This window comes from Panthera uncia (assembly GCF_023721935.1).
Source record: "Panthera uncia isolate 11264 chromosome A1 unlocalized genomic scaffold, Puncia_PCG_1.0 HiC_scaffold_17, whole genome shotgun sequence".
Classification (NCBI taxonomy): domain Eukaryota; kingdom Metazoa; phylum Chordata; class Mammalia; order Carnivora; family Felidae; genus Panthera; species Panthera uncia.
The window spans coordinates 51241054-51385232 of record NW_026057577.1 but is presented as its reverse complement, the minus strand read 5'-3'; the positions used below and the strand labels follow the sequence as shown (position 1 = coordinate 51385232).

General features: G+C 40.6%; 3 protein-coding genes across 18 annotated transcripts in view; all 3 read right to left on the bottom strand.

Annotated features, from left to right (window-relative positions):
• Positions 1 to 43137, bottom strand: part of LOC125935709 (general transcription factor IIH subunit 2) — a 134295-nt gene extending 91158 nt beyond the window's left edge. For 7 of the 13 annotated variants that reach the window (XR_007461769.1, XM_049649571.1, XM_049649568.1 and 4 more), the window contains exons 1-15: positions 43065 to 43137; positions 32495 to 32579; positions 31623 to 31700; positions 31262 to 31298; positions 30522 to 30608; positions 28282 to 28332; positions 27903 to 27957; positions 23404 to 23509; positions 21881 to 21971; positions 21639 to 21726; positions 20333 to 20440; positions 17454 to 17517; positions 15580 to 15683; positions 14211 to 14313; positions 11006 to 11045 (exon numbers count right to left, since the gene is read on the bottom strand). Coding sequence is in view for 11 of the 13 variants with exons in the window: in XM_049649571.1 (XP_049505528.1) it covers positions 11006 to 11045; positions 14211 to 14313; positions 15580 to 15683; positions 17454 to 17517; positions 20333 to 20440; positions 21639 to 21726; positions 21881 to 21971; positions 23404 to 23509; positions 27903 to 27957; positions 28282 to 28332; positions 30522 to 30608; positions 31262 to 31298; positions 31623 to 31700; positions 32495 to 32550 (1068 nt within the window). In the remaining 2 variants the exon portion in view is untranslated. Of the gene's footprint in view, positions 1 to 7283; positions 7666 to 11005; positions 11046 to 12368; positions 13642 to 14210; positions 14314 to 15579; positions 15684 to 17453; positions 17518 to 20332; positions 20441 to 21638; positions 21727 to 21880; positions 21972 to 23403; positions 23510 to 27902; positions 27958 to 28281; positions 28333 to 30521; positions 30609 to 31261; positions 31299 to 31622; positions 31701 to 32494; positions 32580 to 42702; positions 42978 to 43064 lie in introns of those variants that run through there. The other 6 variants (XM_049649580.1, XM_049649570.1, XM_049649569.1 and 3 more) reach the window with 6 other exon arrangements.
• A 5640-nt stretch (positions 43138 to 48777) lies between these two features.
• Positions 48778 to 104449, bottom strand: OCLN (occludin). 2 transcript variants are annotated; one of them, XM_049649591.1, is made up of 9 exons: positions 104357 to 104449; positions 95166 to 95282; positions 89451 to 90126; positions 86640 to 86801; positions 65365 to 65510; positions 58209 to 58424; positions 55096 to 55267; positions 53889 to 53930; positions 48778 to 51720 (listed from the first exon to the last, which is right to left on the bottom strand). In XM_049649591.1, the coding sequence occupies exons 2-9, from the start codon at positions 95213 to 95215 to the stop codon at positions 51619 to 51621; spliced, it is 1566 nt and encodes a 521-aa protein (XP_049505548.1). In that variant the 5' UTR covers positions 95216 to 95282; positions 104357 to 104449; the 3' UTR covers positions 48778 to 51618. The 2 variants fall into 2 exon arrangements, with proteins under 2 accessions (XP_049505548.1, XP_049505549.1); XM_049649592.1 differs by lacking the exon at positions 104357 to 104449 and having other exon boundaries at positions 95166 to 95817.
• Positions 104450 to 138681: 34232 nt separating this feature from the next.
• The window catches only part of MARVELD2 (MARVEL domain containing 2), a 26453-nt gene continuing 20955 nt past the window's right edge, over positions 138682 to 144179 (bottom strand). For 2 of the 3 annotated variants that reach the window (XM_049649588.1, XM_049649587.1), the window contains exons 6-7: positions 141454 to 141504; positions 138683 to 140642 (exon numbers count right to left, since the gene is read on the bottom strand). In XM_049649588.1, the coding sequence (XP_049505545.1) occupies positions 140520 to 140642; positions 141454 to 141504 (174 nt within the window). In that variant the 3' untranslated portion in view covers positions 138683 to 140519. Of the gene's footprint in view, positions 140643 to 141453; positions 141505 to 144179 lie in introns of all 3 variants that reach the window. The other variant, XM_049649590.1, reaches the window with a different exon arrangement.

The window sequence follows — 144179 nt, the reverse complement described above, 5'->3', positions numbered from 1 at the left end:
TCTCTCTGGCCCTCCCCCGTTCATGCTCTCTCTCTGTCTCAAAAATAAATTTAAAAATGTTAAAAAAAAAAAAAAAAGTAAAAAAAAAAAGTAGAATTCTATTATTAGGACCTGTTTTTAAGCTCTGTGCACGTTTACAATATGGTGAGAGGCAGTGCTTTACCTACTTTAGCATTTATCACAGCCACCGGAGGATTTGCTGAGACACAGATGTCTAGGCCCATTCCCAAAGCTGGTGACAGGCCCGAGAATATGCCTGTCTATAGTTCCCAGGTGATGCTCATGCTACTGGTCCAGGCACCACCCTTACAATCATTGATTATAGAGGTCCTTGAAACATCCCTCTTCCTCCAAAGAGTCGATTCTTAATACCTAAAATTGGAACTGAATTATCCCAAGAGAGGCACATCTCACGAAAGTCAGATACCTGAAAATTAAAAGATTATCTGCCCTTACGGTAAGGTAGAGACAGGCCAGTAGGTAAGTGTTATTTAGCCTGTGTGGCTTTTGAAAAATTATTTTAATTCTAGTACAGTTAACATAGCGTTTTATTAGTTTCAGGTGTACAAGTAGCGATTCAACAATTCTATACATCGTATAGGCTGTGCGCTTTTTAAAAATTAGATGTCAACACTTAAAACTTAGGAGAACTCATTATTAGCACTTTCACACTGGCTTCTTCATAGCTCTGCCTCTTAGGCTGGGAGGTCCACCGATCCACAGGGTTAGAGTTTGTGTCCTTTTTTTGGTGTCTACGTCCTAATGCCTACGATCCCATCAGGTAGGCAGCAGGTGTACAAGGTTTATTTAGAGAATTAATAAATCAAGAAGCTGTGTATTATTTCCAGGGCCCTGGCCTGAGGTGTGACTCAAATAGCAATTTAGTCAAGTGAAACAAAGAATTTAAGTCCCATGAAAACCCCAGGAGAGTCCCCAGTCAACCTCATAACTGGAGGCCCCAGAGATTAGAGAACATGGAAAGAATATAATGAACCCTCTATTCTTATAAAACCAGATCCAAAGAGGGTATTAGGACACTCCTAAGACTATTTCCCAAAAGTGTGCCAATGTCTTCTGACTCCTTCTTCCTTGCTAGGTTCCCGGGACTCAAACTTCTCACCCTTTCTCATGAACTCTTGCACCCACTAAAGGCCTTAAGATTCTACCACCCCACTTTCTGTCATCTGGACATACCCTATGTCACCACCATGAAACCATTCCTCTTGTTATGTATTAGCCAATCATTACAGAGATACAGACAGTTGAACACAGATATGGCCGCAAACATGAGGAAGTTACAAACGATTGAGAAATGTTGCAAAATGTTTATGGTTCTTCTTCTGACTGCCATTCGGAGCATCAGTGGCCCTGTTGTCCCCTCACAGTTTCCAACTGTGAGTACAGCATGTATTCAGATATACAGTGGGTCACTTAAACACAGGACCTACAGGCTTTTAATTTACTCATTTCTTCATCTTGCATGGATATAGTTATCCTCAAGGGTATATTGCCATATGGAAAATGTATTGCTTGAACCAATGACCCAAATAAAATTTTATTCCAGTTCCCTTCCAACCTCCAGCTCCATACTTCCTACCTTATTTGATGAACATGACCGCTTTTGCATTATTATTCAGGCCCTCAACTAACAGCTAACATTTAACTACATTACTTTATTTTCATTTGCTTCATTACAGTTTCCCAGGATTCCATAAATTTTATTTTTGAATAATTTGTTTACAGGGCTCAAAAATTTAAACTGTGTAAAAATACTGAAAAATAATTCTCACTCTCTTCCCTGTTTGTCTACTCAGTTCTAGACCCTCACCCCAGATAAGTATTCTTCCAGTGTTTTATTTATTTTAAGTGTTTATTTTGGAGAGAGAGAGAGTGACCACGGGAGGTACAGAGAAGGAGACAGAGGATCTGAAGCAGGCTCCTTGCTGACAGTGGAGAGCCTGATGTGGGGCTCAAATTCATGAACCACGAGATCATGACCCAAGCGGAAGTCAGATACTCGACCAACTGAGCCACCCAGGCACCCCTATTTTTTTTTAAGTGTATTTATTTTGAGAGAGAACGCGTGAGTTGGGGAGGGGCAGAGAGAGAGGGAAAGTGAATCTGTCAGGGCAGAGCCTGATGCAGGGCTTGATCTCAGGAACATGAGATCATGACCTGAGCTGAAGTCCGATGCGTAACCAACTGAGCCACCCAGGTGCCCCTGTGTTTTATTTTTTAAAGGCCCCTTACTGAGATATACTTCACATACCACACGACCTACCCATTCAAAGTGTACAATACATCAGTTTTCAGTAGGTTCACAGAGTTGAACAACTACCACCACACATTTCTAGATTTTTATCACTCCAGAAAGTAGCTCTATGCCCATTAACATTCACTCATTGCCCTAGCTGTTCACAATACTCGTTTACAATCTTTACTTTCCTAAGGTGCAGAGAGATATCTCTTCCTTCATTCTTTTTTTTTTTTTGGCCCAACATGGGGCTTGAATTCACAACCCAGAGATCAAATCTCATGCTCTACCTAATGACCCAGCCAGGCATCTTAACGTATATTGTTTTTTGTTTGTTTTTTTAAGTAATCTCTATGCCCACTGTGGGGCTCCTCATTCTTGATCTCAGTAATAGGAGTCTTCTTTTTTTTTTTTTTGGTTAATCTAGCTAAAGATCTGTCAATTTTGTTGGACCAACTTTAGGTTTGTTGATTTTCTCTATTGTTTTCTAGTATTTCTTTGCACTAACACAAATCATCTGAATTTTCCTTCTTCCTTACATAAATAGGAGGTAGCACACTGTGTACTTTGAGCACCAGTATATTCTGAAGGATGTAACTGAGGGAAAATGGTCCTAAATAAATCTGAGATGTAAGAAGAAATGAAGAGCCATGAAAGTGGTAAATATGTAATTAGATCTTAATAAACGACGACTGATTAAAACAAATATTGTTTTATGAAACGAAGGAAATAATTATATATACAATGACAGTAACATAGAAATGAGGAAGAAGGTAAATGAGGTTTACTGTATTATCTGTGAGGAGCGTAAAGGCCCATATCAACTTTAGATTCTCATGTTATGAATGAGTTATTGTACACAAACTTTTTATTTATTTTTGAAAGCGGGGAGACAGCATGAGGGGGGGAGAGGCAGAGAGAGGGAGAGGGAGAGGGGAGAGAGAATCCCAAGCACTCTGCACTGTCAGCAGAGCCCGACACGGGGCTTGATCTCATGAGCCACGAGATCATGATCTGAGCTGAAATCAAGAGTTGAACACTTAACCGACTGAGCCATCCAGGCGCCCCTGAACACAAACTTCTAATGCCCCTTTACATTCCCATGGCTGCTTCCTTCTTTCTGGGCTCTTGCCTGCCTCCAAACTGAAGTACACCAAGCCTATCTGACCCGAGGTTCCCCCACCTTCCACAGTTAGCTGCAATGCCACACCACTGAGCAGGAGGTTTGGCTTCCTAAGCAGTTGCCGATGGACCAAGTGACAACTCTGTGTGGCAAGCCTTGGCCAACGGGAAATGTGAGATGGAAGAAGTTAGGAAATCACACTGCCCTCCTTCCTCCCTTTGAAGAACTGCTCAGAGGGGCAGTTTGTTCTTATAAACCTCCTGGAGAAGTCACGCACTCTGAGAAGTCACGCACTCTGAGTAAACACTGCACGCTGGGAGACGCCCATGACTCTTCACAGCTCATGACCAAGCCTGGCCACTGTGGGAACACATCACATCAGGACTTTCCATTTTCTTCCCTACCCTCACTTCCCTGAATCTATACCTCCTAATACTTTCATTTTCTGCCTCAAGTTCTACTTTCTAGAGGACTCAAGTTGAACAGTGGTGTGTATTGTAAATTCTAGGATAAATGCTAAAAGAATAAAAACAAGTATACTCTTTCCAAATTAGACAAGGAAAAACATAAAATGGTAAACCGTCAATCCAAAAAAGGACAAGAAAAGAAAAATAAAGATGGAATAGTTTAAACAAATAGCACAAAGTTAGATGGTAAATTTAAACCCAAATATATCAGCAGGCACATTAAGTATAAATGGACTAAATGTTTCAATTAAAAAACAAAGATTGTCAGGCCAAATAAAAGAGAATATGAAGTAAGGGGTGCCTGGGTGGCTCAGCTGGTTAAATGTCTCTCTTGGGCTCAGGTCATGATCTCATGGTTCATGGTTTAGAGTTCTACATCGGGCTCTGTGCAAACAGCATGGAGCCTGGAGCCTGCATCGGATTCTGTGTCTCCCTCGCTCCTTGCCCCTCCCCCACTCACACTCTGTCTCTCAAAAATAAATAAACATTTAAAACATTTAAAAAATATATGAAGTAAATCGTAGGCATTTAAAAGTATTTAAAATGAATCTAATTTTCATAACGAATGCTATGTATTAAAAAGTTTTCTCATTAATTCAATAAAAGAACTGAGAAATCCATACCATTCAGAAAGATCTCTAATGTAAAATAATTTCCTTCAATATCATAGTATACTGTGAAGTTCCAACACGGAAAGTAAAGACCGGAACTAAGTCTTAGATCACCATTTCTATTTCTGTAATCTTTTTAAATTTTTTATTTATTTATTATTATTATTATTATTTGAGAGAGAGTGTGCATGAGCAGGGGAAAAGGCAAAGAGGGAGTGAGAGAGAATTTTAAGAGAATTATAAGCCCCCAACTCGGGGCTCGATCCCATAACCCCAGGATCATGACCTGAGCCGAAATCAAGAGTCAGATGCTTAACCAACTGAGCCACCCAGTTGGCGCCCCTATTTCTGTCATCTCCAACAAGCCAATATCTTCTCTATAATTGTGACAGAAATTCCTCCTTAAGCCTAACTAAAATATTCACCTTACTCTTACCAAGTATGCACAGGAAATGCAACCATGTAGAGAGATAAAGCAGATAAAAAAAAGATGACACTGAATATTCCTTTTATATAAGGTAGCGAGGGTGTATCTCTAATATATGTCTAGTAACTTTTCGAGATTCATGGCCTTTCTTCTAAGTCAGGTGAGGGGGATACAATACTGTGATCATGTTAAGGAATCTCCTATAAGCTACTGATAACCTCTGTTGACAGAACAGAAGGAAGACAGCAGTTTACCTATAGCTGAAATCTATTTCTGCATAAAGAACAATTTGGGGAGAGGCTCAGAGAGTAATAAGACTCATGGGAGAAAGATCTATTACTTTCATCTGGTCACATTATGTCTTCGTGAGTGTTTGTGCACACTATTCAAAATGCATATTCCTGGGCTCAGTTCAAGATATTTTTTAGGTTTTGAAGTTTTATTTATTTGGCGGGGGGGGGGGGGGGGGGGCAGAGAGAGAGAGGGAGAGAATCCCAAGCAGGCTCTGTACTGTCAGCGCAGACCAACACAGGCCTCAGTCCCCCGAATCATGAGATCATGACCTGGGCCAAAACAAGAGTTGAATGCCTAACCAACTGAGCCATGTGGGTGCCCCAAGATTTATTGAATAGACTCTCTGAGGTAGGATTATATCATCTTTACTGATAATGTTTTTCACTAAGAATTGCTTTTATAAAATCATAAATATCATAGTGACACTCAATCTAGAGTAAAGTTTGTAGATTTAAAATAAACATACCTTTGCTATGGAAACCTTAATAATTCTCAACAGGGTATACCATGAAGACTTCTCCCTATAATGGTACATCTATACTGAACCTGAAATACAGACCTCTTCATGCATTCTCACCTAAGTTTTTCCAGTAAAAACACTGGGAAAGTTAAAGGGGATTTTGTTGAATAATCCCTGGGTATGAACCTGAATGAGGCTAACAGGAATAGACACAACTTTGGCTTCATTAGCCTGAACAAAAAGGTAAACCAGTTTCATATCCAACAAAATGGTGGTATTAGATATACTCCATTAGGTAAAATACTTTACCAACTATAAAAAGGATGCAGTAGGCTTACCTTATGAAAGTGAAGGAAGACCTTTTCTTTCCCTGCATGTGAATGTCCCCTTTAGTTAAGCTTTCTGGCTGTGTTATCACAGTAACTGATGAAGGTAGGAATGTCAACTGTTTCTAGGCAACTTTCTGGTGACATAAAGGACTCCTGGCTACTAAACTGTATCTGGACTGAATGCACTATAAATCATCGGATGGGAACCTCAAGCTTTGGGCTCCTCTGAGTGTGGTATCTCTTAAGCCTGATATGTCCCTTGTGGGGACCCTGGAAGTTGTACTTAGAGATAGTGGCTCCTTGAGGCCTGTGAAGGATCTCATCACCTTGCACCTAAACTGTTTTGGGTGAACCTCTCGTGCTAAGAAGGACTGCTGGACATTGTCCTACTGGCAGCCCGCTGTTCCCATTTATTATCTCTTTTGAGTATACTGGTGCTTCATGTGGCCACGGTAATCTTTTAAGTTTGAATGTTTAAACTTAAAAAGACCCCTTTTGGGGCGTCTGGGTGGCTCAGTCGGTTGAGCGTCCGACTTCGGCTCAGGTCATGATCTCGCGGCCTATGAGTTCGAGCCCCACATCGGGCTCTGTGCTGACAGCTCAGAGCCTGGAGCCTGCTTCCGATTCTGTGTCTCCCTCTCTCTCTACCCCTTCCCCACTCATGCTCTGTCTTTCTCTCTGTAAAAAATAAATAAACATTAAAAAAAATAATAATTTTAGATGCATGAATTCTGTAATTATATTCTAATTGTTTAATTAAGCCTAAAGAAACCCCTCAGGTGGGTGTAGCCATAATAATTTCCTAACTACTGCTTAATTTTCTTTTTTAATTTTTTTTAACATTTATTGATTTCTGAGAGACAGAATGTGAGAGGGGGAGGGGCAGAGAGAGGAGACACAGAATCCGAAGCAGGCTCCAGGCTCCAAGCTGTCAGCACAGAGCCTGATGCAAGGCCTGAACCCATGAACTGCGAGATCGTGACCTGAGTCGAAGCTGGACACTTAATCAACTGAGCCACCTAAGCGCCCCTAACTACTGCTTCATGTGAGACGAATCTCAGTGAATTCACACTTATACTTTTCTTTTTACACTAAAATTGAATAAAAATAAACTACAGATTCTTCATTTACTTTAATTATAAGGCAGTAAAACTGTCATATCAATTTAATAATTGTAAATAACTTAAATACAATAATGTATAATGACTGAAAACATTGTTAACTCAAAATAATAGAAAACAAAATTGAGTAAAGTACTATTGAAATCTGGGCATTTCTATGACAAGACATAAATTTTAAAATGTAATAAAATCCTACATTTTATTTTTTACAAGTTTATTTTATCTTTTAGTAATCCAACATGGGGCTCGGACTCAGAACCTTGAGATCAAGAGTCTCATTCTCTTCCAACGGAACTAGCCAGGTGCTCCAATCCCTTATTTTTTCAGCAAAACCTTCTTAAATCATATTTTCCTTTCAAACTGGTCTTCATATTTTAACTGGAACTTCTTTTAAAGGATCATTTCATTTACAGTTGCAGATGTCCTTTTAACACATACAATGTGCACTATATGCTGGAATCAAATCCCTGAAGAAGTTGGAATCTTATGAATACAGCCAGGACAGCAGTGGAGAGAATCGTGAACAAAAACATCACAGTCCACACAGAAAACATTTTGGCACACAGCACAAACATAGACCTGCAGTGAAAAGAAGAAAAGAGATTTTAAAAAATAGTTTCCCAGAGTTAAGTGCAGCATAGCTAGAAGACATTCACACTGCTTTGCTCTTCCATTATCAATTTGCAATTATCCTTATCAATTTGCCCCGCCCACCTACCTATTATTTCCACTGTACTATTTATTCTCAAATCTCAGATGGTTATTTTTCCAAAAAAACCCTATTCCTTAGAAATCAGAAAATTACTTTGTTTTGACTCATTACAGTCTGTTGTATTGTAAGACACTGTCAATTGCTTCATTTTATGTAAATGTCTGGGGAAGACACATGAACTTGAAAGCAGTGCTGGTTTCAAAGGCTTAGAGTGGTCATTTCTCTGATGCGAATAAAAAGAAAAGCATGGGAGCACCTGGTGGCTCAGTCGGTTAAGTGTCCGACTCTTGATTTCAGCTCAGGTCATGATGATCTCACGGATTAAACACCCAGGGCTCTGGGCTGTCATGGCACAGACTGCTTGGGATTCTCTCTCTCCCTCTCTCCCTCAAAATAAATAAACTTAAAAAAAATCTTAAAAAAAAATAAAAAGAAAAGCACAAAATTGTAACACAGATTTAGTTATTGCTAGGGAATGACCTCACAACTGCACAAATTATATTCCCCTTTTACTTAACTATTGAACTACTTAATATGGGAAAAGACACCAATAAGATAAAATTTAAAAATCTATAATTCTATCAGTATTACATATAGGGATACTTGTGCCATGGAGTAAAATTGCCAAGGCAGCACCATACACAGATAAAAAAATTACTAAATCTCAAAAAGTATACAAGTAAAGATGTGTTCTTAAAAACAGTCAAATGATGGCACAAAAACAGATGCTAAGATCAATGGAACAGAAGAGAGAACCTGGAAATGGCCCCACAAACGTATGGCCAACTAATCTTTGACAAAGCAGGAAATATCCTATGAATAAAAACAGTCTCTTCAGCAAGTGATGCTGGGAAAACTGGACAGCGACATGCAGAAAAATGAACCTGGACCACTTTCTTACACCACAGACAAAAATAAACTCAAAATGGATGAAAGACCTAAATGGAAGACAGGGAGCCATCAAAATCCTTGAGAAGAAAGCAGGCAAAAACCTCTTTGATCTTGGCCACAGCAACTACTTACTCAACACGTCTCTGGAGGCAAGGGAAATCAAAGGAGAAATGAACTATTGGGACCTCATGAAAATAAAAAGCTTCTGCACAGTGAAGGAAACAATCAGCAAAACTAAAAAGCAACCAACAGAATGGGAGAAGATATATGCAAACAACATAGCGGATAAAGGCTTAGTATCCAAAATCCATAAAGAACTTATCAAACTCAACACCCAAAAAACAAATAATCTGGTGAAGAAATGGGCAAAAGACATGAACAGACACTTGTCCAAAGAAGACCTCCAGATGGCCAACTGACACATGAAAAAATGCTCCCTCCACATCACTCATCATCAGGGAAATACAAATCAAAACCACAATGAGATACCACCTCACACATGTCAGAATGGCTAACATTAACAACTCAGGCAACAACAGATGTTGTCAAGGATGTGGAGAAAGAGGATCTCTTCTGTATTGTTGGTGGGAATGCAAGCTGGTGCAGCCCCTCTGGAAAACAGTATGGAGGTTCCTCAAAAAACTAAAAATAGAACTACCCTATGACCCAGCAATTGTACTACTAGGTATTTATCCAAGGGATACAGATGTGCTGTTTTGAAGGGACACATGCACCCCAATGTTTATAGCAGCACTATCAATAATAGCCAAAGTATGGAAAGAGCCCAAATGTCCATCGACAGATGAATGGATAAAGAAGATGTGGTGTGTGTGTGTGTGTGTGTATATACATATATATATATATATATATATATATATATATATATATATATGATTACTCAGCAATCAAAAAGAAGGAAATCTTGCCATTTGCAACTACATGGATGGAACTAGAGAGTAATAGGCTAAGTGAAATTAGTTAGAGGAAGACAAATATCAATATGACTACACTCATATGAGGATGTTATGATACAGCACAGATGAACATAAGGGAAGGGAAACAAAAATAACATAAAAACAGGGAGGGGGACAAAACAGAAGAGACTCATAAATATGGAGAACAAACTGAGGGTTGCTGGAGGGGTTATGGGAGGGGGGATGGGCTAAATGGGTAAGGGGCATTAAGGAAGCTACTCCTGAAATTAGTGTTGCACTATATGCTAACTTAGATATAAATTAAAAAAAAAAAAATTAAAAAAAAAAAAAGCACATTTAACAGCATAGTCTAAGTTCAGACCTTCAGAAGGACAGTCTGGTAGCATATATTAAAATGTCAAATATGAATGCTGAATATGAATACCCTTTGACCTAACAATTTCTGTTCTGAGTCCCCAGAGAAACCACTGTGTATATGCAGAAAGAAATATGTACCAGATGTTCCCTGCATCATAGCTTGTAGCAAAAAAACTGTAAGAATCAAACCCACTCCCCGTCCAAAAAAAAGTCAAAAGATTCAATGGTGGTTATAATGAGGATGAAGCTACCAATGTCAGAGGCACGCAAAAGTTAATAAAATTGTTTTATCAAATATGAGAGTAAAACAAGCAAGCAATCCTGCCAACTAATATTTTATATAGTGTATAATATATATATATATTATATATATAATATATAATATTTTATATAGTGTATAATATACACGTACAGTTTTAAATATGGACACATTACCAATAAAAATAAAACTACACACTGATCTTATCTGCATCTTTACATCAGTGTATACATTCAAATTGCACCCTTCAAAATTTTTGAAAATATTTTCTAATTGGCACAATCGGGGAACAACCTCTGGTCTGAAACCACCTTAAATGGTAACTTCAAAGTACACTGTGACAGAGCCTAAAGCACGGTATGGAGAAAAAACTTTTAATACTTTCCATCTAAATGCATTTTAGCTTGCAAACTAAAGACAGTTTAAAGTACTAAAATATTATTACAGGAAAATTAGAATGGAGAATTATAAAAAAAAACCTAATTTTTAAAAATTTTATTTATTTTTGGGAGAGAGAGAAAGAGAGCATGATTCACGAACTGGTGAAATCATGATCTGAGCTGAAATCAGATGCTCAACCAAGTGAGCCACCTAGGTGCCCCTATTTAAACTAATTTACTTCCATTTACCCTCTACCTACTGTTATCCCTTCTGAGGGATAACCTGATAAGAGCCTGGTTTTTAATAATATATTGTAAACTTCTAATGCTATTTCCTCAGTATTTCTTAGACAATACTTAGCATTTAGAAAGCACATGAACTTACGTGCTGGTCTTTTAACTCCCCCTGACATCCATAACAAAATCTGAAAAAGAAAGTTTAAGAATTATTTGTTAGGAACTCACTTGTTAATACAGTTCGGCAAAATCTCAGTAACAAGAATCCTGTAATTAATAAGTAATTATCTTTACATATGACTTTTGTGAGAAAGACAGAATCAAGAATACCAATAATTTAAGAAAATTCTATAGTCCCAAGGTCATCTCACAAAGCAAAATTCTACCTTAAAAAATTTTTAATTTTTCAGATAAAGACAGGTATCATGTTTTCACTCATAGGAGGTAGTTGAGAAACTTAACAGAAGACCATGGGAGAAGGGAAAGAAAAAAATATATATCTATATAGTTACAGAGAGGGAGGCAAACCATAAGAGACTTTTAAAGAGAACAAATGGAGGGTGGAAGGGAGTGGGGGATGGGGAATGGGTGATGGGTACTGAGGAGGGCACGTGTTGGGAGGAAGCACTGGCTGTGGCATGGAAGTGATGAACCGCAGGAATCTACAACCGAAGCCAAGAGCACACCATATACACTCTATGTTAGGTAGCTTGAAAAAATACATATGTACTTCATTATATTTTATACAATTATATACATAATTATATATAAACTGGAAAAAAAAATTGAATCACTATGATGTGCACCTGAAAATAACAGGATCTATGTCAATTATACGTCAATAAAAAATTGTTTTGGCTAAAAAATAAAAAATAAATTAAAGTCGTAAGAAATTTTTAATTTTATTTTCATCAAAGTTAAATACGAACACACCTTTCCTACTGGGATTCTGCCAGGGAATTAAGCCCTACAGAAAATAATCTGAGTGACTATTTTGCAACTCTCCTGAAGACAGCAGACAGCTGGTACAATTCTAGGTGGACAGAAGAGAAATTAATTTATATGTGGATGCCTAAGTGCTTAATTTTCAAGGAATGGTTTAAAGAGTTACAAGATCCCAAAACGGGGGCACCTGGGTGGCTCTGGCATCTGATTCTTGATTTAGACTCACGACCTCAGGGTTTGTGAGTTCCAGCCCTGTGCTGGGCACCATGCTCATAGCATGGAGCCTGCTTGGGCTTCTCTTTACCTCTCTCCCTCTGACTCTCTCTCTCTCTCTCTCTCTCAAAATAAATAAATAGACTTAAAAAAAAAAAAAGAAAAAGTTCTGGGCACCTGGGTGACTCAGTCAGTTAAGCAACTGACTTTGGCTCAGGTTATGATCTCGTGGTTCCCGAATTTCAAGCCCAGTGTTGGGCTCTGTGCTGACAGTGCAGAACCTGCTTGGTATTCTCTCTCTCTGTGCCTCTCTCTCTCTCTCTCTCTCTCAAAATAAATAAATGAACTTAAAAAAAAAAAAGAAAAAAAAAACCTGACTACAAAAAAATAGAGGCCCTCTCCCCATCCACCCCCACTTCATTTCCAGTTCCCCACTTGCAAAACTTTTAACTGTTTGATAGTTACCTACGCTTACAGTGAGATCTCGTTTTTTTCTGGCATTGGCTATAGACCTCCTACTATGGAAGATGAGAATTTAATTCTCTTTCAACCTTCTTGAACCAACAGCATGTATACACACAACAAATTCTCAATTCTTTCTATGTAAGGACATAATTTTGAATAGAACAATATTAAATGTTTGGTTTTATTATGACTACATAAACATATTCAGCTGAGTCATGTAATAAAACTCTTCTTTTCTTCAAAATATTTCTTGGGGCACTTCGATGGCTCAGTTGGTTAAGCCTCTGACTTTGGCTCAGGTCATGATCTGGTGGTTCATGGGTTTGAGCCCCACGTTGGGCTCTGTGCTCACAGCTCAGAGCCTGGAGCCTGCTTTGGAGTCTCTTTCTCCCTCTCTCTCTGCTCCCCTCCGCCCTTGCTCGTGCTCTGTCTCTCAGAAATAAACATTTAGACAATAATAATAAAGTACATTAAAAAAATATTTTCTCACTGGAGGCATCAGGGTGGCTCAGTTGGTTAAGCATCTGACTCCTCTTGATTTCAGCTCAGGTCGTGACCTCACGGTTTGTGAGATAGACCCCTGCATGGGACTCTGAGAGCAGATTCTCTCCCTCTCCCTCAAAATAACTAAATAAACTTAAAAAAATATTTTTTTTCCTGGAGTTAATAACTATATTGTGGTCCACAACCTTAGTTTTCTATGTAATTATCACCAACTCAGCCCCAACCTTTCCCTGAGAAGTCTCAAAGCCTTCTCTATGTTCGCCTCCATCAGGAATTCATCCTCCAGGTGACATCTCTCCTGGCTGGAGCATTCAGACCTTCTCCAAATTGGATTATTTATTCTCCATATCTGATACACAAGTGTCATTCTGTAATCTCCCCTTAGCATCATCCTAGGGCTTTCTTTAGATAAATATTCCTAGGGCTTTCTTTAGATAAATATTCCTATTCTCTTCTGGTTATTCTCTTTCTCAGTTCCTTTGAACCATCTCTTCCACAGCTTCCCCAGAAAGTCTTGTTTTGCGGCCTTACAAGTCTGAAAACGTCTTTATTCTACCTACATTTACTTGATAGGTTTGCCAGGTATGTAATTTAGGTTGGTAACAATTGTCACTCCAAATTTTGATGGAAATTGCTCCCTGGCAGCATCCAGTATTGCTGAAAAGCAAAATAATTTTAATTCCAGATTATGTAACCTAACTTTCCCTCTCCAGAAATGCTTACAGTTAGTATTTTGCTGCATATTCTAAAATTTCACAGCAATAAATTTTAGTGTGGGTCTATATTTCCTAACTATGTTAGGCACTTGGCAATCCATTTCAATCCACCAAGTTCTGTCCTTCAAAAGTAGAAAGTATCCTTTAGGAAAGAAATAGCTAAAGAACATTAGACCACAGTATTAGACCTTCTGGATAAATCCTTTGGTTTTACACCACAGAAACTGGCTAAGGCTACAAATCAGGGCTCTTTTGTTGTTTTGGAGAGCTGATGTATCAGCATACGACTACACTTACTATATATCGATGGGTTTAGGAAAATTAATTTCTGGAAATCCAGATCTCTCTAATAATGAGTCATTTCAGTCATAACGAAGGCATTCTACCATCTTATTCTCTGTATCAGAAGTAATCTTGCCCAAATTAATATGACTATCTTTTTATATGTAGTGACAATGCATTCAAACATTACCACGTATAGTAGATACAAATTAATCAAAACTCATATACCTTTCTCCATTATGTTCTTCTAGAGGAATCTCTTGAAAAGCATCCAAAGGAAATAAATGATGATAAGACCGTGCCAAATGGGGAGCAGACACCAAAGTAAGACCTAACAAATAAAACACAGAGTCATATTTAATAGCCCAAACCTCATTAAGACAATGGCTGAGGGGCACCTGGGTGGCTTAGTCGGTTAAGCATCCAGCTTCAGCTCAGGTCATGATCTCCCAGTCTGTGAGTTTGGGCCCCGTGTCAGGCTCTGTGCTGACATCTCAGAGCTAGAAGCCTGTTTCAGACCCTGTGTCTCCCTCTCTCTCTCTGCTCCTCCCCCATTCACGCTCTGTCTCTCTCTCAAAAATGAATAAATGTTAAAAAAAAAAAAAAAACAACAGACAACGGCTAAAATGTGAAATGATAGGCTAAATATTTTCAAGGTTTTTTTTTTTTTTTTTAGGACTGCTGGTATTCATTTCTTTATTTACATGTCTCTTAAAAAGGAGATTCCAGGATGGAGTCTTACTTCTGTCACTAATTGTGTGGACCTCTCTTGGCCATTAGCCAACTTATAAATGAAACAAAATGCTACAATTCTATTACTTTTAATTCCTCATTCTCCATATATATATATATACACATATATATACACATATATATACACACACATATATATACACACATATATATATACACACATATATATACACATATATATATATAATATATACACACATATATATACACATATATATATATACACACACATATATATACACATATATATACACACACACATATATATACACACACATACACACACACATACACACACACACACACACACACACACATATATATTTTATGAAAGTAAGAGCTGCGGGGCGCCTGGGTGGCTCAGTCGGTTGAGCATCGGACTTCAGCTCAGGTCATGATCTCACAGTCCATGAGTTTGAGCCCCACATTGGGCTCTGTGCTGACAGCCTGGAGCCTGCTTCAGATTCTGTGTCTCCCTCTCTCTCTGCCCCTCCCCGACTCACGCTATGTCTCTCTCTTTCTCTCAGTCAAAAATAAATAAACATTAAAAAAAATTTTTTTTTAGTTTAAAAAGAAAGTAAGAGCTGCAAAAACGTCTACCAGATCTACTGCAATACCTTTAAAGAACATACTCATTTCAGAAAGAGAATCAGAAAACTGTTCTAGAATGCCATGGTTATTCTTAGAAATGAAGTACTGAGCATTCAATTAAAAGATATACTCTTCTCACAGATTAAATACAGAAACATAGGCAGAGCTTAATACTAACATTTACTTTAATAGCAATATATGTAAGAAGCTATTAAAGATTAATTTACTGGATAAAGGATAGTTCGTTTCTTACCACAGATTTTACATTCAACTGGAAGTTCACAGTACTTTGCTCGACACTGTGGGCAGAAATACCCTCCTAATGTAAGTCCTGGCTCAGTGTTGCTATCCAAGTGCCTGTGGGAGGAAACATTACTTTTAAAATGATATATGACAATGTGAATGGTTACAGCAAAAGAGAGTATCCTACCCTGTAAAATCTTGAAGTTGTTTCATAGTTTACTTACGCAAGGTTCATTCTTTACTTTTTTTCTCTCTGCATTTGTTTTGAATAGTGTGCATTAATGTCTTTGTTTTCTGGGTTTTTTAAAAAGTAATCTCTACACCCAACATGGGGCTCAAACTCACAACTCCAACATAAAGAGTCGTATGCTCTACTGACTAAGTCAGCCAGGCACCCCATGTTTTCTTCTTCTCACTCATGTTTTCTTCTTCAGGGACTCATCTGCTGTTAATCCCATCCAGGGTATTTCTCATCTCAGACATTTGTGTCTAGAACTTTGATTTGGGTCTTTTTTGTAATAGCTGTTTTAACACCTTAACCACTAATTCCATCAACTGTGTTGTTTCTGGATATGTTTCTATTCAATGATTTTCTCCTTGTTATGGGTGATATTTTCATACTTCTTTGCAGGCCTGGTCATTTTTGATTGGCTGCCAGGCATTATGAATTTTATGTTTTAGGTGCTGGATTTTTCTGGTATTCCCTTAAATATACTGGGGCTTTTTCTAGAATGTACTTGGAAATGAAGTATAGAATATTCTAGAATATACCTGGAAATAGTTTGATCTGTTCAAAACTTGCTTTTTATTTCATTAGGCTGTCCATAATAGCTGTTAGTCTGGAATTAATTTGGTTCCATTGCTGTGAACACTGTTCAATGCCCATTGTTAAAAGGTTTCTCCACAATGACTGTGAGAACATGAAATATTTCCTGCCCCGTGTGAGCTCCAGTGACTATGCTGCCTGTTCCTCTTCAGTGGTTCTTTCCTGGGCCTCTAGTAGCAGTCATAGGAGTGGGATAACCATAACTCAGCTGATGACTCCAGGGAAGTCCCTGCAATCCTAAGAGTTCTCTGTACAGCCCTTTACTTTCTAGTACTGTGCCTAGAAAATTCTAGCCATTTCAGCCTCCCCAAACTCTGAACTTTGTTTCTTCAACTGATCAAGACCTCTAGGCTCTGTGTGGGTTTCCCCTCCTACAATGCAGCCTAGATATTTCTTCTAGGCAGTAAGCTGCACTCACAGGGCTCACCTCATTTGTTTCCCTTCTTTCAGGGATCATTTACCTGCACTGTCTGTTGTCCATGTCTGAAAATCATTGTTATATGTTTTGTCTGGCAGGAGGGAGAAAAGTAAATTCAGTCCCTATGGTACCTTTATAGCTGGAGACACAAGTCTTACTTGTGATTTTTAACAATTATTTTAACTTTGCTTTATAATTATGTAAAATATAAAGTTCTACAGTTAAAACAAGGTATGTTCAGAAAAGTCTAGGGGCCATCCCTTTGCCTTTCTCTACACACTGCTCAGGTAAACATTTTTTTAGTGTTTACTTTTTATTTCAATTAGTCTTTTTATCATTAATATAAACATACTGTATATCTAGTCAAATCTCTGCCTTCATCTTAGAGGACTGGCAGTATACTATACACTTTTCTCTACTTTGCTGTTTTACCTAATAATATATCCTGAAGATTACTCCACAGGAGTAAAGGAGATAGTCCTCACTCCTTGTTATAGCTACATAGAAGGTAACCTTTTACAAAAGCCGATACACTGCAAGCCCATATAACTTTAGCATTTTTTTTTTTAACTTATAACTTATAGGAAGGAATTTAAAACATAAAAACATCATCACTGACAGTTTCAAAGTTTTTACTTACGCCATGCTGAAAGAGGGTTTTGCATCTTGATCAGACAGAGAAGCAATGGTATGCTGAGGAAATCCTTCATAGAAGAAAATGTATTACTTTCTTTTTCCAAGCACATAGCAAAATTCTAGGACTAGGAAGCTAAAAATGTTCCTACCAGAAAGCCCACAAAGTTGTACAAAAGTTCTCTCTCCTGCCTTTTAGAATGGATTATAGTATGTATAGTAATACCAGGTTATAAAAAAATTAAAAGTTGAGAATATGGGGGAAAGATCGGTCCATACATATGGCCATAGATTCTAAAGTTTATAATTTTCTAGTTCAGTAACAACATGTGCTGCTTTTTAAAAAGAAAATGTTTGTAATTTTTAAATCCTTCTGACACAATTGAGAAGTCTATTACATAGCTGTCCACTTTCATTTTATATAAGAATATACTTCTATGTTTAAAATTTTGGAATGCCCAAACCCATGTAATTTGCTTTCCATACATATTTTTTTAAGGAAGTTCTTTTTTCTTTTTTTAATGATTATCTCTTTATTTTGAGAGAGAAAGAAAAAGCACGCGAGCACAAGCAGGAGAGGAGTAGGGATAGAGGGAGAGAGAAAATCCCAAGCAGACTCCATGCTGTCAGTGCAGAACCCGATGTGGGGCTAAATGTCATAAAACTATGAGATCATGACCCGAGCCAAAATCAAGAGTTGGCGGCTAACATGAGGCACCCAGGTCCCCCTCCATACATATTTTTAAATTCTGAAAACAAGTCCAAGAGAAGCAGAAACCATAAAAAAACATTTCATTACATAAAAAATTTAAGTCTATCTACAGATCAAAACAAGTAAAGGTAAAGGTAAATGGCCAAATGAAAAAATATTTGCGGCAGGTGACAAAAATGGGTTGATATTCCTAAATGGCTCTAACAAATCAATTTGAAGAATACATTATTATAAGTTTAAATAACTTTAAAATGGGCTAAAGAAATGTTATCAGTAAATAAAAAAAAATTAGCCAACCATAACATTTAAAATATATTAACTGTTTATGGCAAGTATTATTCTGTATGCTTTAAGCGTATTACGTTAATTGTTGCAACACACGAGATAGACACATCATTTTACAGATAAGGAAACAGGAGAGGTTGACCAGTACTAGAAATGGACTAAAAAAAGACAGAAAAGCATTCCATCTCACTAACAGTTAACAAATGTGTATTAGCAAAGAAAACAAGAGGTGCTTGGGTGCTTCAGTCAGTTGAGCAGCTGATTTCAGCTCAGGTCATGATCTCACAGTCAGTGAGTTCGAGCCCTGCATCAGGCTCTGCACTGAGCGCTCAGAGCCTGGAGCCTGCTTTGGATTCTGTGTGTGTCTCTCTCTCTCTGCTCCTCCCCCACTCACGCTGTCTTTCTCAAGAATAAATAAACATTAAAAAAAAATTTTTTTTTAAACACAACAAAATAAATCAAAGGGCACCTAGGTGACTCAGTCACTTAAGCCTCTGACTCTTGATTTCTCAGTTCATGATCTCATGGTTCCTGGGATTGAGCCCCATGGGCTCTGCGCTACAACACTGAGCCTGCTTGTGTTTCTCTCTCTCTGACCCTTCCCCAGCGGCATTTGCAAGCGCTTGCTTATGCTCTCTCTTTCAAAATAAATAATAAACATTTTTATTTTTAACTTATTTTTTAATGTTTGAGAGAGCGAGCGAGCGAGCACATATGCGTGGGAGGGGCAGGGAGACAGAGAATGGGTGGCTCAGTCAGGCATCCAATTCTTTATTTCAGCTCAGGTCATGATCTCACCAGTTCATGAGTTCAAGCCCCACGTCGGGCTCCATGCTGATAGTGCAGAGTCTGTTTGGGATTCTGTCTCTCCCTCTCTCTTCTGCTCCTCCCCATCTCGTTCTCTCTCTCAAAATAAATAAATAAACTTTAAAAAAATGTATAAAGAAATTCTTTCTCATACTTAAAAAGTTTATGCCTTTTTCCATTGTAAACATGATAAGTGTTCATTATAAAAGTTTTGGAAAATAGAAGAAAATGAAAAATTGTTTCAGACGATGCAAAACCCATCATTCTTCTTTTCTTGAAAAAAAATCCCTTTTAAAAAAAATATTTTACTTTATTTATTTTAAAAGATTTTAAGTAATCTCTACACGTACAGTGGGGCTCAAACTTATAACCCTGAGATCAAGACTCACAGGTTCTACCAACTAAGGCAGCCAGCTGCAACCCCCCAAAATCCCTTTTAAACAATGTGATGTACCTCCCTGCAACCTTCTGTGTTTGCAGTTTGTATTACATAGCTTTGATCAAACAGTACAAAGAATTTTGTAGCTTATCTTTTAAATTTCTTAACACAATAAGAGTTTTTCTATAAATGCAGTGTCTTTGTACCTTTCTAGCTTTAAAAATAAAACAAAATCAGTAATGGCTGTTGTGACAGGACAACAAATGGTTTTATTATTTTTTTTAATGTTTTATTATTTATTTTTGAGGTACAGAGAGAGAAAGAGAAAGACAGAGAGTGAGTGGGGGAGAGGGAGAGAGAGAGGGAGACACAGAATCCGAAGCAGGCTCCAGGCTCTGAGCTGTCAGCACAGAGCCCCACACAGGGCCCAAACCCATGAACTGTGAGATCATGACCTGACCCGAAGTTGGACACTTAACCGACTGAGCCACCCAGGCACCCCGGTTTTAGTTTTCTTTTAACTTCTTTGTACTTTCCAAGATTGCTTCAACAGGATAATTTTCTCTAATTATAAAATATTTAAGTTAAAAGAAATAAATTCTTAAGCATTAAAATAAATTTGTACAAATGAAAACAGCAAGTCTAATTTGACCCCAGTCATTTTTAAAAATCCATTTTACAACAACATAAAATAAACACTTACCCATACGAATAAGTGAGCATTCAGAACCTGAGCTAGCAGGTGGAGGACTGACATGATGTGTCAGCAATTCTTTGTAATGGCTTTCATCTAAGATAACATGGTATGTGCCTAGGAAGACGAAAAGTAAAAGAAAAAAAAATCAGCTTTCCAGACATGAGTATCAATTGTAATTTCTACATAATTCTGTAAGTTATACCATCTGAAAATGTACATTTTCAAAATTAAGTATTTAAGTTAAATCATCATTTTTCAAAAACCTCGTTTAACTGACATCTCTAAATTGACTTCTCTAGGAATAACTATAACTACAATTTAATTAGAGCCAAGTTATAAGATCTTTATTATTATTTTTTTAAATGTTTTATTTATTTATTTTGAGAGAGAGAGAGAGAGAGGTTGAGCAAGGAAGGGGCAGAGAGAAAAGAAGGGAGAAAGAATCCCAAGCAGGCAAAGCCTGATGCAGAGCTTGATCCCACAAACAGTGAGACCATGACCTGAGCCAAGATCAAGAGTCGGACACTTAACCAACTAAGCCACCCAGGCGCCCCTAAGATCCTTACAAAGTATTACACGTTAGTGAAATTTCTAGCATTTCAAGAGTCATAACACTTCCTCTAAATACTGCCATAACTACTAAAAAGTTCTTGCATTTTGAGATGATATCTTACAGAATCATTAATACATTTAAGATGACTATCGGGGCGCCTGGGTGGCTCAGTCGGTTGGGCGTCCGACTTCGGCTCAGGTCACGATCTCGCAGTCCGTGAGTTCGAGCCCCGCGTCAGGCTCTGGGCTGATGGCTCAGAGCCTGGAGCCTGCTTCTGTGTCTCCCTCTCTCTCTGCCCCTCCCCCGTTCATGCTCTGTCTCAAAAATAAATAAAAACATTAAAAAAAAAATTTTTTTTTTAATTAAAAAAAAAAAAGATGACTATACATATTACAGACTTCAGGACATGAAGTGATTCAAATTTAGTAGCTTGAAAATATCCTAATTTATAATTTTTTCCCATGTTTATTTATTTAATTCGAGAGAGAGTCAGAGAAAGAGCAGGGGAAGGCCAGAGAGAGAGAGAGAGAGAGAGAGAGAGAGAGAGAGAATCCCAAGCAATCTCCACGCTACCAGTGCAGAGCCCCACGAAGGGCTCTACCTCAAGAACTGTAAGATCATGATCTGAGCTGAGATCAAGAATTGGACATCCAACTGACTGAGCCACCCAGGCGCCCCGAAAACATCCTAATTTAATTAATCAATTGTTATTTCTTACATAGTAATTATGAATAAATACTGAAGATTCTAGATATATACCACCAGTTTCACGAGCAAGTACAGTGCAAACCCGAACCTCTGCAGACAATCCGATAACAGACACTCTAATTTTAGTTGCCTTTAGGGTCTTCATAAAATCCACGTAAATGGAGCATTTGGGGGGGAAGAAAAAAAACATGCAAGAATTAATGTGCTTGAAAAACAAGTTTCTGAAAACTAGTAATAAATTCACTACAGAATTCTCCTCTGGCTTTTATTATAAAGAAATGTACTGATTCTACCTTGATTAGATCATAGATATTAGATGGATCACAAGTTGTGAGGCTGCTAAAGATGATTAGCACTTCTCTACTTGTATGTCCAGGCATGTGTCTACAGAAAGATAAAACATATTCCAATTAGGAGATTAATTAATTAATTTACCTAGAAAAAACAGTATAGGTGGTTTATTTATTTACACTACTGTTTTAACACCGCAAAGGAATGAATTGCGAGTATACTCTAAATACGTCAGTGTAAATTTTTCTAAAATTAGCTGCACAAAAAATTGATTCATTCATTCATTCCATAAATACTGACTGAATACTGTTTTTAGGTTCTGGGGATAGCGTAATAAGCAAGACTGAACAACATTCCTGACATCATGAAGCTTACAAACTAGTAGATTCATTTCATACAAAGTCTAAAGTGTACATTGGAAAGTATGAAAATACCATATAGATCGACTTTAAGGTGTATCTTGACAAGAGTAACATACTTCTTTTTTACACTTATTGATTGACTTATTGATCAATTTATCTATCTATTTATTTATTGAGAGAGTGCAGAGCAAACAGAGGAGCTGAGGGAGACAGAGCATGAGAGAGAGGGACAAAGACTCTTAAGCAGGCTCCACACCCAACACAGAACCCAGCGCAGAACCCAGCATGGGGCTTGATCTTACAATCTGAGCCAAAATCAAGAGTCAGATGCTTAACCAACTGAGCCACCAAGGCACCCCAACATACTTCTTTTTTAAGGCTATAATTTAACCTCATATTTGATTCAGACTCACAGTACTCACCAACAGTAGTTTTTGTGTATCAATTACACAATAATTCATGGGACTTTAAGATGTGATGAGCTGTTTTCCACTCTATTAAACAGATTTTTATGCTTTTGGGGGGCAATTTTGTCAGTTATTTCTAGCTTTCTTGCTTTTATCTTCATTGTTGGGCTGATTTCATTTGTGGATGTTGCTATTGTGCCTACCTTTAATATGGGTGTTACCTCCTCACCTACTTCAAAACTAGAAAAATACCTATTATATAAAAGTACAAAAACCAGGACGGACAATCCAGGAATAAAATATATGAGCTAATACTAACTGAATATTTCTATTAGGGTCTTAGCTACATTCCACATACTTGAACTTGCTGGAAAAGTGTGCTATTGATTTGCAGATATACTACAAAACAAGAAACGTCAATAAATGTACAACAAACTCACAATTAATTTCACATTAAATTCCATATATAATCAATTTTCAAAAAAACATTTCCCATCAACATTTTCTTTGTACTAATACTGCTACAGTTTTAGTTATATTTTTCTAAAATCTTTAAGAATCTATCTTACCAGCTAAAATGTAAAATAAAAATTACAAATCAATACCACACTAAACATCATCAATGACATTACATATTTCTCTTAATAAGAGTTTCGTTACAGCTCAGTTTATGGACACACATATCAAAACATTATCATCTCAATTCACTCAAAAAGCTTGAAATGAGTTATAAATAAAAAAATGTAAAATACCAACTTTAGAGTTTGCATAGCCATGCTTAATGAGTTATAGAGAGATGGTTCTCCATGGCAGGTCATATCTACAGCTTTCTTCAAAGATGTAATGTGTTTCCTTGGGTTTCCTAAAATAGAAATGTAATAATCTACTTATAATAAAATTTTATTATACATTATAGAAATTTGTGTTTTCCCTAAATTTACTTATCCATGTTGTTAAAGAACAGAATCTCCTCAATTTACATTTTTATAGCAAGTTACTCTTTTATGAGGAATGTTTGTTACATAAACTTTTACTTCATATTGAAAAACAGAATAAAAATAACCTGCTTCTATCTATTAGCACACATTTTTTTTTCTTATAATTTAAGTACGCTCCAAATCCAACAAGGAGCCCATGACCAGCCTGAACTCACAAAACTGAGATCAAAACCTCAGCTGAGATCAAGAGTCAGATGCTTAACCAACTGAGCCACCCAGGTGCCCCAACACACATTTCTTTTTAACATGGGGCTAGAACTCATGACCCTGAGACCAAGAATCGCATGCTTTACCAACTGAGCCAGCTTGGCGCCCTATTAGCACATACTTTAAATGTTATTAAAGTGCACAACTTTTTACTTTTTTCCCTATTTCATCATTTTAGAAACTCATACATTTTAACATTTTAACATCTCCGAAATCACACTGTGTCTTACAACCAGTAGCAGCCAGGCAGCATCACTGCCCGGTTACATGTGAACCTATGAATGGCTACTGGTATGTTGTACCAACTGCATTACATACACTGTCCTATTCATGTTCAGTTTAACTGCCATTTAAAGTGTTTCTAGGGCCCTGGGAGGCTCAGTCTGTTGAGCATCCGACTCTTGATTTTGGCTCAGGTCATGATCCCAGGGTCGTGGAACTGACCCCCACATCAGGTTCCGCGTGGAGCAGGGAGCCTCTTAAGATTCTTTCTCTCTCTCCCTCTGCCCCTCTCCCCTGCCTGTGCGCTCTCTCTCTAACATAATGTAATGTAACATAACATAAAGTGTTTCTAAAAAAGGTTATAATGCAAAAGGTGATATTTTTATGTAGAAAGGCAAAGAACAGAGCAGTGAAGTATAAATTTATTATTAGTGAAGCAAAAATGCATTGAAAGAAGAATGACTGTAATTTCCTATTTTTATTCAGGGGATAAAAAAGGAATTTTATATGACCTAAGAAAGGAAGATTTCCACAAATAAACATAGCTGTGTTATCTTCTGTTACTGAAGCAACATCTGAAAAGATGGTCTATTTCATACCAAGCAGTACATATAAAGTGAGGAGACATTGCCAAGTTCTTGAGAATAGGTATCAGACATGTCAAATTATCAAGGAGCTAGTGTAAAATATAATTTTTTTCTTTTTTTGGTATGAACAATTTACATCATCATCGGATACTATGTCAAAGTTTAACTGCTAGAGTGTTTCCTTCTTGATGGCTCATAAAATAAAGGCATCTTACAAATGATGTAATCTGAGATTCAATGAAATATAGTTAGACATTTTCTATTTCAACACGGTCTTCACTTTAATGAAAATCAAAACATTATTAAATTGATTTTACCATACACTTCATCCAACTACCTCCATACTGTTGAACAATTCTTCCCAATTTGTCACTAGTATATTTGTAAAATGAGGCTTTTTCTTCTTTCATAATGTTTCCTAAGTATAAATTACAAGGAACAACCATTTTTATGTCTTTTCCCAAAAATGTTAAAAAATTAATCAGCCCATAAGCACTATAAGTACCAGTTTCTCCATGGTTCAACAAGCAGTATACTGCTTCTCAAACTTCATTCTCCTCATTGAAAATACATAAAACAACTAAATGTTGTTGAGTGGTTTTGCTTTGTTTTTTGATCATTTGTTTGTCTAAAAATTTTTTTAAAAAGTTTATTTCTTTTGAGAGAGAGAGACAGAGTGCATGTGGGGGCAGGAGGCAAAGAGAGAAAAGGAGTCAATCCCAACAATCCCAAGCAGGCTCCATGCTGCCAGTGCACAGCCTGACATGGCGCTCAATCTTATAAACCGTGAGATGATGACAGAGCTATTTAGTTTTTCTTTTTATTCTGGTATGAATTATCTGTCTTCTTTGTCCATTCATCTCCTTGGAGCTTCTTGGTGTTCTTATTTATCTAAATAGGTTTTAAAATACTAAGCATTTGCCATTATTTAATATATTTTTCAAGTATTTATTCTTGTAATCATAAAATTTAAAAAATGAAAATTACCAGGGCATTGGGATGGCTTAGTCAGTTAAGCACCCGAGTCTTGATTTTGGCTCAGGTCATGATCTCTCGGTTCCTGAGTTCCTGAGTTCAAGCCCTGAGGCAGACTTTGTACTGTCAGCACAGAGCCTGCTTGGGATTCTCTGTCTCCCTTTATCTCTGCCCTTCCCCTGCCTGCACACATACACACACACACTCTCTCTCTCTCAAAAATAAATAATAAAGATTAAAAAAAAAAAAGAAATAGTGGTACCTGAGTGGCTCAGTCAGTTAAGCGTCCAACTCTTGATTTCTGTTCAGGTCATGATCTCAAGGTCAAGGGATTGGGCCCTGTGTTGGGCTCCTTGCTGAACATGGAGCCTGCTTGGGATTCTCTCTCCCTCTCTCTCTACCCCTCTCCCTGATTAGCACTCTCTCTCCCCCTCTCAAAATAAATAGACATTAAAAGAAAGAAAGAAAGAAAGAAAGAAAGAAAGAAAGAAAGAAAACAAGAAAACAAGAAAGAAAGAAAAGAAAGAAAGAAAGAAATGCAAAGTAACTCACTAGGTCCAAATTCCTCCTTTCTTAAGTGAGAAACAAACCTAACAAGTTAAATAATTGGCCACAAGACAAACACCTACCCAGTGGCATGACCAGAACTTAAACCTACATTTCCTGGCTCTCCATCCACTTCTCATTCTACCATACCATACAAAATATTTTGTTCATCTCCTACTATATTGTGAGTACAGGAAAAAAGCCTACTACATTACTGTCAGTGTGGTTTATAACAGTGATTCTAATCAGAGAGACAAAGGGTGCCCTCAAGAGGCCTATCAGAATATTGAGAGGATTTTTTTAATTAAAAAAAAATTTTTAACGTTTATTCATTTTTTAGAGAGAGAGAGAGACAGAGTGTGAGCGGGGGAGGGGCAGAGAGAGAGGGAGACACAGAATCCGAAGCAGGCTCCAGGCTGTCAGCTGTCAGCTGTCAGCACAGAGCCCGACTCGGGGCTCAAACCCACAAACTGTGAGATCATGACCTGAGCCGAAGTCGGACGCCCAACCGACAGAGCCACCTAGGCTCCCCTCCTGAACTTTTAAGATGATAAAATTCAGGGGCGCCTGGGTGGCTCAGTCGGTTAAGCGTCCGACTTCGGCTCAGGTCATGATCTCACGGTCCGTGGGTTCGAGCCCCGCATCGGGCTCTGTGCTGACCGCTCAGAGCCTGGAGCCCATTTCAGATTCTGTGTCTCCCTCTCTCTCTGCCCCTCCCCTGTTCATGCTCTGTCTCTCTCTGTCTCAAAAATAAATAAACGTGGGGCGCCTGGATGGCGCAGTCGGTTAAGCGTCCGACTTCAGCCAGGTCACGATCTCGCGGTCCGTGAGTTCGAGCCCCGCGTCAGGCTCTGGGCTGATGGCTCGGAGCCTGGAGCCTGTTTCCGATTCTGTGTCTCCCTCTCTCTCTGCCCCTCCCCCGTTCATGCTCTGTCTCTCTCTGTCCCAAAAAAAAATAAATAAAAAACGTTGAAAAAAAAAAAAATTTAAAATAAAAAAAAATTAAAAATAAATAAATAAATAAATAAACGTTAAAAAAAAAATTAAAAAAAAAAAGATGATAAAATTCAGTTAGGCATGCCATATAAGCAGAAAAACTGAGTTATTAACAATATCTACAATTCAATTTTTAAACTCTTTGTTCTTTAGAGGTTTAAATTAAAAAAAATTTTTTTAATGTTTATTTATTTTTGAGAGACAAACAGAGTGAGAGCAGGGGAGGGACAGAGAGAGAGAGGGAGACACAGAATTTGAAGCAGACTCCAGACTCTGGGCTGTCAGCACAGAGCCCGACACGGGGCTCAAACCCACGAACTGTGAGATCATGACCTGAGTTGAAGTAGGTCGCCCAACCGACAGAGCCACCTAGGCGCCCCTAGAGGTTTAACTTTTAAAAAATTAATTTTAAGACTAAGTGGATTTTTAGAATGGTTACAATAATTTTATCTTAATTCTTTCGAGATAAGACTGTATGAATCTTAAACATTTACATTCACTGCAGTAGTATTCATTACTGTACAGAACTCAATTTAAAACAGTTCATCTTAAATACCAAGAGTTTAATGGAGGATTTAATGGAGGGTTTATTAAGTGTTTCACAATGAGAGTATAAAAGAAGTCTTCATTTTACTTATTAGGCAACCTTATAAACAGGGTTACAAACAAGGTTGAGTAAATAGAGCCAAGTCCTTGAATCCTATGAAGGTAATTTTATGCATACCTGAGAGTTCGGTCAGTTTTTCAGCTCTTTTACTCTTTGTTACAATTATTCCAATCTCAAAATAAAAACAAAAATGATCATTAATTTAACAATTTATTTTTTCTTGAAAAGAATGTACATAACCTAAATTAGTAATTACAAAAGAAATAAGAGAAATTTTTTCTCATGATGCTTTTGACATAAATTTAGCTATGATTTCACTGCACATTATTTAATTTCTAGAGTTACCTTACTTTTCATTGACAAATGTACCAGAAACTGGTACACAATCTGGATCACTTAATAATCCACAGAATGTATGCCCAATGTTCTAAAAATAAATTATAATTGGCAGTAATATCAGGAATCTAATTGTGAATTCTATCACTTATCTACATACCTGACTAATGGGATTTTGATCAAAATACTCTTCTACGAAGTATTCCAACAACTGTTTAAAGAAAACAAAAACACTAGTTAAGGGCAAAATAATAACCATACAGAACATGTTTGGTGAAACCTATTTATCAAGCATCACTTTATGATTTTTAAAAAATGCTTAGTAAAAACATTAAATGAGAATAAGTTTAAAAATATTAAAAATAAAAATCACAACACTAAATAAGCCTGAATTTAAAATGGTAGATGGTGAGACAGAAACAATCTAAACATGGAAAGATCCAATGAAGCCAAACACAGGAGAATGAGCAGAAGTGGGGATGGGTTTTGACAAATTAGGAATAATATGAATATGTTTATAAGCTAAGGGGACTGATTTGAATTAAGTCCAGAGACAGTGAAAATTCAGTAAGGAAAAGGGATAACTGACTGACAAAGCAAGATGCTGACTGGAGTAGGAGGATAGAAATTAAGAGCATAAATAATTAGCCATTTTGGCGTATCATTTTTCAAAATGATGTGGTAGCACTTCTACTTATAGTTTATAACTCAAAAAAAATTACATTCTTTAAAAAAATTTCTTCATGGGAATGTACGATATTTACTCAGGGGAAGAGGATAGAAAGAAAAAGAGTGACCAAGTTCCAGGGCACTCCAGCATTCGAAAATTGGAGAGGAGCCTGAGAAGCAAATCAAGAGACTATCTATAACCAAAGTCAAAAGAAGAATGGGTGGGGCACCTAGCTAGCTCAGTCCTTAGAGAGTGCAACTCTTGATCTCGGGGTCAAGACTTCGAGCCCCAAATCAGGGGTAGAGTTTACTTACAGCACGCGCGTGCACACACAAACACACACACACACACACACACACACACACACACACACACAAACCAAAAAACAAAAGAGGGACACCTTTCTGGGAGAAGTGGTCAACTGTTTCAGTTTCTGATAAAGATAAAAAGGCACTGAATTTCACATCCTGGAGGTTATGGTGGACCTTTAAAATGTAGTCGTGAAGACAACATTCCAATTGGAGTATGTTAAAGAGAGAATGCTGTGGATATTAAACTGTAGAGAGCTGACTAATATTGGAATAAGCGCACACAAATTCACTAAAAGAGAAGGTAAAGGACAAATCGAATCTAGTAAATTTTAAGAACTTGTGTACAAAAAATGGAGCAGAGGATTCTGAAGAAGAATGGCTTCTCCCTCACCCTACTCCTCTGAAGCCCCATTCATGACTCATACAAGTCCCACAAAATTTCACCAATACACTTGCTTTTGGGAAAAACTAAAGAGAAGAAGTATTTTTATTTTTTCCCTCTTCTGCCAGAAATTATGAATGCATGGGGAAAGAAATCAAAAACAGACTTTCCTTGTCAGAAGATAACAATTCAAACTTCACGCTTAATTGGGGGGAAGAGTTCAAAGTATGAGAATATCTCCTCATGGAAATGCATTACACCCTCCCTCCCTTGCCCATTAGTTAAGAGTAAACAAGAAACAGGACAACATAATCTCAAAAGAGAAAAACGGATCCCCAGAAACCCAACACAGCCTGCACGCCACCCAAGCTGAGCTCCCTCCTTGCGTGCACACACTCCATCCCAGTTGCTATTCTCTTAGGTCACGGAAAAGTGCATGAAATACAAAACACCCAGGCTAAAATTAAGCATTAGAAAAGAAAAGATGATCCACATAAAAATCTGTTCATGAAGGTTCACAGCAGTATTATTCATAAAGCCCCCCAAAAGTGGAAATAACCCAGTGTTGTATATAATGGAATATTGTTTGCAAAAATAAAGACATGAAGTACTTGAAATGCTACAACACAGATGAATCTTGAAAACATTATACTAAGTGAAAGAAGTCAGTCACAAAAGATGACATGTTGTATGTTTCCATTTATATGAAATGTTCCAAATAAGAAAATCTATAGAGACAGAAAGCACATTAGTGGTTGCCTCGGCCTGAGATGGATTGGGGGAAAACAGGGGGTGACTGTTAAATGGTACAGGTTTTTTTTTTCTTAGTAATAATAAAAATGCTCTAAAATTGACTGTGGTAATAATGTTGAACAACTGTAAATTTACAAAAAACTTTAACAGTATACTTGAAATAAGTTAATTTTATGGTATGTGAATTCCATCTTAATAAAGCTATTATAGTAAAAAAAAAAATTTATTTTAGAATTCAGTGTCCTTTCCCACATTTAGTATAAATAAGAATGATTTTACTATACCTTTAAAGTACAAGTCAATCTATTTGGCTTTAAATCTTGGTCTTCCATTGTTCTTGATCCATCTACTACCACATAAAGATGACGCATCTACCAAAAAAAAGGTAGACAATTCAAAAATGAAGACAATTTTCAAAAACATTTTTGACCAAGAAATAAAAATGTCATTTACTATTTACATATTATACACACACACACACATACACACACACACTTTATTTTTTTTAAGAGTGGGGGTATGTGCGGGCGAGCGGGGGAGAGGGGCAAAGGGAGAGGGAGAATGTTAAGCAAGCTCCATGCCCAAGGTGGCGCCCAAGGAGGGGCTCAAACTCACAAACCCATGAGATTATGACTTGAGCTGAAATCAAGAGTCAGACACTCAACCAATTGAGGCACCCAGGGAGCCCTCTTAACTTATATTTTTAATATATCCTTTTAAAAGGTCTGTTGACTTAGTATTGTTTATTCTGTCAAGACAAAATGTTTCTGTAACCCAGCTAGTTCTGTCCTGGTAAAGAAAAAAAAAAATAGGGGCACCTGGGTGGCTCAGTTGGTTGAGCATCTGACTTTGGCTCAGGTCATGATCTCACGGTTCATGAGTTCGAGCCCTATAACGGGCTCTCTGTGTCAGTGGAGAACCCGCTTCGGATACTCTGTCTCCCTCTCTCTCTGCCCCGGCTCCACTCGCTCTCTCTCTAAAATGAATAAATAATAAAACAAATTACATAAAAAAATTAACATACCATTCCAAGTCGAACCTGTCCATGGTGCTCAAACACTCTGTTAAAATTATGCAAACATTTTAATAGAATGTCCTTTATTACCCCGAAAATCAATATAACTTTTCAAGTAACCAGAATTTTAGTGAAATAAATTATTAACTTATGGGATCCACATAATTACAGGCATTTGGATAGTCCCTGAAGACCCAATTCCCTGCTGAGATGCTAGGTTGCTGGTTCCTTCCCCCTATTCAAGAGTTTAAAGGTCAGTTTCCCTGGAACACAGCTGTAATGAAATACTAAAGAGTGGGTATAGGTGGAGAGAAAGACTTAAAGGAGTCAGTTTTACCTTTTATAACACACTTACAAACAGTTTACATACCTTTTTCTCTTTGCTTTGAAGAGAATATCTTCTATTGTAGCTTTAAGTGATCCTGATTCATCTTCTTTAAGAATCTCCCTATAAGGAATAATGAATCATTTGAAAAGAAAAGCTAAAAATTTATTAATCCAAAAGAAATGAAAATGTGTATCTGCACAGATATTTGCACATGAACATTCACAGTGGCATTATTCGTAAAACCAAATGTTGTAATCAATCTAAATGTCCATCAACTGGTGAATAGAGGAATAAAAACATGGTATACAATATAATGCTATTCAGCAATAAAAAGGAAAGAATTATTGCTACTGCTACAACATGGATGAACCTTGAAAATATTGTTATATGAAAGAAGCCAGACATAAATGACTACATATTATATGATTACACTTATATGAAATATCTAAAATGGCGAATCCATAGAGACAGAAAGTAGATTAGTAGTTGCCTAGGGCTAGAGGTACGTACGAATGGAATTAATCACAAATGGGCATGAAGGATCTTACTGGGGTGGTGAAAACATGTGTTAAATATATTTTAATAAATGTGTTAGAAAAACCAATCACCAAGGAGTGCCTGGCTCAGTTGGTTAAGTGTCTGACTCTTGATTTCGGCTCAGGTCATAATCTCACAGGTTAGTAAGTTCAAGTCCTGCGTCGGGCTCTGCACTGACAGCCTGCCAGGGATTCTATGTCTCCCTCTCTCTCTGCCCCTCCCTTACTCATGCTTGAGCTCTCCCTCTCTCAAAATAAATTAACTTAAAATAAATAAATATTAAAAAAAAAAACAGTCACTGGAAGAGAGATAAAGCCATACAACAACACTGAGAAACAATGTTTAAAAGAGAAAGAGAACAAGAACGCCCTACTCACCATGTCCTTTCATAGCCTCCTTCCCATCGCTTAGTTCTTTCAGGTTCATCATCCATTTCTTCTCTTAAATGTATTATTCAATATCCTGTAAAAATCACTAGATCGTGAATTTTCTAAAAATATTTGCCACCAAATTCATACATTTCAATTTGAAAAGTAAAGAGAAGGAAGCAAACATATAAAGTAAAAAATAAATAAATAAAAACGGAGAATGCAAGATCATTGAATTCTTAGCAATTTATTCACTAATTGTTGTTGAAAATACTTCACAAAATTCTCATGAAACCTTTTCCCATTCTTAGGAAAAAATACAAACATTTATGCACAAATCTGGCACCAATGGAGATAAGCATCTTTTTACAATTTTTAAAAACAAAAATGCATTATAGATGTGTCATAGGATAAGGCCACAGAATTAGGGGAAGTGAGTGAAGGAGTAGATGAAACAAGATTAGCTGCAAATGATCGTTATTATAGCTGAGTGACGGATTCATGGTGATTCACTGTATTACCTGTCCACTTTTGTGTGTGTGAACTTTCTCATTATCAAAAATTTATTTTAAGTAAGCTCTGCACCCAGTGTGGGGCTGGAACTCACAACCTCAAGATCAAGAGTTACATACTCTATTGACTGAGCCAGGCAGGCAGCCCATCATAATCAGAAGTTTTAAAATGAAATTTATTGACAGATCCAACATGGCAGAGAAGGAGGGGGACCCGAAGATCCCTTGTCCGTCAAACACAGCAGTGTTTAGACCAAAGGACTTTGAATTCCAAGAGTCCCGGCTGCAGAGTGACAGAGCCATCTCCAGGGGCCCACGGGGACAACCTGGAGGGCCACAGGTGGGGCCTCAGGGAACCAACAGCAGGCCCATGGTGGAGGCAGGACACACCTACACCAAACCCCGCTCCTCCATGCCTGGTAATTGCTTATCTACTGGAGCAGAACTGATGTGCTGATGAACCAGACAGCCCCTCTTCCAGACCAGTGCTGTCACCGAGATTCCAAGGCACTCAGTGTTTTTGCATTTTCTGATTTAATTCTTGGACAATTCTTATTATATATATTTTTTTTCTTCCTTTTCTCCTTCTTATTTCTTCCCTCCTCTAGTCTGGTTATTCTGGTTGTTGTTTTGTTTAAGCATTTTTTTTTTTTTTTACCTTCTTACTTTTAAAGTTTTATTTTTTATTTTTTAAAATTTACATCCAAATTAGTAAGCATATAGTGAAACAATGATTTCAGGAGTAGATTCCTTAATGCCCCTTACCCATTTAGCCCACCCCCCCTCCCACAACCCTTCAAGTAACCCTCTGTTTGTTCTCTATATTTAAGAGTCTCTTCTGTTTTGTCTCCCTCCCTGTTTTTATATTATTTTGTTTCCCTTCCCTTATGTTCATCTATTTTGTGTCTTAAAGTCCTCATATGAGTGAAGTCATATGATATTTGTCTTTCTCTAATTTCACTTAGCATAATACCCTCCAGTTCCATCCATGCAGTTGCAAATGGCAGGATTTCATTCTTTTTGATTAAGCAGACATATTTGATCTATTCTCTTTATACTTGTTCTATATCTCCTTTTTTGTTTTCCTCCCTCTCTCTCTGGATTAACCCATATAGTTTCTCTGACTGGTCAATTTTATTTTCTCTTCTTTTTCTCCGCCCCTGTTGTTTCTCTCTTTGTATGGGATAAGGCCTCTTCCACCAACACCACCCCCCCCCCCTTTGATATTTGTTGTTGTTGTTGTTTTGTGGTTTTTTTGTTTTTGTTTTGTTTTGTTTTTTCTCCAGGGATACTTCAACGAACAAATCAAAGCACACCTGGTGGAGGGCCCAAAACATCACTATGAGTAGGAACATAAAAAAACCACAGTCACAACAACAGAGAGTAAGTAACACACTCCAAAAAACACCTCCTGAACGGCCAGGCCCTGGACAGTGCAGCACCACTCTTTAATACAGTAGTGCTCACAGGTGCAGGACACATAACAAGCTTTTAAAACACATAAGAGGGGCGCCTGGGTGGCTCAGTCGGTTAGGCATCCGGCTTCGGCTCAGGTCATGATCTCGCAGTCCGTGAGTTCAAGCCCCACATCAGGCTCTGTGCTGACAGCTCAGAGCCTGGAGCCCGTTTCAGATTCTGTGTCTCCCTCTCTCTCTGACCCTCCCCCGTTCATGCTCTGTCTCTCCCTGTCTCAAAAATAAATAAACGTTAAAAAAAATTAAAAAAAAAAAAAAAAAAAACACATAAGAGACAAAAAACTAGCCTTAATGACGAAATGGAAGACTTATGCTCAAAAGAAATTCCAGGAAAAAATGACAGGTAAAGAACTGACCAAAACAGATATAAACAATATATCTGACCAAGAATTTAAAATAATAGTCATAAGATTAATCACTGGGCTTGGAAAAAACCATAGAAGACAGCAGAGAATCTATTGCTGTAAAGATCAAGGAACTATTTCTTAGATGAATTAAGAAATGCCGTAAATGAGGTGCAAAATAAACTAGATGTGGTGACAGCAAGGACTGAAGATGCAGAGAGGAGAGTAAGTGAAATAGAAGATAAAATTATGGAAAAAGTTGAAGCTGAGAAAAAGAGAGATAAAAAACTCTAGACCACGAGGGGAGAATTAAAGAACTAAGTGATTCAATGAAAATGTAAATGTAATAATATCCATATCATAGGAGTTCCAGAAGAAGAAGGGAGAGAAAAAGGGGCAGAAGGTGTACTTCAACAAATCATAGCTGAGAACTTCCCCAATCTGGGGAAGGAAACAGACATTGAGATCCCGGAGGCACAGAGAACTCCCTTCAGACATAACAGGAATCGATCTTCTACACAACATATCATAGTGAAACAGGCAAAGTATAAAGATAAAGAGAGAATTCTGAAAGCAGCTAGGGACAAACAGGACTTAACCTACAAGGGTAAGCACATAAGGGAAGTAGCAGACTTATCTACTGAAACTTGGTAGGCCAGAAGGGAGTGACAGGAAATATTCAATGTCCTGAATAGGAAAAATATGCAGCCAAGAATCCTTTATCCAGCAAGGCTGTCATTCAGAATAGAAGGAGAGATAAAGGTTTCTCCAGACAAAAACTGAAGGAGTTCATCATCACTAAAACAGCCCTACAAGACATCCTAAGGGGAACTCTGTAAGTGGAATGTTGCAAAGACTACAAAGGACGAGAGACATCACCACAAGCATGAAACCTACAGATAACACAATGACCCTAAATCCCTATCTTTCAATAATAATGCTGAATGTAAATGGACTAAATGCTCCAATCAAAAGACCTAGGGTATCAGAATGGATAAAAAAATAAGACTCATCTATTTGCTGTCTACAAGAGACCTATTGTAGACCTGAGGACACCTTCAGATTGAAAGTGAGGGTATGGAGAACAATCTACCATGCTACTCGAAGTCAAAAGAAAGCTGGAGCAGCCATACTTATATCAGACAAACTAGATTTTAAACTAAAGGTTGTAACAAGAGATGAAGAAGGGCATTATATCACTATTACAGGGTCTATCCATCAACAAGAGCTAACAATGATAGATGTTTATGCACCCAATATGAAAGCACCCAAATATATAAAACAATTAATCACAAACATAAGCAATCCTATTGATAAGAATGTAATAATTGCAGGGACTTTAATACTCCACTTAACAACAATGGACAAATCATCTAAACAGAAAATCAGTAAAGAAACAATGGCCCTGAATGATACACTGGACCAGATGGACTTAACAGATATATTCAAAACTTTTCATCCAAAAGCAGCAGAATACACATTGTTCTTGAGTGCACATGGAACATTCTCCAAGATAGATCACATACTGGGTCACAAAACAGCCCTCAATAAATATAAAAGAATTGAGATCATACCATGCACACTTTCAAATCACAATGCTATGAAACTTGACATCAACCACAGGAAAAAGTTTGGAAAACCTCCAAATGCATGGAGGTTAAAGAATATTCTACTAAAGAATGAATGGGTCAACCAGGCAATTAAAGAAAAAATTAAAAAATATATGGAAACAAATGAAAATGAAAACACGACAGTCCAAATTCTTTGGGATGCAGCAAAGGCAGTCCTAAGAGGAAAATACATTGCAATCCAGGTCTATCTCAACAAACAAGAAAAATCCCAAATACAAAATCTAACAGCACACCTAAAGGAACTAGAAGCAGAACAGCAAAGAAACCCAAGCCCAGCAGAAGAAAAGACATAATAAAGATCAGAGCAGAAATAAACAATATAGAATCCAAAAAAAAAATAAAAAAAAAGTAGAACAAATCAATGAAACTAAGAGATGGTTTTATGAAAAAATAAAACTGATAAACCCCTAACCAGACTTCACAAAAAGAAAAGAGAGAGGCGCCTGGGTGGCTCAGTTGGTTGGGCATCCAACTTTGGCTCAGATCATGATCTCACGGTTCATGAGTTCAAGCCCCACATCGGGCTCTGTGATGACAGCTCAGAGCCTGGAGCCTGCTTTGAATTCTGCCCCTCCCCTGCTCATGCTCTGTCTCTCTCTCCCTCAACAATAAATAAACATTAAAAAAACCCAAAAATTAAAAAAAAAGAAACTTCAAAAAGAAAAGGAAAGAAAAGAAAAGAGAGAGGACCCAAATAGATAAAATCATGAATGAAACTGGACTTATCACAACCAACCCCTCAGAAATACAAGCAATTATCAGAGAATACTATGAAAAATTATATGCCAATAAACTAGACAACATGCAAGAAGTGGACAAATTCCTAGATATCCACACAGTACCAAAACTCAAACGGGAAGAAACAGAACATTTGAACAGACCCATAACTAGCGAAGAAATTGAAACAGTTATCAAATATCTCCCAACAAATAAGAGTCCTGGGCCAGATGGCTTCCCAGGGGAATTCTACCAAACATTTAAAGCAGAGTTAATACCTATCCTTCTCAAGCTGTTCCAAAAAATAGAAACAGAAGGAAAGCTTCCGTACTCATTCTATGAAGCCAGTGTTACCTGATTCCCAAACCAGACAGAGACTCCCACAAAAAAGAATTACAGACCAATATCCCTGATGAACATGGATGCAAAAATTCTAAACAAGATACTAGCAAATCGAATTCAACAGCATACAAAAGAACTATTCACCATGATCAAGTGGGATTCATTCCTGGGCTGCAAGGCTGGTTCAATATATGCAAATCAATCAATGTGATACATCACATTAAAAAGAAAGGATAAGAACCATATGATCCTGTCAATAGATGTGGAAAAAGAATTTGACAAAATTACAGCATCCTTTCTTAATAAAAACCCTCAAGAAAGTCAGGATAGAAGGAACATACCTAATATATGCTTATATTACCTTATATATTATAAAAGCTATATATGAAAAGCCCACAGCTAACATCATCCTCAATGGGGAAAAACTGAAAGCTTTCCCCCTGAGATCAGGAACACGACAGGGATGTCCATTCTCATCACTGTTGTTTAACATAGCGTCGGAAGTCCTAACCCAAAGACAACCAAACTGGCAAAGAAGTCAAACTTTCACTTTTTTGCAGACAACATGATACTCTACATGGAAAACCCAAAAGACTCCACCAAAAAGCTGCTAGAACTGATACACGAATTTGGCAAAGTCACAGGATACAAAATCAATGTAGAGAAATCAGTTGCATTTCTATACACCAACAAGCAAACAACAGAAAGAGAAATCAAGAAATCGATCCTATTTACAATCACACCAAAAACCGTAAAATACCTAGGAATAAACCTAACCAAAGATGAAAAGGTCTGTATGCTGAAAACTATAGAAAACTTATGAAGGAAATTGAAGAAGACACAAAGAAATGGAAAAACATTCCATGCTCATGGAAGAATACATATTATTTAACGTCAATATTACCCAAAGCAGTCTACACATTCAATGCAATCCCAATCAAAATTGCACCGGCATTCTTATCAAAGCTAAAACAAACAATCCTAAAATTTGTATGGAACCAAAAAAGACCCCGAATAGCCAAAGCAATGTTGAAAAAGAAAACCAAAGCAGAGGCATCACAATCCCAGACTTTAATCTCTACTACAAAGCTGTAATTATCAAGACAGTATGGTATTGGCACAATAACAGACACATAGGCCAATGGAAGAGAATAGAGAACCCAGAATAGGACCCGCAAATGTATGACCAACTAATCTTGGACAAAGCAGGAAAACAGTATCCAATGGAAAAAAGATGGTCTCTTAAGGAAATGGTGCTGGGAGGAATGGACAGCAACATGCAGAAGAATGAAACAAGATCCCTTTCTTACACCATGCACAAAAATAAACTCAAAATGGATGAACGACCTAAATGCAAGACAGGAAACCATCAAAACCCTACAGGAGAAAACAGGCAACAACCTCTTTGACCTCAGCTACAGCAATTTCTTGCTCAACACGTCTCCAAAGGCAAGGGAATTAAAAGCAAAAATGAACTATAGGGACCTCATCAAGATAAAAAGCTTCTGCACCGCAAAGGAAACAATCAACAAAACTAAAAGGCAACCTATGGAATAGGAAAAGATATTTGCAAATGACATACCAGATAAAGGGTAAGTATCCAAAATCTATAAAGAACTTACCAAACTCAACATGCAAAAAACAAATAATCCAGTGAAGAAACAGGCAGAAGACACGAATAGACACTTTTCCAAAGAAGATATCCAGATGGCCAACGGACAGATGAAAAGATCCTCAACATCACTATCAAGGACATACAAATCAAAACCACAATGAGATACCACCTCACACCGGTCAGAGTGGCTAAAATGAACAACTCAAGAAACGACAGATGCTGGTGAGGATGTGAAGAAACGGGAAACCTCTTGCACTGTTGCTGGGAATGTAACTTGGTGTAGCCGCTCTGGAAAACAGTGTGAAGGTTCCTCAAAAAACGAAAAATAAAACTACCCTATGACCCAGCAATAGCACTACTAGGAATTTATCCAAAGGATAAAGGAGTGCTGATTCATAGGGGCACATGTACCACCATTTTTATAGCAGCGCTTTCAACAATAGCCAAATTACGGAAAGAGCATAAATGTCCATCCATTGATGAATGGCTAAAGAAGATGTGGTTTATATATACAATGGAATACTACTTGGCAATGAGAAAGAATGAAATCCTGCCATTTGCAGCAATGTGGATGGAAATGGGAGGGTATTATGCGAAGTGAAATAAGTCAGTCAGAGAAAGACAGATATCATATGTTTTCACTCATATGTGGAACTTGAGAGACTTAACAGAAGGCCATGGGGGAAGGGAAGGGAAGGGGGAAAAAATAGTCACAAACAGAGGGGAACCAAGGGAAACCATAAGAGACTCTTAAATACAGAGGACAAACTGAGGGTTGATGCGGGGGGGTGGGGTAAGGGAGAGGGAAAAATGGGTGATGGGCACTGAGGAGGGCACTTGCTGAGATGAGCACTGGGTGTTGTATGTAAGCAATGAACCATGGGAATTTACCCCAAAAACCAAGAGCACACTTTACACATTGTATGTTAGCCAATTTGACAATAAATCATATTAAAAATAAATAAATATGGGAATGCAAGCTGGTGCAGCCACTCTGGAAAACAGTATGGAGTTTTCTCAAAAAACTAAAAATAGAATTACCCTACGACCCAGCAATTGCACTACTAGGCATTTATCCAAGGGATACAGGTGTGCTGTTTTGAAGGGACACATGCACCCCCATGTTTATAGCAGCACTACCCACAATAGCCAAAGTGTGGAAAGAGCCCAAATGTCCATCGATGGATGAATGGATAAAGAAAATGTGGTATATATACACAATGGAGTATTACTTGGCAGTCAGAAAGAATGAAATCTTGCCATTTGCAACTACGTGGATGTAACTGGAGGGTATTATGCTAAGCGAAATTAGTCAGAGAAAGACAAATATCATATGACTTCACTCATATGAGGACTTTAAGAGACAAAACAGATGAACATAAGGGAAGGGAAACAAAAATAATATAAAAACAGGGAGGGGGACAAAACAGAAGAGACTCATAAATATAGAGAACAAACTGAGGGTTACTGGCGAGGTTGTGGGAGGGGGGATGGGCTACATGGGTAAGGGGCACTAAGGAATCTACTCCTGAAATCACTGTTGCACTATATGCTAATTTGGGTGTAAATTTTAAAAAATAAAAAATAAAATTAAAAAAATAAAAATAAATAAAAAATAAAATGAAATTTGTTATTTATAATTTTTTTAATGTTCATTTTATTTTTGAGAGACAGAGCACGAGCAGGGGAGAGGCAGAGAGAGACAGAAACACAGGATCCAAAGCAGGCTCCAGGCTCTAAGCCGTCAGCACAGAACCCGATGGTGGGCTTGAACCCACAAACCATGAGATCATGGCCTGAGCCAAAGTCGGTGCTTAACCAGTTGAGCCACCCAGGCACTCCTGAAATTTATTATTTATAAATGGTAAAGGCTTATGGCTCAAAATTCAAAAAAGGACACAATATTAAAACTATATTATTATCTCAACTATTGAAAAAAATAAAGAGTGAGCGCACATGCACGCGAGTGGGGGCAGGGGCATGGAGGGGGCTAAAAGCACAGAGCCCGACACGGGACTCAATCTTACAAACTGAGCTCATGACCTCAGCCGAAGTCAAGAGTTGGATGCTTAATGGACTGAGCCACCCAGGCATCCCCATATTTTTGTATTTTTCATATAAGCATGTATTTCTTTAATAATCAGGGATAAAACAGGTAATAGGGGGGTAATCTATTAACCATAACCAAGTAATAAAACATCCTAGTCACTTCTACACTCCCTTCCTCCCCAGTGGAATCTCCATGCCTACCCTACACTTTCACTATCAGCTTCCTTCTTTCATAAATGAAAGATCAAAGGAATCCTAAGGGCCAAGAAGACATTAAGGACAAAACAAATCCCACCACTGGCAGAGGAAAAATTAATTTCTGTAATAAGGATCATATGCAAGACCTTACACCCCACTCACACTATATATATTATATATATATAATATATATTTAAATTTTTTAATGTTTATTTATTTTTCAGAGAGAAAGAGTGTGAGCGGGAGAGGGGCAGAGAGAGAGGGAGACACAGAACCCCAAGCAAGCTCCTGGTTCTGAGCTGTCAGCACAGAGCCCCAGGTGGGAATGGAACTCATGAACTGACAGATCATGACCTGAGTGGAATTTGGACATTTAATCCACTAAGTCACCCAGGCGCCCCTCCACTTACACTATAGAAAAATACATTTTAAGATCTAAAGAACTGATCTATAAATGGGTTTCTGGAATTAAAATCTATTGACAAGTTGCAAACTGCTTTTGTGGCATCAGTGCTTTCTGAGGCATCTGCTATTATCAGGTATTATTTGCTAAAATTCTGTATGTCTCTCATTTAAGTCACAAACCACTCCCTGGCATTGGAAGAGATCTACTTGTTTCATGGAGTCTGGTGATCTACTATAGTATGAACTTAGGTAGACTGCATGAAATGACAAGTGACTTAATTCTAACATTTGTGTTATTCTAACACACTATGCTGGTGCTTGTAAACTTAATGGTCCATGTAGAAACAGCATATGGCGACTAAACTGAACATTTTGATCCTCCATCAAAGTTTCTGAATTACTGTGAATTACAAAAATCAAAGTTTACATAGTGTTCTTGATGTTTTCAAACTCAAATTCTTAGAAATGTCACTATTTCCAACCGTCCTATCAATATTTAAACTGTTATCTTATTCTTAGTTTCTACTTTCAATTCTCTGAAAACTGAGAAACAGAACTGACAAGCAGAAGACTGCAAACAGGAACACTTCTGGCTCATTGGATACAAGGACTTAGAGTTGTGTGCAATGGGAAATTACAGAGGTATTAAGCTCCCTGATATTTGCTGATATTCCAAGGGAAGCTGGATGTTTATAATGCATGTTATTCGTAAAGAAAGAAGTTATGCATCCTGGCAAAAGATGTACTTAGTGACCTCTTCGGTCAGCATCTCCAAAAGTTGATTCGTTTCATGGGAATCCAAACCCAGAAGAGCTATTTCTCCTAGGGTAAGCCTGTTGGTGTGATTCCAGGCACATGAGCTCAGAATGCTTCTAAAAACAAATGAGATCTGGACCAAACGTCCCAATTTATGAAGCTTTTACTCACACCTAACTCTGCCAAGCGCTTCGAGCCAAGCACGGGTGATCACTGCCCTGTGTTCAGACTCGGAACTCGAAGAGTCAAAAGGCTGGTAAACTCTGTCGAGGTCACATAGCTGGAGGTAGGTCAAACTCGGACCCAGGACCACAATTCCCAAAACTCGCGTTCTGCCTTAAGGAAGGAAAGCCATTCCCTGGACTACAGACCCACACGCTTCTTTGCAGCTCCCACACGGAAGTTGCCCTCCTCCCCCTCCATACGCTCCCTCCCACTCACGAATCCCTACGAGGCTGCTCGGAACCATTCAGCCTCCGCGCCCGCACGCGAAAGCCTTCCAAGCTGCCGCGCTCCCCAAACAGCCGGTGCCCACCTTGGCTCCTCTAGGAGCTCTAGCCGCGGACTCACCGGTCTCGTAGAATGCCGCTCTACCCGGAAGCCCCGCCCAGTCCGCTCCAAGGACGATGCGGAAATCCTTCCCCTGTGCGCGGCGGCGACGGACGAAACGTTCCGGTTGCTTCGAGCCGGTGCTGGTGCTGGACCCTCGTGGGCGGACACGTAGCTGGAGCTGACTTAGGGTGCGAGGAAGGTCCTCTTACCCCATTTCCAGCGGTTACTCACAAAGAGGTGGGAAGAGTGATCGCCGTCTACCAGGATCTGACGAGCTTGATTTTTGTTATATTATTTCTAAAAGGTTGGCGTGAATGACTCTAATAGCAGCAGCAGCAGCAGCAGCAGCAGCTGGGCCAGAACCTTGCTGGACAACGGTTTTCTGGGAAGACCCCGCTGCTCCTGCTGTTCATGGAACAAGTATCATTGAGCACCTGCTGTGGGCCTGCGACAGTTCTAGGCACTGAGTAAATAGCAGTGAAAAACTAACAAATCCTTGCCCTCCTGGAATTTTGCTTCTACCATGAAGGTATTTATCAAGAAAAGCATACTGTATCAAATGGCGATAGCGCCAATAGAAATTAAGCATGGAAGGGGGAAAGGGTGGCAGCTTAAAATAGTCTAGTCAGAGGAACCCTCGCTGAGAAGATGGTTGAGCCATGACCAGAATGAGAAAGGGAGTTAACCATGCTGATACCTAGAGAAAGACCTCCCCAGACAGAGAACTGCAAGTGCTAAGGTCCTGAGGTGGAAACACAATGATGTGTTTCAGGGACTGGGTGAGGAAATGGTTGAGTGATCGCTGCTGAAATCTGGTGGGAGTGCTGAACATTTTAATAACTTTTGGAGGAATGTTAGTGGTTTGGACTAGTATAGTATGGCAGTGCAGCTAGTGAGAAGATTGGATTCTGGAATCTGTTGGATTCTGCTCCAACAGAGCAGATGGGTGTTAGGATCCAATGACCCAGTTTTCAGTTGAGGTGTTGTAAGGTTAGAGTTGCAGTTACTGAGAGGGTGAAGGGGTGGTAAGGACAGTTCAGTTTTGGACAAGTTTGAGATGTTTGAGATGCCTGCTAATACATCTGTAATTACCAGTGTGCACGAAAACTGCAATACCTTAAAAAAGGCAGCTGATGGGGCACTTGGGTGGCCCAGTCGATTAGGTGTCCGACTTCCCCTCAAGTCATGATCTCAGGGTGCGTGCATGAGGTAGAGCTCCGCATCAGGCTCTGTGCTGACAGCTCAGAGCCTGGAGCCTGCTTCAGATTCTGTTTCCCTCTCTCGCTGCCCCTCTCCCCTTTTCAAAAATAAAGAAACATTAAAAATTTTTTTTAAAAAAGACGACTGATGTCAACCTTCTCAAGGAGAAACCAAAACAAGAACAGGAAAACCAGTTAAGCAGAGGCATACAGTCAATATTTTTGAACAAATAGGCTAGAAACACAATGTATTAAGATGACCTAAGGGTTTTTCACGTGTCTATGTGGAAATCCATAAACCTTAATTTTTACAACCGAAACGATTATACCTTGTGACACGTAATTATACATCAGAGAACTGCTCGCAAGCGTGTAAACTCCTTACCCTTTTTATGTATAATCTCCGGTAAAGCTAAAAGTTTCAGAGCAGTTCTGAGCCATCTGAAACACTTTCCTGGGCTAGGGTCCTCAGTAAAACAACATATAATACATTTAGTAACCTATTTGAGGTTGGCTTTTTTTTTTTCCCCAGTTGATTCTAGCATTTCCCACACTTGAGAAATGGAGAGGCAAGGCACATCTAGAGCATCGGAAAAAGGTTACCGCAGGAGAGGAATAATAGAAAGGAACTGTACGTGCTGGGGCTTCTTTACTTCCCCATCAGTATATGCTTCCCCGCTGTTGCTTTGTTGGTACCAAAATCTTTCCTTGTGTTCTGGCCCCTCAAAAACATAAACACAAGGCATCCTGCATAGTAGTGGAAAGAACAGACTTGGATTTAAAATCAGTCTCCGCCACACTAGCAGGGTGACCACAAGCAAGTCACAACCTAAGTTTGACCTATAAAATGGGGATACCTTTACCTACCCTACAGGGCTTACACATCACACAGGGGAAACTCCGTTACCAGCATTTTTACTTACCCCCAGAAAACAAGGCCTTACCGTTTATTTTCGGTACTGGCTTTAAAAGGGGGAGGGGCGCCTGGGTGGCTGAGTCTGCGGAGCACCAGCCTCTTGGTTTAGCTCAGGTCAGGATCTCCGGGTTCTTGAGTTCAAGCCCAGCATTGGGCTCTGTGCTGACAGTGCAGAGCCTGCTTGGGATTCTCTCTCTCCCTCTCTCTCTGCCCCTCACTTGCTCACCCTCTCTTTCTCTCTCTGAAAATTAATATATAAAAACTTTTAAAAAATTATAAAAAGGAGAGGAAGAGGGGTGACTGGTTGGCAGTTTGGTAGAGCATGTGACTCTTGATCTCAGGGTTGTGAGTTTGAGCCCCACATTGGGTGTAGAGATTACTTAAAAATAAAATCTTTAGGGGCGCCTGGGTGGCTCGGTCGGTTAAGCGTCTGACTTCAGCTCAGGTCATGATCTCACAGACCGTGAGTTCGAGCCCCGCATCGGGCTCTGGGCTGATGGCTCAGAGCCTGGAGCCTGCTTCCGATTCTGTGTCTCCCTCTCTGTCTGCCCCTCCCCCGTTCATGCTCTGTCTCTCTCTGTCTCAAAAATAAACGTAATAAATAAATAAATAAATAAATAAATAAATAAATAAAATCTTTAGGGGAGCGCCTGTGTGGCTCAGGTGGTAGAGTGTCCGACTCTTGATCTCACCTCAGGTCATGATCTCCCAGTTCATGGGTTTGAGCCCTGCTCTCGGGCTCTGTGCTGACAGCACAAAGCCTGCTTGGGATTTTCTCTCTCTAAAAGTATTTTTTCATGTTTACTTATTTTTTGTTTAAAAAAGATTTAATGTCTTATTTTATTTTTGAGAGAGAGATGGAATGCAAGTGGGGGAGGGGCGGAGAGAGAGGGAGACACAGAATCTGAAGCGGGCTCCAGGCTCTGAGCTGTCAGCACTCAAACTCGAGAACTGTGAGATCATGACCTGAGCTAAAGTCAGATGCTCAACCAACTGAGCCACCCAGGTGCTCCAAAAGTAAACATTTTAAAACAATAAATTTTTTTCAAAAAAATTAAAAGGAGAGGAGAAATTAGCACTGCTGATCCTAGTGCCATTTTTGCATCCCCCACATCGTTGACTCTCCTCGGGACTTTTTCTTTGCCCTTCTTACTTTTCCCCTATGCTCCCTTCCATTAACTCCACTTTTTCCTTTTTCTTTCCCTCCATTCCGGTTGGCCATCGTATTCCAAGACAGGATGCATTCCTTTGGGACAAGTGGCCACACCCCCAAGTCCCAAGTATATATCCTGTGTATGTTCACTACCCATCAGTCTGGGAACAACTTTTTTTTAATTAAAAAAGCATTTTTAAAAAATTTTAAGTAGGCTCCACACCCAATGTGGGGTTTGGACTCACGACCCTGAGATCAACAGTCACATGCTTTACTGACTGAGCCAGTCAGGAGCCCCTAAGGAAGGCCTTTGTTTTTAATGAAAAACTAGGAAAAGAACAGGAGTTCCCAATAAATTTAAAGCTTATTGATGGAGAGGAGGCTGAATCATTTAAACAACTATATAGATTTTATTCGTAGATCTTGACTCAAGTAGGAGTGGTACTAAGGCAAAACAAAAAATGCATAAATCCATGGATTATAATCTTTTGCCATAATTATGACTGACATAATATTCTAATTGTGTGCAAATGGGTAGAATAAAGAAATGGATCCAACCTAGCCTAATGTTTCAACTAGTAAAACTCGGGGACAACTGTGAAGAATGAAACAGTTCTTTGCCCATGGGTAGCTGGACACAGTCCACTGAGTTAAGAAATTTATGAAGAGCTCAGCCCATGTTATTAACCTGAAATTCAGGGTGTACAACTTTGGAGAATGGGAGAGGTGAGCCTGCCTATTCCAATGCCTTTATTTTTTATTTTTATTTTTTAATGTTTATTTTTGAGAGAGAGAGAGCACAAGCAGGGGAGGGGCAGACAGAGAGAGAAAGAGACTGAGACACAGAATCTGAAGCAGGCTCCAGGCTCTGGGTGTCAGCACAGAGCCCAGGACAGAGTTTGAACTCAGGAGCTATTAGATTATGACCTGAGCTGAAGTCAGACACTTAACTGATTGAACCACCCAGGCACCCCTCCAATACCTTTAGATAGAACCTAAATCATTCCAGAGAAAGACTCACTGAAAACCTGCACAATTGCTTTTAACAGTACCTAATAGTCCTTATTTTGATATGTAAATCCATCTTTTAAAGCACCTGTTCATTATCTATGAAGTTGTGGCTAAGCCTAATGCAGCTGTCTAGAATTCAAAAGAATTTATAGCCTAATTTATAACAGCCTAATTTATAGCCTAAGTTTATAAATTCATAGCCTAATTTATAGCACCCAGCACTGACCAAGCATATAGGGATTGGGACGATACATACATTCTTAAAACACTTTTTGCTTTTTAAAAGCTTGTTTAAAGCATCACCTTCCAGCTTTGGGAGATAAGAGCCCTCATTTATTACTGCCCGACAAGGACTGTGGCTAAGTCCCACGTGAACCTTAATAACAACTATGAGATCAGGTACAAATAGCTCTCACACAAATAAGCAAACTGAAGGAGAGGAAGGGTAAATAATGTGTCCAAGGTCAAGTAATTGCTGGAGGGCAAAGCAAGAACACAACAACCCAAGCAGGGAAGAGCGAGCTGGTCCTGTGGCAGCAATTAGAAATCTTGGGGAGACACCTACATTTTGTTGCAGTCACACACACACAAAATCAGTTATGTTTCCATGCTTTTCTCTAACCACAAAGTGGCATTATTTTAAGTGTTTTCTAAAAACTACCCAAGTTACTTGGGCATTTTTATGAAAACTATTCTCATTAAAAGAAATGTTAAGGGGCGCCTGGGTGGCGCAGTCGGTTGGGCGTCTGACTTCAGCCAGGTCACGATCTCGCGGTCCGTGAGTTCGAGCCCCGCGTCAGGCTCTGGGCTGATGGCTCAGAGCCTGGAGCCTGTTTCCGATTCTGTGTCTCCCTCTCTCTCTGCCCCTCCCCCATTCATGCTCTGTCTCTCTCTGTCCCAAAAATAAATAAATGTTGAAAAAAAAAAAAAAAAGAAATGTTAATATGAGACACAGAAGGGATAATACGCCCCTGTATCTAATTCATTTGTCTTTTTTTTTTTAATGTTTATTTACTTTTGAGAGAGAGAGAGAGAGCACGAGAGCGCGCGCGTGAGTGGGGGAGGGGCAGAGACAGAGGGAGACACAAAATCCGAAGCAGGTTCCAGGTTCCAAGCTGTCAGCAAAGAACCTGACTCAGGGCTCAAACTCATGAACTGTGAGATCATGACCTGAGCCAAAATCAAGAGTTGGACACCTAACCGACTGAGCCACCCAGGTGCCACTGTTCTTACCCTTCTTTACACACACACACCCACTCAGATCTTTACAGATACTTCAGATATTTCATATGAAGCATTTTACATTAATTCAAAGTACTTAAAATGCACTTACAATTAAAATACAAAATTTTATTAACACCATACAGACCAATCTCTTCTTACCCAAAACATTAATTTAGTGACAGTCAACCTAGAACAGGAGTACAGAGCCTATTATTTTCAACAGATCAAGCTTCCAATCCTAGTTTAATCACTTGCTAGTATGTGACAGTGGACTAATCTACCACATTATTTTTCTTTCCTGTAAAATGAGAATGAGAAATGATAACGTCAATAGAATGATATAAGGAATAAGTGATAATTTCACGTGTGTATACAATGTAACTTTTAGTATAAGTACCAATAGACTTAAATTTATTTCACAAAATAAAAGGCATATATGACAAAACTAACACCTGTCATTTCTTGATGGTAGATATATGTGTTTAAGTTTATTCATTTTTGAGAGAGAGAGCAAGCAGCGAAGGGGCAGAGAGAGGGAGGGAGAGAGAGAATCCCAAGCAGGCTCCATACTATCAGCGTGGAGCCTGACGTGAGGCTCAAACCCACAAATCGTGAGATCATGACCTGAGCAGAAACCAAGAGTTGGATGCTTAACCAACTGAGCCACCCAGGCACCCTGGATATTTGTATTTTTCATTTTCTATACTTCTTTAAATTTTTCAAGATAAAGAGAAATTAAAATATTGATTTTGCCTTTTATCACAGAATCACCTACGTAAGGGAATCACTGTATGCAATTAACCTTTACTAACGACCACATCCTTTCACAACAGAACATATGGAATGTTCTTTATAGAAGACAGAAGCACACATAAGAATCTCAGGTCAGAGGGGCACCTGGATAGCTCAGTTCAGTGTTGCCTCTTGATTTCCGCTTAGGTCATGATCTCATGCCTTGAGGGTTCAAGCCCTATATCGGGTTCTGAACTGACAGAGTGGAGCCTGCTTGGGATTCTCTCTCTCTCTCTCTCTCTCTCTCTCTCTCTCTCTCTCCCCTCCTCACTCCTCACCCATTCTCCCTCCCCCCACTCACACATGCTCTTTTTCATTAAAAAAAAAAAAACAACAAAAAAACTTAAAAAGAATCTCAGGTCAGACATGGAAGAGACTTCTGACATATAACCTAAATCTCCTTTTTCCAAACTAGAAATATGCCTGGGTGCTTCTTTAAAGTTACATCCAGCTGGTTAATACCAAGCAGTCTTTAAGTACATTTGAAAAATGACTTTCTTGTTTTTTTATTTCAAAGTTCAACCTTATGACACAAGTTTACAATGGAAACTCATGCTATTTGGTTTTCTGCATTCAGGTGAACAGTACTATTTTGTCAGAACACTGGCAATTTTGCCATCTTCATAATCTAAGTACACGAACTTCCAAGAACAAAGAGATTTATATTTTAGCATGCATAAAAATGAGTTAAGTTCCTCAAAAGAGTCCTTGCCATTTGGTGTGAATCCAAAAGGCATGAAAACTATAAACTACTACCTTTTGTAGTAAGTATGTACAGCACACGGAAAATTAAGAATTTCTTCAATTTGAAGAAATGAACAATGTTATAAAAGAAACATTATTTTAAGGTTTATCTTTGGAAAATGATTCAGACTTGTATATAATGTCTGAATTGCATATTAATGATTAAAGCTTATTCTTCCAAAATTTTCACAAAAAGCACTCTAAACTGGCGTTGGGGGGGGGGATAAAAACAATCAACTTGGCTAGCTATATGCCCACTACTATCAGCTAATTTTACTTTACTAATAAAAATTTTAATTAAAAAAAAAAAAGTGGTGAGACCAAGGGCACCATCTGAAATAATTTGATGTTTTGTTGTATTGTGCTGTATTCTCAGACAAATCAGCCTTCTTATAACTGAAAGACTGGGAAATTCAGCAACCAGCACAGCAACCAATATAGTTTAATGCAATAAACTATATACTCAGATAAAACTGAGTGTAATTTTCCACATCTTCATATCAACAGCACGAATGATGTCAAACAAGTATATGAAAGAAAACACCAAGTTTAATACCTTATAAAATATGTACAGAACTTGAATATTCTCTTAAGATACAATCCAAGTCACAACCGAATTAGCAATGTAATGAGATATTCTGATATAATGAAAAAGCCTAGTTGGTTTAAAAAAAGGAAACAAACATGTAAACCATAAAAGATTTAAAAGAATTTTAAAATACACAACCAAATTCTAACCAGGTTTAAACTGTGATTTTTAAAAAGTGAATACCTGTATGTATTTACAATCTTTAAGTTTCACCATGTGTTATTTTTACAAGATCTTTATTATCTGGATAGCACACAACAATGAAAAGCTCTTTTAACCACTTATACACAGAAAACAAAAAAATGAATAGGGAGGTTGAGAGAATGCACTAGCCACAGGAGCTAAGGGAAAGGCCAAGGGACTTTAATTAATGGAGTCAAGTCGTAAAACAGACTTAACCAAAACTATAAGCCAGGAAACAGGCAGATTCACTTCAGAGCCTTCACTGCAGGGACCCAGTCTCCCTACCTGAAAAGAAATGATTATAAATAACAGTTCTGAAGACAGATTTCTGGGAGGAATGGATGAGATCACCAATGTGAACTAGTGAGTGCACTTAGGTGTTAAGAAAACACTGCCTGAGTGTGCAAGTTCATAGCACAGTTCACCATGGGACCTGCCTTCAAGGTTTAAAAACCTCAACCTATAGTCAGTCCTTAATATAAGAGCCGAAGTTTAAAGTACAGAATCCTTAATTGGAGTGTTCAGCCCAGTTGATTATCAAAAGCTATTTATAAAATGCTTCAATACTGATGATATTAAACTGATGATAGTAAAGCCACCAAAAGTATGTAATGTGACAAAGGTTTGTCTTCCTGGGTTAGAATCCAGTCATTTTGCCTTCTGACAACATTGCAGAGATGTCAAATAACTTCTTAATCTCTCAAACAATGTGGTATCATCTGCCTTCTATGTCTTCTGTCTGTCATAATCTCCAACCATCTTCTTGATGTGCGACAATTTACTCTTCAACTGCTTGCAATAATTCCTCTTACTTTTGTAATCTGCAGACTTGGGGCAAAAAAAAAGCCAAGTAAACTTAACAAAATAAAAACAAGTTGTGTTAGCTGCTAGGAAGGCAGAGGTGAGCCAAAAAACCACAGAATATTAGTCAAATGAAATTGCTGGGGTGTTGAATAGAGTAATATGCACAGTGATCTGGCAGTTTCTCTGACCATTCTGACCCAACAGGCACTGGATTCTTTTTGCTTAGTCATATCTTCTGAGTTTTACAAAACATATACTAATTTCTAGTGATTTATAAAGTGACCCCAAAAATTGACCCACCTTTCTGCTAACACATCATCTAAAAAAAAATCAGTACCTGTTTCAGATTCTGTGTCTCCCTCTCTCTGACCCTCCCCCGTTCATGTTCTGTCTCTCTCTGTCTCAAAAATAAATAAACGTTGGGGCGCCTGGGTGGCTCAGTTGGTTAGACGTCCGACTTCAGCCCAGGTCACGATCTCGCGGTCCATGAGTTCGAGCCCCGCCTCGGGCTCTGGGCTGATGGCTCAGAGCCTGGAGCCTGCTTCTGATTCTGTGTCTCCCTCTCTCTCTGCCCCTCCCCTGTTCATGCTCTGTCTCTCTCTGTCTCAAAAATAAATAAACGTTAAAAAAAAATTAAAAAAAATAAAAATAAATAAACGTTAAAAAAAATTTTTTTTTTTTAAATCAGTAAAACAGGAGTGCCTGGCTGGCTCAGTGGATGGAACACGTGACTCTTGGTCTCTGGGTTGTAGGTTCAAGCCCCATGTTGGGTGTAGAAATTACTTAAAAATAAATAAAATCCTTAAAAAAAAAATCAGTACAACAAAAACTGGCGATATCAGTTGACTTGGAAAAGGAGGAATGGGTAAAGAGACAGGAAATTTTAGTATATATTCTTTAATTTTATTTTTTTATTTTTTATGTAATCTCTATACCCAACATGGGGCTTAAACTCACAACCCTGAGATCAAGAGTCATGTTCTACTGACTGAATTAGCCAGGCGCCCCACTATATAAAACTCTTGCATTTAAAATTACAGTGTTTTGTGACTTCAAAAAATTTTAATATAAAATCCTTTAAAAACAAAGCTTTAAATCAAGAAAGATTAATAACGCCAAGTGTTTACAAGGATATGGAGCAAAAGGAATATGCACACTTCAGTGGGAATATAAACTGGCAATCCAGGAAAGCTGTTTGACACTATTTAAGCCAAGGTTAGACAGACAGACCCAATGACCCTGCAATTCCACTCCCAAATATATCCTTAACATATGTGTGCAGATGTGCACAGACACATTCAAAAATGTTTGAAGTTGCATTAATTATAAAAGCCATAATCTAGGAATAACCCAAAGGCTCACTAACGAAAGAATGGATGAATCAATTGACTTTTATTTACCAAGTAAAAATAAATGAACCATAGCCACACACAAAAATATGAATGGGTATTCAAAAAGAGCAAAAGAAATTACACATGAAAAATACATACTATAGATGCCATTTACATCAAGTTCAAAATAGGCAAAACTCATTTATGATGTTAGAAATTAGGATGGTAGTTATCTGTGGGGAGAGTAAAAATTGGAGGAGAGTTCCAGAGGGGGTTGTCTAGGAAACTAGGAAATATATTTCTTCATCTGGGTGCCAGGTACAAAGGTATATGGTGGTTGGTGAAAATCTACCAAGTTGTGCACTCAGAATTTGTGCAAGTTTCTGTACGTATACTTCAACTTTAAAAAAAAAAAGCTTGGGGCACCTGGGTGGCTCAGTCGGTTGAGCGTCCGACTTTGGCTCAGGTTATGATCTTGTGGTTTATGGGTTCAAGCCCCACATCGGGCTCTGTGCAGACAGCTCAGAGCCTGGAGCCTGCTTCGGATTCTGTGTCTCCCTCTCTCTCTCTGCCCTTCCCTTGCTCGTGCTCTGCCTCTCTCTCTCTCTTTCTCTTTGTCTCAAAAATAAATAAACATTAAAAAAATAAAATAATCTTAAAAAATCAGTATTGGCTATAGTTGCAAACAACTGAAATTAAGGTCCTAACTTCTCAGGTACAGTTTTCACCTTGTAATGATAAGGCCTTTTGTCATAATCAGTGCTTGTGTGACTAGGTATTCACAGTCATTCCAAAGGTTAAATAAAAAACACATACTAGAAACATTCTCTCCGAAAGAATCTTACAATCTGGAATACTTACTCCCTTCACTTGCTTCAGTCTATTGTACTCATCAGCAGCAGCCTATCAAGGAGAAACACAATAGAATATGTTCAGGGGGGAATCTTCTCTTTCAAAAATGACATTCCTGATGTTATATTCTGGAGCTAAAACTGCCAACAATACCCCAAATACAGGAAATGAAAATAATGAAGTCTTTAGGTCCTTAAAGCTATTATTCATATAGTCAGCAAGAGAGCCTGGAGGAAGCCAGGACAGAGGAATTTAAGACCTATTCCTCACATTCCATTCCCATACAGGTAATGGTTCTGCTGCTTCTCATCACTCCCCATGCGGGTCCATGGGCCGTGCTGACCCCACAGAGATCTTCTGTAAAGTGTAGCTCTCATCTGGTTATACCCCATTATGAAATTGGTCTGAACTCCCAGTAACTACCCCGTGTATGCATATTACATACATCGTTAAGTGAACATGTTATATTATAAATAATTTGAGCAACAAAATAAAGTAGTATTGGATTATAACCCAACGTATAAAATAGATATATTTATGAGTCAATACTGGTATAAGTGAATGATTAAGTAAATGGGAGGAAGTAACCAATTTCTCATGCACAAGAATTCCAAATAATTTGTGTAGGTACACAGTCTTTAAAGAGCTGGAACATAATTCTCCATTCCTTAGGTGTGATCTATGCATAGTGACTTCCTTCACTATGAAAGTATGGAAAGGGGGATTAAAAAGGAAAGAGTAACTTTCATGGACAAACGTAACCTCAGCTGGGGGGGGAAAAAAGATAACTTTTTATCAAAGACGGTATGTGTCTAGGTGCACTTTTGCATGAAGGGGATATTTAAACAAACATTTTGGTGACAGGAGGCAGAATTTAAGGAAGTTTATCTTTCTGTACCCAATTCTGTAATGTTTAATAGTTTACAGAAAGAATGAACAGTGTTTTAAAATAGAAAAAATAATCCAGCTATTTTATTTTTAAACAGGAAGGGATATATGTACATAGCCTTTTGTTTTCTATTTCTCACTTAACTACATTAGTACACTCTTCAATTTGGAAAGACTTTCATCTGAGACTGGACTAAAATTATTTCTCAATGAAATCAATTTAAAAATTACTAGCAAAATCTGAATCAACATTAATAGAAAGGATACTGTATCTTCATAAATTAGAATGACATCATATATAATATACAATTATCAGGTTTGAATTTACCATGTAGTCTTCACTGTCTTCTCTATAGTCATCCAACTCTTTATCCAGACGAGAAAGTTCTTTATTGATTTCATCAAGTTCTGCCTGTAAGCTCTTGTATTCCTGCAGGCCAGTGTCAAAACTTCTCTTGTAGAGTTGTCTTTGTTGATCTGAAGTGATAGGTGGATATTCCCTAAAAATTCAGTGAGAAAATGACTACTTTTGATTCCAGCAGACATAAAATCCAGTATTTCTTCAGCCAAGACAATAAAGCTGGTGGGACGTGAGAGTGACATTCTCCTGTTTTCTTTTTCTTGCTTATGAGAGGAAGGTGAGAAGCAAGTGAGTTCTCTTAAGAATGATTCTGCTTAGAGGCGCCTTAATGGCTCAGTGGGTTAAGGGTCTGACTCTGGCTCAGGTCATGATCTCATGGTTCCTGAGTTCCACCCCCCGCACTGAGCCCTCTGCTGTCAGCGAGGAGCCTGCTTCAGATCCTCTGTCTCCCTCTCTCTCTGCCCCTCCCGTGCCCGCACTCGCCCCCTCTCTCTCAAAAATAAACATTAAAAAATGTTAAGCGTCCGACTCTTGGTTTGGGCTCAGGTGATAATCTCATGGGTTGGGAGTTCGAGCTCAGCATCTGGCTCTGAGCTGACAGCATGGAACCTGCTCAGGATTCTCTCTCCTCTCTCTCTCTCTGCCTCTCCTGTACATGCACTCTCTCCCTCAATCAATAACCAAATAAACTTAAAAAAAAAAAAAAAAGAATGAATGATTATATTTCTACATCACTGGTTATGGTTTTAAAAATACTATGCTTAGGGGCACCTGGGTGACTCAGTTGGATGAGTGACAGACTCTTGATTTTGGCTCAGGTCATGATCTCACAGTTCCTGAGTTTGAGTCCCGCATTAGACTCTGTGCTGACAGTGCAGAGCCTGCCTGGCAATCTCTCTCTCTCTCCCTCTCTCTCCACTCCTCCCCTACTTGTGTTCTCTCTCTCTCTCTCTCTCTCTCAAAATAAATAAACAAAAAAAAATTTAAAAAGGGGCACCTGGGTGGCTCAGTTGGTTAAGCATCTGACTCTCGCTCACACACTCTGTCTCAAAAATAAATAAAAACATTAAAAAATTAAAAAAGAAAATACTATGCTTAGGGGTGTCCCTGGGTGCCTCAGTCAGTTGAGCACCTGACTTGCTCTCAGCTCAGTCTTGATCTCAGGATTGTGCCTCATGTTGGGCTCTGCATTGGGCATAAAGCCTACTTAGAAAAGAAATACAATGCTAATATAATTTTCAGAAATAAAATTGAAAATCATTTATGAAATTTGAGGTTCAAGTCATAGGAACTTATTTATTCTGGAAATACAACACCATGTGACAATAGAATATGTCTAAAATCTTACTTTTTTTAAATGTTTATTTATTTTTTTGAGACACAGAGCATGAGCAGGGATGGGGTAGAGACAGACAGAAACAAGAATCTGAAGCAGCCTAAAAGCTCCAAGCTGTCAGCACAGAGCCCGACGCGGGGCTCAAACTCACGAACCGTGAGATCATGACCTGAACCGAAGTTGGACGCTCATCCGACTGAGCCACCTGGGCACCCCTGAATTTAAAGTGTGAAAACTGGAATACTGGAACACAAAGTGCGTTCCCATCACTACGGCAGCAGAACTGGCTGGTAGCTGGTTGCTTTCTGCCACCAACTACAGTCTTCAGATTCTTTTTTCTTTTTCCAACTTAACTTGTTTTCCTCCACAGAAATGGCTTTTTTAAATCCTTTGATGGTGAGATCAGACATTAAAGTGTACATGTACAAAAATGCATGCTCCTTGTACAAATAATCTGGCGATGCATGCAATTCTGTATCCCTTGCATCTCTCAAGAGACTAGCCATTCTTTACATTTCCAGGTGATGCTCTTCACTAATAATCCACTGAGGAAATACTCTGACTTGTTTCACATGATGTAGGAACTTCACAGCAATATGGAATTTCAATTTTTACACCAAAATTGGCCTCCTATCTTCATTTTACAGAGGGGAGAAATTAAATGATTGCTCAAAAGAGAAACAAGAAAACATTTTCTTAAAACTTTTCATTTAGATGTTCCATGAAACAAGTTAGGAAAGTATTTTATAGCTAGATGACTGAACGTGGCCAAGAACTCTGTTTTTTTGTTCTGTTTTGTTTTTTAAGTCCATCCATTTATTTTGAGAGAGAGAGAGAGCACGTGAGCAGGGGGAGGGGCAGACAGAGAGAGAGAGAGAGGAGAGAGAGAATCCCAAGCAAGGCTTGATCCCACAAACTATGAGATAGTGATCTGAGCCAAAATCAAGAGCTGGACACTCAACCTACTGAGCCCCCCAGGTGCCTCTTGACCAAGAACTCTTGTGGGAAGAAGGGAAGGTGTGGTATGAGAACCACCAGCGAGGCGATGTCAGGCTATGCTACCACACCTCTCACAGCTCGAGAAGCAACACTGTGACTGACCACCATCCAGACCACAAATGTTTCTGATTCGTGTCCCATTTCTCAAGACACTTGGGCATAAAAGGGCTACACACCATACATGATAGTTAGTGATGATGAAGTATAACTAAACCACCAACACACAAAGGAACTTAACCACAACCGTGGCCAGAACACTAAATTGTTAACTTAATTGTTTACAAAACCGTTTGCCAAAGTCCTCTGGATTAAACTTTTAAAAGAATCTCTGGTCTCCCCATGAAACCTTAACTTAAAAGTAAATGCCAAAACAAAGCCATAACTCTGGTCTAGGAATTATATAATCAGTAACAAAAGTTCCTCCATACCTGTGTTTTATTTATTTGAAAGACCTTTCTTGGGTGACCACTGGTACAAGTAAAGAGTGAAGTTCATCATTTTGTGAAAGACACTGAGAGCGTTCTTAAGACGCAATGGAGCCAAACATATCCCCTCTACATCAATCTTTATTACAAAAGAGCACTAAAGAAAAGAACCTCCTGAAATACCATCTCCAGTCCTGGCTGTGCAGGAACGAAATCCTACCACCCAACTCCAATTTGGCAGGCAAAACCCCAAAGCTGACTGGCCCAGGCGACCCATCAGACAGATGTGCGAGTGGTTCCAACACGAGGTGACCCCGTACCTGATCCAGTCCTCCTCCAGCTCGTCGCAGGACTCGCCCCCGGTCGTGTAGTCTGTTTCATAGTGGTCCTGCTCCGGCCTCTTGGACCTTCCCGCCCTTCCTTTCGTAGGTGCCCTTTTTGAAGGCGTCTCAAAGTTACCACTGCCGCTGTAGCGAGGCTGCCTGAAGTCGTCCACCGGTGAAGTCACTGGAAGCTCCTGCACCACCTCAGGAACCCTAACAAAACAGCCATCGTTTTTCAGGGGTCATAGGTACACCACAGCTCTTTGCCAGCAAGTGCGCTGTAGTCACAAGGAGCAGCCACAGTAAGCAGTAAGAGACATCTAAACGTAAGTGCATTCATTCACGTAAGCAGCTCATGTTCCCAACACGGAGCAGATCCCCAGTTTCCCGTGTTCAGTTTCGCACCAGCTCAGATCCTCTGAGACAGACCAGTAGCTTTAAGGTTCCGATGTAAGGGGAGCCCATGTGTAAACATTCCTAAGCAGGATGGATCTAAGATTGCACTTGAGGAAGCCCAGGCTGATCTGGAAGAGGTGTTCACCCGACCTGTGCCAGGGACTTACTCCACAAAAGGCAGGCAGGAAAATAATGCTCAGGATTCTTTTCTACAGGTTCTTCCAGTTTCACGGAATGGTAAGCAGTCAAGAGAAATGCACGTACATATCTACTTTCAGAAGCTGATTCTCAGAGGTAAGCATATTCTAATACTAATTTTAGACTCCCGTGTATCAACTTTCTTTTCAAGATACAATCTTGAAAAAACTAAAGAGACTAAAAATTTAAACAACTGCTATGATAATCCTGCAGCCACGTAGACTGAATGGCCTGGAAGTGTTATCATTAGACTTATTTTCCCAATTGCATCAGTTTTGGTTTTTTTTGTGTGTGTTTTATTTTTTTATTTTTTTATTTTTTTAACATTTATTTATTTTTGAGACAGAGAGGGAGCATGAACAGGGGAGGGTCAGAGAAAGAGGGAGACACAGAATCTGAAACAGACTCCAGGCTCTGAGCTGTCAGCACAGAGCCCGACGCAGGGCTCGAACCCACGGACCGTGAGATCATGACCTGAGCCGAAGTCGGACGGTCAACCGACTGAGCCACCCAGGCGCCCCTTGGTTTTTTTTTTTTTTTAATGCTTATTTATTTTGAGAGAGAGTGCACACATGCAAGAGTGGAGGAGGAGCAGAAAGAGAATCCCAAGCAGGATCCAAGCTGTCAGCACAGAGCCCAACGCAGGGCTCAATCCCACGAACCGTGAGATCATCACCTGAGCCAAAATCACGAGTCTGAAACTTAACCAACTGAGCCACCCAGGCGCCCCCCACATTGGAATTTTAAGTGCAAATGTTTGTGCCGCAAGCATAAATATGAAGCCAAACGTGGAATAAAACACCAAGAGCTGTGGCAACAGTAAAGCACTTCTGAGTAACAGCAATGCGAAACTTAACTTTCCCTGATAGCAAAGCTAAAGAAGGTCAAGAAGAACAATGAAAGAACACAAAGGTCATGCCTGAGACTTTCCACCATCGGCCTGCTATTCAAATCAACTAGTAAAAATGTCTTAAGACTTTTGTTTTCTTATTGCTTTTCCACTTACAGAAACTATAATCTTTTTTTTTTTAAACATTTATTTTTGAGACAGAGAGGGAGAGAGAGAGATGGAGAGAGACAGAGAGTGAATGTGTGTGTGTGTGGGGGGGGGGGATGTGGGGGGTGGGTAAGGGGCAGAGAGAGAGGGAGACACAGAATTCGAAGCAGGCTCCAGGCTCTGAGCTGTCAGCACAGGGCCCAAAACGGGGCTCAAACCCACAAACCATGAGATCATGACCTGAGCCGAAGTTGGACACTTAACTGACTGAGCCACCCAGGCACCTTGACAGAAACTATAATCTTGAGCTTTATCTATGAGGTGTACTCTATTTTCTAGGTGATCCAGAACTGCTTGATTCTAACTGTTGTCAAAATCTTCAGATTTTTTTAAATGTTTATTTTGAGACAGTCAGAGTGTGTGTGCATGTGAATGCATGCACAAGTGGGAGAGGGACAGAGAGAGAAGGAGAGAGAATCCCAAGCAGGCTCCAAGCTGTCAGCACAGAACCTGACACGGGGCTCAATCTTACAAACCGTGAGATCATGACCTCAACTGAAACCAAGAGTCAGACACTTAACCGATTGAGCTGCCCAGGTGCCCCAAAGTCTTCAGATTTCTAATCACACTTAGTAATTTCTTGTAGAATCCTAAAGCTTTGGGATGTGTGTGCATAGTTGGGGGTGGTGGTGTGATTTATTCCTTCTGTTGGAATGTATTCAGGTTCCTGAGGCTTAGGGTGCTATATTAACGCTACATCTAAAGGAGGGAAAATGTGACTTTCTCTATGAGTCAATGAGTAACAGGTTCCTAGACACTCTGCCAAAACTGCCTGGTTTTATGCTCCTCGTTTTGGGAATGCAGAAGGCTTATTTGAGGGAGTAGGGACTAGAGGAGGAGAAAACTAAAAAGCAAAACAAATTAGAAAAGAACAAAACCTAAAACATTAAAATGGGCATCCTCTCATAATTGTATTAGATACTTATATTATAAATCTCGACTTTGGGAGCTTTCCACCTCCCATTCTCCTACATACTTTGAAACTCTAGAGGATAACTTACTTGATATGGCATAAAACCTAAAAACAAAATGCTCAGCAAATATATATAAATTCAAGAGTTAGGGAATTTTTGTACTGCCAATAATCTTTGAGCCTACTTTTATTTCTTTTTTATTTCTTTTATTTTTTAAGTTTATTTCCAGAGGGAGAGAGAGCACAAGCAGGGGAGAAGCAGAGAGAGAGGAAGAGAGGCTCTGCACTGTCAGCACAGAGCCTGATGTGGGGCTAGAACTCACAAACTGTGAGATCATAACCTGAGCTGAAATCAAGAGTCAGACGCTTAGGGGTGCCTAGGTGGCTCAGTCAGTTGAGCGTCCGACTTCAGCTGAGGACATGATCTCACAGTTTGAGTTCAAGCCACACGTCGGGCTGCTGACAGCTCAGAGCCTGGAGCCTGCTTCGGACTCTGTGTCTCCCTCTCTCTGTGCCCCTCCCTGACTCACACTCTGTCTCTCTCTCTCTCTCTCTCTCTCTCAAAAATAAATAAACATTAAAAAAAGAAAAAAAAGAGTCGGACACTTAACCAACTGAGCCACTCAGGTGCCCTTGAACCCACTTTTAGATACAAATCCTGTTAGGTCATAATCTGCATACCCCAGAAGAGGCAACCAACTGTATACTTTCCCTGGTATCCAACTCAGTATCCAAGTCCAGAAGTTCACCCTTTTGTATTGTCTTTTTTATTCATTTGTTTTTCACACACACACACACACACACACACACACACACACCCTCACATGCATTTGGTGTTCCTATCTTGTCCTGACTCTCAGTGTAGCTACTGTGCACTGTCTTCTGTCCCTGATAGATTGCAACCTCCATGACAACAAGGATTTGCTATTCCAGGGACAGCTACCCTACTGTGTACCTGGCAGGTGTTCAGGATCATTAATGAATTGAAAACACCTTCACAAGAATTCTGATGACACCCAGTATCAGCGAGGGAAGAGAAACAATGCATGATCAACATCAGTGTCCTATGAGCATAATGTCCATGATGTACATGGTACTTCAGAACTGTCACCATTATCGGGGGGAATATCTAAGCCTTGTCCATCAGAGAACTCCATCTCTGTGGCCTCAGGAAAGACAATGATCCAAAAAGGGCTAATCAAGAATCTTTCAACAGGTTGTATATGTAAGCTTTGGAAGAGGGCATTCCATTTTCCAAATCCTATGCTGAAAGTTCAGTTAGCATAGCCTGGAAAATGTGGATGACCATTCTGCTCTACCGACAATAAAGCCCACAGAACAACAGGAGCCTTGCTAGCCTCTGAGTTTCTAGATCATGCCATTCTCTTTTTCTTTTTTCTTTTTTGATGTTTATTTATGTTTTGAGAGAGGGAGAGGGACAGGGTGCAAGCGGGGGAGGGGCAGAGAGAGGAGACACAGAATCTGAAGAAGGCTCCAGGCTCTGAGCTGTCAGCACACAGCCTGACACGGGGCCTGAACTCATGGAACACGAGATCATAACCTGAGCCGAAGTTGGACGCTCAACCGACTGAGCCACCCAGGAGCCCCTATGCTTGTATTTTTTTAAAGGAAAATATAAGTAATGTACATTTTGGCCAGCATATTTATTTTAAAATAGCCTCTGGAAGGTTATATAAAAGAAACTGGTAACACCAGCTGCTCCTAGGAAGAGGAACTAGGTAGCTGGGGACAAAAGCTATCCTTCTGTCCATTTAAAATTTTACATTACAAAGGTACTGGCTTATTCAAGAATTAAGCTAAGATTTTTCAATGGTTCCAAATGAACTTGTGAAAATATCTTGGGTGTCATGAAAAGACAGCATGTGGAATGCTATGTAACCATTCAGGCTTTACAATTAGAGACACAGCTGGCCACAAGATGCATTATAAATATTTCTCATGTATGCACAGAAGTCAAGCAACTCCTAGCCTGAAACTTTTTTTTTTTTTTTTTTTTTGGGACAGAGAGAGACAGAGCATGAATGGGGGAGGGGCAGAGAGAGAGGGAGACACAGAATCGGAAACAGGCTCCAGGCTCCGAGCCATCAGCCCAGAGCCTGACGCGGGGCTCGAACTCACGGACCGCGAGATCGTGACCTGGCTGAAGTCGGACGCTTAACCGACTGCGCCACCCAGGCGCCCCCTAGCCTGAAACTTTTAAAAGGACTGTGTCTCTACTGGGTATACCTTTGCCCCTCACAGCCTCAAGTATTTTAGATTTTTGTCAAAATCCACACAGAAGGAGAACACAGAAAATGCTCCTCCTCCAAATCATTCACAACTGATAGCAACAGGAGGGTCAATTGTGAAGACCAAAACAAAACATGTGTCGAGGGTAAGGCAAACTGACAGTGTGTTTCCCACATTCCACTCCAGGGTAATAATAAAACCTACTGTCTCAAACTGAGTCCATAATTAACTCAGCTGCTGGTGTCACCTTAAGGGGTTCCAGGCACCCAAACTACCGCACACTCAGGGTTGATCTCTATATTAACTGGCCCATTAAAAGGAGGTGGGGCAGGGAGCTGTGGATAAAACTTTGAAAGTTTTCCAGCAGATACACCTTTAACGTAAAACAATCAAAGCAATTAAAGGAAAGGTGTTTTTTTTGTTTGTTTTTTTTCAGTCTACAAAGGAATTTGGAGTTCTAGAATTACATATATAAGAAGATGGGGTGCCTGGCTGGCTCGGTCGTGGAGCATGCAACTCAGTCTTGGGGTTATGAGTTTGAGTCTCACGCTGGGTGTAGAGAATACTTAAAAATAAAATCTTTAGGGGCGCCTGGGTGGCTCAGTCAGTTAAGCATCCGACTTCGGCTCAGGTCATGATCTCACGGTCCGTGAGTTCGAGCCCCGCGTCGGGCTCTGTGCTGACAGCTCAGAGCCTGGAGCCTGTTTCAGATTCTGTGTCTCCCCCTCTCTGACCCTCCCCTGTTTATGCTCTGTCTCTCCCTGTCTCAAAAATAAATAAAACGTTAAAAAACAAATAAATAAATAAATAAATAAATAAAATAAAATAAAATAAAATAAAATCTTTAGGGGTGCCTGGGTGGTTCAGTTGGTTAAGTGTCCAACTTTGGCTCAAGTCATCATCTTGCGGTTCCTGAGTTCGAGCCCCACATGGGGTGCTGTGCTGACAGCTCAGAGTCTGGAGCCTGCTTGGGATTCTTTGTCTCCCTCGGTCTGCCCCTCCCACATTCTCATTCTGTCTCTCTCTCAAAAAATGAATAAACATTAAAAAAAATCTTTTTTAAAAAAAAATTTTTTTTTTAACGTTTATTTATTTTTGAGACAGAGAGAGACAGAGCATGAACAGGGGAGGGGCAGAGAGAGAGGGAGACACAGAATTGGAAGCAGGCTCCAGGCTCTGAGCCATCAGCCCAGAGCCCGACGCGGGGCTCGAACTCACGGACTCACAGACCGTGAGATCGTGACCTGAGCTGAAGTCAGACGCTTAACCGACTGAGCCACCCAGGCGCCCCTAAAAAAAAATCTTTAAAAAAAAAAAAAAAAAAGAAGAGCAATTTATCATCCCCTGGCAAAAATCACATCCAGTCAGTAACAGTCTCTCCAAACCCCCTCCTTCACTAGTCATTAGGATGAATTAGAATCAGGCTTTAGGGTAAACTAAAACCACCATGGAGATACCATTTCAGTAACCATAATGGCAGCTACTCTGGGCCAGAAACTCACTGTGAGGTTTTTTACGCTACTTGTAACTCTAAATTTTTTTTTTTTTAAACGTTTATTTATTTTTGAGACAGAGCATGAACGGGGGAGGGTCAGAGAGAGGGAGACACAGAATCTGAAACAGGCTCCAGGCTCTGAGCTGTCAGCACAGAGCCTGACACGGGGCTCGAACTCACAGACCGCGAGATCATGACCTGAGCTGAAGTTGGCCGCTCAACCGACTGAGCCACCCAGGCGCCCCTACACTACTTGTAACTCTAAACGTGGAGGCCTCATCAGTTTCACATCCTCCAGGACATGAAGGATCTAGCACAGCAAGTGAGATCTCAGAATTCCTGAATTCAAACAAGGTCTGCTCCTTTAATAAAAATGTATGTGGCTAAGGGTAGATCAATCAGCAATCTTCCCTTTCCATTAAATGAGCCTAACAGTGACAGGCAAGGAGAGACACAACCACACACAGTTCCACTATCAGTAATGTCCTTGACCCTCACCTCAACCTCAAAACCAGAATCAGAAAGAGAACCATGTTTTTAGAGTGGAAAAAAACCCAACTTACCCTTTCTCTATTAAACCAACGAGAGAAAAAAGAAGCACTTTCTGCTTAGATGGGGAAACAGACCCCACCAACTCACAGCCCCTCTCCCCTCATCTCCCAAGTAGCTGCAAGCCTCCACCAACAAGGCCAACATCAGTGTCCAGTCTTTGGGAAAGTGTTTTTCTGTTTTGTGTTGTTTGTTTTTTAAGGCAAATGGCACAACAAGAACTGATTTATCAACACCAGCAAATATTCATTTTTGTTTAGACTCATTCTACCTGAAGAAGGAAGCTGCTACTTACGGTGTTGATTTATAGGAAGACTCTGGATATGACCTCCTGTCATTCACTTTACCGTTGGAGGAGTAGGCCATGGGGCTGTCCACTCTTTCCACATAGTCAGAAGGGGGAGGAGGCATGTCTTGTGTGCCAGCAGAAATATTTTTAACCTACAGAAACAAACCCAAGAGATACAATTATCATTGAGCCTGCAATTTAAAGGGGAAAGAAATGGAAGAAAAATATCAGATATAAAATTACCTAATACTTATTGGGCTCATTAAATACTATTAACCTGTAATGACTACCTTGTTAGTGTAAACAATCAAATCAGTATTGTTACCAACACACAAATGATGCCAATTCGTTAGCTTAACAAGTCCAGAATGAATTACAAAAAAGGAAAAAATATCACAATGACCTGACTCTTATCCTGATGTGATTAGGCAGAATCATTACCCATGGTAATTGTTCCACCCCACATTAGAAAGATTAATCTCATCGTTTTAAGTTTATTTATTTATTTTTGTGAGACAGAGAGCATGCTCATGCACAAAGTAGGGAAGGGGCAGAAAGACAGAATCCCAAGCAGGTTCCACATTGTGAGTGTGGAACCTGATGCACAGGGCTCGAACCCTTGAACCAGGAGATAAGGACCTGACTGAAATCAAGAGTGCTATGCTTAACTGACTGAGACACCCAGATGCCCCTAATCTCATTTTTTCTAGGCTAGGTCTGGGTTAGGCAAGAATTTTCATTTCTAACAAGTTCTAAGGTAATCTTTATGCTGTAGTCTGGGCACCACACTTGGAAAACCACTAATATAGGACAAAAGACACTGGATCTTCTTTTTTTTTTATTAACGTTTATTTATTTTTGAGACAGAGAGAGACAGAGCATGAACGGGGGAGGGTCAGAGAGAGAGGGAGACACAGAATCTGAAACGGGCTCCAGGCTCTGAGCTGTCAGCACAGAGCCCGACGCGAGGCGCGAACTCACAGGCTGCAAGATCATGACCTGAGCCGAAGTCGGATGCTTAACCGACTGAGCCAGCCAGGCGCCCCAAAAGACACTGGATCTCTTAACCCATCCACACTAAATATGTAATGTTAAAACCACAGAAGAAATTAAGAAGCTTAAAGTGATGATTTCTGCTATAGTTCTTTTTTTTTTTTTTTTTTAATCTTTATTTTTGAGAGAGAGAGAGAGACACAGACACACACACACATGTACACACATACGCACACACAATCCAAAGCAGGCTCCAAGCTTTGAGCTGTCAGAACAGAGCCCGATGCAGGGCTCCACAGCCAAAGTCAGATGCTTAATGAACTGAGCCACCCAGGTGCACCAGGTGCTACAGTTCTTTAATAAGACATTTATTTTCCTTTAACATACATTCTCAATGCCTCTATTCTTAATAGCCTACACAGTAGAGTCCATGATCACTGCCTTCCTTCTCTACTTTACTACCTATTCCATTCTGATGTGTAAGTGAATTTGTCCTAGAAGGTAACACACATTGAGTTATGCACTGTTAACGCGAAAGATTTCCCAAAGGATCTGTCGGAGAAAAATTTAAATATCAGTAAGCATTGCCAATTAGAGTCACAACATTTTTTACAAAGTTTATTTATTTATTATTTTTTTAGTAATCTCTATATCCAGCATGGGGCTTGAACTCATAACCCTGAGATCAAGAGTCACATGCTCGTCTGACTGAGCCAGCTAGATGCCCCTAGATTCCCAATATTGACCGTTGGAGTTCAGGTGGTAGATCCAACACCTTCTATTTCATTTCCAATCTTTAAGTTGTTATATATTACTCTGCAAATAATAACTGAGAAACCCAGGTAAGTCACTTAGTTGTTACAAAGTAATAGAAATAAGGTGTGGGAAAAATTGAAAGTTAACTCCACAAAAATTAGTAATGTGAAAAAGAGCAACTTTTCAAAAATAAGGAGGAAATTACTGGTTTAGCTTGGTAATGAAAACAATGACATGAGATTAACTTGGGCTCACTCTAGATCTGCCAATGACAAGTTCTAGAAAGTCTGTCTCTTTTCTTCAAGAAATAGGGAAACTACCACTTTTATTCAACATAATACTGGAAGTCGTAGCGGCAGCAGACAAGAAAAAGAAGTAAAAGGCATTCACATTGGTAAGAAGTAAACTTTCACTATTCGAAGGTGACATGATTGTACATATAGAAAACCCTAAAGACTTCACCAAAATACTACTAGAATAAATGAATCCAGTAAAGTTGTAAGATACAAAATCATTATAGAGAAATCTGTGGCATTTCTTTTTCTTTTTTTAAACACTCCTTTTTTTAAAAAAAAAAAAGTTTATTTTGAGAGAGAGACAGAGCAAGCAAGTGAGCAGGAGGGGTGGAGACAGAGGGAGAGAGAGAAAATCCCAATCAGGCTCCACACTGTCAGTGCAGAACTCAATGTGGGGCTTGAACTCACAAACCATGAGATCATGACCTGAGCTGAAACCAAGAGTCAGACGCTTAACAAACTGAGCTACCCAGCCACCCATGTTGCATTTCTATGCACTAATAATAAAGTAGCAGAAAGAGAAATTAAGAAAACATTCCCATTTACAATTGCACCAACAGGTATAAAAAATACCTAAGGAATAAATTTAACCCAAGAGGTGAAAGACCTGTACTCCAAAAACCATAAAAAAATTGATGAAAGAAACTGAAGATGATACAAACAAATGGAAAGATGTTACATGCTCATGGATCAGAAGAACCAATATTGTTAAAATGTCCATACTACTCAAAGAAATCTATAGATGTAATGCAATCCCTATCAAAATATCAACAGCGTTGTTCACAGAACTAGAATAATACCAAAATTTGTATGGAAACACAAAGACTCCCGATAGTCAAAACAGTTTTGAGAAAGAAGAAAGCTGGAGGTGTCACAATTCCAGATTACAAAATATACTAAAAAGCTGAAGTAATCAAAATAGTACGGTACTGGCACCAAAACAGACACATAGATCAATTGAACAGAACAGAGAGTGCAGAAACAAACCCAAACTTATATGGTCAATTAATCTACGACAAAGGAGGCCAAAATATACAATGGGGAAAACATAGTCTCTTCAACAAATGCCACTGGGAAAACTGGACAGCTATGTGCCAAAGAATGAAACTGGGCCACTTTCTTACAACATACACTAAAATAAACTCAAATGGCCTAAAGACCCAATTGTGAGACCATAAAACTCCCAGAAGAAAACATAGGTAGTCATCTCTTAGGCATCAGCCACAAAAACATTTTTCTAGATATATTTCCTGAGGTAAGACAAACAAAAGCAAAAATAAACTACTGGGACTACACCAAAATTGAAAGCTTTTGGACACCAAAGGAAACGATTAACAAAACAAAAAGGCAACCTACTGAATTGGAGATTTTTGCAAATGAGATATCCAATAAGGGATTAATATCCAAAATATATAAAGAACTTACACAACTCAACATCAAGTAAAACCAAATAATCTGATTAAAAAAAATGGGTCGAGGACCCGTTAAACATTTTTCCCCAAAAGACAAACAGATGGCCAAAAGACACATGAAAAGAGGTTCAACATCACAAATCATCAGGGAGATGCAAATCAAAACCAGAATGAGGTATCTCCTTACACCTGTCAGAATGGCTAAAATAAAAAAGAATGGCTGATGTATCCTCTTTGAAAAACAGTATGGAGGTTCCTCAAAGAATTAAAAACAGAAAGGCCATATGATCCAGTAAGTTCCCTAGTGGCTATTTGCTCAACAAAAATAAAAACACTAATTTGAAAAGACACATGCACCTCTACGTTTACTGCAGCATTATTTACAATAGCCAAGACACGGAAGCAACCAAAATCTCCACTGACAGATGAACGGGTAAAGAAGATGTGACATATATGTACAATGGAATAATATTACTCTGCCATAAAAAAGAACGAGACCTGGCCATTTGCAACGACATGAATGGACTTGATATTACACTACGTGAAATAAGTCGGATAAAGAGAAATACCTTATCATTTCACTCATATATGGAATTTAAGAAACAAAACAGAGAAAAAAGACAGAAAAACAGGCTCTTAAATAGAGAACAAACTTCCGGTTGCTAGATGGGAGGTGGTTGGGGGGATAAGTACATTCAAGAGGAATAAGGGGTACAAACTTCCAGTTACAAAATAAGTCACAAAGATGAAAAACACAGCATAGAGAGTATAGTTAATAAGACTGGAAAAATCTTGCTTGGTGACAAATGGTGATTTCACATCATGAGGAGCATGGAGTCGAGTGCAAAATTGTTGAATCATCATGTTGTACAATGTAACACTGTAGGTTAATTATACTTTGAAAAAAAGAAACTCGGGGTGGGGGGAGAAACTACCTACTTCATAACATTCTTTTGACAATCAAATCGGGTGACAAGGTCTCATATTTAGCACAGTACCTTGATGAGCATTGTAAAAACTCACAAGATGCTGGATTCTGAAATTAAAGCTACTGGATCTAAACAAAGAATTTTTGTAAGTGTTTGAAGGTGACAGCAGACTTTTAATGGGATTATTTTGCTATTATAAATCCTTGCAATTAGGTTCAGCATCAATGCAGTGTATTTCCCTGAAACACACACACTTTATGCTTTGTTTTCCATTACGCATAGCATCAAAACATGACCTCCTCCTTTCCTACCAAGGAAAGGTATGTATTATTGCACCACTTTAAGTATATGAGGTATTCTTTTTTTAAAGTTTATTTATTTTTGAGAGAGACAGACAGTGTGAGTGGAGAGGGATAGAGAGAGAGGGGGAGAGAGAATCCTAAGCAAGCTCTATGCTGTCAGCGCAGAGCCTGTTGCAGAGCTCGAACTCACGAAACGATGACATCATGACCTGAGCAGAAACCAAGACGCGGATGCTTAACCGAATGAGCCACCCAGGCGCCCCAGAACACAAGGTATTCTTGATTGTTTAAAGATAAGAATGGAATTATTTTCTTCTGAAAGTGGAGTCTGTCTGCAACGGGGAAACCAGTGGGTAGGTTGCAAGGGAGTGTGCTTAGATGTCACCACAGCAGGGACAGGTGGGAACCACTCTTGGCTCCCACCGAATTCCCTAGGACTTCACACCATCAGCCAAGCTTCACAGGCACATGCGTTGCCAAGTCAAAGGTCTATTCTTATTCTGGACACTTCATCAGAATTTAAAACAACCTCCTTTTCTTAAAAACCCATTTAACCCTTTTCCAGGTTTTCCCCCTTTACAACCTGAACGGAGACTGCAAAGCTCTACTGACTCTGGCAAAGCTGAAACCAAAACTTTATTTAAAAAAAAAAAAGATGCCTGGGTGTCCTTGTAAACTTCTTACAGCCTGGAATGGAATGTCCTTCCCCTTTCTTTGCCAGCTAATCCTTAATTGGGCTTCAAGTCTTGGCTCACTACTCCCTGGAGGCTTTGTACACATGTCTCTGCTGGGAGAGGCACCCACCTGTCCTCCTAGCTCCCTGAACACCTGTGCACACAAGCCTCCCACCAGAGCACTCGTGCACTGCGGAACAACTGCCCCACACAGTATGATGGCTTGCTCCCATGGTCTCTAACTCCAGGGGGCAGTGTGTTTTCTTAAAGCCACCGCTGCCTGCCTGCTTACAATGTGCCAAACAATGAACTGACAGATGGTTTAGTAGGCTCAGCCTTACAGGTAAGTACTATTTTTCCCTTTTTAGAAATGAGGAAACTATGAGAACTTTCCCAAAGACCTACACCTAGTAAATGGTCATGTGGGACTTAAATACACCACTCACGTGAAAGCCTCTGTGACAATCCACCATCGCAACCTGGGCAGCCTCCTACCTTCCCCTTCGGGTTTCCAGAGCCCAGCACGGTACCTGGCACAAATCAGGAGCCCAGAGTTGTTGCCTAAAGGTTACCTTATTTATTACTGCTGTACTTCTACACTGTGTATATTCGAACGTCTTATCAAATGCAGCTGCTCTGAGCTGACCTTTATCTCTTAGAGTCAGCAGAACTGGACTAGCCTGACCAACTTCACCCTCCAGCACAGGGCTCCCATTTCTTAAACCTTTTTTTACACACATGCACAAAAAAATTCCAAGGCAGCGCGCTTGTTTTGCCAGAACACATATTCAAGTTAGAACAATGGAGGGAAGATTAATTATTAATATGGCCGCTGGAAGAAGGGCATGCAAATTTATGATGCATTGCAGATTAAAAAAAAAAAAAATCCCCAGCCAGGCCCAAAGATGAATAAGCAGCAGTCTTTGTCTTTAAAAAGGAGCTTAAGAATCTAGAGGCTGAGGTGAAATGTATTTGTAAAAACAAGGAGTAAGGTATTTGTTTCCTGTTTATACTTCATTTTTCCCAAAGAAGCTAAAATACAGCATTCCTCATATTACCAATGACAAGTGAGTATAAACCTGCTGCTTTCAAAGGACAGAAGGGGGGAAGCCCCAGTAGGGCCTGACCAGGTGATAGTGATTTACACAAGGAGTCTTCAGCCTGTGTTCCTGGGGTGAGCAAATGGATTTCTGAGCTTCACTGTATTACGGACAGGTTGCCCAGCCCACCCACAAAACTTGATGATGTGACTTGCTTTTTTTTTTTTTTTAATGTTTTATTTATTTTTAAGGGGGTGGGAGGAGAAGGGCAGAGAGAGGGACAGAAGATCTGAAGCAGGCTCTGCACTGACAGCAGCAAGCCCGATGTGGGGCTTGAACTCACAAATGGTGAGACCATGACCTGGGCCAAAGATGCTCAATGGACTGAGCCACCCAGGTGCCCCTAGCTAAAGTTCTTTAAAACAAGCAAACAAAACCAATCATTCTAATGACTGTAGCAAATTTTTAAAGCTTTAGAACCAGAGAAAAATGAGGCTTAATGCTATAGAGCAAACGGTGAACAATTTTCCTCCAATAACTTAAGAAAAGCTCTGTCTCCCTCTCTCTCTGCTCTTCCTCCACTCATGCTGTCTCTGTCTCTCAAAAATAAAATAAAACATTTTTTAAAAATTAAAAAAAAAAAAAAGAAAAGAAAAGGGGGGCCTGGATGGCTCAGTTGGTTGGGTGTCCGACTTCAGCTCAGGTCATGATCTCACAGCTCGTGAGTTCGAGTCCCGCGTCGGGCTCTGTGCCGACAGCCAGGCAGGAGGGCTGATCCAGCAGACTCCCACCCAGGGCCCTCCGGTGGGGAGGAGACCTAAGTGAAGGGGGAGGGACACTGCAGGCAGCAGAAACCCACCCAGCAGGGCCTAGCTGGCTTCCCTTAACTGGTTTCTACTTGACGAGGTGCTGGCAGTGGCACCCCACCCCACCCCAGACTTTCAAAAAGAGAAAAACAACTGGGGTGGCTCAGTCGGTGAAGCATCTGACTTCGGCTCGGGTCACGATCTCACGGTTCCTGAGTTCGAGCCCCGCACTGGGCTCTCTGCCATCAGCCCAGACCCCCCTTCTGATCCTCTATCCCCTTCTCTCGCTGCCCCTCCCCCACTCATTCTCTCTCTCAAAAATAAACATTAAAAAAAAGGGAAAAACAAGACACTAGAAAGAAACACAGACACGCTAAGAGGCTGAGGAGAAAAAGCACACCTAACCAACCAAAAGAATGACGCAGACTCACTATTGAGACTAACTTCAAAAAAGGACAAGTACTCACAGAGACCATATCTACAGAATACAGTGAATTAATTTAGTGTGATACACAGGGCAGATTCACTGAGATTCATATTCCAATCAAGAAAGAACTAAAGTGCTTGTGAAATGTCAAAATGAAATACACTGAAATCAAATAATTTCAAAAGATCTTCACAAGAGGTCATTATAATGAGGACAAATTTTTATTCCAAATGTAATTATCAGAAGAGTTCTGATCACACACTTGTGAAAAAAAAATCTCGGTAACAAATGACATCTAACACTCCTTGGAGAGTTCATGAAAACATCCTAAATCCCCATGGGGTGTCAAGAGGCACACCAAGAGCCAGGCTCCAGAACAGCTGAGCTCCAAACACCTGTCCTCCTCACTGTGACTTCCTCACCTCACAAAGCCATCTCCACCCTCATTTGTGCCTATTCGGACTCCTGAGCAGCCTCCTGACCCCGAATCCTTAAAGTCAAAGATGGCATAAAAAGGTCAAAAAACTTTTAGGTCACTCTGAAAGAAAACTTTCTAGGGACAGCTGGGTGGCTCAGTCGTTCGAGCACCCGACTTCAGCTCAGGTCATGATCTCGATGTTCATGGTTTCGAGGCCCAGGTCGGGCTCTGTGCTGACAGCTCAGAGCCTGGAGCCTGCTTCAGATTCTATCTCTCTCCCTCTCTGCCCCTCCCCCATTCACACTCTGTCTCTCTCAAAAATAAATAAAACATTAAAAACAATTTTATTTATTTATTTTAATGTTTATTTATATTGGGGGGGGGGGAGAGAGAGACAGACAGCACACAAGCTGGGGAGGGGCAGAGAGAGACGGAGATAGAATCTGAAACAGGCTCCAGGCTCTGGGCTGTCAGCACAGAGCCTGACATGGGGCTCGAACCCACAAGCTGTGAGATCATGACCTGAGCCGAAGTTAGACTCTTAACTGACTGAGCCACCCAGGTGCCCCCAAAATAATATTTTTTTAAAGAAAGAAAACCTTCTTCTCTCAAAACTAAGTTTAGGGAAACACTTCTCTCCATGCAAATTAATGTCATTTGGGATTAGGACAACCCAAAAGGCGCAATGACAGCCATCCCCCACTTTTCTCTTCGTCCTGTCTTCATTCCTTGATCACATAACACAAGAAAATATCAGGCTAGACCTGCATCCAGCTGGTGGTAGCAATGTGACAAAAGTCACCTACCTCTAAGAACAAAAGGGAAAGTTCTGCATTTAAGTATCGATTATGTGCCTACGAAACCTGACATTGTTTATTACTCACCACCGCCTGGTGAGATAGGGTTATCTCCATTTTCAGATGAGGAAATTGAGACTCTAAGGTTAAATTAATTTGCTCACGGTCACATGGTAGAGACAGGATTGGAACCCTCGTCCACCTGACTCCAAAACCAGCTCTTTCTGGCATAACACACTCATGTTCTCGAGGTACTGACTATTCCCTGTAACAAAAGGAACCATTCTTCTCAATGCCTTAACTCCTCACCACACCCTAATGGGATATGATGTGAATCCATTTGAAGTTTTACTCACCAATTAGACTAACACTGTTAGAGCAGCTTTCGACACAAAATTACTATGGATTAAACTGACTTGAAAATTAAAAACAATACATGCTGGGGCACCTGGGTGGCTCAGTTGGTTAAGCATCCAACTCCTGGTTTCAGCTCAGGTCATGATCTCACAGTTCATGGGTTCGAGCCCCACATAGGGCCCTGTGCTGACAGTGTGGAGGCTACTTGGGATTGTTTCTCTCTCTCCCTTTCTCTCTGTCCCCCCTCCCCCTGCTTGCTCTGTCTCTCTCAAAAAAAAACAAAAAAAATAAAAAAACAAAAAAAAAAAACACACAAGAAACACAAAATACAACCTAAAATGAATACGTGCTTTATCACCAGGTGCCTTTGTTTAGAACAGAGCGTAGGAACACCACCCTCAAAAAGGGAAACAGAAAGGCTTTTCCTGCTTGGTAATTAAAAGTGGAGAAACACATCAGACATCAGAGAGAAGAGCACTGTAATCTCAAAGTACCATCGCCAGTCTTTACAACCTGAGGTCCCCCTTCCCTTGCACTACAAGTTCTCAGAACAGTAAGTGGTCCAACTCGTTTTTCCTGTTTGCTGTTACTTTATACTCACAGATGCTCCCTCCACAGGAACCTCAAAATTGCCTCGGGAAAGTACCCTCAAAGGTTTTTCCACTCTTGGTTGCCTGAAGGCGATGCTCCCAGATGTACAAATCCCACAAACGAAGAGATCACGGATGGACGAGGCTCGAGCACAGTCTGATTAACGTATGTTAATCACACGGCACTGAGGATTTAGCAAGCACAAGGTCCCCTACCCAAATACACGCTGCCCACAGGGAAATATTAACATATACCAGCCAAGATGAATTCTGCAGCTCCCTCAGAGTCAAGGAGTTGTTCGAGCTTCGGCAGGGGGTGCAGTGGAGAAACTTTACACTCAGTCTGTGATCTCCTTCTAGGCCCTCTTGTTCTAGTAACAGAAATCCTGGCGCAGACTGTATTTTAATAGGCACGTAGCTTGTGCCGGCACACGGCAACAGGTGTGCCACAAGGCACAGAACACCTTGGTCCTCAGAGCCTGTGGTCAGTCCACGTCTGGGGATCCAAATCCCTTTCAGTTTACTCTATTGCTCTGTACGACAATACCATTTTCTAAGTATGCCATGGGTTGGAAAAGGCCTCACCTTAACTCAACAGCTCTCTGGGCTTGCAGTGTTCCGGCTGCAGCTTTGGTTCTCAAAGTATGGTCCCCAGACCAGTAACATCAACTTGGCCCGAGAACTTATTAGAATCACCAATTCTCATGCCCCAGTCCTGAAAATGAGAAACCACGGGGGGGGGGGGGGGGGGGGGGGTCCAACAGGCTGTTTTCACCAGCCCTGCAGGTGATGCTGATGCTTGCTAAGAACAGCTGAGGGAAGACACAACTTTCCTCCAGCCATGGACAATACCTGCTGCTAACTTAGCATTAACAGCGGGGCTGGAAACCTAGGAATCTCTGCTTTCAGACAGCCACAGACACACCCACTGGCGAGAGCACACACTCTACCACCTACCTCGCCATTCATTACAACTCTCTAAACCGGCTCTCCAGGATGCCTTGGCCCATCCGCCAACCCGTTTCCATTGACGGTAGTGCTGGGACAGACAGGGCTTTCTGTACTCCACGCTGTTGAGTGCTAGGTCAGTAGATGGATAGGCCACTTCCACTTTTGTTCCATTTTGTCCCCTGTAAGGCCACAGGTAACAGCACCATCCTTCCCACAGTGAGAACCTAATGTCCTGATAGTCGGCAGCCCATAGGACTACTGGTACATTAAAGAATGCTGGCACTGGTTGAAAATTAAAAAGGCGTTCAAGTTTCTTTAGATGTCTAATGCTGATTACCATCACCAGCTAGTCCCAGCCACCTGCCCCACACCCACCTGCCTCCCCACTCGGTGTGCAGGGACATAACAAGCAGAGCCCGCCTGCGACCTGTAGGAAAGCCGTTGTTATTTTATTTGTGGCAAGCTTACACATAAGGAGAAGATTAAGTTAAAGTGAACCAACATTAAAAGTATTTATATTTTGGGTACTCTTACCCAAGCTTCCTTATTCCAGCTCTCCGTGCAAACACTGACAATTTCACTCCAGCTAAAATTTACTGTGTGTTAATAGACTATGTGCTGGTCCTGACCTAAAAACCCTTTAATCATGACCGCATCAGCTTGTCTGCAGATGAAACCTTTATTTTCATTTACGTATGAAGAACCCATTAAATGAACAGATAAAACCACCTCAGGGCAAAGTGATTTCCTTCATCAGAGTCCAAGGAAACCAAAAGCCACCCAATGCTGACCATAAAGGACAGGGGCCAAGATGAACATCGGGATCCTGCCCCCTTTCTCTACACCCAGCCAGATCATCCTCTCTATCCTGACGGGTGAAATGCTGAAAACAAGGCTACATAGATGTTGCATCACCATGTCAAAAACCTTAAAAATTTCTAGAAATAAAACTACCCAGATAACAAAGTTATTAGCCTTTAGACTTAAGTATTTCCTACTTAAAAACAGGATCTTGTTTAACAGACTTCATTTACTACTTGATAACAATGGAGAAATGAGTCAATGGCATGTTCTCTCCAAACTTACTCTATTCTTGCTTCTGAAACAGATCAAGTGACGTGACAAGAAAAAGGGTGCAAATTAGGAGCCGTGCAGGAACTACTAGCTGAGAATGGCTAAGCTGGTTTGTAGCAGATAAGCACCTTACACATATACACCTCATTTTAATCTGTCAGTTTGACTATCTAAGTGGTATCTTCCCCAGTTCTGCTGGCAAAGAAAACTAAAGCTCAGAGGTTTTCAGAGGAAAAACAACAGACCCCAAAACACAAGTTATAAGGCAAATACAATCCTTGTCCTGCTGATTATGATGTCAGGTTTGAGTCAAACTGCTGGAGCCCTCTGCAAACCTCAGTCTCTCCTTCTGCAAGAAGAGCGCCCACACCGTCAGGATTGCAGTTAGGATAATAATCATGTGTAAAGTGGCTAGCCTATAATGGTTACTTAGGAAATGCTGGTTCCTTTCTTTCTTTTGCTGTGATTTTTTTTTTTTTTATAGCTTTGTTGCCAAAATTAAAATGTGAAGCTCAAACCCGAGTCAGTTGATGTATTACACCGGCGAGAGCCCTGAGAAAGTCGTCTAAACAAGAGCGGCCTATTCCTGACCCACTAAGTCACCACCCTGGCTGCCATCTAATTAGCGTGTCCACCTGGCAGACCCACAGCTGCCTGCAGGTAAGGTCACTGAGGCAGACTGGAGGACCTCATCCTAAGGTCCCAGACCTCCCTCAAATTGTTTCACTTTACCAAAGCCAAATCAAAAGTCATTCCCAGGAGCGCCTGAAACTGAGGTTCTTAACTTTGTTACTATTGCACCGGAACGCTGTAGGTATCAATGAAAACTAACCTCAAGTGCACACCTCTTACAATCAACGCTTTAATAATTACCACTGGCGTATGCTTTTCCAAGGCCAGGCCCCGTTTATGAGTATTTACTTAAAGAAAAATGAGTCTGTATGTCTTGGTATTTATATCTATGACCTTCAGAAAGTGTAGGTGGAGGAAGAGGGATCTGAGCACTAAGAGCAACAGGAAATACTGATCTTCACAGGCTAATGAATATTAGTCCTTCCCGTGGCTCTGGCACCATGGCCAAACAGTGCGCCCCCATGACACTGTCCCCTGCCCTGTGGTAAGAATCCCAGCTCAAGCAGGGGCCCAAAGGGATCTGAGCAGCACGACACCCTCCTGGGAGGAGCCCACAGAGCACAGAGGGGCACTGGAGTGAAGCAGGCACATTCAAAGCTGCTCAGGAAGTCATCCTAAGCTCTTCCAAAGGCACTCTGAATGTGAACCTGGCTACATGTCCAGATGTTATCAAAAATAAGAGGGCAGTTACAATTAATTCATGTAGTACGTATTGTTTCCAGAGTCCTGTTTCTCTAGAAACCATCTCCCTATGCCACACAGTAACTGTGGGAAATGCCATCTGCCATATTATGTGATGAGGGCCCTCCCTGGAGCACAGCAGGCTGGTGTACAGATGGTGACCCGACCCAGGCCTCATCAGGGCCCTTCCCCGGCCCGGTCTTAGACGAAGCATTAATATGAAAAACTCCAGAGGAAACATGCTGGATCACAGAATTTTTAAAGTTAAAATACAACTCAATCTTCACTTAGGATATTGGTAAACGTTAGACTGGTAATGTCCAGGGCAGGGCAAAGATGCTCAGAAATGAGCACTCTCACATCACATACTGTCAGGAGAACTAAACAGCCTTTCACAATGAGGCAATTTCGCAGCACCTAACAAAATACAAAACTTGTACACTCGACGAACACTTCTAGAAATCTATCTTATACGAGCAAGGGCACATGAAGACACGTTTAAGAATGTTCACTGCACCGTTAACTCCAAGAGCAAACCACCAGAAGCAATCAAAATGTCCATCAACAGGGGGGATGAATCATGGTATCCTCATATGGTGTAATACCCTACAGCTGCTAAAAGCAATGAGGTACATGGGTTCTGTACCGACAGACTTAGTTATTTTAAGGATTTTACAAAGTTAATTCACTGTAACAAACCCATGAGGTGGATGCAATTACCATCCCCATTTTAGAGATGGGAAAGCTCAAGCACAGACACGGAAGACCCTGCCAGGCCTCACAAAATCAACTGGCAGGGCTGGACTGGGACCCAGGCAATTTGGCTCCACACTTCACACCCACTCTACTATACTGTACTGGTTTTGTGTCTGCGACCGTACACATGGAGGGAGTCTAAGATGAGGACTTGGGGGAGGAGAAGCATCCACACTACAACAGTAAGAAGTCCCTAATCTCAAAAAAATTACATTGGAGGGAACAAAGGAGTGTCTTAGAATGTATGACATCAGTAACAATAAAAAAAGGATATAAATCTGTCTGTTAAATGTCACTGCCCCAATGGGACACAGAGGGAGAGGGGTGGGAACTTCCCCCCCTTTTTTTTTTAAATTAAGTAGGCTTGGGCCACCTGGGTGACTCAGTTAAGCATCTGACTTTGGCTCAGGTCATGATCTCATAGTTCATGAGATGGAGCCCCATGTCAGGCTCTGTACTGACAGCCAGGAGCCTGGATCCTGCTTCGGATTCTGTTATATAAACAAAGATTTTAAATCATATCATTGTTGGTAATACTAAATAGCAAATGTAACCATCAATGACTTTGGTGACATAAAATCATGGTACATCCATACCAGGATGAGGCTCCTTAAAAACTGGGAAGAAAGTTCATCAGGATACACTGTAAAAGCAAAAAGGGCAAGGTACGAGCAGAATGGTGTGATCACTACACTAACTTTTGCGTAAATAAGCAGGGAGTCTGTTTTTCTTTGGTTTTATTTTTGCAAAGTAAAACCATGAAACACATGATAAAAAACTAAGAGGAGTACCTAGAAGAGTGGGGGGGGGGGGGAAGATACCTAAAAAAAGAGAAAATGGGCACACAAGGATGGCCAAGGAGACATTTCCCCAAAAACCTGTTTTTAAATTTTTATTATTTTTTAAGTTATTATTTTAATTCTAGTTAGTTAACATATAGTATTCTATTAGTTTCAGGTGTACAATATAGTGATCCAACACTTCCATACACACCCGGTGCTCATCACAAGTGCCCTCCTTAATCCCCATCACTTACTTAACACATCCCCCTACCACCCTCCCCTCTGGTAACCTTCAGTTTGTTCTCTATAGTTAAGAGTCTGTTTCTTGCCTTGCCTCTCTCTTTATTTTCCCTTTGCTCATGTTTTATTTCTTAAATTCCACATGAAATCATACGGCACTTGTCTTTCTCTGGCTGAATAACTTCACTTAGCATTATACTCTCTAGCTCCATCCATGTCATTGCAAATGGCAAGATTTCATCCTTTTTTGTAGTTGAACAACATTCCATTATATAGATATATATATACCACATTGTCCTTATTCATTCATCAATAGACACTTGGGCTGCTTCTGTATTTTGGCTATTGGAAATAATGCTGCTATTAACATAGGGGTGCATGTATCCCTTTAGAATTAGTGTTTTCTTATCCTTTAAGTAGGCAAACACCCAGGAGTGCAATTGCTAGATCCTAGGGTAGTTCTGTTTTTAACTTCTTGAGGAACTTCCATACTGTTTTCCTCAGTGGCTGCACCAGTTTGCATTCCCACCAACAGTGCACAAGGGTTCCTTTTTCTCCACATCCTCACCATCATCCGTTGTTTGTGTTGTTGATTTTAGCCATTCTGACGGGTGTGAGGTGATGGCTCATGGTAGTTTTGATTTCTTTTTCCCTGATGATGAGTGATGCTGAGCATCCTTTCAGGGGTCTGTTAGCCATCTGTATGTCTTCTTTGGAGAAATGTCTGTTGATGTCTTCTGCCCATTTTTAAATTGGATTATTTGTTTTTTGGATGTTGAGTCTTAGAAGTTCTTTATGTATTTTGGATACTAACCCTTTATTGGATATGTCATTTGCATATATCTTACCCCATTTCATAGGTTGCCTTTTAGTTTTGTTGTTTCTTTTCATGTGCAGAAGAATTTTATTTTGATGTAGTCCCAATAACTTATTTTTTGCTTTTGTCTCCCTTGCCTCAGGAGATATATCTAGAAAAATGTTCCTATGGCCTATGTCAGAGACATTGATTCCTGTGCTCTCTTCCAGGATTTTTATGATTTCAGGTCTCACATTTAGGTCTTTAATCCATTTCAAGTTTATTTGTGTGTATGATGTAAGAAAGTGGACCAGTTTCATTCTTTTGCACGTAGCTGTCCAGTTTTCCCAACACCATTTGTTGAAGGGACTATCTTTTTCATATTGCATATTCTTTCCTCCTTTGTTGAAGATAAATTGACCATATAATCATGGTTTATTTCTGGGCTGTCTATCCTGTTCTGTTGATCTATGTGTCTATTTTTGTGCCAGTACCATGCTGTTTTGATTACTACAGTTTTGTAATACAATGTGAAGTCTGGAATTGTGATTTGTATACAGTCTTTTCTTTTTCAAGATTACTTTGGCTATTTGGGGTCTTCTGTGGTTCCATATACATTTTAGGATTGTTTGTTGTAATTCTGTGAAAAATGCTGGTGTTATTTTGATAGGGATTGCATTAAATGTGTAGATTGCATTGGGCAGTATAGACATTTTAACAATATTAATTCTTCCAATCCATGAGCATGGAATGTCTTTCCCTTTCTTTGTGTCATCTTCAATTTTTATCATCAGTGATGTCTTTCACCTCCTTGGGAAAACCTTTTTTTTTCACTGTAATTCTGACCAAGAGATCTTTTTAAAGGGGATACTTAGGAAAGTTTCTATTTTGCCAAAAAATACAAGAATTAAAACAGTTATCATACTGATAGATGCAACAATATAAATGCATCTCGGGCGCCTGGGCAGCTCAGTCAGTTAAGTGTCCGACTTCAGCTCAAGTCATGATCTCATGGTCCGTGAGTTTGAGCCCCACATCAGGCTCTGTGCTGACAGCTCAGAGCCTGGAGCCTGCTTTGGATTCTGTGTCTCCCTCTCTCTCTGCCCCTCTCTCCACTCACACTCTGTCTCTCTCTCTCTCAAAAATAAACATTAAAAAATTTTTTTAAATGAATCTCACAGACAATATGTTCAGTGAGCACAAAAGTACACAGTACATAATTTCATTTATATGAAATTTAAGAATGGCAAAACCAATTGATGTGACAGAAATGACAGAGGTCACCACCCTCTAGAGGATACTGAGAAGAGACATGAGGAAACCATGGACACTGGAATGAACTATGTCTTTATCTCTTTGATCACGACCATGATCTCATGATCATAAGCCACACAATTAGTGTACCTGCTGTACTTTACTCTGTGTAAGATATACGTTGTACTTCAATAAAATTAAGAGTATCAAAAATGTTTTTGAGGAATATTTAATGATGTCATAAAAAGCCTACAATATAATGTTAAATCAAAAAATAGGATTTTAGGGTGCTTGGGTGGCTCAGTCAGTTAAGCATCTGACTTTGCTCAGGTCATGATCTCGAGGTTCATGAGCTCAAGCTCCGCATCAGGCTCTCGGCTGTCAGCGCAGAGCATACTTTGGATCCTCTGTCCTCTTCTCTCCCGCTCCTCTGCTTCTGCTCTCTCTCAAAAATAAATAAATGCTTTAGGGGTGCCTGGGTGCCTCAGTCAGTTAAACGTCCGACTGTGGCTCAGGGCATGAACTCGCGGATCCTGGGTATAAGCCCCATGTCAGGCTCTGTGCTGACAGCTCAGCTGAGCAGCCTACAGCCTGCTTCGGATCCTGTGCCCCTTCCGTGCTGGTGCTCTCTCGCTCTCTCTCTCTCTCTCTCAAATAAATAAATATTTAAAAAAATAAATAAAATTAAAAAATAAACATTAAAAAAATATAAGATTTTACATAGTGTACCTGGATGGCTCGGTCAATTAAGCATCTGACCCCTGACTTAGGCTCAGGTCATGACTTCAGAGTTTGTGGGTTTGAGCCCTGTGTTGGGCTCTGCTCTGATAGTGAGGAACCTGCTTGGGATTCTCTCTCCCTCTCCTGCTCGTGCTTAGGCTCTATCTCAAAATAACTAAACTTTTAAAAAAATTCTATTAAAAAAATAGGATTTTACACTGATGGGGAACATAGTCCTACTTCTTCGGATTCAGATTAAGAAGGTGCAGGAGAGGCTGGGTATATGACAGAAAATACATGAGAACTGTAACTAAGGGTGGAAGAATTTTCTTTATAGCTCACTGTATTTCAAAATCTCTAGTTACCAATCAGATAAAATAAATTTAAAAAATACATACACACACACACACACACACACACAAACACACACACATATATATATATATACACACACACACACACACACTTTAATTCAGAAAAAGTACCAACTACATCTGGAATTTGAGGACATAACAGAAAAAAATAAACACCTGCAAATTTAATTAAAAGAACCTTCAAATATTTAATCTACAACGTTGGTACAAACTGAAGTGACTGACTGACTACAAAGGACCAGGTTAACACCCAAAACAATGTGCAAACATGGCCTGCTTATTTTACAAAGTACAAGATATCCAGAAGGGGAAGGGAAAAAAAACAACTCGAAAATTCCCTAGGAAGGCAGAGAAACCATTGTACTGGAGATTCAGAGACAGGAAATTAGCAAGTTGCACATTTTCCCCACACATAATACTTAAGAGCTGAAACCTGCTTACAACTCTTAAAGCTCAACTTTTGAAGCATCTTTGCTCAAAGGTTCCGATACTACAGATTTTAAAATCCAGGAAAGGCAGTAAGATCTAATAAAATAATGAACATCTAATAAAATAATGAATAATGAATATGTTAGGGTAGGGAATAAACTTACCCTAACATATAGGGAAGGAGTAAACTAATATTCAGTAGCTAATTAATTGTTCCTCTGGTAAGTTTTTCTTCCCTTCTCCCCCACCAAAAAGAAACAAAACAAAACAAAAAACATTAGTAGCTATATGGGGAGTATCTGGTCTTAGTTCTCTACAACGAGAATTCAAATTTTAATCCTTAGTACAAATAATCAATGCTAGAGTTTTTTACCATTATTTTAAGCAGAGATTATTTTTATATTAAAAATACGTAGACCCTTGGGGCACCTGGGTGGCTCAGTCGGGCGAGCGTCCGAATTCGGCTCAGGTCATGATCTCACAGTTTATAAATTCAAGCCCACACCAGGCTCTGTGCTGACAGCTCGGAGCCTGGAGTCCGCTTCGGATTCTGTCTCTCCCTCTCTCTCTGCCCCTCTCCCACTCATGCTCTGTCTCTCTCAAAAATAAATAAACATTAAAAAAAATTTTTTTAAATAAAAAATAAATACATATACCCCAAATAATGCTTTTTTAAAAGTAAAGTGCTGGGGCACCTGGCTGGCACAGTCAGTGGACCATTCGACTTTTGATCTCCAGATGGTGGTTCGAGCCCCACAATGGGTGTAGAGATTACTTAAAAATAAAATCTTGGGGTACCTGGGTGGCTCAGTCAGTTAAGCACCCAACTCTTGATTTGGGCTCAGGTCATGATCTCATGGATGGTGAGTTCAAGCCCCGAATCGGGCTCCAGGTGGCCTCCACATGGAGCCTGCTTGGGATTCTCTCTCTCTCTCTCTCTCTCTCTCTCTCTCTCCCTCTCTTTCTGCCCCTCTCCCACTTGCCCACAGGTGCTCTCTCTCTCAAAATAAACAAACTTCTTAAAACATTAAAAAAAATAAAAAATAAAATCTTTATAAAAATAAAAAATAAAAAATTAGATTAAAATTTTTTAATAAAAATCTAAAAAATAAAGTGCTTTCTGCTTCACCATCATTATCACCTCCATAAACTGTTAAGGCTATCTTTTGCCCAATTATCAAAAGCACCCAGAACTGATTAAAACCTCCTGACAGTAAGATCAGATGAGAAGCCAAAGTTCACTGGAACTCTACTATTACCAGCACTGGCCTCTCTTAAGTCAGTTTTTTTTTTTTTTTTTTTTGTTAGGCTCTCGAAACCTTAAATAAACAAATCCAACAGCCAGTGAAAACTGACACGCCCAGAAACTCCCAGAAACTCCCAGCGAAACATTTACTTCACAGTTCACAATAGACAGTCCTATTCCATCTACAGGTGGCCTTGCCTGGAGCTAAAGGTCGAAAGAAAACAGTCCTTAACACCTGCACACTTTTTGGGGGTGGGAGGGAAGGAGGAGGAAAAAGAGAACAAGCAGGCTTCAAGGAGAGTTCAGGAACACAGGAACCCTACCACACCCGCTGATTTTTTTTTTTTTTTTTTTTTTTTTTTTTTTTTTGGGACAGAGAGAGACAGAGCATGAACGGGGGAGGGTCAGAGAGAGAGGGAGACACAGAATCGGAAACAGGCTCCAGGCTCTGAGCCATCAGCCCAGAGCCTGACGCGGGGCTCGAACTCACGGACCGCGAGATCGTGACCTGGCTGAAGTCGGACGCTTAACCGACTGCGCCACCCAGGCGCCCCAACCCGCTGATTTTCAAAAGAGTTTCGTTGTGGCTCCTTAACTAACCAGAAGAAAATCTCATCTACGTTTCTTCAAATCAGACAACACAGAACGCCAGAGCTAAAGAGGCCTTCGAGATGAGCCATGTCTTTATCCCTCCCCTGACCAGCAGAACCCAACCTGAGCCCTCTTTACTCCACTCCCCCTATCCAGAACACATCTACCCTGGAACCCGTGTCCAGGATTCACACCTCACCTTCACGGCAAAACTTCAATCTGCTCCAGGAAACCTATGATGGAGGTTTCTGAGGATGCTCCCAACTGCATCCTAACAGGACTTCTGAGAAATAAAGTCTCACTGCAGACATCTCTAAAGACAGGTCAGGTATCAGGAACACCTATTTCCGAGATATTAACACATACTCGTACGAATAACAGTACAGTATACACAAAAAGGGAATCGCTCCAGTCTCTCTCTGCTTCATGGAAGTATCTCTTAGGTAAGTATCCATGCAGAATCAGTCACTGTAATTTGCTAGGCTGTTATCCATGGAAGAAGTTTAAACATATGCCACTTGCTACGACTCCAAAACACCACTGCCAATCCTGAGCCAAAAGACAGCAAGCATCCCACCCAAGTGTTTCCCTCCAAAATGACAAGAAGGAAAATAGAAGGGGAGGGGAGAGGTGTTTTGTTTTGCAAAAGCCAAGTCCTTTCTGCACAATTCTTTAGAAGCCATTTGGTTTCAGGGCCTAGGTACACTTCTTTAAAACGGAAATCTGATTTTCACCTTGTAGTGAAACAATTTCCAGTTATCATACCACCTTCTCAGAGGTCTGAGCAAAACATGAGAGCACAACTTTTGCAACATATACAGACAATAAGTCTAAGAACAGAGTTTCACAAAGCACTCAAAGTCAAATTTAGAGACAGAAACCTGGGGGGTTAATAAAATACCAGACATATGCTCTTTTTTTTTTTTTTTTTTTTTTTTTTTTTTAAACAACACTTACCCATTCTTCGACATTGGGGGGTTGCTCATCATAAATATGTTCCTTGTCCCACAAAATATTCGACTTATCATACCGGTCCATCTTACTTCGCGTTTTCACAGCAAAGAAAATTATTAAAGCAAAAGCCACAATAACCATGAATCCCAGGACAATGGCAATTGCCTAAAAAGAGATTAAAGATATTGACACAGTTAGATTTCAATTGTTTACTTTATCCTAATGCACTATCCAAAAATACCTAAGGCCCTGCACTTATATATCTGTGGTGTGATATAAAACTGATACAAATAGTTACATTTTAGAAATATAAAATGTAGCCCATGTCAGTGGGGCGGAGGCTAGCAATACATATGCGACTTGATTCAATACTCAGAACAGGCTTAAAGTTAGGTACTTTCATCACTCCATTTTAAATTATAGAAATCTAGTTCCAAAGCTTGAGCACTAAGTGGCCTTTTTACCAACAGATGAAAATGGCCAGTAAATTAACTCAATCACTGGTATACTTCTAAAGGGCTTTAAATTTTTTTTTTTTAATGTTTATTTATTTTGAGAGAGAGACAGACAGAGTGTGAGCAGGAGAGGGGCAGAGAGAGAGGGAAACACACAGAATCCGAAGCAGACTCCAGGCTCTGAGCTGTCGGCACAGAGCCCGACACGGGCCTAGAACTCAGGAGCTGTGAGATCATGACCTGAGACGAAGTCGGCGGCTTAACTGACAGAGTCACCCAGGCGCCCCTCTCAGAAGTAGCTTTAAATACCCAATCATGTTTATAATCTTGTTCATAACACATGCTTGGCAAATCTTTTTATACTGAATTTAACTTCCAGTCTATAGAGGATCTACCTTACCATAAATTATGCAGACATGATCTAACCAAGCTATAAATTAGAGAAAATGATTCATTTAGTCTGGCAGGTGGTTTCTGTTGGGAGTCTTCTGTGCACTTACAAGAAAGGGCCCTGTGACAAGGAATCCCTCCCCGTGACAGTTCTCCCAGTGTCTGATAAGCATGTTGAGTGGTCTACTGGCCTGCAGACGCTTGAAATTAGGCAGGTACCTGGACCCTGGCCTGGATTCTGCTAATGGGTAACAAGTGGGTCTCTTTGCAGCCATCTAACAGTGATATCCTTTTTCAGTGAATACAAGTTTGGGGCATTCAGAGGACTAAGAGAGACGGGGGGTGTGGTAAGATAGGAATATCAGCCCTCAGCTCTATTTACCAGACATACATTTGCAAGTCAACAAACATTCTGAAAACCTATATTTGGGGTGAAAACATTTCAGTCTTCAAAATAATGATAGTTACTGGAGATGATCTAACCCCAAAAGAGTGACTCATTCAGGTAAAAGAATGAGAATTACTGAGTCAGTGTAAGGAGGGGGAAAACAAAACAAAACAAAAAGATAAGGGAAAAAAAGGTAAGAAATCCATCAGGAAAAAAAGATTAGCAACTTCACACCCATCAGCATGGACAGAATCAAGCAGACAAAACACAATGTTGGTGACAATGTGCAGAAATTGCAATCATCATACGTTTCTAGTAAATGTAAAACAGTGCAACCTGTTGGGAAAACAGTTCCTCAAGAGATTAAACACAGAGACACTGTCCATGAGTGGCTCAGTCAGTTAAGTGTCTGACTCTTGATTTCAACTCAGATCATGTTCGTTGAGATATAGCCCCGTGTTGGGCTTTGAGATGACAGTGTGGAGCCTGCACGGGATTCTCTCTCTCTTTCTAAATAAATAAATAAACATTAAAAAAAAAAAGGAAAAAAAAGACCCAGAGACAACATAAGACCTAGCAATTCTATCCCTAGGTACATACTCAAGAGAAACTAAAACATGAGTTCACATAAGAACTTGTACACAAATGTTCAGAGCATTATTCCAAACAATCAATGTGAAAACATTCCAAATGTCCATCAACTGATGCATGGATAAACAATGATACAGGCATACAATCAACTATTACTCGGCAACAAAAAGGAATTGACACAACATGCTACATAACATGGATGAACCTTGAGAATTTTACATTAATGCGAACTGGAAGGAGCCAATCACGGGGACACCCGGCTGGCTCGTTCAGGGGAGTATATGACTCTTGATCCCAGGGTCTTGAGTTCAAGCCCCACATTGGGTGTAGAGATTAAATAAAACTTTAAAAAAAGAAAGAAGGTTGGGTGCCTGGGTGGTTCATTTGGTTAAGCCTCCCACTTTGGCTTAGGTAATGATCATGGGGTCTGTGAGTTCAAGCCCCACATCAGGGTCTCTGCTATCAGGGGAGAGCTCGCCTCAGATCCTTCTGTTCTCCCTCTTTCTGCCCCTCCCCTGCTAAAATATTTTTCTCTCTCTCTCTAACATAAACTTTAAATAAATAAGGTCTTAAAAAAAGCCAATCACAAAAGACCTCATATTGTGTGACTCTATATATGAACTATCCAGAATAGGCAAAACTATAGAATAGGATTAGCGGTTGCCTTGGTCTGGGAAGGGTTAGAGAAGTGAGAAATTACTGCTAATTGTGTTATGGGGTTTCTTTCAGGGAGAGCGAAAATGTTCTAAAACTGATCATGGGGATGGACACACAACTCTGAATATACTAAAAATTACTGAACCAAACTTTAAATGGATGAACCATATGGTATTAAAAATATCATAATAATGACACCAGACCCTCTCCAGATTCTGACTTCAAAGGAAGTGAAGCCTTGTCATAAATACCTTTTAAAAGGTCCCAAAGTGATTCTACTAAGCCTCCCAAAAGCCTCTACCCAAAGCAGGGCAGGGAGGAAACCACCCATACCTCTTGGGGATCTACCACACAGTAGTGATACAAATACTGATCCACGTAGAGTCCACTAGCTGCAGGCGTGTAAAACTGGTTGCAGATGGCATATATCTGTGAACTGTATAGCGACCCAGAAGCCTGGGCAGTTGGATTGACTCCCATTATGTAGACAATTGTGGCAATAAACATCATGATGCCCAGGACAGCACTCAGTATTATCACGGTCAAGTAGTATCTTCTCGTTCTCGAGATTTCAGATCTGATAACGCTGGTAACAAATATCACCAATGCAGCAATGAAACAGAAGGCCACCATGGCCAGGAGGAAGCCCTTTGCGGCTCTTGGATCTGTGTAGCCTCCGTAGCCATAGCCATAGCCATAACCATAGCCGTAGCCGGTTCCATAGGTACCAAAGCCACTTCCGTAAGGGTAGCCTATACCACCTCCTATTAAGCCAGTTCCATAGCCTCTATCCCAGGCAAGCGTGGACGCGACACAGGCAAATATGGCAATGCACATCACGATAACAAGCATAGACAGAATCCGAATCACTCCTGGAGGAGAGGTCCATTTGTAGAAGTGAAGAATTTCATCTTCCGGGTAAAAAGAATAGGCCGGTTGAGACAGCATTGGTCGAACGTGCATGTCTCCACCATACATATCATTGCTTGGTGCATAATGATTGGGTTTGCTGAAATACACATGAAAACAGTTTCAAGTTAGTATCGTTTGGAGGTAAGTAGAAAGAACATATCGTGTACTCGGAATAATTTAAACTATCCATTGGCAAATAAAACTATTATTAGTACCACCCCACTACAAGCAACAACACTTTATGCCTCCCCCCACCCCCTGCCGCAAATTCAAATGCCAACACCTTAAACTCCAATGTGATGCTATTAGGAGGTGGCCTAATTAGGTAATGAGATGGAGCCCTCATGAATGGAAACAGTGCCTTTACAAAAAGAGACTCCTTCTACCTTGTGAGGGGATACAACCACAAGCTGGCAGTCTGCAACCCAGAAGACGGACTTCACTAGAACCTGACCACAATGGCACCTGATCTTGGACTTTCAGCCTCCAGAACTGTGAGAGATAAATTATGTTGTTTATAAGTCACCCAGTCTGCACTGTTGTTTATAAGTCACGAAGTCGGTTAAGTGGCCGACTTCAGCTCAGGTCATGATCTCGCAGTGAGTGTGACCCCGCATCAGGCTCTGTGCTGACAGCTCAGAGCCTGGAGCCTGTTTCACATTCTGTGTCTCCCTCTCTCTCTGCCCCTCCCCAATTCATGCTCTGTCTCTCTCTCTCTCTCTCTCTCAAAAATAAACATTAAAAAAAATTTTTTAATAGAAAAAATAAGTCACCCAGTCTGTATGACTTTGTTACAGCAGTCTGAAGCTACTGAGACACCCAGTGAATAGTAAAAGTTTCTGTGCATCAGAATCCCCTGGAGGGCTTGTTAAAACAAAGACTGTTGGTCCCCAACCCCAAGGTGCTGATTGTGCAGGAAGGACAAGCTGCTGCTCGTGCAGCCAGTCTGGGAAACGTGCACTGAGAATGACCACTCTATGGAGTGGATTTCTATGGAGTAGAGGTTCTCAAATTTTCGGCATATTAGAATCACCTGGGGAGTGGGTACAATCCCTAGACAGAGCATTCCACACCAGTTAAACTGTAATTCCTGGGGAGGGAAGCCCAAGCAGTTTAGAATAAGGATGTCAACCCTACTGCTTGTGGGATTTGAGACCAGTGCATTCAAATAGGACACCAAAGGTGGCCTACCCAGGGTCATGTCCAATTCCTGGCAGCTTCACTCTCCTACCTGAGAAAGCACATTCATTCATTTATTTACATGATAGCTATTTACTGGAGCCACCAGGCTGATGTGCGCTGGGCACTCACCTAGATACTGAGGATACAACAACGAACAGCAGTGTCTCAATCCAGACCCCTCAAAGGTTAGTTATGGTTAAGAGCTACGAAATAAATCAAATATGCAAAGAGGACTCATCAAGGTGATGTCTAATTAGATCTTTATAAAGACACTTTGCAGGGGTTCCTGGGTGGCTCAGTCAGTTGAGTGTCCAACTCTTGATTTTGGCTCACGTCATGATCCCAGGTCGTGGGATTGAGTCCCATATCGGGCTCTGTGCTGATCATGGAGCCTGTTTAGGATTCTCTCTCTCTCTCTCTCTCTCTCTCTCTCTCCCTCTCCCTCTGCCCATCTCCCCTGCTCTTGCCCTCTCTCTCAAAACAAAAAACAAAAAAACAAAACAACTACTTTGCAAACTTCAGTAATACAATCATAAACATCACGGAAGACAGGCACATTGATCTGTGGACACGCTGAATGTAAGAAATGTGGGTCCTGCAGGAACAAAATTCAATTGCTCAACTGACCTCACCCCCTTTTGTTTTTGCCATTATTTCCTTGGTCCACTTCTCTCATTGCAAAGCAAGATATCTCACTACTGGGTGCTGCTAACCACTTGAATGCAAGGAAATGCAAACTAGAAAGAACACTGATAAGATAGTCTTTGAAACATCACATATGAAAACTCCATAACTCATTCTACTTGGATATTTGGGATGTCTCCATCTGGGGCTGTTGTGAACAATGTAGCTCTGAACACGATTGAGCATGTGTCCTCATACACAAAAGCACTTATTCTTTTCTTTTGTAAAATAATTTTTAACATTTTTATTTATCTTTGAGAGACAAAGCATAAGCGGGGGAGGAAAAGAGAGAGAGGGAGACACAGAATTCAAAGCAGGCTCTAGGCTCTAAGTTGTGAGCACAGACTCTGACTCAGGGCCCGAACCCATGAATCGTGAGATCATGACCTGAGCCGAAGTCCGACGCTTAACAGACTAAGCCACCCAGGCACCCCTGAAAGCACTTATTTTTCTAAGGTATATATCCAGGAGAATTTTTGAGTCAAATTTTTCTTTTTTTTAACTTCAGCTCTATAAGACAATGTCGAAGTGTTTTCCAAAATGATTATATCATTAAAAAATTGTTTAAATATTTATTATTTATTTTTGAGAGAGAGAGAGAGAGAGAGAGAGAGAGAGCAAGCAGTGGAGGGGCAGAGAGAGAAGTAGACACAGAATCTGAAGCAGGTTACAGGCTCTGACCTGTCACGGGGCTTGGAGAACATGACCTGAACCAAAGTCAGACACTTAACTGAGAAACCCAGGCACCCCCCCAAAATGAATATATCATTAAAAAAAAAAGATGATTACACCACTTAAAATTCCATTAACATTGTAACATTCACAAAAGCATTGTTGAGAATAACCCAAAACTGGAAACAGTGTAAATTTCTACCTAGAGTGGAACAGGTAACTGTAACATATCCACAGGATGGAATGCTACAGGGCTGTGTCTAACATGGCAGCCACTAGCCACACAATCCACTGAACACTGGAAATGTGGCCAGTCCAAACTGATCATAGTGTAAAAAAAGAAACGTAGCACCATCAAGAGAAAACCCAATATTAACTACGTACTTTGGGTGACAATGATTTGTCAATGAAGGTTCATCAATTATAACATGTGCGCCACCCTGAAGGGGGATACTGAGACAGGCAATGTATGTATAAGGGCAGGGGGCATATGGGAAATCTCTGTACCTTCCTCTCCATTTTGCTGTGAATGTACAGCTGCTCTAAAAAATAACATCTAGTAATAACAAGGAATATAAACTGCCTCATGAGTCAGTGTTTACATCACCTGTTGAAATAACACTTTAAATATACTGGGTTAAGCGAAATATTATTAATACGGTTAGAAAAAAAACAAAAAATTACATATATCATTCACATTTTATTTCTGTAGCATTGCTCTGAAGCAAAAAAAAAAAAAGGTTAAAAACAAGTAAAGCTAAAATGTACTGTTTAGATGTTTAAAAAAAAAAAAGAGAGAGAGAATATCAAGTGATAATCATGTCACAACGGTGGTTTCCAAGGGAAGGAGAGGAGACAAGGATGCACTTGGAGGTAACCTACGTGATGATTTTGCTTTATCTTTATCTTACTCATCATCATCACATGTTCTGTGCCCTTTTCTGTGTGTGTGTTGTATCTCACCCATGTTTATAGGGGCAATGTAATAGGAACACAACTCCTACTACAGTTATCAAAGACTTGAAGCTACAAACTACTTACAGGAAGAAATCCCTATCAAAGTCTGATAACAAATTTAAATTTTTTCATAGTTAAACCCCCAAATGAATAGGGATGCAAGAACCCTCAACTTTGCTTCTTGATTTTATTAATGGCAAGAATCACTCTAATGATGCGGATGGGGTGCCTGGGGAGCTCAGTCAGTTAAGTATCCAACTCATGATCTTGGCTCAGGTCATGATCTCACAGTTTGTGAGTTCGAGCTCCACGTCGGGCTCTGCGTTGATGGTGCGGAGCCTGCTTGGGATTCTGTCTCTCCTCTCTGCCCCTCCCCAGCTTGTGCACGCTCGCTCGCGCTCTCTCTCTCTCTCTCTCCCAAAAAATAAACTTAAAAAAAACATTTTAAAAGAAAAAAAACTAACGATGTGGAAAACATTATGCCAAGTGAAAGAATCAGCCACTGAGGATCACATATTGTGTGATTACATTTGTATGAGATGTCCGACATGGAACAATCTAGAAAGAGAAAGTGGACTGCTGATGGACTAGTACTAGAGGGAAATGAGGAATGGCTGCTGATCGGGGTGATGAAAATGTTTTAAAATTGATGTGGTGACAGTTGCACAACTCTGTGAATATATTAAAAGTACTAAACTGTCCATTCTAAATGGGTGGATTATTTGGTGTGTGAACTGTATGTCAATAAAAGTTATTACTACAAAATTGACAAGGAGTCAAGTTTAGGGTTAGTCACCTAAACAGGGCATTAATAAAGAAGCTTTATACCATTTGTGAAAAAACAAAAAGGAATAAATATACCCACAAATATAAGCTTAAACTATCTAGAAGCAACCATTAGAAAGAGATAAGGGTGTCTGGGTGGCTCAGTCAGTTAAGTGTCTGACTCTTCATTTCAGCTCAGGTCATGATCCCAGGGTTGTGGGATCAAGCCTCAAGCTGGACTCTGCACTCAGTGTGGAATCTGCTTGGGATTCTCTCTCTCCCTCTCACTCATTCTCTTTTTCTCCCTTGCCCACTCACGTGTGTACCTGCTCTCTCTTGCAAAGAAAGAAAGGAAATAAGGAAAAAAAGGAAGGAAGGGAGGGAAGGAAGGAAGGAAGGAAGGAAGGAAGGATGGAAGGAAGGAAGGAAGGAAGGAAAGGAAGGGAAGAAAGAAGGAACAGGTGACAATAGTTGCCTCTGCAGAGAAAAACTGTCATCCTGGAAGTTAAGCGGCGGAGGGAAACTTTCACTTGATAACCTTTGTTTCAATTTAAATTTATAAACACATATATATTTTTTAATGTTTATTTATTTTTGAGACAGACAGAGAGAGAGAGACAGCGTTGAGTAACAAGACACAGAATCTGAAGCAGGCTCCAGGCTCTGAGCTGTCAGCACAGAACCTGACTCAGGACTCGAACCCACAAACTGTGAGATCATGACCTGAGCTGAAGCTGGATGCTTAACCGACTGAGCCACCCAGGGGCCCCTAAACAGACATTTTTAACAGCAAACACTTAACAGATGAAAATTTCAACTATACATATTTTTTACATGTGACAGTTTAAAAAAAAACAAAACTAAAGAATTACTTACAATTCATCAGGTCTATAAGGAGGTGGACTTTCAAAAGGCCTCGATGACATGGCTGATACCAAGGATCACCTGATCTTCAGGATGAGCGCTGCCCCGTAGCTTCCAAGATAAGGCAATCTAAGCAACGTAAGTAGGGTAAGGGTGTTACTACTGAGCTCAGAGTTTCCTTGCATTGCTAAAAAAACTAATGAGACCAATCTCAAGTAACTTGTCATACCAAGATTATTTCTCTTGTCCTTCTCACTGCCATCTTTATACAATGGATCATTAATTCCTTGAGTACAGAAAATCACTAAGCATAGGCATCATTCAGCCTGGTCATCCTCACAGCACCAAGCACCAAGCACTGCATATCACTGGCTTACAAATATTAACTTTCATTGCTAAGTTGTAGTAATAAAAATTTCACAAAGCTTTTACAGCACAGGTAAAAACTGGTAATTTTCTACTGGCACAAAAACAGACACTCAGATCAATGGAACAGAATAGAGAACTGAGAAATGGACCCACAAATGTATGGCCAACTAATCTTTGACAAAGCAGGAAAGAATATCCAATGGAATAAAGACAGTCTCTTCAGCAAGTGGTGCTGGGAAATGCAGAAGAATGAACCTGGACCACTTTCTTACACCATACACAAAAATAAATTCAGAATGGATGAAAGACCTAAATGGAAGACAGGAAGCCAACAAAATCCTTGAGGAGAAAGCAGGCAACAACCTCTTGACCTCGGCCACAGCAACTTCTTACTCAACACGTCTCCAGAGGCAAGGGAAACAAAAGCAAAAATGAACTATTGGGACCTCATCGAAATGAAAAGCTTCTGCACAGCGAAGGAAACAATCAGCAAAACTAAAAGGCAATGGACGGAATGGGAGAAGATGTTTGCAAATGACCTATCAGATAAAGGGTTAGTATCCAAAATCTATAAAGAACTTACCAAACTCAACACCCAAAAAACAAATAATCCAGTGAAGAAATGGGCAAAAGACATGAATAGACACTTCTCCAAAGAAGACATCCAGATGGCCAACCGACACATGAAACAATGCTCAACATCACTCATCATCAGGGAAATACAAATCAAAACCACAATGAGATACCACCTCACACCTGTCAGAATGGCTAACATGAACAACTCAGGCAACAACAGATGTTGGCGAGGATGTGGAGAAAGAGGATCTCTTTTGCACTGCTGGTGGGAATGCAAGATGGTGCAGCCACTCTGGAAAACAGAATGGAGGCTCCTCAAAAAAATCAAAAACAGAACTACCCTACGACCCAGCAATTGCACTACTAGGTATTTATCCATGGGATACAGGTATGCTGTTTCAAAGGGGCACATGCACCCCAATGTTTATAGCAGCACTGTCAACAACAGCCACAGTATGGAAAGAGCCCAATTGTCCATCAACGGATAAATGGATAAAGAAGATGTGGTGTGTGTGTGTGTATATATATATATATATACACACACACACACATACAGAATGTAGTATTACTTGGCAATTAAAAAGAATGAAGTCTTGCCATTTGCAACTACGTGGATGGAATTGGAGGGTATTATGCTAAGCGAAATTAGAGAAAGACAAGTATCATATGACTTCACTCATATGAGGACTTTAAGATACAAAACAGATGAACATAAGGGATGAAAAGCAAAAATAATACAAAAACAGGGAGGGGGACAAAACAGAAGAGACTCATAAATATGGAGAACAAACTGAGGGTTACTGGAGGGGTTGTGGGAGGGGGGATGGGCTAAGTGGGTAAGGGGCATTCAGGAATCGACTCCTGAAATCATTGTTGCACTATATGCTAACTTGGATGTAAATTATAAAATAAATTATACAAAGAAGAAAAATTGGTAATTTTCGAAACAGTCCCTTCCAAGAACAAGAAACATAAAAAAAAGAAAACTTCTTAAAACTTATTGTTTCATATTACTTTTGAAAGGCCATATCAGAAGAGAATGCATAGGAAAGTGGATACGGAGCTGCATCTAGCACATACTAGTCCCTCAATGTTGAAACGTAATCTGGTTTAAAAGTATGCCTTTATCATTACCAATTATTACACAATACATCTATGGATGGTAGGATTGTGGACACTTTTTCCTTTTCATTTTCCAAGTCTTCAAAATTGCGCATAATGTTTACAAAAAGGGGGGAAACATTAATTATGTGTTATATTAAAGAGTCTTCTGCCCTACGAGAAAAGCAGTATGATTTGGTTCTAAAATTCCTCAGAGCACAATCCCGACATACCTGAGAGGCAATTTCATTCAATCGACAAGTACTTATTAAGTGTCTACACTACACCATGGGAGTCTGTGGAAGTACTACAGAAGGTCACACACAAAGAAAAAAGCAACCACAACAGGCAGTTATCGAGTTATTAGGGTTGACTACATGATCGAGCCCAAGACGGGACCAAGCAGAGAAGAAAGACCAAGACCCGAAGAAGAAGGGCAGGAAGTGGGAGTGGGAGGGGTCACTTGAGCAAGATCTACAATCTGAGTATATTAAAGGGTCTTCTAGTATTGTTTTTCCTTTCCAAAAACGCAAGTCCAAATAAGGTATTATGTTAGTCAAGTAAATAAATTCAAACTCTCTAAATTTTGTTCTTTAATATCAATGGCAACTATCTTCCACATCCTTAAGGACAGTCAATTCCACATTTCTCAGAAGAAAATAATGCCCAAACGTACATCAGCTAAAAACCTTAAAGACGGAAATAGAGTGAATGTTAGGAACACCAACACAATTAGCATGATTTTCCAAACACAGTGAGGGAAGACTTCGCTATGTTTTTCCTTTAAAAAACTGTTTTTACTGAAGTATTCACATACAAAAAGGTACACAAATCCTAAGCATACAGAGACCTATAACTAGTACCCAAATGTACATAAAAATGGGCAATTGAGGACACTAGCACGTTACAGTGTTATGGGAGAGTGAAAGTCCAGATTGGCTTCTTAATGGATGTTCAGAAAAATAATAAGAAAAACTGAATTTAAACACTATTTAATGTAGGACTCTAGCTGTGAAACTGAATGTCAAATACTGACAAACTGACCTTCGAGGATTCTTACCCCTTTCATAGCCAGGGCTTACTCCTTCAAGACTAGGCCAAAAATTCCAGGCTCCACGGTAGGGTAGATTTTTGTTTTGCTTTGGCTTTTTTAAGTATCCTCTATGCCCAATGTAGGGCGTGAAGCCAGGACCCTGGAGATCAAGAGTCACATTTTCTACCGACTGAGCCAGCGAGGCGCCCCCTCCATGGTAGTTTTTGAACGTTCTAAATTAATCCAGGCTCAGGCTGAAGTTTACATTTTGTCAGAAACGGTGACAACAAAAATCCCTTTCCAAACTGCCATTTTCTGGATTCAGAGTTCTGTTATCAAATATCCTCTGATACCAGAGATTTTACATTGTGAAGCAAATAATTTTAGGAAGTTTATCAAGGACAAATCATATCAACTTCATTTACTTTTTTGAGAAGGTCGCCAGATTGGTAGATGAAGCCTGAGGATCTTGAGCACATCCCTATGCACAGACAGCACCCCCAGGCAGATGCCTCTGGGACTGAAAAACAGAATCTAAATAGGATGAAAGAATGGAGCATTTAGGTCCCCTAGAGGTTTTAACAGCTCACAATCAGAGAGGACAAATTCTACTTCTCTTCCTTGAACTTTACTACCCCCTTATGCCAAAGGGCTGGGGACAAACTTGACCTCTAGGGTGTTATAATTAAGATAATATATTAAGGAAGATGAGCAAAACCATTCACAGCAAGATGGTTACCTTGAAGTTGAGAAATTTCAGTGTTTGGGCATTTTAGGTACTTTGTCTCCATTTTCAAATATTAGTGGCATGAATAAATCACTTTACAAATGTAGACTCAATTTTTATTTTATTAAAAAAAATTTTTTTAGGTTTATTTAAGAGAAAGAGCACATGTGCACATACAAGTGGGGTAGGGGCAGAGAGAGAGGGAGAGAGAATTCCAAGCAGGGCTCCACACTATCAGTGCAGAGCCCGATGCGGGGTTCGAACACATGAACCGTGAGATCATGACCTGAGCTGAGATCAAGAGTCGGACGCTTAACCAACTGAGCAATCCAGGCACCCCTAGACTCAATTTCTGGAAGTGTGTTTCCTTAGGGAGAATTTCAACAAAGTTAACAAGCCATCCCGAACTTTGGCAGTAGGTACAGACAGTGCTTCGATCTAGGAATGATGCAGTTATGAAAAAGAAACAAACCTCTGCACAACCTTCAAATGTGTACATCATGTTCCAAGCAGGTGCCTCTCCAGGAGGTGACTAAGAGTGTTAAAGAACTAGAAAAACCATGTCTTAAGACAAATGATTGATAAAACAGGAAATGTTTGGCCTGGACCAATCAACATTAGAAGGACCACTTTAGCAGCCTTCAAATATCTGCACAGCTGTCTTTGTAGTCCTAGAAACCATTCTTTGAAGAAAAGATACCACAGGGTCAGATTTCATGTCAATGTTAGGAAGCCTCTCCCTTACCCTGACTTCACACACCCTTCAAAAATAACAAATAACAATGTGATCTCAAGCCATGTATGCAAAGCTTAAGTTGTTTGATATTGTAAGGGGACTGGACTGGAGGAATTCTAATGTCTCCTTCAAGGCAGTCGGGACTGTGCTTTAAGGCCACAGCCAAAGAAAAAAAGGACCAAGAAGAGACTGTTTACCCAACGCCCAGCACAACAATATTAACATTATCTGCTCAGTAAAAGTATATTGAGTGAAGGACAAAATGAATGAAAAGGACACAGGATCTGGCCTAAGGGGCTCATCGGTCACCATCACAGAACCCGTACCATGTGAATGATAGGGACATAAATCAAACAGCTGAGTAAAAGTCGAAAGCATAAGGCAAACAGCAGACTCTTACAAAATACGTAAAGCTGATTAATGTTAAAATATTTAAAAAGTTCTCCGCTTGAAAATGGTTACTGCCCAAAGCTGTCTTCATAGAAACCTAAGCATAAGAGGAAGAAAAGAAAGCCTGAAAATGCTATCCCCCTGAAAAATTATTTGAAGCAACTGTCGGTAAGTAAAAGATAAACTTTATCATATTTTAGGAGAGCCTATTCCTTTTCAATCATATGCAGCAAGAGTTAATTTGCCTTTAAGAAGTTTTTAAAAATTGTGCCTGGTATTAAATTATTATATTTTGGCATACAATTAGTAAACTGTCTAAAATTTTAAAATTAGGCATATTTTGAAACAGACAGCTCTGTATCAGAAGTGGCATTTTTAGTAAGATCTACAGATGATTTTTTTAAGTTTATTTATTTTGCAAGAGAGAGAGAGAGAAAGAGAGAGAAAACAGAGCGAAACGAGGCGGGGGTGGGGGGTGGGAAGGAATCCCAAGCTGTCTCCGCACTAATGCAGAGCTCCATCCCATGAACTGTGAGATCATGACCTGAGCCGAAATCAAGAGTCGCCCACTCAACCAATTGAGCTACTCAGGCACCCCTCTCCAGATGATTTAAAAACAAAAACAGGGGCGCCTGGGTGGCGCAGTCGGTTAGGCGTCCGACTTCAGCCAGGTCACGATCTCGCGGTCCGTGAGTTCGAGCCCCGCGTCGGGCTCTGGGCTGATGGCTCAGAGCCTGGAGCCTGCTTCCGATTCTGTGTCTCCCTCTCTCTCTGCCCCTCCCCTGTTCATGCTCTGTCTCTCTCTGTCCCAAAAATAAAAAAAAAAAAAAAAAAAAAAAAAAAAAAAAACCAAAAACTTTTTTTAACGTCCATTTATTTTTGAGAGAGAGAGAGAGAGTGAGAATGTGGAGGGGCAGAGAGAGAGGGAGACACAGAATCGGAAGTAGGCTGCAGTCTCCAAGCTGTCAGCACAGAGCTCAATGCGAGGCTTGAATCCATGAAATCTAGAGATCATGACCTGAGCTGAAGTCAGACTCATAACCAACTGAACCACCCAGGTGCCCCTACAGGTGATTTAAAAAAAAATTTGGGGGGGGGGGGGCACCTGGGTGGCTCAGTCGGTTAAGCATCCGACTTCGGCTCAGGTCATGATTTCGCGGTCCATGGGTTCGAGCCCCATGTCGGGCTCTGTGCTGACAGCTCAGAGCCTGGAGCCTGTTTCAGATTCTGTGTCTCCCTCTCTCTGACCCTCCCCCGTTCATGCTCTGTCTCTCTCTGTCTCAAAAATAAACGTTAAAAAAAAAATTTAAAAAAAAATTTTTTAACGTTTATTTATTATTGAGAGACAGAGACACAGCGTGAGCAGGGAGGGGCAGAGAGAGAGGGAGACACAGAATCCGAAGCAGGCTCCAGGCTCTGAGCTGTCAGCACAGAGCCCAATGTGGGGCTCGAACTCATGACCTGAGCCGAAGTCGGACGCTCAACCGACTGAGCCACCCAGGCACCCCCCTTCCAGGTGATTTTTAAGCACACCATGTATTTTGAGCATCACTGCCTCAATTAAAGGCATCAATCCAAGGAGGGCCTTGATCTTGTCAGTTTCCTGTCTATAATGTCTAGATCTGTACATGGTGGGCACTAGCCGTCCAGCTTTCAACTCAAATGTCACCTCTTCAGAAGCTCCTTCCCTGCTATTCACTCCACCCACCAAGCCCGTTTTATTCTCAGAGCGAATTTCCCCCCTAATTATTATTTTTTCTTGTTATTTTTTAAATAATCTCCACCATCTCCACCTCAACTGGAACACCAGCCCTACAAGCACCCAGATGTCTGTCATGACCATCACTCTTCTTCCAGATCCTTACAGTCCCTGGTACAAAGTGATGGTCAATCAACATTTGATTTATAAAACCAACAACCCATATCAGAGTTGGGATTTCAATACAGCTGTGAATGCCTTCAAGTTCACAATGCTAACAGCCACTAAATATAATCCTTCACATTCAACCAAATTAGTTAAGTGTTTACAGTCTGAAGGAAAGGGAGAGTAAAGGGTCAAACATTTAACCATGGGCATCATTTGTAGCTTGCTGAAAAACAGAATTCCAGGCCCCACATCTGACCTAAGAATCAGAATCTATGTTAATAAGATCCCCAGGCAATTCGGACCATATTCGAGATTAGGAAGCACTAAATCACACAGCAGCTCTAAGCCTAGAAGCTAAAACAAAAAGGGTAACAAAAATCCTCATTGTCTTTTTACCCCAGTACATCCATAAATAATAACTTGGAAGAAAAAAGCCCACTAGGGAATCTAATCCAGTAAGCCTTAAAATGCAAGTGAAGAAAACTTCCCTTCTGGCAGGCTCCTAGGCAGGTGAAAGGTTTTCTATCAGTTAATTTGTGTGGTTAAAAGTGATCTCCTAATTTTTAAAGGGCAGTAATTCCAACACTACCTTTAAAAGAAAACAAGAAGTTTATCTTCACATCAAACAAGATGTGGAAATATTCTATGAGACCATAGGGACCAGTCAAAGGTAGAGAGTTCCAGAAAAACCCCAGAGCGTTCTGGTGCTGGAATATCCAGGACTGCTGCTTGTCCACTATACCTTCCCCGATTTGTTGAAGCAGGTTTCAAGCCACAAACTTTGCAACATGTTTCCCCTACCGGTGTTTCACCTTTAAAATGGAGTTCTAGTAAGACTTGCCTTCCGAAGTTGATAGTATCATTAAAGGATACAAAGCACAGAACTCTTTTTGGCCCAGCATTTAGGAGGCACTGCCCATCATTTCCCTGAACAGCCTGGAAGCTGCACAAATCTCGCCATCCTCCTCTCCATCATTTAACCAAAGAGGCACCTGGTAACTACAGAAATGCAGAACTACACAAAAAGGCGGCTTGGAGGAGACAGCCATTACTGTGGCTCCACCATTTACAATGTCTATTTTAAAATACCAGAAAGAGAAAATATTCATTTGTACCGTGCCAGAGAAGCACTGTTATACTGGGAATTGACAGCTTGAGAAATGCACCTCCGCCTGGAAGGAACTAGCTTCCAATCACAGCAGGGCTCACTCGAAGTGCCTTAAAAGGAAGGTTTCACCTTTTCCAGGGATCCCAATAATACACCTGTTGTGCGTGAGGGCCACACACTAACCTGGAAGGCTGCCTCTTCCCCCGCCCCGGGTCATTTCCCAAATGGGCAGTGTGCCTAGCCAGCCCGAGGATGCCGTGGCTTCTCGGGGTTAGTCGCTTCACCTGGGGCACAGGGGCTCGGAGGTGCTCCTCCAGCCCCAAGGAGCAGAGGCCATTTTGACCCCTCAACCCTGCTCTCCCCGCACACTTCCTCCGACGCAGGGAACATGTCGGCAGGCAGCGCGCGCGCCGGCACTTCCCTGGAGGTCTCTAAGCCCGCGGCAGTTCGTGTCCGTGCGCCCTGGCCGGTGCGCGCAGCGCGCGGTCAGCAGGGACCGCCCGGAGGCAGGTCCGCCCACCTGGCGGCGGCCTGCGGGTCACGGGTGAGTATCCCAAGCGCGAACAGCTTCCCTCGAAGTACAGCCTCGCTCGAAATTAAATCCCCGCCCCCAGGCTTAAATCGACGCGCGCTCGCACCGCTCGCACTAGCTGGATTCCAAAGAGCGGATCGGCCCACCCCGGGGCTCTAGGAATACTTCACGGATTAAACCCGTCACCCCTCTCCCCGCTCGGTACCCAAAGAGTGAACGGGGCGGAATCGATGAGGTCCCTCCCCGCCGCCGGGATCCAAGACCCCCAGTGTCCAGCCCTACACTCAGGACCCCGAGGAGCCGGGCGCACGCCCCACTCCCTGAGGACCTCCTAGCTCTCCGTCCGGGGAGCCGCGCTCTGCGCTCCCTCAGTTCGGGAACCGCCCGCCCGCCCCCCTTTAAAGCGAGAAGGTGCCCGCGCCGCCTGGACTCGAGGAGCTGTAAGCGTTTCCGCCGAAAGAGCTGATCGGCGGCTCCAAGTGGCCCTTCGCTGGGGGAGGCAGCCGCCAAAGTAGCCCAGGGCTGCTCTCTCCGCGGACCCGCGCCCCTCCGGCTTCCGCCGGTCCCAGCCCAGAGGCGAAACCGCCACCGAAACTGGCGCCGGGCGTCCTCCCCCGCCGCGCCTCCCCTACCAGACCAGAGCCACGATCCCCTGGGGGACTCTGGGGCCACCGTGAGCCCCCGGCGCCGCGCCCAACTCCCATCTACTCACTGCTGCCCCGCACGACCCACCAAGGGCCGTAGGAGCCAAGGAACGCGCTTACCTGGCGAGCGCACCTGACGAGGTGCGGGCCGCCCGCCAGCAGCCTGGGACTAGACTAAGAACTCTGTCGGTCCTCCACCTCCACTCCTCCTCCACTCCTTCTTCTCCTCCTCCCCCCCCCCCCTGCGGTCCTGCCCCCGGGCATGCGCACCACCGCCTGGCCGGTGCTGGAGGTCTGGGGCCGCGCACTGGCCAGTCTCACCTGTTACACCAAGCGCGGGCTCTTGGGCGCTCTGGCTAGCTTTCCCCGGAGTCCCGCGGCCTCCAGCCGGGGAAGGACAGGTTGGGGGTGTGGGTGGACGCCAGCGAGGAATTGTGTGTCGTGGCCGTCTCCTCCCTCGGTGACCCATTCACCTGAAACTCGGATGGGAGGGGGAAGGGAGCGGTGGAGAAGGAGGCGGGAGGAACCAGCCCTTCCCCGCACACCCTCCCAGCGATCCCAATTAAAGGCACAGCGCAGCTTTGGCGACCGAGTGCAGAGGAGGGGCCCCGGCTCCCAGAAGGTGGGGGTGGTCCTGGACCGCCCTGCGGCGCGCTCCGAGCTCCTCTGCTTGGGGTGGAACAGCCGACGAGAGACGGAGGGAGGTCTGGAGGGGACTGTTTTACTCTGAAGGAGGTCCCAGGGTGCCCACACGCTGACACGAAAGGCATGTCCTTACCCAACAATTTTCTGTTCCTAAAATTTGGTTAAAATTTTTTGGAAAGCAGCCAGAAATGGGAGATTTGCAAAAGTCACTTGTAAATTAAGGAACCGGTTCTGAATCTCTGGAGCCAGATAAAAGACCATAACTCAAAGTGTGGTAGGATCTCGTTGGTAAACTTGCTGTAAAAATAAAGTGCATGCGGTAGTGTACATGATTACCAGCTCAAGGTCCTTTGCACCCCCTCCCCAAGGGATTTAAACTATTTTAATGTTTTTTTAGCTTAAAAAAAAGGGGGGTACGCCTGAATAGCTGAGTCCTTAAGCTTCTGACTTTGGCCTCGGTCATGATTCGAGCCTGGAGTAGGGCTCTGCACTGGCAGTGGGTAGCTGGCTTGGGATTTTCTCTCTGCCCCTCCCCCACTTGCACTGTCTCTCTCTCTCTCAAAAATGAATAAATTTTAAAAAGAATAACAAATTAAAGGCCCTAGTTCTGTGTACTATGTTCTATTTCTTGATCTGGAGGCTGGTTCCAAAGGAGAGTTCACTTAGGAAAATTCATAGTCTACACAAAACTGTGTATCCTTTTATGTATGTATATAGCATATCTATATCTATATTTTTTTTTAATTTAAGTTTATTTATTTTGAGAGAGAGAGCCTGCAAGTGGGGAAGTGGCAGAGAGAATCCCAAGCAGGCAGAGGCCAATGCAGGGCTTTACCCCATGAACCTGTGAGATGGTGACCTGAACCAAAGTCAGACCCTTAAATGAGTCACCCAGGTGCCCATCAATATATGTATTTTTCAATTATACTCCAGAATATTGCAATTTTAGTTCTTGCAATTTAACCTACATTGAAGGCTAGAATTCAGGTTTCCTAAATTCCTGCTTCACTTTGTGTTCCAATCTGGAATGTCAGCATTACTAATTAATTTTTGTCCAATCTCACCCACTTCTCTGCCTTTAATTAAGTGATTAGAGATGTGACTCTCCCATACATTAGATCTTAAGGCACAATTCAATACTTAAGGAAGTAAAAGCATTATATAAATATAAGGTATTTGAAATGATGACAACCTTAATGGATAATTACTCTAATTGGGGTGTGTGTGTGTTTGTGTGTGTGTGGAAGTTATTGCTACAATTATTTTAGCATGAGCATGTAGTTTTTGAATGATGCAGTTTAAATTGGTGGTGTTAACACTGGGGAAGTCAGGTTAATCCTCTTAATGTTCGCTGTCAGATTACTGAAATCGCCAAACATTCCATTCAGTTTATAATTAAACAAGGGAACATTTCCTAATACTCTCAGATTTATAAACACACATCTATTATTTTATAGTGTACTTTGATATGTTCAGAAAAGAACCTAGAGGTTTTTTTCCCCCACTTTTTAAAACTTGAAATATATTTCATATACCATACAATTCACCCTGAATTTTAAAGTGTGCGTACAAGTCAGGGGTTTTTAGTATATTCTGAAGGTTACACAATTACCACCACTTTCTAACTCCAGAAACCTTGTGTGTCCCTTAGCAGTTACTCCCCATTCCCTCTTGCCTCCAGGACCCTGGCGACCACTACCCTACTTTCTGTCTCTATTGATTGACCCATTCTGGACATTTTATATGAATAGGTAATACGATATGTGGACTTCTGTGTCTGCTTCTTAGCATAATGTTTTCAAGGTTTATTCGTGTTGTGGTACCTACCAGTACTCCATTCCTTTTTGTGGCTGAATACTATTCCATTGCATGGATATACCACTTTTTGTTTAAACTTTCATCAGTTGATGGACATTTGGCTTATTTCTACTTTTTAGCTATTATCATAATGCTGCTATGAACATGCATTGTACAAGTGTTTGTGTGGGCATGTTTTCCATTCTCTTGAGTGAATTAGGTGTTTAAGCATTTTATCATTTTAAGAGACTTATGCATCGAATGCTATTTTTCTTACTCCCACACTAAACTGAACGCAAAGGCATGTGTTACGATGGAAGGTTAGTTGCCGTATTTCATTTGCTTCCCATATTCATTCATTCACAACCATATCCTGAGGGCCTACCACGTGAACAGTAGTAACAAAACCTGAAAATCACTGTCTTAGCGGAGCTTACATTCTAGGTACTGCTGTACTCACACAGATGAAATAATCAGATTTATTAAATTGAACTACATGAAATTGGTAAGTTTTATCTACATTTTTAACTGCAAAATGGCAATTTCATATGGTTCAATTTAATACTAAGCTAAATTTCTATTGGGAATGTTGTATGGCATTTTTAATGCATTCAGGTTAATTTTCCAAACAATGCTTACAACACTGAAAAATCTAAAAACTTTGTTCTTTTAACTGTTTCCTAATGGTGTGCATAGTACGTAGTAGTTGAAAAGGTTCAGAAAGAAAAGCCAGCCTGAAAAGCTAAATGTATCATTCTTCAATAGAAAAATAGATTGTTGAATGTTTCATGATGCCGTGCTCAATGTAATCATGTTATATAATCCTAAATTGTATTAAAGCTTTAATTAAAAATAAAATTTAAATTTAATTTAAATTAAATTTAATTTAATTTATTAAAAATTTTAATTAAAATAATTAAATAATATTTTTAATCAAATATTCATTCCCAGCAACTCAGTCTTTTTGACTATGGTTACACTGTTGAACATATTTGATGAAAATTCTCATGACTCAGAAACAAAGTAAATATTATTTTCGGAAGACCTATGATTATAAGTTTGTTGATCTTACATGCAGTCAAGTGAATGATAAGATTTTTAAATTTTATTTTTCTTCCTTTTTATATGTAAAGAAGAAAGTTCAGAGCTCAGAATATGGTGTCAGAAATTTGGGTTCAAATCTCACTGTTGCCACATAGCAGCCAGATAAGATTGATCCTTGAGGGAAATTAAACTACATCAGTCTCATTTTTCTCCACTGTAAAGACGGGATGATGGTAAATAGTTATCTCTTCCTAAGATTATTGAGCAGTACATGGTCTGTTCACCAAGACGGTCCATATGCTGGGCCACATGTTGAGTCTCGATAAATTCAACAAGTCACTGGGGAGCCTGGGTGGCTCAGTCAGTTAGGCATCTGATTCTTGATTTGGGCTCAGGTCATGATCTCACAGTTTGCAAACTCATAGGCACAAAGCCCCCTTGGGATTCTGTCTCCTGCTCTCTTTGCCCCTTCTCTGCTTGCCCTCTATCTCTCTCTCAACATAAATGAAAATAAACTTTGAAAAAAAGTTTTAAGAAGTCATTGCTGTATCCTGTCTGCCTGAAACAGTCCCGGTCACATGGTTGTTCCAAAAATATGTGTTGGATGAGCAAATGAATACAACCCTGATTCCTCATTCCAACATGCCTGTGGAGCCGTGCCCATCTCTCAGATAGCTTGTTACTGTAAAAACAGCATATTGCTTCACAGCATTTTAAGGCTTAGATCCCTAGTACTAGGTTTCAAAGGAGAAGAGAGTAGAGGTTAGAAAATTTCCTCTCTGCCTCACCTGCTTAGTGAATGAATTCAGTGATTGGTATTTGATTAAGGGCAACTAAGGAGTTGCTGAAGGCCTGGCCTGAAGGGCCTCTAGGCTCCCCACCCAATCAGGAATGGGGAGGATCCTAGTCCATGGAGGGTGGATTCCTTGGACAGATTTATGGAGAAATTCATGGGAAAGTCACCAGGAAGGCAATTTCTGAGAGGATGATGACACTTGGTGAGTAAAACTCTATCTCCTCAATTCCTATGTATTAAGCAAGATCCTTCTGGATGGATCAAAGATTAAACAGAGGGAGCACCAGAAAGGGAGCTTCTAGTAGAACGAGAGTAACTGCAAACCCCATCATTCCTGTGCCAGGCTCTGTGCTGTGTTACGGACTTTTTTATCCTTAAAACAATCTTAGGATGTACTATTGTTTCCCTCATTCTGGGAAAAGTAAAGCTCAGAAAGATTTCTTCATTTACTTAAAATATCTGCTAAGAAGTTGTCGAGTCAGGATTCAACCCAGGCAATCCAAGCCCAGAACTAATATCTTAACAGTTTCACTGTACTCTAGGACTGCCTTTTTTCTCCAAAAAATACCCAAACTCCTTTAAACTCCCTGCCCATAGAAAGATTTCATGGTGCTGTTATAAAAAGCAAGCAAACAAACAAACAAACCCTTAAAAAATGGAGTATTTATTGGGGCGCCTGGGTGGCTCAGTCAGTAAAGCATACAACTTCAGCTCAGGTCATGATCTCACAGTTCGTGAGTTCGAGCCCCATGTCGGGCTCTGTGCTAACAGCTCAGAGCCTGGAGCCTGCTTTGGATTCTGTGTCTCCCTCTCTCTCTGCTCCTCCCCTGTTCGTGCTCTGTTTCTTTCTTTCTCAAAAATAAACATTAAAAAAAAAAAAAAGAGTGTTATGGATGAGAATGAACCAATTAGAGATTCTTCCAATAACATGGTGAATCTTTCAAACATATTGAACAAAACAAACAAGCCCACCCCCACTAAAAACATACAGTATGATTCCATTGATATAAAGTTCAAAACCAGGCAAAACTAAGCTATATCACTTGGAGATTCTATGCATAAGTGGCAAAACTACAAGGAAAAGCAAAGAAATCATCATCTTTCTTAAGAAAATAAGAGTGGAAAAGGGTGCCTGAGTGGCTCAGTCGGTTAAGCCTCCGACTTCGGTTCAGGTCATGATCTCACAGTTCGTGAGTTCGAGCCCTGTGTCAGGCTCTGGGCTCACACTTCAGAGCCTGCAGCCCGCTTCAGATTCTGTGTCTCCCTCTGTCTGCTCCTCCACGATTTGCACTCTGTCTCTCGCATTGTCTCAAAAATAAACATTAAAAAAAATTAAAAAGAAAATAAGAGTGGAAGAGAAGAGCAAGATGTACCTGGGGTGCTGGAAATATTCTGTTCTCTTCACTTGGATGCAGGTTACATGGCTATTCGCTTTACAACAGTTTACTAAACTGTACATGTATGTTTGATGCACTTTCTATGGGAATTTTATGTTATAATAAAAATTTTATTTAAAAGAACAGAGATTTGGGGTGCCTGGGTGGCTCAGTCGGTTGAGCGTCCTACTTCAGGTCAGGTCATGATCTTGGCGTCTGTGAGTTCGAGCCCCGCGTCGGGCTCTGTGCTGACAGCTCAAAGCCTGGAGCCTGCTTCGGATTCTGTGTCTCCCTCTCTCTCTGCCCCTCCCCTGCTCATGCTCTGTCTCTCTCTCTCTCTGTCAAAAATAAACATAAAAAATTTAAAAATAAATAAATAAATAAATAAATAAAAGAACAGAGATTAGAGCCATTTTTTAAAGTTGGTTGGAGACCTCTGTTTCATTAGTTTTGTTTTGTGAATAACATTCCTCAAACACAAGCAGAAAAGAACTTCCTAGGATCAAAGTTGAAACCATCATCTAAGAGGGAGGGTTTCAGTCTGGGACAGAATGCTGCCACAATTATGTAGGTGATGCAGACAGAGATTTGGGGTAGGATCAGAGGAAGTCGAGACTATCATCTGGAAAAGGAGAGGGAGGGTTTCAATCTGGGACAGAATGCTGCCACAATTATACGGATGATGCAGAGAAAGAGATTTGGGGCTGATTTTTTTTAACTGTAGCAGTCATCCATTGCAGTGGAAAATTGGCCTTGCAGGGTTTTTCAGAAACTGATCTTCCTGAATCTTTTAAGCTAAAAAAATTTTTTAAAAAAGGAAGAGGAAAAAGCAAACATTAACCAAATACTGCAAATACTGTGTTCTTATATGTCATTTTAACTTCATAGGGCTCTTGACCTTCTAAGTCCCCAAACTTTGAAAAGTACTAATAATAATCCTGTTACTTATCACAAGGAATCCTAACCCTAGAAAAATCATTTGAACAGGGTTGGTTTGAAACTGACATACTCTTACCAGACCACAAGCTTCTCTTAACATTTTGTTGGTTATGAGTTACAATTCTTTTATCCGTGACAGGGGCTTCTGCCTGGCAGCTTTTCTGACTTGAACTTAGAGATGATTTAGGAGAACCTTCAGGAGCTACAAAGGGAAACTTAGTGCAGCTCCTGAAATGTTTACACTAACCCACACAGGGTGTGGTCTGAGTGGCACATTTGCGAACTGTACCCGAAAGGGAATATTGATTCACTCAAAAAATATTTACTCAGTACCAGGCTATACACCAGACCCTGTTCCGAGCCCTGGAGATAAAATGGACTTGAGAGAAGAAAGGGTCCCTCACGGAGGCTGATACTTTAGTTGGGAGAAGACTTGCAACAAAGACGATTGAGCTGAAAATGAACAAGATACTTTCGAATAGTGATGAGTGACTTGAAGTAAAAGCCCGTGGGGTGCCTGGCTGGCTGAGTCGCTGGAGCGTGTGGCTCTTGATCTTAGGATCATGAATTCGAGACCCACGTTGGGTGTAGAGCTTACTTAAATAACTTAATTAATTTAAAAAAAAAAAAGAAGAAGAAGAAGTGAAACACGCTAAGGAGACAGAGAGGGCTGGGAGAGGCAGCCGGCAGGAGCTGTCTAGAATAGAGTGGACACCCATGGCTGCTCCGAAGAGGCGACATTTGAGCTGAGACTTTAATGAGAAGGAGCCAGCTGTGCAGAGATCTGGGCCAAGAATATCCTAAGGCAAAATCTAGGGCCACTTTAGACATTCAAAGAACAGGAGGCCAGGAGAGGGGGACCTGAAGCCCGTGGGAGGTGAAGTCTGAGGAAGGAGGAGGTCAGTCCTCAGAGGCCAGGTCACCTGAGTGTGTGTTTTCATCTAACCAAACTGGAAGGCTTTGGAGGGTTTTAGGCATTTCGTAGTAACGAATTTATGTTTTAGAATCCTGTGGAGTTTTAAGTGTCCTCCTAAGCATTCTCCTGTTGTTGTTGTTGTTGTTGTTGTTTAATAATTTTGGTAACACTTGAGTTATTTATCTTTGAAGTGTTAGCTTCTGAATAGACAGGATTAAACCTGAGAAAGAGCCAGGGTGATCTGAAACCAGTTGATAGTATCTTGAGAAATGTAAACAACTCCTGTTCATCTTCCTACGTGCATCTTAATTAGAAAGTCTGGCCCCTGTGCCTGAGCGGTACAAGATGCTTCCCTAGAAGGGAAGACAGTAAGGGAACTTCTGCAATAATCACGTGATTACTTTCTTTTTCATGCTTTTTCCAGGTTTTCTAAAATTTCTCAATGATCAAGCATGTAGTCTTTCCGATGATTGGGGAAGAGATAGGTTTTCATTTTTTCCTAACTTGCTGTGTTGGAAAATTCAGACCTACAGAAAAGCCCAGAAAATAGCACAGTGAACTCTATCCTTCACCTAAATTCACCATTTGCTAAAATTGTTCACATTTGCTCTCTCGCGTGCTCTCTCTCTCTCTCTCTCCATGGCACATGCGAACGTGAGCACACACACTAAATTTACACATGGCATTTTTTAACTCAATCACTTATACTCGTTGATACTTTTTTTTTGGTTCAGCCATTTAAAAGTTACTTCCAGATACAGTGACACTTCACCGCACATACTTTGTAGCATGTGTTCCTAAGAACTAAGACATTCTCCTACACAACCAAGGTCAGTTTGTGCTGCTATAGCAGAATATCATCCACTGGGTGGTTTATAAACAACAGAAATTTATTTCTCAGTTTGGAGCATGCAGGTCAGATCAGGGTACCAGCACGGTCAAGTTCTGGTGAGAACCTTTTTCTGGGCTGCAGACAGCAGTTTCCTCTTTGTGTTGTGAAGAGGGTGAGATCCCTCTCTAGGGTCTCTCTTAGAAGGGTGCTATTCCCAGCACTCTCAACCATAGCCAAATTATGGAAAGACCCTAAATGTCCATCAACTGATGAATGGATAAAGAAATTGTGGTTTATATACACAATGGAGTACTATGTGGCAATGAGAAAGAACGAAATATGGCCCTTTGTAGCAACGTGGATGGAACTGGAGAGTGTTATGCTAAGGGAAATAAGCCATACAGAGAAAGACAGATACCATATGGTTTCACTCTTATGTGGATCCTGAGAAACTTAACAGAAGACCATGGGGGAGGGGAAGGAAAAAAAAAAGAGATTAGAGTGGGAGAGAGCCAAAGCATAAGAGACTCTTAAAAACTGAGAACAGGGGCGCCTGGGTGGCGCAGTCGGTTAAGCGTCCGACTTCAGCCAGGTCACGATCTCGCGGTCTGTGAGTTCGAGCCCCGCGTCGGGCTCTGGGCTGATGGCTCGGAGCCTGGAGCCTGTTTCCGATTCTGTGTCTCCCTCTCTCTCTGCCCCTCCCCCGTTCATGCTCTGTCTCTCTCTGTCCCCAAAATAAATAAAAAACGTTGAAAAAAAAAAATTTAAAAAAAAAACAAAAAACTGAGAACAAACTGAGGGCTGATGGGGGGGGGGGGGTGGGAGGGAGGGGAGGGTGGGTGACGGGTATTAAGGAGGGCACCTGTTGGGATGAGCACTGGGTGTTGTATGGAAACCAATTTAACAATAAATTTCATGTATTTTTTTAAAAAGACTCATTTCACACACACACACAAAAAGAAGGGTACAGGGTACTATTCCCATTCACAGAGGGACTGCCCTCATGACCTAATCACCTCCCCAAAGGCCCCCACCTTCTAATACCATCAGGTTGGCTAGGATTTTAACGTAAGAATTTGGGGGGGACACTAACATTCAGACCATAACAACCACCATACCATTAACAGGCCCCCCCTACCCCATGAACATTAATACATAATCCTACCTAATATGTAGGACATACCCACATAGCTCCAGTTCCAAAAATGTCATTTATGGTTTGTTGTTGTTGTTTTAAATCTAGGAATCAGTCAAAGATCATTCCTTGCCTTTCATTGTCATGTCTCTTACGTCTCCTTAACTTTTCAACAGTCCCATTACCATTTTTGTCTTTCATGACATTGTCATTTCTTAAAAATTTTCTATAATGTTTATTTATTTTTGAGAGAGACAGAGACAGAATGTGAGTGGGTTGGGGCAGAGAGAGAGGGAGGCACAGAATCTGACGCAGGCTGCAGTCTCCAAGCTGTCAGCACAGAGCCCGATGCGGGGCTCGAACTCCCGAGCTGCGAGATCATGACCTGAGCCAAAGTCAGATGCTCGACCGACTGAGCCACACAGGCGCCCTGACACTGTCATTTTGTAAAAATTTTTTATAATGTTTATTTATTTTTGAGAGAGACAGAGACAGAATGTGAGTGGGTTAGGGGCAGAGAAAGAGAGACACAGAATCTGAAGCAGGCTCCAGGCTCTGAGCTGTCAGCACAGAGCCTGATGCAGGGCTTGAACTCACGAACCGTGAGATCATGACCTGAGCTGAAGTCAGACGCTCAACCGAACCACCCAGGTGCCCCAACACTGTCATTTTTTAAAAGAATCTGGTTGTCGTGTTGAATGTCTCACTATCTGGATTTGTATCCCTCTTCCCCACTGCCAACTATTAGATTTAGAGGAAACACCACTGGCACGAATACTATATGGGTGATGTTGTGGACTGCATTCTCTATCACATCAGGAGGCTGACGCCATGAAGTTGTCCCAGAATGAGTGGTGCTAACTTTGAATCAGGTGGTACCTTCCCTTTGTAATCAGTAAGTATTCCATGCAGTGATGCTTTGGCCGTCTTATTCTCCAACAACCTTTCATCCAAGGAAGGCTTTCAGGGTCCACTGCTGATTCTTGCCTGACTCCAGTATTGCACCAGTCGGTGCCTAATGTTATCTTCTAGTATCATCAAGTATTCGTATCAACACTATCTGGTGTCATCAAGAAAAAAAGAAAAAAGAACTTTCAAGTGTGAGAAAAAGAAGGTGGAAAACATTCTATGTCATTGGCATACTGACCTCACATGAAGAAAAGTTTATTTATTTTTTTTTTAATTTTTTTTAACGTTTATTTTTTTTTGAGACAGAGAGAGACAGAGCATGAACGGGGGAGGGTCAGAGAGAGGGAGACACAGAATCTGAAACAGGCTCCAGGCTCTGAGCTGTCAGCACAGAGCCCGACGCGGGGCTTGAACTCACGGACCGCAAGATCATGACCTGAGCCGAAGTCGGCGGCTTAACCGACTGAGCCACCCAGGCGCCCCAGAAAAGTTTATTTTTTATGATACAGTTTTTTTTTTCTGTGTTTTCTTTAAAAAGTCAACCAATGCCCTTACCTGAATAATATATGAGCTGATTGTTTATTTACTAGGGAGGGCGGGGGATGTGGGGAGAAAGGAAAGCATACTTCTGTATAGCCCTCTTCCCTCACATAGCCCAGGAGATGAGGTGTACCTCATAAAAATAAATAATAATAATAAAAAAAGGACAGATAAGTGCTGTGTGAGTGGTAAAAATAAGAACACTCTCTTTTCTGACTCACTGCAACTCCTCACCTGCCTGCCCATGTGCTTCCCACTTGTGTGTCTGTGACTTGCCCTTTGCTCACACTAATTCCCCTACCTGGAATGTTCTTTCACCTTTGCATTCAGGTTCATATATTAAAATACTGCCACTGCTTCAAGACTGAGCAACCCCCTCTCCTATTAAAAACAACAACAACAACAACAACAACAACTTCTTTAATTTTTCCTCTTTTTTAAAAAAAAATTGGCCTCAGGGCACCTGGGTGGCTCAGTGGGTTAAGTGTCTGACTCTTGATTTCAGCTCAGGTCATGATCTCATGGTTTGTGAGTTCCAGCCCCAAGTCTGGGTCTGCGCTGACACGATCCTGCTTGGGATTCTCTCTCTCCCTCTCTCTCTGCCCCTCTACCTCTCTCAAAATACATAAATAAACTTAAAAAATTTTTTCTTTTAAATTTTTAATGTTTATGTATTTTTGAGAAAGAAAGAGAGACAGACAGAGCACAGCAGGGGAGGGGCAGAGAGAGAGAAGGAGACACAGAATCCAAAGCAGGCTCCAGGCTCTGAGTTGTCAGCCCAGAGCCCAACATGGGGCTCAGACTCGTAAACCTCAGGTCATGACCTGAGCCGAAGTCAGATGCTTAACCGACTGATCACGCAGGCACCCCCCCTAAATTTTGTTTTTAATTAAAAAATAAAAAGGTTGGCCTCTCCCAATTTTGCACATATTCCAAAATCAATTTATCAAATCTTTTGGCTGCTCCGTGTTAAATTACTTTCTAACTTGGATTATAGGAGGGTGTGGGTCCTCTAGACTACGCACTGAGGGTGGGCTTGCCTTCTGACTCGCCTGGACTCCCAGTGGGCCCCTCTTTCTGGTACTTTGCACTTTTGTTACTTTGAGTAAATGAACAACAGTCAATGCATCAATAAACTGTCCTTAAGTTTATTGAGGTTGAATTATGCCAGTAATAATCTTGATGAGAAACTCTACTCTTGCCCTCCGGGCTTATTTTTTTTCCAAACATGTTCCTTACAGTAGTAAGTTAACAAGGAAGTTTCTTTTACTCCCTTCCTCTAGACAGAGGGAAAAAAATAACAGGAAACCAACCCACAGCAAACAATGAAGATGGATATCAAATATTTGTTCCTTTCCATACAAGAGGAGTTATGCACAATATTAGGTCATCACAGCACCACTTGAAACAACCAAAGTTGCTTTGAGCTTTAAGAATTTTCAGTGTAGCAATTTGGCTGTTTTTATTGAAACGAGGTCAAGTTCAAATACAGCCTTACAGGGGAAACTGGGTGGCTCTGTGGGTTGAGTGTCTAACTCTTAATTTGGGCTCAGGTCATGATCCCAGAGTCGTGAGATCGAGCCCCGTATCAGGCTCTGCTCTGAGCATGAAGCCTGCTTGAGATTCTTTCTCTCGCTCCCTCTGTCCCTCTCCACTGCTCATGCTTGCTCCCTCTCTCTTAAATTAAAAAAAAAAAGCAGAAATAAGTAGATATTATTCCAAGTATCCACAATTGTCCCCTGGAAGCTGTGCTTGGTGTCAAACTGTGACTCAGGAACTCGGAACGCGGCTGCAGGTAGATAACTTCCTTTCTTTCTGTGCTCCCGTATGTTTTGTAGATTGTAAGAAAAGAAATAGAAGGTACTATCAAGTAACACAATATCACAAGTTAAATATTAACTCCATTTTATAGATAAGAAAACTCAGTTTCATAAATGATAAAAATTTACTTCAGATTACACAGCTAGAAAAGGATAAAGCGGGGATATAAAATATATGTCTTTCTGACCCAATCCATGCCGTCATAGGGCTGTGTCTTTTAGATGCCTGCCCTGATAGCAAAGTGTGAGGTCCTTGTGTCCACAATAGTTAGTGCAATGCTTGATGCATGAATACTGAAAATAACCAAATATCTCCCAGTTTCCTCTGTCTCACTTAATGTCAATTTTAGTCTTATATTCATCCTCCCCATGCAGCCAAAGGCTTCCGGAGAAGCTGACTCCACCCCAGCTCCTGGGGAGTGGCTTAGTGGCTAAAGATAATCCTAGTACCTTTGCCAGTGATTGACTCAGGAACTCACATCTCAGCCCATCAACAGGAAGCTGGACACACTGCCCCCACTGCTGTTGGCGGCCATCTTTACAACCACAAGAGGAATCAACCTAAAGATCAAAGTTACACCCAGATAAGGCAGATCCAGGACCACCAAGGAAACCTAGAGCCTAGAGCCCACTCTGGATTTCCAGTCATGTGCAATAAAACATTGCCTTTTATTTAAACCACTTCACAGTTGCTTGTTGTTGTTGCATTGAGCTGAAATTCTCCTGATATAGACAATATGGGCACTTAGTAAATGTCCACTGATGAATATTTCTTTTGTGCCAGGAATAAGGCTAGCCACTTTATGTGCAACCCTTCAAAGGTGAGTATTATCACCCTCATTTTCTAGATAAGGAAATAAAGCCCCAGCAGTTTAAGTGATTTGATTAAGGTCACAGAACTGGTGAAAAGTGAATTGGGAAATCAGACTGGGATCTTTTGATTCTGTGGCTTCCTTGCCTACCATACAAATGATGGGATGAGGGGCCTCACTCTGTGACACCCTTTTCCTTAAGGAAGAACTCACAAAAGTGATAAAACCGTTACTTGGCAAGATTAATTTCTTTTGCCTCCTTTACTGAACAGACATGTCCACAAACTTTCCTTGACACTGACCAAAAGATCCATGTCCAAAATGGCCAAGCCAATCACGGTGATTCAATGAACAGAGTCGAGGTTATGCTGAAGTAACAAAACCCTAATAAAATCTTGGTGTCTAAAACCAGTGGTTTATTTTTGCTCATGCTCCACATCTAAAGAGAGTTGGCTAGGGGCACTGCTTCAGAGTTTTCTTACTCTAGGACCCAGGCTGTCAGAGAAGCCACCATTTCTTTTCTTCTCTTTTTTTCTTTTTTTTTTTACGTTTTATTTAAGTAATCTCTATACCCAACTATAGATCTCTATAGGAATCTCTATACCCAATCTCTATACCCAATCTCTATACCCAATCTCTATACCCAACCCAACCCAATCTCTATACCCAATCTCTATACCCAATCTCTATACCCAACCCAACCCAATCTCTATACCCAATCTCTATACCCAATCTCTATACCCAATCTCTGACGTCAAGAGTCACATGCTCTTCCAACTGAGCCAGCCAAGCACCCAAAGGAGCCACCATTTAAAAGGTTACCAAACAGGGGCGCCTGGGTGGCTCAGTCAGTTAAGCATCCAACTTTGGCACAGGTCATGATTTTGGCACAACTCATGGTTCATGAGTTGGAGCCCCACATCAGGCTCGCTGCTGACAGCCTGGAGCCTGCTTCAGATTCTGTCTCTCTCTCTCTCTCTCTCTCTGTCCCTCCCCTGCTCACACAATGTCTCTCTCTCTTCCTCAAAAATAAACATTAAAAAAAATTTTTTAGATGCATAAAATTTAAGCACAATAAAGGAAAAGAAAATTCTAGAGGGTCTCACACTGACAATCAAATGCTTTAACTCAGAAGTGATGCAAGTCACTTTCATTAACAATATAAGCCAGAACGAGACATGTGGTCCCACCCAGCCACAGTCTCCCATGTGCCTGGAAGGGGAAGAAAACTAGGTATCTAACCTGTGAACAGCAGTAATGACCACACAACTGGTTATACAGATACCTGTGTTACTGTTTGTTGTTAAAATAAGACAAAATAATGTGAAATGTATATCTTACAAATTTCACAGAGCCCTTCAAAACACTTTACCAAGGTACTTGTAATAACAGAACCTCATTTTATCCTTACCACAACCTGTGAAGTAGGTATAGCAGATAGATGTTAGTATTAGCCAATTTTATGGAACAGTGAGGCTCATGGAAGTTTCCCGGCTTGCCCAAGATTGTGAGTCCCAGAGTTGGGAATCAATGGCTTGAGTGTGCATCCTTCGTTACTTCCAGTACACTGCGCTACTTTTAAGGAGCCATCTTCATGACAGAGTGTTAGCATATCAAAGTGTCATCAAACACAGGGACAAACATTAGCCTTAGAAGCAAGACGATAAGTGAGGTTTTCTTTGGCAGATGCCATAACTCAATAAATTAATAGTACACATACGGCAACAGTCATCCACTCTACCTACCTATAATTAGGCTGGTCACCTACCACCTAAAGAGGTAGTCTGGTCACCTACCACCATCATGGCCTTCTAGGGACAAAACCGCATCAAGCCTTCTAAAAAGTGTGACACCATGACCAAAATGTCTCTCTCCTCTTTCCTTCCCCTTTGTCATCAGTCATGACAGCAAGAGAGAAGAAGAGAGGAAGACCTCCTCAGGGAACTGGACTAGAAGCCAGGGGACCCAGTTATAAACTCAGCTCTGTCAGAAACCAGCTATGTAACTTTAGGGGTGCCCGGGCAGTCGGTTGAGCGTCGGACTTAGGCTCAGGTCATGATCTTGTGGTCCGTGGGTTCGAGCCCCACGTCGGGCTCTGTGCTGACAGCTCAGAGCCTGGAGCCTGCTTTGGATTCTGTGTCTCCCCCTCTCTCTGCTCCTCCCCTGCTCGTGCTCTCCCTCTCTTTCAAAAATAAAGATTAAGAAAAAAAGAAAAGAAACCAGCTGTGTAACCTTAAGTGAGTCATTCAATCTGTCTTTACCGGTGACAATAAAATAATGTCCATGAAGAGGTTTTGAAAGTATAAAGTGCTCTAAGTAGTTATTCACTCAACATTTAATACTAAGTTGGTTCTGTGCGCTTGGTCTCAGGGGGAATACAAGAATAGTTAAGGCATGGCGAATGTCATGGACATCTATTGTTTTTGCAAGTCCAGCCTCTGTTAAGAACTCGCAGCTTTTCCTTTGAAGACTTACCCTTCCGCCACTTTCCTGAGGTCTGATAGGGCTCTTTGTCACAGTGCTGTAGCCCACAGGGGGGAGTAGGACAGCGAGGCCAGCCAGCTAATTAGAGGTGGTCATTGGTTCAAAGACGGACATATGGCCCAATCGAGGTCTATCAGAGGCTTCCCAGAGATGTGGTAGAGGATGGCTGGAAGACAGTCTCCTCCTGTGATCCCTCAACATAACTGTACTGCATACAGCAGGGGAGCCATCTTCCTCATTGCACACAAGTGTGTAAATAGAAGATGAGACTAATATGCTGTGAGAAACAGGGAGGACAGAGGGATGGGCTGAGAAGGAGCCCTGAAGCCAAGTCAATTCCTGGACCGTTCCGTTCTCTCAATCAGTAGATTCAGTCAGTCTTAACTATCTCAGAGGTGAGACTTAACACATCCTGTTTTGTAAACCCAACCCAGGGCTCAATTCCAACCTTACCTCTTTCTCCGAAGATTCTCTGGCCGTTTCAGCCTAGCGCAGCCTCTCTGGAACTCCCTTCTCCTCCCCAGAATTCTTGACTCTGTTGGGGTCTGTCGGTCCTGAGATAAGCTACGTGAAAGTGCTTAAGAAAGGATGAGGACTGAATGCACGGAAAAGTATCTGTTGTGAAGGTAAAAATGGTATCTGTTGAATTGTTAAACATATTCCCTCATCCCCAGCTCAGGAGAACTAAACATGCTTTTCAAACCGCTATGAATCCCAAAGAGCACTCCACTTGCTAATACCAGCACATGCATCATTTTCAAACCCTGCCTAGCCTCACATCCTTCCAAACTTGCCTCAAAAGAGCTCTGTTTTTACTGAGAAAATGTAGGTCACTTCACCTTTCTCAAAGGGTCTCTAGAGTCAACCCTCTTCTCCTGTCCTCCCCTCCCACCCCTTCTCCCCACATTATACACCCTTTCAGGGTGCTCTCTCATTCTCCAAATGCACCTCCTATGGGGCTGTCCCCTAATCCCAAATTGGAAGCCCTTTCCTTGGTTCCTGTGTTCAAAAATGCAGGCGTTCCTTTTATCTTTTTAAGGAGTAAATTTTTGTATAACGCCAAGCACTACCAATAACCTTCTACAGAAGTTATTAAAGGTAACTCATCTTTGCTATTCATAAAGTACTGGCCCTTGACCCAGGTTTTACACAGTAATCGATTCAGCATTATACTGAGAAGTTGAGCTGCCGGCAACTTTGCCGAACTCCCACTATGCAATTACCCAGATAGTTGGAATTCCTTCGTTTCCCAGCTGGAAGGCTTTGTTAAGGTTGTATTATCAATATTGACTCAGGTTGATCTTTAGGTACTAGGTTGGCTTAGTCTTTCCCGTAAATGTCAATTTTGGTTAGTGTCGCTTTATTATTGTCAATTTGCTATGTTGCTTTGCTAACCATATTGTTTTTTAATGCTTTTTTGTGTCAATAGGATTTTGGAGCCACAATTTTCAAGAACTAGATTTTAAGATCTGTATGGTTTAATATTCTAATAGAACTCTTTTATACCCCTGTGGCTGAATCAGATGTTTTTTGTAATTTCCTAGAAATGTGCCCACACTATGACTCTTCAGTGTTTATGTGTTTTTCATGAGTTTGTGCTATTTGTATAATTTATGACCTGAAATCCAAATTAAGTGTAATGAAGCCGCTGGGTTATTTTTAAATTTATAAGATATTATTTGACAGTATAAAATCATGTGAGCAAGCTCAGATTCTTCTGTTATCAAGTAAATACTGAGTGATTTTATGTTATGTACCCAGCAAATATCTACCTCAGTTTCTGTATGAGGAAAAGCATATTGATGATATCACTAGTATATTATATGGTATCATGTTGTGATATAATATTGACATTTATTGTTTTGTTTAAAATATATTGCCATTTTATTATTTTTAATGTTTATTTATTTATTTTGAGAGAGAGAGAGAGAGAGAGAGAGCACATGCAAGCAGAGGAGGGGCAGAGAAAAAGGGAGAGAGAGAGATTCCCAAGCATGCTCTACACTCAGCAAGGAGCCTCCCACAGGGCTTGATCCCACAACCACGAGACCATGACCTCAGCCAAAATCAAGAGCCAGTCACCCAACCGAGTCACCAGGTGCCCCAGGAATGTGCTGGCATCTTTTTCCTAGAAATGAAAGTACGCACTCAAAGAATAAGTTCATTTTTAACTTTCATAGGTATTGCCAAATTGCCACCTATACTGGATGCAACGATTTACACTCCTTTTGCTAAAAATGTAAGTGACGGTTTCCCAAACTCTGGTCAAAGTGGGTTATCAAATCTTTGGCACTCTGATACATGACAAAATAGCATTTTGACATAATTTTAATTTGCATTATCTAATATCAATGAGCTCATCATCCTTCCGTATGTTTAAGTATTCTTTTCCAGTGAACTATCCCAATCCTTTGCAAATTTTCTATTGTATCATTCATCTTTGGTGATTTATAGGGACTCTATATATTAATGACACTGGCTTTCAAAATATACTTTGCATTGCGAGTCACAGGTTGTTTTCCTGGTTTGTCATCTGTCATTTTTCTTTTGCTTTTTTTGTGTCTGTTTGTGGGGGGGGCATAGGGGACATGGGGCATTGCTGTGAAGACAGACATATGTCAAGATACTGTACACTCAAATTTCAGACGGATCAAAGAATTACTCATAAAAAATGATGACAAAAACATGAAGCCATGGAAGCATTTTCCCTTAGTCTCAAAGTAGGGAGTGCCTTTCTGAGAAAGAATTAAAACACCCAAAAGACCAATAAATCTGACTCTATGAAAATAAAATATGTCTTCATGGTAACAGATGATGTACTAACCCCAGTGCCTTGGAATGTAACCCTGTTTGGGAAGAGAGACCTTGCAGATATAGTTCAGTTAAAATGAGGTCACAGTGGAGTGAGGTGGGCCCTAGACACAGCATGACTGGTGTCCTTATGAGAAGAGCAGAGACACCGAGATAGAGACGCAGACACATAGATCGAAGTGCTGCAGCAGCAGAGCCAAGAAATCCCGAGGACTGTCACAAGCCACAAGAAACGAGGAGAGATACAAAGAAAGATTCTCCTGTGCAGGTTTCAGAAGGAACATGGCCCCGCTGACATGTTGATTTCAGATTTCCAGACTCCGGAACCTGCAACAATAAATTTCTGTTGTTTTAAGCCCCTGGACTTGTGGAACTTTGTTGCAGTAGCTGAGCGAAGCCAATATACCAGCTTCCTTTCTTGCTTGATCAGAAAACTGGTCTGATCCTACGAAAGGTTTTGCTCTTAAGCACTCTGGGAAAACGAACAGAGGTAGAAAACACAAGGTAAATTTACAGAGGTTACGGAGACTTAAAAAGTGGCCTTCCCTAAAAGTACACTTATTGTGATGCACACAGAGTAGTGTATAGAATCGTTGGATCACTATATGTACACCTGAAACTAATATAACACTGTATGTTAATTACACTGTAACTAAAAAAGGTAAATAAGTAAAAAATTTTAAGTGGGCTTGCCTCACCCCCATTTCTAAGTACCCATGCAGCTACTCCCTTGGACAATCCTTCTCTGATACTATTGTTATTTATTACTTGCTTCACCTAGAATACAAACTGCATACAGCAGAAAACTTTTTCTTTTCTGTTCACCACTATACCCAGAGGACACACCTAACAGAGGCAGATTGATGGTAGACCATCCATACTTTGTGGATGGAGAATGGATAAAAATCGTAAAGAATTCTAGCCCTTCATGACTCTGTGACCTAAGGCACGTTAGGTAGCTGTTCCAGCCCTCTGTGTCTTCATCTGTAAAATGGGACACGTGCGTGCACTGCAAGTTAGGAGGGGAAATGATCAGTGCTATGGGAAGTGGTGCGGTTGTTTGGTTTGTCTTCAGTGGGGAGGAATCAACCAGAGTGTAAAGCTCTCCTGGGTTCTCCACCAGAGTCTGACTTACTGCTGTAACCCCAGGGGTAGCCTGACACACAGTAGATGGTCAATAAATAAATCTGGAGGCAAGGGTTTTGAGAAATATTTAGAAGGGAATACCCGGTCCTGAACTGGATGTGGGGGGGAGAATAAAAGTAGTGACGTCACATCCTCTCTTTATCCTTGGGAACTGGTTGAACTGCCCGTAGATTTTGAAACTTGGGAAGAAAAGGAAATAACACCCCTCCGGGTCTTTTGAACTGGTAGGCCATAGCCTCCAATTTCTACCACCCCAGCCCCTCAGAAAAGAAAAGGCAGACTTTCAAAGCTGGCAAAATAGCAAACTTTGGTGTTTTAAGTGGAAACAAAAACAAACATTTACAACCCTTTTTCCACTTGTCAGCCTCCTCCGGGCAAAGATTTAATAAGTAAATATTTGCTTTCTGTTCCCTCTTGTTTTTCTATAAGAAAAATCCACACCACTTTTCTCTGAATGTAAATTGTATATTTTTTACAATTTAATGTATTAAATTAAATGTATTTATGATATTCAAATATATTATATGATTTCAGTCCCTTCTTAATAGTTATTTTATAGGTTAATAAAACCCAGAAATTTAAAAAGCTATTCATTCATTCACATTATCTAAAAGCTTTATTAAGTTTATTTTGGTAGAATTTTTAAATTGCTTTCCTTCTTGTTTGGAATATATGTTGAATAATTATTATGAAATAGCTAGATAAAAATTGCTTTCTATAAAATTAGATGTAACCAATTTTTGTGTTGCTATTTTGAAAAGGTCCATTTTTGTCAGCATGGTGCTTTAGCTATTTGTAATATTCATGCAACTATCTAGAAACGTAAGGGCTTGTCTCTTGTCTTGGCTTAAACTAGACAACAAACAAGGCAAAGGTTATAGCACAAAAGTAAATATTTACATTGCCTCTTAAAATAACTCTGTCGGCTGCAATATTCCCATAAAATAGCATTTCCAAAACCAGTTCCAATGGGTAAAAGCATCATTGGGTGTTTTTAAATTAAAAAAAAAAATTTTTTTTTTTTTTGAGACAGAGAGAGACAGAGTGTGAGCGGGGGAGGGGCAGAGAGTGGAGAGGGAGACACAGAATCTGAAGCAGACTCCAGGCTCTTAGCTGCCAACACAGAACCCGATGTGGGGCTTGAACTCGCGAACTGTGAGATCATGACCTGAGCTGAAGTCGGACACCCAATGAACTGAGCCACCCAGGCGCGCCAAAGATAATTTTTTAAGTTAAACATTTCTTATTACAAAAATAAATGGATATTCAAGGTAGAAAATTGGAAATTATAGAAAGACATAAATAGAAAATGAAAATAATACAGTGTCACCAACTCAGAAGAACCAATTACCTACATGCTTCCTTTTTTTATCCAATATTATTTCATGAGCATGCTACCAATTGACTTAATTTTCCTCAAAAAACTTTATTTAAATCACTGTGTAACATTCCATGATACAGATATGCCATAAGTTATTTAAATATTCTATTGTCAGACCCTTTGGGTTGTTACCAGTTATGGAAATAAATGAAGACCACCCAAACGAGAACAAAGGCTATTGATTCAGAACTTGTTGCAGCGAGGAAGTCATCCACCATCGTCTGTGTTTGGCAGAGGTTCAAAGGCAAGCAAAGGAATTGAAGGCTTTAGAGTGGAAAGAAATGTCTCAGGCATGCCCTGATCAGAGGTCGTTGGCATGGGAAACTGGAGGTGGACTAATTAGAAGCAGGCACCATGTGATTGGTTAGGGGGAATGGATTTTGCTTTTTGTGATCGGTCCTAAATTGGAACGTGGGGGAGGGATGGCAAGATTATGGAAGTTGGCAGTCATTGGTTCAGTCCTTGCTGTTTGGGGCTGATGGCTATGGAGGTTGTAGCTTGTCTTCCTGAAACCTTGCTCCCAAGTTGTGGGGCAGAGTTCCACTACTCTGCCTGCTCTGAGCATTGACTGATTATCAGTCTCCCACAATATATATGCACCTGGATGTGTACCATTATAAAATTTTCTTAACATTTATTTATTTTTGAGAGACAGCGGCAGAATATGAGCAGGGGAAGGGCAGAGAGAGAGGGAGACACAGAATTCAAAGCAAGCTCCAGGCTCTGAGTTGTCAGCACAGAGCCTGACGTGGGGCCCGAACTCACAAACCTCGAGATCATGACATAAGGGAAGTCGGACGCTCAACCAACTGAGCCACCCAGGCGCCCCGGATGTGTACTATTATAAATAACATCGAGGTAAACATACTTGTCCGTAAATCTTTGCACATATCTGTCAATTTCTTCTTCATATGAACTTCCAGAAGTGAGATTGCCAAGTTAGAAGTTAATGCTTTATTTATTTTTTAATTTTTTTTTAACGTTTATTCATTTTTTGAGACAGAGAGAGAGAGACAGAGCATGAATGGGGGAAGGTCAGAGAGAGAAGGAGACACAGAATCTGAAACAGGCTCCAGGCTCTGAGCTGTCAGCACAGAGCCCGGCGCGGGGCTCGAACTCATGGACCGCGAGATCATGACCTGAGCCAAAGTCGGCGCCCAACTGACTGAGCCACCTAGGCGCCCCAGTTAATGCTTTTTTTAAAGAATTGTATTAAATTTTGACATTTTGGCTACGGGCATTTTGACAGTTTATCAACTTCTACTCTAAACAGCTATGAATGAAAATATTTGTTTCTCTCTACCTCTAGGCCAGAAGATTCCAATGCTAAAATAGCTTATCTGTTATTCAGCTAATAATCATTAACCAACCAAACCAATCAAAATGAACTTGTTGTTGGGACACCTGGGTGGCTCAGTGGGTTAAGGGTCCAGCTCTTGATTTCGCTCAGGTCACGATCTTAACAGTTGCATGAGTTTGAGCCCCGTGCAGGGCTCTGCGCTGATGGTGTGGAGCCTGCTTGGGATTCTCCCCCTCTCTCTGCCCCTCCCCCACTTGCACTACACTCTCTCAAAATAAATAAATGAACTTTAAAAAACCAAACCGAAACAAAACAAAATGAATTTGTTGAGTATCGGCCATGTGTTCTGATCTGCTAAGGGGTGTGGGATACAAATCATGTAAGACTTTGTTTCTGCCTTCCTACAGCTTAACAGTCTAGCCAGGGAATGGAAAATGAATACATGACATAGAACTTGGGCTGCTGATTACTCTAGAGAATGAGAGAATTGGGTGGTGCTTCCTTGAATGACCCCAACATTATATATACTTATGGAACAAGCTGTGACTATAAATGGGGAAGGAGAAGAAGGGTGAAGATGTGAAGATCAAGGAGCTAAAATGAGCTGGGCATTCAATGGGAGCATTCAGACCCTATGAGATTTGGTGCAAATTCTGTAATGGAATACTACCCTGTAGGTAGAAGTGAACATTGCTACTGAGAAAAACTTGAGGATCTGCCTCTGTGCCCCAGGTTCCTCAGTTGTAAAATGGGACAATAACAGAGTTGATGTTGGTTCAGGTTCAGTGAGTTAGCACAGGTGCTGGATGCCTTCCCCAAAACCCACTCTCCATCCTTGGGCACCAGGGCCCAAGGGGCTGACCTGGGAAGATGACATCATCAGGCTCCTTGTCTTGCCTTCCGGTTGGGATCGGCCGTTGGGAGGCACCAGCAAGACACGAGAGCAGGGAGAGGAGTTTGGAGTATCTGGTCCCTGGGTTTCTCCCCTGGGTATCCTCACAGACTGGACATAACACGTACAAATTCGTGGTCCCTACTCCAGACTAGTTGGAAAATCCCGGAAAGGAAACTAGGAAATGAAATTAATAACAGCATCCCTGGTAATTCTGATTATTAGACCAACCACTATAGAGGCCCAAGCAGAGGCACAAAAATGATGGAGTCAGGGTCCCTATTCTCTGAGAGTTTAGAATTAAAGGCATTGGGCTTTAGGGAAAAAGAAAAAAAAAATAATTCTATTCTGACTTATATCACCATTGCTTTGTTTTGCCTCTTCTGGACTCTATATGAATGGGATTGTGTAGTATGTATTCTTGTCTGGTTTTTGTTCAATGCTATATCATATTTTGCAGGTAGCAGTGGTTCATTCTATTTCATTGCTCTGTAGCATTCTGTTTTATGGTTATCACAAAATAGGGAAGGGCTGGTGTCTTTCTCACATTTCTTTTTTTTTTTCTTTTACGATTTTTTTTAAGTAATCTCTGCACCCAACATGGGGCTCGAAATTACAACCTCGAGATCAAAAGTTGCACGCTCCACTGACTGATCCAGCCAGACACCCCTCTCACATTTCTAATAAACCGCATTTTACCCACCTGCTATACATCCCTCAGTCTCCTGCCCTATCACAAGCAAAGAGAATTCGTTACCATACATACTTTAGAAAAAAAGCATGTTTTATGAAAAATTGCTAATAATTTGCAAATGTTTTGTCGGCTACTGTGTGCTAAGACACTGCCCTAAGTGTGTTTTACATGTTTTAGTTCAATTAATCTTCACAAAAGCCTCAGGGGGTCAGTGGTGTTATTCCCATTACACAATAAGGAATCTGAGGCACAGAGAGGTGAAGTCTCTTGTCTAACGTTAAATAGCAAGTAGGTGGCATCACCAGGATTTGGACCCAGGCAGTCTGGTTCCACAGCTAGTACTCTCAGTCATCAGTCACTCTACTCTACTTTGTTGCTTCCAACAAAGTTCATGTGCAGATGGCACACGAATGACTTCTGTGAAAGAAAAATCATGGTTTTCACAAGCTGTGTAAGCAAAGCATCCACTTTGTGTATGGGAGGTGCTCAAGTCATATTCAACGAACATTGCAAAATGGAGGTGGAAAGAAAAGGGAGGCAGCTGTTCCAGCCCAGATGTGAGCTGATACAGACTTGAGTGTCACAAAGACGAAGAGTTTCCACAGTCCAATCGTTCAGTACCAATTTCTCATCGTGAGCATAGGGGAAAATCAAAGAGCAACCTATAGAGGAGGAATGATACTGTGCAAGTGACTCATGAGAAATACTCACTGACATTGGCATGTTGACATCAGACACCTACAATAACATTTGCGCAGTATGTAATCTCTCCATATTCTCTCATTTCAAACTCTTAATCCCAAGGATTTCTAAGAAAATCCTGGATATCACCACTCATTGTATAAACAGCAACAGACTGTTTCCGTCACACTGTTGCATCTGGGTGGCTCGATCACATAGCAGGCACTGTCCACATACTTTTGAAGGTAGTTGTGCATACATTTGTCCCACTGTTTAACTTGGGCTTGCCCTTCAGTAAGAACAATCTGCAGAGTACCCTTGAATATTAACCACATTGGCAGGCTTCCTGATCACAAACAAGATTTAAACAGGGAAGGGCTGCTGTTTTTCACACATTACTGAGAGACAGTATTTTCCCCACCACTCATAAATCCTTCAGCCTCTGGCTCTATGCACAAAGATAATTCGCAGGCATGAACACGTTAGAGTGCAAGCTTTTCAACAGGTAAAAATAATTTACAGGTTCATCCGTTTGTAACTTTCTGTGTTTGAGCTGCTCATAAAGGAAAAGGTAAAGAAAATGGTTATAATCCGCCATCTCAGACGTGGGATTTATTTCAAAGTCACAAACACAATCTTGGATTTCAAGCAGGACTCATTAAACCAACAGTTCTAAGACTGTTGTGTTGCCATAGCTATAAATACTCTCCAGAGACCACTAGAACACTAAGCAGTTTTCAATGTATGAAAGGACTGTGTTCCTAAATTTATATTGATGCTTTAAAGTGGGAACAAGGACGCCTGGGTGGCTCAGTTGGTTAAGTGTCTGACTCTTGATTTTGGCTCAGGTCATGATCTCATCGTTCATGAGTTTGAGCCCCACATCGGACTCTGCACTGACAGCATGGAGACTCCTTGGGATTCTCTCTCTCCCTCTTTCTCTGCCCCTCCCCTGCTCATGAATGTGCGCGTGCTCTCTCTCAAAAACAAAGAAATAAACCTAAAAAGAAATAAACTGGAAACATACTTTTCTTCAAACATATTATCAAAAATTAAGGAGTTATAGGGGCACCTAGGTGGCTCAGTTGGTTAAGTGTCTGGTTATTGATTTGAGCTCAGGTCATGATCTCATGGTTCATGAGATCGAGCCCATTGGGCTCTGCACTGACAGTATGGAGCCTACTTGAAAATTTTTCTCCCTCTATCTCTGTCCCTTCTCTGCTCACATACTCTTTCTTTCTCTCAAAATAAATGAATAAACTTAAAAAATTTGAGGCATTACATATGTACAGTTAAAAAGAACTAACTTTTGGGGCGCCTGGGTGGCTCTGTCGGTTTAGTGTCTGACTTCGGCTCGGGTCATGATCTCGCGGTTTGTGAGTTCGAGCCCCGCATCAGGCTTTGTGCTGACGGCTTGGAGCCTGGAGCCTGTTTTGGATTCTGTGTCTCCCTCTCTCTCTGCCCCTAGCCCACTCGCATTCTGTCTCTGTCTCTGTCTCTCTCAAAAATAAATAAACATTAAAAAAAAAAAGTAACTTTTAAGTGTGCAGCTAGATGAATTTTTATCTATGTAGATACCCAGGTAATCAACCAGATCAACATAACCCCTAGGGAGCTCCTTCGTGCCCCTTCCCAGACATAACCATCTCTTAGAGGTAACCTCTATTCTGAATTCCACCAGCAGAGATTAAATTTTTAAAATAACTTTTTATTGATATAGAACAAATATTAAGTACAAAAAAGTGAAGGAATCTCAAGGGTAGAGTGAAATAAATATTTAAATACGTATACACCCATGTACCTACCATCAAGAACAGTATATAGAACATTCTCATACCCCAGAATGCTTCCTCATTCCCCTTTCCAGTTACTAACTGGCTCTTCTGATGTGATCCATTTTTGTAGGTCAACCTTGCTTAATTTTGCATGTTTGGAGGCTTTATATAAATCAGCTTGTGCAGTATGCATTCAGGTCTGGCTTTTGTTCAACACTGTGTCATGTTTTACATGTAATACCAAGTTGTTCTTTTTAACTGCTCTGTAGTATTCTGTGACTATATCATAATTTATTCTCATTTCTACTACACTAATGTTGATGGACATCTGGGTTACTGCCAGTTTGGGGCTATTATGTGTAAAGCTGCTAAGAGCATTCTTGTACGTGTCTCTTGGTAAACATTTATACTCATTTCAATAAGAGGCACGGGTGTTTAAGAGCGTATAATAGGAAAACCTGACTTATTCTGGTAAGGCCAGGAAATTACTGCACTGCAGTGTTTTTTGGGTGATAATGCTTTCTGAATCTCAAGCCCGGAGTGAAGGAACACACCTCCTATGTCTAGGAAATTAGTGGGGACCCTCCCTGCCTTTTCTCTCAGAAGTGCTAAGGCTAAAGATGTTTTGGCATTGGCTGTACCTGGACTATTCATAAGTGAGTAATTTAAATCCCTAACTACACTCACAGTTAGGACAACTACTATTGGGTAGGTGATATTTGTTTTCCTTTAGCTGTCAGCATCCAAATCCCTTCATACTTTTGGGGAATTCCCCGAGTGATGAATCTTGGTTGGAAGGCCCAGCTCTCGTACTGAAGCTCAAAGGCCCTTGCCATCCCAGTCTCCTTTGTAACCAGAGTGGGGCAAGTGACCTAGTTGCCTCAATCCACTTCTCGCTCTGAATCATCTGAATCTGAGTCATGAGTGCTTCCAGCAGAGTTGGTGGTACATTTGGCACGGAGAGCTATTCTCAGCAGATGGGGTTTTAGGTGTCATTGTGGACAATGCATAGGCTGTCGCATAGCGTCCAATGCAGTTCTACAGCCACCCCAGCAATGCTGTAAGCTAGACAGCAGGTGCTAATAAACCCCTCTTCTCCTTAAATCAACCAGCTTTGCTTTCTGTGGCTTCTAACTAAGAACTCTGACTGCTGAATCCTCCTATTCAAATCTTCCCATAAATGATGATTACAAATATGTGTTGTTTTTACACAACCAGAACAAAAAAAACATAAAAACTGTATGGAGTCACAAAAGGCTTTGAATAGCCAACACAATCTTGAGAAAGAAGAACCAAGCTGGAGGTATCACATTACCATGTTTCAAGCCATATTACAAAGTTATAATAATCAAAACAGTATACGGGCACCTGGGTGGCTCCGTAGGCTGAGCATCTAACTCTTGATTTTGGCTCAGGTCATGATCCCAGGGTCATGGGATTGAGCCCCAAGTTGGGCTCCATGTTGAGCATGGAGCCTGCTAAAGATTCTTTCTCTTTCTCTCTTTGCCCTTCTCCCCAACTCGCACTTTCTCTGTCTCTCTAACACACACACACACACACACACACACACACACACACACAGTATGGTACTGGAACAAAAATTCGAAATATAGATCAACAGGAAAGGATACAGAGCCCAGAGAGAAACTCATGCTTGTAAGGTCAATTAATCTACAACAAAGGAGGCAAGAATATGCAACTGGAGTAAAGAGAGTCTCTTCAACAAATGGTGCTAGGAAAACTGGACAGCTACCTACAAAGAATGGAACTGGACTGCTTTCCTACACCAAACACAAAAATAGACTCAAAATGGATTAAAGACCTAAATGCGAGACCTGAAACCATAAAACTCCTAGAAGAAAACATAGGCAGCAAACTCACGAACATTGACCTTGGCCATATTTTTCCGGATATGTCTCAGGAAATATATTTTCCAGGCAAGGGAAACAAAAGCAAAAAAGAAATCATTGGGGCTACATTAAACTAAAAAACTTATGCACGGCAAAGAAAACCATAAGCAAAACGAAAAGGCAACCTACTGACTGGGAGAAAAATATTTACTAATGATATATCCAATAAGGGGTGAATATCCTAAATATGTAAAGAAATCATACAACTCAACAGCAAAAACAACCCCCAATCATCCTATTAAAAATGGACAGAAAGCCTGAATAGACATTTTTTCCAAAGAAGACATACAGAAGGCCAATAGACACATGAAAAGATGCTTAATATCACTACTCATCAGGGAAACGCAAAGCACAATCACAATGAGCTATGACCTTACACCAGTCAGAATGGCTAGTATCAAAAGGACAAGAAAGAACAAGCTTTGATGAGGATGTGGAAAAAAGAGAACCCTTGTGCCTTGCTGGTGAGAACGTAGATTGGTGCAGCCACTGTGGAAACAGCATGGAGGTTCCTCAAAAAACTTGAAATAGAAGTACCATATGATCTAGTAATTCTATTTCTGGGTATTTATCCAAAGAAAGTGAAAACACTAATTTGAAAAGATATATGCACCCCTATGTGTGTTGCAACATTATTTACAATAGCCAAGATATGAAAGCAACCTGGATCCACATATTGATGAATGGATGAAGATATGTTTATAGATATACAATGAAGCTATTACTCAGCCATGGAAAAGAATGAAATGTTGCCATTTGCATCAGCCTGGATGGACCCAGAGGGTATTATACTAACCGTACCAAGGGAGAAAAAGACAAATACCACATGATTTCTAAGAACAAAACAAGCAAACAACAAAAACGAATAAAGAAAATAAATTGGTGGTTGCCAGAGGAGAGGGGGGTGAAGGGATAGGCAAGATAAGTGAAGGGGATTAAGAAGTACAAACTTGGTTATAAAACAAATAAGTCACTGGGAAGAAGAGTACAGCATAGAGAATGTAGTCAATAATATTGTAATAACTTTGTATGGTGATAGCTGGTGACTACACTTATCATGGAAAGCATTCCACAATGTTTATAACTGTTGAATCATTATGTTGTGCACCTGAAACTAATATAACATTTTATGTTATACTTCCTTTAGACATTTAGAAAAATATATACATATTTCTCATTTTAATTGGTAGTACAAAAGAGTGATTGTTGTAAAAAGAGAAACCTTGTGTGCTACTTATAATTCAAACTGTCCTGTTAAATGCCTACTATGGGACTAACATGTTGCAATAATTGTAGTTTCTCCAAAGCAACTAAATGGCAGGCTTAGCCATTAAACAAATTACAGGGCAAAAAGAATTATGTCTTTCAATAAATACCTGGAGGTGGGGTCTGTGATAAGCTTCTCCTATCTGGTAGCCTTTTTTCCCTTCTTTATACAGAAAGGGGGTTCCTAGGTGGCTCAGTCAGTTAAGCATCCAACTTCAGCGCAGGTCATGATCTAGCAGCTTGTGAGTTCGAGCCCCATGTCCGGCTCTGTGCTGACAGCTGGGAGCCTGGAGCCTGCTTCAGATTCTGTGTCTCCCTCTCTCTCTCTGCCCCTCCCCTGCTCATGCTCTGTCTCTCTCAAAAATAAATAAACATTAAAAAAAATTAAAAAAAAAAAAAGTAAGGTGTCAAGTCTGTATCTTGTTACTTGGAAAACGTATTCCCTGGTCTCCAGCCTTTCTTTCCTCCTTTCGCATTGGCATCTGAATGCATCAAAAGCCATTGTGGAGACAGTAGTCTGCACTAGAATATACAGACTTCCAAAGAAGCCCTGGTTATATAAATGTACTCATTAATAGCTCAAGTTATTAATAATGAACTGTACTTCTGCTAATGAAAAGTTCTTATTGGTTATATTATCAGAGCCAAAAAAGTCAAATTAAATGTAAGCATTTTCATAGAGAATTTTCGTTTATACTAAGATTTGAGGTTATTTTTTTAATCCCATCTGCTCTCATTGCTCAGAGGAGTTTAGTGACTTTCCTGAGGCCACACAGCTTGAACCTAGATTTAACTCCCATTCCATGCTTTTTATAATATGAACATCAATAACTTTAAAACAATTATGTAACTGAATTGTATTAAAATGAAATAGAAAGCATAAAAACCCTAAATTTAGAAAAATAAATGATCTAGTTTATTATGCTAAAACACAACATAGTAGACAATAAAAATTTTTTTGTAAATACTAAAGCTCTCCTTTATATACGTATGTAAGTACATGCCTCAGTAAGATGGGGGGCTATGCTCCAAAATGTTAACAGGGACTATCTCTTGGGGGTAAGCAGGGGTAGAATTATGGGCAATTTTATTTGTGTGTGTTCCAGAGGAAGAGTATAAGCTTACCTTCATTTTGTACATTTTCTACAATACATGTAGCACTTACATCCTTCCTGAAAAAGCCTTTTATTATTGTTATTATTAAAGTTACTTTGATATTGTACCTTTAAAATAGTCAACTCATCATCTAACACAACGAAAAGTGTGTTTTGAATACCCAGCCATTTACTGAGCAAGCATGTTCCTAATATTTCACATATATTATTCCATTAAATTTTCACATTCGTTTCATTAAGCAGTAACTGTATCCCCATGTCACAGGTAAGGAGGAGGATGCTTAGAGAGGTTCAGTGGTTAAGATCACACAGTCAGTAATGGAGTCTCGGTTGTGGCAAGCTCAAAAGTCTACCTTCTGCATCTACTGCGCTGCACCCTCCTTACCTTGAGACCACTCCCAGCTTCTCTAGTATAGGAGAGTCGCTCTATCTTTTGCTGGTGCAGCCTTTCAGATACTCCTCTTATTTATCTATTGATTGACTTTTTAATTCTTTTTTAATGCTTATTCTTGAGAGAGAGACAGAGCATAAGCAGGGGAGGGGCAGAGAAACAGGGAGCCACAGAATTGGAAGGCTCCTGGCTCTGAGTTATCAGCACAGAGCCCGACGCAGGGCTCGAACCCACAAACCGTTGAGATCATGACCTGAACTCAAGTTGGACGCTCCACTGACTGAGCCACCCAGGTGCGCCTTTCTTTTCTTTTTTTTAATGTTTATTTTTGAGAAAGTGATAGCTGAGAAGGGGAAGAGAGAGAGAGGGGGACAGAGGATCCAAAGTGGGCTCTATGCTGAAAGAAGTTTGAGCAGCGGCTCAAACTCCCGAACCGTGAGGTCATGACCTGAGCCAAAGTTGGACGCTCAACCGAGTCATTTAGGTGCCCCTCAGATACTCCTCTTTAAAAATGCATTTAAAGTATTAACGTAGACAATGTAAAAATGATTTTATGTATCATAAAAAGACCGGAAGGGCACCTAGGTGGCTCAGTCGGTTAAGTGCTCAACTCTTGGTTTCAGCTCAGGTCATGACCTCACGTTTCATGGGTTTGAGCCTGTGTCTGGCTCTGTGCTGATGGCACGGAGTCTGCTTGGTATTCTCTCTCTTCTTTTCTCTGTGACTCTCTCAAAAAGTAATAAACATTGGGGGGCCTGGGTGGCTCAGCCAGTTAGCATCCAACTTTGGCTCAGGTCATGATCTCACAGTTCGTGGGTTCGAGCCCCGCATTAGGTTCTGTGCTGACCGCTTGTTCAGAGCCTGGAGCCTGCTTCAGATTCTGTGTCTCCTTCTCTCTCTGCCCCTCCCCGCTCACGCTTTGTCTCACTCTGTTTCTCAAAAATAAATAAATGTAAAATTAAAATAAATAAATAAATAATTACAAATAATAAACATTAAAAAAAGAGAGAGAGACTGGGAGGATATGTTCCAAACAGTATATATTGACAGAGTAGAATGATAGTGGTGGGACTTTTATTTAAAACAAAACTTTTTTTTAATGTTTTTTTATTATTTTTGAGAGAGAGAGAGAGAGAGAGAGAGAGAGACCAAGCAGGGAAGGGGCAGAGAGAGGGAGGCACAGTATCAGAAGTAAGCTCCAGGCTCTGAGCTGTCAGCACAGAGCCTGATGTGGGGCTTGAACTCAAAGACCACGAGATCATGACCTGAGCCGTAGTGGGCTGCCCAACCGACTGAGCCAGGCGCCCCAACTTTTATTTATTTTTTTAAGTAATCTCTATACCTAACAAGGGGCTCAAAGTCATGACCCTAAGATCAAGAGTCACCTGTTCTACTGACTGAGCCAGCCAGGCACCCCAATAGTGGTGGGACTTTTATTTTCTAAGCTTTTACACTTACTATTTTTTTTCTTTAAAAAATTATTCTATAATAGTTTTTATTTTATTTAAAACATTTTTAAATTCAGTTTCGAGAGAGAGAGAGAGAAAGTGGGGGAGGGGCAGAACAAGAGGCGAACAGAGAATTCAAAGTAAGCTTTGTGCTGACAGCAGTGAGCCCAGTGTGGGGCTTAATCTCATGAACTGTGAGATCCTAACCTGAGCCCAAGTCAGACATTGAACTGACTAAGCCACCCAGGTGCCCCTACAATAGTTTTTTTTTTTTTTTTTAAGATAAGAATCAGAAATAATTATATTTCCTATATTGTCTATCTTTTGAACATTGGTGCATCTCAGTATCAAGTTCACTACACAAACCATTTCTAGAAATGCACGTAACAAAAATGTGTATTTCATTGTCAAGCCCTGGTTGTCTCATTCATATCTCCCATTAGACAAAAGTCTTGGGTTTTCTGTATCACCCACTACTGTACCCTCAATGCTAGAGTAGCATCTGGCCAATGAAAGCATTTGGCACATAACTGGCAAATGAATGAGTGAAGAATACATACCTTCTTCTTTCTAAGTTTTTAATATATTGACATATTCTCGGGGCATATGGATGGCTCAGTTGGTTAAGCATCTGACTCTTGATTTCGGCTCAGGTCATGATCCCAGGATTGTGGGATTCAGCACTGTGTCAGGTTCTGTGCTCAGTGTGGAGCCTGCTTGAGATTCTCTCTCTCTCTCTCTCTCTCTCTCTCTCTCTCTCTCTCTGTCCTTTTCCCTTGCTTGTGTGCATACACTCTCTAAAATAAAATGTTTATAGATATATTGACATATTCTTATATTAAATTTCAAATTAGAATACATGTTAAAGTTATCTGGAAGAAATAAAATGTACTGGAAAATATCTTTGCTTCTGAATCTCACAACTTGCCAAAAATGACTGCTATGGGTTAAATTGTATCCTTACCCCCGCAAAAGTTCTAACCTCTGGTATGTCCAGAATGTGACGTTATTTGGAAATAGGGTCTTTGCAGGTGCAATTAGTTAACATGAGGGCATAGTAGAGAGGATGAGTCCCTAATCCAATATGACTAGTGTCCTAAGAAGATAGCCACGTGAAGACAGAGACACCAGAAAGCAATGTGAGGGCAGAGGACTGGGATGACTAATACATAAGCCAAGGAACACCAAAGACGGCCAGCCAACTACTAGGAGCTAGGAAGGATTTCCCTACAGGTTTCAGAGAGAGCTTGGCTCTGCTGACACCTGGATTTCAAGCCCCTGCCTGCAGAACCGTGAGACAATAGATTTCTGTTATTTTAGGCCACTCAGCCTGTGGTGCACGGTGGCCTTGGCTTTGAATTTTTGCAAATAATGGGGGAGGAGGAAACTGTCACCTGAACATCATGACCTACAGGTTTTCAATGACTTTCCAGTTTATTTTCTGATAATGGAAAATATTTTCAAGAACATGCCCAGTCAACACAGGAATGCTAGAAAAGCAAACAATAAAGGGCATGCATGGGGCACCTGGGTGTTTCAATCAGTTAAGTGTCTGACTTTGGCTCAGGTCATGATCTCAAAGTTTTTGAGTTTGAGCCCCGTGGTGGGATCTCTTGCTGTCAGTACAGAACCTGCTTTGGATCCTGTGTCCCCCTCTCTCTCTGCCCCTCTCCTGTTTGTGCTCTCTTTCTCACTCAAAAATAAATAAACATTTAAAAATAAGTAAATAAAGGGTACACACAAAAAACAAGTAATTGAAATTTTAATATGCCCAGGTATTGACATAAAAAATTTAAAAAGTCAGTGTTACAGCATTGGTTTTTCAAAGGTTAACATTTATAATTAGAGTTAAATTTCACAAAGTTAAATCTAACACTTCATTTCAATACGAATCTAACTCTTTATAATCTATCAAAATGGTATTATTTCATGTTAGTTTTCCTCTTCTTAAAGCACTGGTATGCATCTTAAGTGAAACATGGAGCCCCAATATGTAAAACGGAAGGTGAAGCTGTTGCAGTTGAGGGGACTTTATAGGGGCCTCACTCTTCCCTAGGTGTCACCTGCTAAGTTGCTTAGGGCCTAAACCATAGTCCGAGAGCCATGGAATTAAAATATTAACAATAAATGCTAAGATTTCAATGATAAAGAAAAACTAGGAAGTCCATTTAGTATGCAACACTTTTTAAGCCTCTTGCTTTTCCACATGCTTTTCTTTGGTTTCATCACTTTAGTAAATTCTTTGAACATCACTTGTTTGAATGGCAGCTACGTTAAGCAGAAATTGTACTTCTGCACCTAGGAAACTATCTCCAAGATAGATGCTGTGGAATAGGATCCAATAATAACAGTGATTTTTTAAAAAACATTTTTTCAGGTAGTCCACTGTTCATACTGATAAAAACAAAACATTTTTCATGAATAAAGCCCCAAAGCCAAGATAATGCTTAGGAAGACGAAACATCACAATAAGTCAAAAGGAGGTCCCAAGTAAAAGTAAGATCATGGGGCCTTAGAGGGACACCCAAACAGGACAGAAAACGCAACAATGGTCACACAATCCTCACAATGAATGTAGACAGGAATGGCTGGGCTGTGGGGATGTGGACATATATGCCCAGTGACACTGATGAACGAGAGGAAAGATGTGGTGGACCCCAATGGGCACAGATCCACAAGGAAGCATCCGCTTAAGGCTACGTGTGGTTAAGAGTTATTAACAGCAAAGAAAGAAATTCATGAGACACGTGGGACTTGCGGTTAGCTGGCTGAACTTGCCCATTAAAAACCTTTCCTTGCTAGTTTGTTCGTGTCACAATCACTGCTACAGATTTCATACACTCTAAGGTACTGCGTATAATGTGCCAGGGTCTATTCTAAGTGCTTTACGAATATTAACTCATCTAATCCTCATAACAACCCTACAAGGGAGGCACTATTATTAGCTCCATTTTCACAGATGAGAAAATAGGCACAGAGAGATTAAACAACTTGCCCAAGATCATAAGACTTAAAAATGTGGATCTCAGATTCAAATCCCTTTCAAGAGAAGAAATCACACTTGGGCTGGAAGAGAAATGTGTCCTAGAGAAATCCCAGGCGTGGCCTGAGTGAAAAAGGAAAATGCGGCACCAGAATTGATACCCTATGTGTCCATCACACTGCAAGGGTATGATCTCTAAGCTACTTTTAACAAGATAAATATAAAATGTACACAGATGAACAAACCACTTCTTACCCTTGGTAAATCCGAATCTGTTTTGAAATGTGTCAAGTGGAATCATACTATCATAACATGGCTGACTGGCTACACCAATTAAAAGCCGATGCCAGAAGCACATGCTTTTGTCTATCGTAGACTAGCATGAAAAAGACAGTAAATAAATAGTAAGTTTAATATAAAAAAAAAAAGTGGTTTCAAACAAGGGTTAAGAATAACCTTGTACATTCCAATTCATTACTTTATCATATTCTTGAATTCTTTGCTTTATGTGAGAAAGTTTATTCTTTAGATAATCACAGCGCTCTTTTTTTTCCAGAAATGTAGGATCCTGAAAAAGAAACACAGCCATTATTTCAGCCTCCAGTTTCCTCAGTGAAGAACACAGAAACAGACATTATCATCCAGAAAATGACGCTTCATGGGAGAGTTTCTGCAACAGATTTCAAAATCTTCCTGATAAGAAGAGCATGTCTCTACATTTTTAAAATAGATTTTACTTTTTACAATAGTGTTAGTTTCACAGCAAAATTGAGTGGTAAATACAGAGACCTGAGACAACTTTAACTTTGGTAGTTTAAATTATATAAAGGAGCAAATAATAAGTGCAGAAAAAGACTAATAAAAGCTCTCTCCAGGCTCTACTTCTCTGTGCAATTAAGTTAAGGATGGAGTGACAAACATAAAATAACTTAATCTTTTTGAAGGAAATGTCAGTGAAAAGTTCTATATCGGGTGTTCATTTCCCTAGGTTGCTAAACCAGGATGTAACAGAAGACAAAGAGAAGAAAAGGTATTCAGGAGCTACTCATGTTCTCTAGTAAGTACCATCTTAACAAATACTAAAAAAGAGGAGCGCCTGGGTGGCTCAGTTGGTTGAGCGTCTGACTCTTGATTTTGGTTCAGGTCATGTTCCCAGGCTCATGGGATCGACCCCAGGGTCAGACTCTGCACTGACAGCACAGAGCATGCTTGGGATTCTCTCTCCTTCTCTCTCTCTCAAAATAAATAAACAGTAAAAAAAAAAAAAAAAAAGGAAATATTAAAAAAGAACTACTTTAGCTGAGAGAATCTAAGGTCTGTCAGCTCACCACGGCACCTGGATAAGAAAATACTTTGAAGAAGAAAATGGTTTTACTCACATTCTTTTTTTTCTTAAACTCTTCATGGATTCTTGAAATTCTTTCATGTTCCTAAAAATAATATATTGTATACTTGAATTAAAACACCAGGATTTACTCAAATCATATCTCAAGAATGTCTCAGAAGTACACTGGGAATTAGAACAAAAAATAATTTTTATCTAAGACTATAATGAAAATACCCACACACTAAAATTCAATTCAATGGATACAGATTAGAGGGCTTACCACTCACCACACACTGGGATCTAGGGGTGAAGAGAGAGAAAGGCCCCCGCCTGTGTGAAACCAGAACTGAGTCTCAGGGCCACTCCTTGCCAGGTGTCTGACCCTGAGCAAGCTACTTAACCTGAGGCTCACTTTCCTTACTGGGAACATGGAAATAATAACCACAAGGACCTCATAAGGTTGTGAGAAGCTGTACTTATTTGAAATGATACTTATAAAGTGCTTGGTATGTAATAACTACATTATACACCGGGACTAAGAGGTTGAGACTATTCAATTTTCAAAAATAACTAATAGAAGGTTCCTTCTAACTTTAAGTTTTATAGTAAATATGAAGTTATTTAATGGATTGAACCAAAGGGAACAGATTACTAGAACAATGCCCTCATTTATCTATGTAAACCAGTGCTTTAGAGTTGTCAAACACTGTAAACCTAATAAATAAAAGAGAAAATATAATAATTTATAGTTCTAAAAGCCTCCCGAGAACATTTTTTTCATCACCCACCCATATCCTTTTTGCAATACATTTTGATTCTTCAGTGTCTTTTGTCTGAGTTTCAATTGTGTTTTCATCCTTTGCCAGCATCGAGATGACCTTGGTAATTCAATTGTCACCTGTATGAATGGGTCCTGGCCTGGGAGTAAACTAGCTGCCTGGGGCCAGGGGTGCTGTGCTGAAGACATAGCACAGATTAAGAGCTGCAAAACCTCTCCTAGAGTCTGTCACAGAAACTGAATTTCAGACAGTGAGGACCAGAGAGATTATTTTGAGCATTATTTCTATTTTGTGGGCTTAGAAAAGTTATGTGATTAATTTTTCAAGGGCACACAACCAGGTTTGTGAGAGAACATGTGCCTGCAAATGGGCCCGCTGTGCTTGGAAACGCCCCTCCCTGGGGACCTGGTGGGAAATGAACGGGCCTGGCAGGCCCCCACCCATGGCAAAGCTCAGCCTGTGGCCGAGGAGATGTTAAATTTTGTGATACAATTAATATTTCTATTTTATTATTATTTGTAAAATTTTTTAATTTTTTAATTTTTTAATGTTTATTTTTGAGAGAGAGAGAGAGACAGAGACAGAGTGAGAGTGGAGGAGGGGCAGGGAGAGAGGGAAACAGAATCTGAAGCAGGCTCCAGGCTCTGAGCTGTCAGCACAGAGCCCCACACAGGGCTTGAACTCACGAACTGCGAGATCATGACCTGAGCTGAAGTTGAATGCTCAACCGACTGAGCCACCCCAATGCCCCTAATATTTCTACTTTAGATAAGAACTAGAGGAGACACTGAGACTGTGGCCTTTTCATCTGGTTACTTACTTGCCATGCTGTGTACAAACCAGAGGAAATGACTATTGTTGATACTGTACAGAAATATCACGGGAAGGCCGAGTCTCAGCCCCTACCATAATTAGGACTTTATACCCCTCAGTTGCAGACCCACATGCCTGAGCCCTTGCCCATCACACAAAGCCCATACACTGGAGTCCACTGGGTCTAGACTCAAAGACTCCACCGCACAACTGGATTGCTCAGCATCTTATCTGTCAACCGGCTTGTTCTTCCCAGCCTGAGCCAATCCAGTTTCCTGGGGCCTGCTCATTCCTTCCTGCACTCCTTTAAGGGCCTATAAATTTGGGCGTCCTTCTTGGACCTATGGACCTTGCTTGTTTTTCAAGTGGTACTAAGTGACCCTTGACCTACAGTATTTGCTGGATTTCTCCTGCTTCCTGGTACCAGTATGTCACAGATAACAGCATTCCATTGCTCCAGGATTGGGAAAATGTTACTTCTCTGGTTATTTTGGCTTAGAGAGCTCGTAATTACAAATGATTTAAACGTACACTTAAAAGTTTATCGTTGGGGTGCCTGAGTGGCTCAGTCGGTTGAGTGTCTGACTTCAGCTCAGGTCTTGACCTGATGTCTCTTCAGTTTGAGCCCCATATCGGGCTCTGCGCTAACAGCCTGGAGCATGCTTTGGATTCTAGGTCTTCCTCTCTCTCTGCTGCTCCCCTGTGTGTGCTCTAGGTCTCTCTCTCTCTCTCTCTCAAAAATAAATAAAAACATTAAAAAATAATTTTTTAAAAAAGTTTGTGGTCGGGGCGCCTGGGTGGCTTGGTTGGTTAAACGTCCAACTTTGGGTCAGGTCATGATCTCACGGTCCGTGAGTTTGAGCCCCGCGTCGGGCTCTGTGCTGACAGCTCAGAGCCTGGAGCCTGTTTCAGATTCTGTGTCTCCCTTTCTCTCTGCCCCTCCCCTGTTCATGCTCTGTCTCTCTCTGTCTCAAAAATAAATAAACGTTAAAAAAAATTTAAAAAAAAAAGTTTGTGGTCAAAACAAAGATGCTCAGTCAATATGGATTCCAGGAGCACTATATATACATATATATATTAGTTACATACATACACTGAGTTGTTTGACATTTGTTAAAAGTGCTGTGTGAGTTTTAAAAATTTGAATTACAAGGATCCCTGGGTGGCAAAGCCGACTGAGTATCTG

Coding starts and splice junctions, on each gene's coding strand:
- OCLN (XM_049649591.1), bottom strand. CDS start 95,215: ATGTCATCGAGGCCTTTTGAAAGTCCACCTCCTTATAGACCTGATGAA. Junction 55,268..58,208: donor CTGGAGGAGGACTGGATCAG/GTACGGGGTCAC, acceptor CTGAATTTTTAG/GGAATATCCACCTATCACTT. Junction 51,721..53,888: donor GACTGAAGCAAGTGAAGGGA/GTAAGTATTCCA, acceptor TTTTGCCCCAAG/TCTGCAGATTACAAAAGTAA.